This window comes from Nicotiana sylvestris, chromosome 8 (genome assembly GCF_000393655.2).
Source record: "Nicotiana sylvestris chromosome 8, ASM39365v2, whole genome shotgun sequence".
Lineage (NCBI taxonomy): Eukaryota > Viridiplantae > Streptophyta > Magnoliopsida > Solanales > Solanaceae > Nicotiana > Nicotiana sylvestris.
In genome coordinates, this window is record NC_091064.1 from 190689073 (window position 1) to 190833251 (window position 144179).

General features: G+C 38.5%; 8 protein-coding genes and 1 non-coding gene across 23 annotated transcripts in view; 1 reads left to right on the forward strand and 8 right to left on the reverse strand.

Moving 5' to 3' along the window:
* Nucleotides 1-6872, forward strand: part of LOC104224421 (protein PSK SIMULATOR 2-like) — a 16899-nt gene extending 10027 nt beyond the window's left edge. For 5 of the 6 annotated variants that reach the window (XM_070153302.1, XM_070153299.1, XM_070153300.1 and 2 more), the window contains exons 3-13: nucleotides 1101-1417; nucleotides 1790-1882; nucleotides 1975-2065; nucleotides 2660-2753; nucleotides 3503-3600; nucleotides 3864-3933; nucleotides 5085-5188; nucleotides 5271-5384; nucleotides 5743-5819; nucleotides 5984-6028; nucleotides 6145-6872. In XM_070153302.1, coding sequence (XP_070009403.1) covers nucleotides 1101-1417; nucleotides 1790-1882; nucleotides 1975-2065; nucleotides 2660-2753; nucleotides 3503-3600; nucleotides 3864-3933; nucleotides 5085-5188; nucleotides 5271-5384; nucleotides 5743-5819; nucleotides 5984-6028; nucleotides 6145-6598 — 1557 coding nt within the window. In that variant the 3' untranslated portion in view covers nucleotides 6599-6872. Of the gene's footprint in view, nucleotides 1-1100; nucleotides 1418-1789; nucleotides 1883-1974; nucleotides 2066-2659; nucleotides 2754-3502; nucleotides 3601-3863; nucleotides 3934-5084; nucleotides 5189-5270; nucleotides 5385-5476; nucleotides 5585-5742; nucleotides 5820-5983; nucleotides 6029-6144 lie in introns of those variants that run through there. The other variant, XR_011401604.1, reaches the window with a different exon arrangement.
* Nucleotides 6873-7499: 627 nt separating this feature from the next.
* Nucleotides 7500-7605, reverse strand: LOC138876683 (small nucleolar RNA Z279/snoR105/snoR108). Its single transcript, XR_011402024.1, has one exon. It is a non-coding gene; the product is annotated as a small nucleolar RNA Z279/snoR105/snoR108 (small nucleolar RNA).
* Nucleotides 7606-28052: 20447 nt separating this feature from the next.
* Nucleotides 28053-33467, reverse strand: LOC104238754 (endoplasmin homolog). The gene is made up of 15 exons (XM_009793218.2): nucleotides 33322-33467; nucleotides 32921-33041; nucleotides 32671-32824; nucleotides 32507-32587; nucleotides 32293-32404; nucleotides 32086-32212; nucleotides 31863-32001; nucleotides 30705-30822; nucleotides 30291-30487; nucleotides 29968-30183; nucleotides 29716-29881; nucleotides 29499-29640; nucleotides 29251-29401; nucleotides 28638-29042; nucleotides 28053-28547 (listed from the first exon to the last, which is right to left on the reverse strand). The coding sequence occupies exons 1-15, from the start codon at nucleotides 33386-33388 to the stop codon at nucleotides 28308-28310; spliced, it is 2436 nt and encodes an 811-aa protein (XP_009791520.1). The 5' UTR covers nucleotides 33389-33467; the 3' UTR covers nucleotides 28053-28307.
* A 3028-nt stretch (nucleotides 33468-36495) lies between these two features.
* On the reverse strand, nucleotides 36496-41870 carry LOC104238753 (endoplasmin homolog). The gene is made up of 15 exons (XM_009793216.2): nucleotides 41737-41870; nucleotides 41192-41312; nucleotides 40936-41089; nucleotides 40770-40850; nucleotides 40547-40658; nucleotides 40340-40466; nucleotides 40117-40255; nucleotides 39141-39258; nucleotides 38717-38913; nucleotides 38394-38609; nucleotides 38141-38306; nucleotides 37923-38064; nucleotides 37674-37824; nucleotides 37047-37451; nucleotides 36496-36955 (listed from the first exon to the last, which is right to left on the reverse strand). The coding sequence occupies exons 1-15, from the start codon at nucleotides 41801-41803 to the stop codon at nucleotides 36716-36718; spliced, it is 2436 nt and encodes an 811-aa protein (XP_009791518.1). The 5' UTR covers nucleotides 41804-41870; the 3' UTR covers nucleotides 36496-36715.
* A 1583-nt stretch (nucleotides 41871-43453) lies between these two features.
* LOC104238752 (uncharacterized) lies at nucleotides 43454-52832 on the reverse strand. Its single transcript, XM_009793215.2, has 3 exons — nucleotides 52610-52832; nucleotides 52127-52216; nucleotides 43454-46870 (listed from the first exon to the last, which is right to left on the reverse strand). The coding sequence occupies exon 3, from the start codon at nucleotides 46742-46744 to the stop codon at nucleotides 43772-43774; it is 2973 nt and encodes a 990-aa protein (XP_009791517.1). The 5' UTR covers nucleotides 46745-46870; nucleotides 52127-52216; nucleotides 52610-52832; the 3' UTR covers nucleotides 43454-43771.
* An 11222-nt stretch (nucleotides 52833-64054) lies between these two features.
* On the reverse strand, nucleotides 64055-64819 carry LOC138876158 (uncharacterized). Its single transcript, XM_070155059.1, has one exon. The coding sequence runs from the start codon at nucleotides 64817-64819 to the stop codon at nucleotides 64055-64057; it is 765 nt and encodes a 254-aa protein (XP_070011160.1).
* An 8052-nt stretch (nucleotides 64820-72871) lies between these two features.
* LOC104217887 (kinesin-like protein KIN-6) lies at nucleotides 72872-87546 on the reverse strand. 10 transcript variants are annotated; one of them, XM_070155385.1, is made up of 25 exons: nucleotides 87017-87546; nucleotides 86371-86570; nucleotides 86046-86169; nucleotides 85837-85931; nucleotides 85327-85462; nucleotides 85013-85078; nucleotides 84854-84916; nucleotides 84262-84312; nucleotides 84027-84109; nucleotides 83826-83940; nucleotides 82310-82352; nucleotides 81988-82190; nucleotides 81644-81853; nucleotides 81178-81387; nucleotides 80558-80632; nucleotides 80202-80376; nucleotides 79841-80031; nucleotides 79421-79592; nucleotides 79056-79246; nucleotides 78736-78907; nucleotides 78553-78645; nucleotides 77828-78018; nucleotides 73674-73810; nucleotides 73511-73589; nucleotides 72872-73269 (listed from the first exon to the last, which is right to left on the reverse strand). In XM_070155385.1, the coding sequence occupies exons 1-25, from the start codon at nucleotides 87512-87514 to the stop codon at nucleotides 73174-73176; spliced, it is 3669 nt and encodes a 1222-aa protein (XP_070011486.1). In that variant the 5' UTR covers nucleotides 87515-87546; the 3' UTR covers nucleotides 72872-73173. The 10 variants fall into 10 exon arrangements, 9 of the variants coding, with proteins under 9 accessions (XP_070011486.1, XP_070011485.1, XP_070011484.1 ...); XM_070155384.1 differs by having other exon boundaries at nucleotides 78553-78907; nucleotides 80202-80364; XM_070155383.1 differs by having other exon boundaries at nucleotides 78553-78907; nucleotides 80202-80367.
* An 11727-nt stretch (nucleotides 87547-99273) lies between these two features.
* LOC104217888 (uncharacterized) lies at nucleotides 99274-103285 on the reverse strand. The gene is made up of 5 exons (XM_009768224.2): nucleotides 103001-103285; nucleotides 102321-102361; nucleotides 99888-99956; nucleotides 99747-99806; nucleotides 99274-99649 (listed from the first exon to the last, which is right to left on the reverse strand). The coding sequence occupies exons 1-5, from the start codon at nucleotides 103116-103118 to the stop codon at nucleotides 99572-99574; spliced, it is 366 nt and encodes a 121-aa protein (XP_009766526.1). The 5' UTR covers nucleotides 103119-103285; the 3' UTR covers nucleotides 99274-99571.
* Nucleotides 103286-126567: 23282 nt separating this feature from the next.
* On the reverse strand, nucleotides 126568-127730 carry LOC138876159 (uncharacterized). The gene is made up of 3 exons (XM_070155060.1): nucleotides 127628-127730; nucleotides 127182-127513; nucleotides 126568-127095 (listed from the first exon to the last, which is right to left on the reverse strand). Exons 1-3 carry the CDS (start codon nucleotides 127728-127730, stop codon nucleotides 126568-126570), a joined length of 963 nt encoding a protein of 320 aa, XP_070011161.1.
* Between the last annotated feature and the right edge of the window lie 16449 nt (nucleotides 127731-144179).

Genomic DNA, 144179 nt, shown 5'->3' on the forward strand with positions numbered 1-144179 from the left:
TGTTGTGATTCTTTTGGCAGAACACAGCGGATCTGTCAGTAGTTGCAAAATTTTAAGATAGCTTCATAGGATATATTGGCATTAAAGGAAAAGGGAAGAAATATAGATTGTAATGCTAGAGGAACATCATCAAAGAGAAAGATATCATGGCATAAAAGGATAAAAGAAGAAATATACATATGCATGATTGTTGAAATTGTGTGGCCTCGTTAGACGCCTAAATTGTCAGTGAATGACATTCTTATTTTTAATATTATTCCTCAACATGTCCTCTCACTTGTTTGATAATTTTAATTGGCCAAGCACATGAAACTATTTTTAATGACAGGAAATGGCAGGATTCAGACATAGGCCATCTGTCTGTTTGTATCTGTTTAATCGTGTGAACCACCTCATTAAAAGTTTAAATTGTTACAGAGCGAACCTGTATTTATTATGCTAATCTTCAAAAATATTCAACTGCTCATAAGATGTAAAGAGTGAGTTTCAGAGTCACACTTATCAATGCATATTTATGAAACCTTGATTTTGGATTGTTTAGTGGAATGAGATTAATTGGAAAGCATTAGGCTAAAGTTGTCTGGCATAAACACGGGATAACAAGATCAATGGTTAAGCATCTGATAAGTTCATTTTGACAATTTAAAGTTGAAGTGAGGCAATTAACAATACTAATAAAGAGGGCAACCCAGTGACAACTCACGTACATGCAAGGTTGGGGAAGGGCCGCACCCAAAGAGGTGTGACTACTCATTAAGATTACTAATGTACTTGCTAAATAGTAGAAGTTAACCAGTGTGTTATTTTCATTAACGGGACTGACTAACAGACACTAGAACTAAAGCTCTGAATTCTATGGCTGTTTGTTCATATACGGAGAGTCTTGTTCAATACACCAAAGAATTTGGGAATATCCATATGGCTGGGTTATTTGGCACTTGTTTCCTATTCTTTTATTGATATCCTTGGAAGCAAGTCTAATGTTTGAACAACCATCATTTTCGTGTTAATGCTTTGTATTTTTGATTCATGTGAAATTCTCGTTGTATATTTTTCACGCAATGAAGTCAGATAACAAGACAAAATTCTTCTTGTAATAGGCCCCTAGCTCTTTTCTTGGAAAAGCCAGTACAGTTGGCCTAGAAAAGGCGGTAGAAGTTTTAGATACCCTTGGCAGCAGCATGATAAGTTTGAAATCTGGAGGCTTCTTGACTGGAACAGCTTCTCGAGAAAACAATATATCTATTCTTGCATTTGAAATTGCAAATACTATCACCAAAGGTGCAAATTTATTGCAATCTCTTTCTGAAGAAAATGTCCAGTATTTAAAGAAGGAAGTTCTTCCTTCAAAAGGTGTGCAACAGCTGGTTTCTACCAATATGAAGGAGCTTCTCACTATAGCTGCTGATGACAAAAGGTTAGCGATAAACTATCCATTCTTCACGAAACAGTAACAAAAACTAAAATAAAAGAAATGAATTATATCCAAAAATAAAAACCTGACAGAGATGATTCATATACACATGCGTGTCTCTAGTATTTTAGAATCACAAGAAAAGTTATTAAATCCTCTCTACTAAGGTTTTTGAGTTGATAACAGCATCGTAATGAAGAAAATATTCCTTATACTATTTCAACCTAAAATTATGACAGCTCAAAGTTCAAGGTACCTGAGAATACATCAATAGGAGTATGTAACTTTTAGAATCAAAATATAGTGGACGAGTTCTGGGTGTAATTCTCTGAGCACTGAAGGCATCGGTGAAAATATGTTTGTGCATTTCCGCAGGAAGGATTTTACTGTTTTCTCTCGTGAAGTCATCAGATTTGGAGATATGTGTAAAGACCCACAATGGCACAATCTAGGTCGATATTTTTCCAAGTAAGTTGAAATATTTTTACTAAAGGAGTCAGAAAGCTGTTGCAATTATATGTCAATAAATATGTTTATCAGAAGGTTTAACCATTTGACAGGTTGGACATGGACACTGTTACTCATAAACTGCCAAAAGCACAGGCTGAAATGACAATGCAGGAACTGATAACTCTGGCTCAGCATACTTCTGTATGTTTCGTTTTGTTTTGAGATGTTTTTACCTTTCTATATGTTTTTGTTCTTAACATATAAGGAGTTCTTTCTATCAACATTTTCCTCCCATAGGCCTAAAATAACATGAGCCGCAATACTTTAATAGGTGGTGCACTTCAGCTCTATTGACGGCAGTGCTAGATAACCAGCTCAATGCCTTAGTTAAATAACCTAGTACATATTTGCTGATGTAATATATTTGTTTATTTACATATATGTTTGTTCCTGATGAAATGATGATAGACCAACATGTGGTTAGTTGGCATTTTTTGTAAAATGATTTTTGGGGCAATTGGAGCTTTTATGTTTGCTTCCCTTGGGGTTTTTTACAGTTCATTGACATCGCAATTATCCTTTTGCATGGGATCAAGTTGCAAAAGCTACCAACGTTTAGTTTTTTATTAATATTTTGCCAAGATTTCTATAATGTGAGTCATTCAGAGGAAATTCATTGATATTTGTCCCATCTTTGTTAATGTTGAAGCGATGTTTCCTCTACAAGGATTTGGTTCACGTTTAGTGTCTATTCTATATGCAGTGCTGATCATGTGACTCCTCATTTCTTTGCAGGAATTGTATCATGAGCTGCATGCGCTGGATAGATTTGAACAGGATCATCGAAGGAATCTTGAGGAAATCAATTTTTTAAAAGTGCCTCCCAAAGGTATACACAATTTTACTTCTATTTTCTGTGGTATTGTCTTACTTCTTAACAATGCCCCTGGAAGAAGCGCTGAATACAAATTTGGTGGAAGAAATGATCGACTTTCTTGTTGTCATTAAACTTAACTCGTAGTTTCTATTGAATATTAAATTTTACAAGGCAAATTTACAATAGCAAGTAGCAATATATCGTTCAGAGAGCGCATACAACTTAGTTTCATCACCTTGATCCAAATTTATGAATCTAACACTTCTCTGTTGAGTCAAAGTAGAAATAGTCTGGTAAAATGACACTTTAAATAATGAATCAATTAAGAAAAAATTTGCAAGCAAAATATTAAATGATTTTATTATGGAGGCATGTCATTTCATGATCCAGTAGCATTCTCCTCTTTAGAAGATTCGTCTTCATGTTTTAGAACTTCTGATTTTTCGCTTGATAAGATACCAGTATAATTGCCAAAAACTTTCACATTCCATATGATGCAAGCAAAAAAGCATGGGATGTTATTCGTACATCCAAATTATACGTCTCTTGCTTTGGGAAGTCATTTAACTTGTTTCAGTGACATTCTGTTTAACTAAGATGGATATAAGGTGTCAATGTTTATTCCTGGGAATTCCTCCAAGTTGACGTCAATGTTTCGGTTCTTTTAATGATTTCCTAGCTTTTTGTTTGTGTTTGAAAAATTGATACCATGTGGTGGATTATCTTATATTGACAGATTACTTACTTTCCTTCACTTGTAGGAGAAGGTATCATGATTTTACAAAGTGAGCTAAAACATCAAAGAAAAACTGTGAGGATCATGAAAAAGAAGTCTCTTTGGTTTAAGAGTCTGGAGGAGGTACTTTGACCGAAAATCATTTTGACTTCCTTTTCAATGTATGCTTCAGTTGAGAAAGACTTCATGGACTTCGTCTAATGAAAATCATAAGGATCATTGTCAAAGGGAAACTGTTTCAAAATTTACTTCAGAAATTGGTTAAGCTCTTCTGCATACCAAGCTTTTTGTGTCTTTAGTAGTTTATGTGAAAATTTGTCTTCAGCTTTTTGAATGCTGTTATTTCATCCTTTTTTTGATAAGGGCCGCATGTTTCATCCTTGTAGGTTCTGGAGAAGCTTGTTGACGTTGTTACTTTTATTCATCAAGAGATCTCAGAAGCATTTGGGGATGACGGTATGAGAATGTTCCAGTAAATTTGTAAACATTGCACTGTTGTGGTCATAGAGTACTTAATATATCTTTGCTGTCAAACCTGTCACTGGTGTTTGCTAATCTGGGAATTGAGACTCTAAACCCCTAAGTTTGGACTAGCCGTCTGGAATTAGACATCCAAAGCCATATATTGACTTGAGAAAAAATATAAACCCAACGCAAAAATATGATCACAGTAGGATTAGTTTCATTTGGTGAGCATGGAAGGATTTTGAACCAACACGAACTTAGCATATGGAGATTGGAGTGCATGCTTCTCTTCTCAACGTGAAGCCAAAGAATCATTTTTGCTTGAATTGTTTCTTTATATCCAGTAAGATGAGCCATGCTTTCTTTTCAACCTAAAGCCGGGGTATCCTACCGCTTGAATTGTTCTCTAAATTCAATGAGTACTTCAGAATAATCTCTTTGTTGCAAACAATTCCAGATTTTAAGTTTAGCTGATTGCATTGGTATTACTGATGTTTCCCAAGCTAAGGATATCTTCCTTTGTCTTGTACCAGAGGTCCCGAATTCGTCTTTACTAATGAAACTATATTCTAGGTTAAAATCCTGCTAATAATAATAGTTTGTCTGAATTTATAACTTTGCCGCGTTAAGATTTCTTACCACTGTTCAGTTATTTAAGAAAAAATATCTGTTTTACATCATTTCTTGCTAAAAGTTACAGCCAAAGCAAGAATTTGTCACATTGTTTATGCATTTCCCCATATATATATATATATATATATATATATATATATATATATATATATATATATATATATATACACACACGTCCTACCTGAAACCTCAAATACATCAATTCCTATAGGCCATAGGCAGAAGTGAGTTGAATTAAAAAAAAAAAGAATTAAGAAAAAAGAAGAGGAACAGGAAAAGATATGCAAATGATTATCTGCGACCTTGAAACCGGTCAAAATGGTGTATTTATGAAGCTTTACCTTCTCTTTAATGGCCAATGTTTCATGGTTTCAATTGATCAGTGCGTCTACATTTTGTTTGTTTCTTACTCTTATATCATTGATATAACTAGCACGTGTGCACATTTATTCTCTACTTTCCTGCACTATAGATGTTTTTATGAAATAAAATGTCTACGCTTTTTGTAGGGTTGACATCTTTCGGCAAGGAGCCTACTAGGAAACCAGAAAGATTAGGAGAAGCCGGTCTTGCTCTACACTATGCTAACCTAATTACTCAAATAGATAATATTGTAAGTATTTTTTTGCTCAGTTAGTCTCCTAGGACTATAATGCAAATAGTATTTGTTACAATGGGATTTGATATTATGTCAGGCGTTACGCCCCACTTCCGTTCCTCATAACATGAGGGATTCATTATATAATGGATTGCCCCCCACTGTAAAGACAGCCCTTCGTTCTCGGTTGCAGGCAGTCACCAAGGAAGAGGTTTGTATCCAGATTTTTCTTCTTATGTTTCTATTTTCATCCACTACATCTTATATTTCATTTTTCCTGCCTCATCTTTTTGCTCTCATCAGAGGCATATATGTCGAAGAAGAGCCTTGGCATAACTGGTAAAGTTGTTTCCATGTGACCAGGAGGTCACGTGTTCGAGCCGTGAAAATAGCCTCTTGCAGAAATGCAGGGTAAGACACGTACAACCCTTGTGGTCCGGCCCTTCCCGCGCATAGCGGTAGCTTAGTGCACCAGGCTGCCTTTTTTTTTTTTTTTGCATAAAATGGTACATGCATGTAAAATAGGTCCCTCTCAATTCCTCAACTCAAAATAGGCTGCCTTGTTGCAGCTCACTATTCCTCAACTCAAAGCAGAAATAGGAAAAACTCTCCAGTGGCTTGTCCCAGTAGCTACATATACTACACGGTACGTGTTTGGTGTCCGTGTTTTCTCTGTTGAAAACCCGTGTAAACTGTGCCTTTGTTTTCTCTACAAAAGCCACCAACGGTAAAAGTTGGTTCTCTTTCTCCAAGTTTTCTATTATATTGATACTGATTTTTTTGCATCTTTGCTGGCAAACCCGATAACAGAGCACATCAAGGTTTCGGGTGGGTTGGAGAGTGGGCTAATACTGGGTCAGTTGCATATTTTTGTGTTATAAAACCCCTTATCCCCACTCCCAAACAATTTTTTTCTGTTCATTTTGACACCATTCTTCAGTTACATAATAGTGGTTGTTTCTTCCTATCAGAAACAATTCTGGCAAGAAGATTCCTGCGCACAAGAACATAATTCGGTTGCAGACTCTCTATCATGCAGACAAACAAAAGATGGACCAGCATATCATTGAACTAGTCACGTTGCTTCATCGCATCACCAGCCTGAGAAGAGATGATGAATCTAAGGCTTTACCCGAAAGATCACCGTGCAAAGGACTGGTTTTGCATACTGAGATGATGAACAATGACACGAAAACACCCAACGTGCAGCTCTCTTTGGAAGATAGGAACTTATTGGAGGAGGTAATGAAGAGGGGAATGTTGGTTCCAGGAATAAGCAAAAGCCAGGAACTAGTGATGCCCAAGAAGCAAACGAAACAGGTCTTGGCTCGAAGTAGAAGCACTGGTAGTTCTCCACAGACAAGGTTAACACATGCAAAGGCTAATGTTTTGGATGTATTAGATGGATTAGAACCAACATTTTGAGCTGCTAAACAAGATTTCAAGTTAAAGGGTTCATTATTTGTTGATTCTTGGATACCTAATTCAATCTTTGTAAAGTCTCTTATAGGATGGCAAATGGCAATAATTTAGTATAAATCATTAAGTCATTATGGCCAGTGAAGATGGATGTTTAAGGATGAGAGCTAGTGGTGTAACTAGGTTTTGGGGCAGTAAATTTCTTCAGTTTTCTGTGTTAAGCTGAAGCTCTCTCTACATGTAGTTCGTTTAATGAAAAAAAACAGTTTTTTCCCCTAAAGTGTTAAATCTATCTAAGCAAACAAATACCCCAACCTCAATACTTTATTGACTACCCCGCTATTTTAAAAAAGTTGGGCACTATTTCTTTATTACTCTGCTTAAAAAAGATTGATATTTCCTTAATAAAAAGGATTTACAGCCACACAAAAGATATGATATGTTTTAGATTACAAGTTTTAAAAATTTTACAAATTTTATGGTTTATGTAAGGCAACATATGTCAAAAATTTTGCTACCTTTTTTATTAAAGTTTTATAATATTAAACTCATTAAGATGTCATTGTTGAGATTTAGCAAGCGTGTGGTATGTAAGCAAACTGTGCAGGAGAGATGTTTGCAATTACAATTACTATCACAAGATACTTTCTTGACTTAGGACTTCCAACTGAACGCCTTGCCGCCCCGCCACGAGCAGAAGCTAAGCGCTTGAAAAGCGCACTAACATTATTTTTCAAAACAAGCGGCCAAAATTTATGGCCGAAGGGTCCTTAATGTATACCCATGTGTTAAACTGGAAAGAAAAGGTAAACAATTGTACATTTTGAAAACAAAATTAACAATGTAATACCAGCTAATACATAAATAGGGGGTTGGGGGGGAGGGGGGGATATTTTCTTGAAGAATAGGGATCAGATAGGTAAAAGGGAGTGCCCATGGTTTGTCGTAACCAGGCTGGGCTGGACACCCTTCTCGCATATTTAAATGCGAGTTTTGACCACTCATCATATCCCATTAAAACTTGCCTGAAGGATCATAATTTAGAAGTCTTCTGACCTCACTCCTTTATGCTAACACATCACCTACAGATTTGTCTGTTTATCGATGTGGGATACATAACGCTTTTTCCAACTGATTGATTAAACTTTTAAACAGTACGAGAAATGATATTTTATACTCCAATATAATAATTTTATGAAAAAGCATCTTTTTCCATAGTGTAGAATAATATCAAGTCATTTTACAAAGGGTGATTTTCAGCCCTTTTGTTTTCTTCGCCCAATGATCTTCTATGAGCGGTTACCGTTTGAATAGAAAAAAATGATCTTACAAAGATATTATTGTTATAAATAAAAGCAATGCAGTAAAATGTAAATAAGAAGGGATAGAAAGAAGGAAGAAGTCTTTTCTTCTTTCACTTTGGTGTGTATTTCCATTGCAATTACATAGCCTTTTATAGGCATAAAAAGTAAAGATGATGGACATAAAGTAGGAGATTTAATCTTTAAGTTATTCACAACATGGACATCCAATGTACAAACTATGTTATTCACAACATGGGCATCCAATGTAGCATCCAATGTACAAACTATTTATAACACTCCCCCTTGGATGTCCATGTAAGATAATGTGTCTCATTAAGAACTTACAAAAAAATATTGGGATGTACATAGTTATTTATAATATGCATTGCTTGCTGCCTCATTAAAAATCTTACCAGAAAAACCCAGTGGGACAAAACCTTGGTTAAGGAAAAGAGTGCAGCGTGTAGTTACTCCCCCTGATGAAAAATCACTTAATGTCTCGAAGACGACGCATTCCAATCTTATATATCAGCTTTTCAAATATTGAGGTTGGTAATGCCTTAGTGAACAGATCAACCAAATTATCACTTGAACGAACTTGTTGTACATCTATTTCACCATTCTTCTGAAGATCATGAGTGAAAAAGAATTTCGGTGAAATATGTTTTGTTCTATCTCCTTTGATATATCATCCTTTCAATTGAGCTATGCATGCAGCATTGTCTTCATACAATATTGTTGGAATATTCTCTTTCGAAGAAAGATCACATGTTTGCTGAATGTGTTGAGTTATCGATCTCAACCAAACGCATTCTCGACTTGCTTCGTGAATGGTTATTATCTCTGAATGATTTGAAGAAATAGCAACTATAGTTTGTTTTGTCGAACGCCATGATATGTCTGTACCTCCACTTGTAAATAAATAGCATGTCTGAGATCGACCTTTGTGTGGATCAGACAAATATCCTGCATCTGCATAACCAATCAATGATGGCTTGGATTCATTTGAATAAAATAAACTCATATCAATGGTCCCTTGGAGGTATCTGAATATATGTTTAATACCATTCCAGTGTCTTTGTGTTGGCGAAGTACTAAATCTTGCCAATAAGCTTACTGAGAAAGCTATATCTGGTCGGGAATTATTGGCAAGATACATTAATGCCCCAATTGCACTAAGATATGGTACTTCGGCACCAAGAAGCTCTTCATCATTTTCATGAGGTCGGAATGGATCTTTCTTTATATCAAGTGATCTCACAACCATCGGGGTACTCAATGGATGTGCTTTATCCATATAGAATCGCTTTAAAATCTTTTCGGTGTATGTTGATTGATGGACAAATATTCCATCTTTCATATACTCAATTTGTAGACCAAGACAAAATTTTGTCTTTCCAAGATCTTTCATTTCAAATTCTTTCTTCAAACAGTCTACTGTTTTTGGAAGCTCCTCAGGAGTTCCAATGATATTTAAATCATCAACATACACAGCGATTATAACAAATTCAGATCCAGACCTTTTTATAAAGACACAAGGACAAATTGGATCATTCTTGTACCCTTCTTTCAACAGGTATTCACTCAGGCGATTGTACCACATACGACCTGATTGTTTCAATCCGTATAAAGATTTCTGAAGCTTTATTGAACAAGTTTCTCGAAAACTTTTATATGCTTCTGGCACTTTAAATCCCTCAGGTACTTTCATAAAAATTTCGTTGTCTAATGATCCATACAAATAGGCTGTAACAACATCCATTAGATGCATATCAAGTTTTTCTTGCACTGCCATATTTATGAGATACCTGAAGGTGATAGCATCCACTACAGGAGAATATGTCTCCATATAATCAATTCTAGGCCTTTGGGAAAACCCTTGTGCCACAAGTCGCGCTTTATATCTAATGACTTCATTTTTATCATTTCGTTTTCGCACAAAAACCCATTTATACCCTACTGGCTTTATGCCTTCAGGTGTTCGAACTATGGGTCCGAAGACTTCACGTTTTTCAAGTGAAGTTAACTCTGCCTGGATAGCGTCTTTCCATTTTGGCCAATCATTTCTCTGTATACATTCATTGACAGATTTTGGTTCAAGATCGTCATTTTGTTGCATTATTTCAACAGCAACATTATAAGCAAAAATGTTATCTATAGAAATATTATTTCGGTTCCATCTTTTCCCGGTTGAGACGTAACTTATTGATATCTCTTCATTCTCATTATTTTCAGGTACCTGGACCTCGCCTAAGGTCTTATCATTTGTTACGTCTTGGGGCTCTTCTTGAGCCACTACCTCTGTGTTATGTTCACTTTGATCACTTGCTCCTTTTCTTCTTCGAGGATTTTTATCTTTAGAACCGATTGGTCTACCACGTTTCAAGTATGGCTTAGACTCATTTGCTTTAATTAATTGTACGGCCGGGATATCAACTCGAATTGGAGCATTAGCAGCTAGAATATGTAACTTAGTCACCCTTGGTAGGTCAGTGAATGCATCTGGCAATTGATTTGCAATATTTTGCAAATGAATAATCTTTTGAACCTCTTGTTCACATTGATTTGTTCGAGGATCTAAATGAGACAGTGATAATGCATTCCAATCTATCTTCTTTTTCAGTTGCTTATTTTCTCCCCCTAATGTTGGATATACTGATTTATCAAAATGGCAATCAGAAAATCTTGCCGTAAATAAATCTCCAGTCATCGGCTCTAGATATTTTATAATAGAAAGAGATTCATATCCAACATATATTCCCAACCTTCTTTGAGGACCCATCTTTGTGCGTTATGGTGGAGCAATTGGAACATATATCGCACAACCAAAGATCCTAAGATGGGAAATATTTGGCTCCTGACCAAAAACCAATTGCAATGGAGAGACTTTATGATAACTTGTGGTCCTTATCCGCACAAGTGTTGCTGCGTGCAAAATAGCATAACCCCATACTGAAACGGGAAGTTTTGTTCTCATAAGCATTGGTCTAGCAATTAATTGGAGGCGTTTGATCAATGATTCTGCTAGACCATTTTGCGTATGAACATGAGCAACCGGATGCTCAATTGTTATCCCAGTTGAAATACAATAATCATTAAAGGCTTGGGATGTAAACTCACCAGCATTATCAAGACGAATTGTCTTAATTAAATAATCTGGAAATTGTGCTCTTAGCTTTATTATTTTAGCCAACAATCTCGCAAATGTCATATTGCGAGTTGATAGTAAGCACACATGTGACTATCTTGTAGATGCATCTTCCAAAACCATATAATATTTGAATGGTCCACATGGAGGGTGACTGGGCCCACATATATCAACCTATATACGTTCCAGAAATGCAGGGGATTCCATCCTAACTTTAATAGTTGATGGTCTAATAATTAATTTTCCTTGAGAATATGCAGCACAAGAGAATTCCTTAAATTGAAGAATCTTCTGATTTTTTATTGCATGTCCATGTTGTAAGCACGTGATTTTTGCCCTATATGAGAATTACTCCCAAAAATTCAAAAATAAAATAATTTTTCTTGGTGTGCAATTTTGTGGTATTTTGTGATATTTTGAATAATTATTTGTTTTTGTCTGTGCATGTTTATTTGCTAAATTAATAAAAAATACAAAAATATGTCGCATTTTGCATGTAGGATTTAATTCTACAATTTGTTAGTAATTAAGTTTGTTTACAAAAAATAAAAATTTACAAAAAATAGGTATCGTTTGCATTTTTAGCATTTAATGTCCAAATATACAATTTTATGCTTAATTATTACTTAATTGTGCGATAATTGTTATTTGGACAGATTTTTGAAATTATAACAGATTTTGAATCAGGGCAGTAACAGTAGTTTTAGGGGTAATACGGAAATTAACAAATTGCAGATTATTTAATTATGGTGGGGACAAGACATAATGATAAAAGCAAAAAGGAAAAGGTGGGTAATAACGTCTTCTTTTCAAAAAGAGGGAACACGGGGGCCCACTTTGACTACTTTTCAAAAGAGGGAACACGGGGGGCCACGTTGACTACTTTTACTAAAGTAAAAGTGTGGGTAATAATAAAAGTTAAAGGGGAAAGAGGTAAAAGGGGGTCTTGCTTTGTATATAAGGGGGAGGAGGGGGAGAAGAATTTTTAGAAGTAGGGGAATTTTGGGAGAGATTTCGGGAGGAATTTTAAGAGATTTTAGGAGGAGAATTTTTAGAAAGAGGGTTTTTGGGAGAATTTTGGGAGAGAGGAATACAACCTGAAAATCCGAAGAGAGTGTGGTAGAGTTTAAAAAGAGAACAAAAATAAAGTGAGAAGTTTCGGGTTTAATACACGCGTGGGTTGTTGTTGTTTAGTTTGTTTACATACTTTTGGTTTTGTTCTATTGAGTTGTTCGGTTTTCTTCAAAGTTTTCTGGGCCTTGAACCTGGGTCGAATTGCTGCTGGGGTTGCTGTTGTTGTTGTGTATTTACACTACTGCTGCTTCTACTGATCTTCATCTTCTTTCCTTGCTTTCCAAATACCAGGTATACAAACTGATACACTGGTTCATCTTGTAAGCCACTCGAAGCATGAATGCAAAAATGTGAAAGATTTGAAGTTGTAGTTTAATGTAGTCTTTTCTTTCTTTTACTGTCTGTATGTAGAATATTCTATGCGCTGCCCATGTAAACTCTTTAAACGACTCACTTTCGAAACTTAACTATAATAACTCGAAGTATGTAAATAAAGTAGGATTTTTTCTTCATTTATTTTAGAGAAAAACGAAAAAATAAAAAATGTAGTCGTTCTAAGATTATCCTTTTTTTAAAAATAATGAGACGAGTCTCGCCAAATAAAAATGCAAATTGCGGGGCCCTCAATAATTGGTCATAATAAATACTTAGAATTTGGGATGGACTGTTTAGTGAATTTCACTACCTTCCCCAAAGATAATAATGCGTTAGACTCTTTAGACGCGATTTAATTAAATTACATTCTTAAACTCGGGTGCACATTTATGTGACCCAAATCCAAATCTCAACGGAGTCGAAATGTGTCTCTAATCACGGGTACATTGATTGTGACGTGGTCCGAGATGCATGTCCATGACGTTGCAAATTCCTTTTAAAAATAAGAATGAGATGAGCCTCGCCGAATAAAAATACAAAATTGCGGGGCCCTCGGTAAATATTTGCTTTAAAATTGCTTAGACTTCGGGATGGACCGTTTAGCAAAATTTCACGGCCCTACCCAAAGTAAATGATACGCTAGTCGCTTTAGGCGCGCCTTTTAATAATTCAATTTTCTTAAAACTCGGGTGCACATTTATGTGACCCAAATCCAAATCTCAACAGAGTTGAAATGTGCCAATAACTACGGGTGCATTGATTGTGACGTGGTTTGAAATACGTTTTCACAATGTTGCAATTCTCTGTAAAATAATAACAATAAATAAAAATAATAAAAGCGGCTAAAGGATAAAATTTGCACATAAGTCTATAATATGTATTATATCAGATAATCAAGCCGAATATAACAGTTGAGCGACCGTGCTAGAACCACGGAACTCGGGAATGCCTAACACCTTCTCCCGGGTTAACAAAATTCCTTATCCGGATTTCTGGTTCGCGGACTGTAATACAAAGTCATTCTTTTCCTCGATTCGGGATTAAAATGGTGACTCAGGATACCCTAAATCTCCCAAGTGGCGACTCTGAAATAAATAAACAAATCCCGTTTCGATTGTCCTTTAATTGGAAAAAACTCCCTCTGCGCCCCTCGCGGTGCCGGAAAAAGGAGGTGTGACAGCTCTGGCAACTCTGCTGGGGACAAACCCAGAATCTCTGGTTCAGGGTTAGAAATTCGAGCTTAGATAAATTGTTATATTTGGCTTTATTATCTGATATATATTGCATGTTCTGACATAACATACTAAATGTTGTCTTTTACCGCTTTGATATTATCTGAACTGTATATAAACTGTGCCGAAACCCTTCTCTTCTTACCTCCGGGGAGAAGCTCGCTGGTCGAGGCTCCCTATTCTGTTAGTGTCAATACCTGAAATAAGAAAGAGGACGGATAAGTTACGAAGCCGGATGGCCTTTTGGTTCCCGGTAAGTTGCCCCCTCCTCGACTCGAGTTGTCCGCTCGGGTACACAGTCTAGAACATATACCCAGGTTATAAACCTAGTATAACGAAACCTCATGCCGGATCCCTAGTAGGAACGCTTATTTGCATCACGTTGCATTTGACTTAGGGGACTCAACACAGGGGTTGGGTCCGTCTAGGACTAGCAACCTGAAATGAAAAGACCATTCTGATGCATCCTACTTGCTCTGTACATATATTTGTTTCGAACTTGCATGTTGACCGTTTTCTGAATCTCGGGAATGTTGGAAAATTAAAGAAAAAAAGAAAAAAAAAGGAAAAAGAATATATCAGTTAGGGAGTTAATTGATTATTTTAGAAAAAATCAATGACCAATTACTGGCGAAACTCTGCCGAAATTTTGAAAAAAAAAGGAAAATATTTTATTTTGTTTTACTAAAAAATATAGAAAAAAAGAGCCTTTTATTTTTTGGAAAAATAGATTGTTTTATTGTTTGTTGAAAATGGAAAAAAAATCGTTATTTTGTCTTTTTCAAAAATAGAAAAGGAAAATAGATTGTCTTGCCAGGAAAAAATAAAAATGGAAAAGAGTCATGTTTTAAAATAGTTCGGTTAATTTGCCCGAACTACGCGGGTTTGATTCTCACCGGATGTGAGATACGTAGGCAACCTTCATCGGGTCCAACCCCCTTTTTTGCTAAAAAAGCCAAAAACAAATAAAAAAAAACAAAAAAAAACATATCAAGATTTTTAATTTTGTCATAAATAAGTCGGGTGATGTCCAACTTCCCCTTTTAGAAAAAAAAATAGCAAAAATATATATGTCAAATTTCTAAGAAGTCGGGTGACGCTGTTTTATCAAGACATAGCCGAATGTTCCCGAAAGGGACGCCGGAAGGCTGACTTTGCATAAACGGCCACTTTTGGGTCAGGTTAAGATTTGGTTCAGTTGACCCACACAGCCTTAAAAATCTTTGTCCCCGAGGCGTTGAAAGGCCGTGTTTGCAATGTTGAGTTTTCTATTTTTAAAAAATGATAAAAAGAGTCATAAATAAGTCAGGGCGATTCTGTTTTTTGTCAAAAATAGCCGAATTTTCCCGAAAGGGACGCCGGAAGGTTGACTTTGCATAAACAGCCACCTTTTGGGTCATGTTTAGGAGTTTGGTCCAGTTGACCCACACAGCCTTAAAAATCTTCGTCCCCGAGGTGCTGAAGGGCCGTGTTTGCAACACCACGTTTTCACTGTAATTTGAAAAAAAAAAAACAAAGAGTCAGCGGTCAGATGAATACCGTTTGAATTTTTTTAGTCAAAAATAAGCCAAGACAGCTTCGGCAGTGTCTTAAACCGTTCTTGCCGAAATAGCCTTAGAGTATCTTTCAATTGTCAAAAGGTTATTTTCGTAAAAGAACGGACAATTTTGTAAAAGTGTCATAAAATAATCCTCCCCGGCCTCAAAATTCATGTGGAATTTGGAAGGGGCCACGTTTGCAAAAATAACCGTTCGGTTGCATTTGTCAAACAGAGAAAAGAAGCTGGCCATTTGCTTTGGAGTTTGTAAATCTTTTAATTAGAATACGTGGGTTGTTTGATTTTCGAGTTTGTAGGTCATCTTCAAACCTTTGAAACCCAGTTTGTTTTAATATGAAAATTAAAAAAAAATGTTGAGTATTGTTTATCTTTTATTGGTCACGAACTACGCTCGGTCTGATTCATGCGAGGTCATGATACGTAGGCAATCTCCATAAGATTCGACCACAACAAAAAGAAAAGCAAAAAAAAATGAAAAAAAGGGAAAAGAAAAGAAAAAATGAGAAAACAAATCGAAAAAAAATGAAGAAAAAATCAAAAAAAGAAAGAAAAAAAAGAGAAAAAAAAGAAAAAGAAAAAAAAGATGTTATTAATAATGGGGACCGACGGAGTCCATTCTAACCTGTTTCGCTTTGAATCACAGAGAAAGTTAAGGTGGTTGGTTTGTGGTAAGCCGGACAATGACACCCAGAATCCTTTACTTACATCTCATGATACACACTCTGTGGGGATCAGGCCTGATAACAGAAGCACTCGAATCCTATTGGGAACTTGTTGACGGAGGTTGATGATATTGAAGCTGGTAATGGTCTTGGCAGTATTGATGCGAAGCTCAGTGGCTAAGATGCCAGTTTTGATAAAGTGGGAGGACGCTCCGTTCCTTGGTTTGCAAGAGAGAAGTTTGTGGTGGCTTATTTTGTTGTCATTTCTGTTGTCCGGATTATTCTTAGGGTTGTAATCCGAATATTGTCTTGTGTTAAACTATCTTATCTTTCCGTTTTGTCATAGCGGTTTGTTTAAGTTTTGTCCAGGTTGTTTAGGATTTTTATTCCGGTTTTGTTTTGTTTTTTCAAACCATTTCACTGGTAGTCTGATACAAAATCCGGTCTTTTATTGTTTCCAGTCATCTTGTTGTTTAGTCCTTTTATCATTTTTGTTCAGCGCCGATTCTCGTGACATGACATGCGCACACAGTTTGGGCCTAATTTTAAAAGTTAATCTTTAGACTCTGGGAAGGTGATCAAAGCATTTAAAGGAAATAAGAACGGTTTGGGATTATTTGAAGCCCGAGTCATGTGGAACTGGGGAAAGTTAAACACAAAGAAAACCGTTAAAAGCAAGATTCGCCAAATTGGCATGAGGGTCGTTCATGATAATGAGAGTGTCGCTCAACGGTGCTTTAGAAATGACAAAGGAAAAATAAAATATTTAACATAATTGTCAAAGTCCAGCACCATCGGAAGAGACTATAAATCTATGTTCAATTGTCTTGTTTGCACTTGGCATGTTTTGAAGACTGGAATGACGAAGGCATTTTTGTTCTGCTACCTAAACACTTTATCCTTCGTTACCCCTTTTGAGCCTTATTTATTTTCTTTCATACCCCTCGTTCGGAATCAGTAGCAACGAAAAAAGAAAAGAAAAAAGAAAGAAAGAAAACAACAAAACGAAAAAAAAGGAAAAGAAAAGAAAAGAAAAATGATTAAAAAAAACAGAGGAATTGGGAACTACGTTTGACCTGATTCCTCAAAGAGGATACGTAGGAGCTTCACGGCTCGGTCATAGTTTTGAAAAATGAAAAAAAATCAATTAAAATATCCCCAAACAAGAAACTGGGGCAAATGTTGCGTTCGTTGTAAATAAATCTAGTTCCGAAAGTTATAATTAATAACACAAAATCGATGCACTTTTGAGCCTTTAATACCCTTTCCTTCCAGCCTGTCCAAAAACCCACATTACGGTCCAAAGAAAGACCTTCTGACCAGTCTGCAAAAGATGCCAAGTCAGACAAATGAGAGTCTTACCGGCGAACATAACATTCTGTTCCACAGCAGAAAGGACTCTAATCTCCAGCAGAGAGAGTCATACCGGCAACACTCCAAATCCCCAGCTGGAAAGTGATACAAATGAGAGAGTCTTATCGGTGAAAATCTTCACGGACACCATAAGGCGATGAAAGCTGAGAGAAAAACCAAAATGAGAGAGACTTGATAGTGAAAACCCTTCGGGCACTACAAGTCGAATAAGATTGAGAATCAGATGGGGAATTGCCAATTGAAGGTCTTGAAAGACGATTGACGACGGAAGATAGGCCACAAATGCATGCCATGACCATTAGAGTCGGTGTCTGCGTTTGATAGGTTTTTATTTATAGTTTCTTTTGTTACAGAGTCATCTTTTTCATTTGTCTTTTATTCTGTTCCCTTTTTATCTTTTTCCTTTCATAGAAAAACTCCCCAATAGAGTCTGTCTGGTCAAAACAAGTGTGAATTGACTTCAAAATATGCCATCAGCTTTCCAATTATGCAAGATAAGATCTGACTAGTACATCCAAGTGGTATAGTCAGCGAGGAACAAACGCGAGGCCAGTGTCAAAAAAAGATATCCCCAGCAAAAGGGAATTGACAAAAGGATTGACAAGTGTCAAGAGGGATACCCTTGCCGAAATCAAAGGTTATAAACCTCAAGGCCAAGGCCCGTTGAACAAAGCAAGGAGAGCAGTGAGCATGATTTGGGGAAATTCATACTAGACTAAAAGGTCGGGGAAATGCCAGTTTCCGAGCTATGCCACAAAAGAAGAGGGATATCCCCAGCAGAAAGGGATTATCCCCAGCAAATAATATCATCCCCAACAAGTTGTGGAGCGCAGAGCAAGGAAGGAGAAAAGGAAAAGCCATCCCAGTAGGAGTATCACAACCAACCACCACGTTTTAAACTAACAAATTTTGTTTGATTTGAAACAGGTAAAGGAAATGGCATTGATGACAGAAATGCATGCCATAAGGGAGACTGTCAAACTGGGGCAGAAAATTTTCCTTTCATTTGGAAAATTTTCTGGAAGTCAGGTACCCATTCGAGGAAGAATAAAGATAGCACCAGTCTCAAGGGAAGTGGTGTTTGAACCAGTGTTGCCCCAACATAATAAGTTTAAATGGAGGAAGTATTCCCCAGCAGACAGAATAAAGGGATGACACTTGTGCTCAGAAAAGCAAAAAGCCATTATCATCCCCAGCAGCTTCCAGAAGAATGAAGCATCGATTTGAAGGGATAAAATTCCCCAGCAGCGTTATCCTCAACAACGTTATCCCGAGAAGATAACACTTTTATCCCCAGCAGTGTTGAAAACAAAAAACAAAAAAAATTGAATTTGAAGGAGGGGAAGAAAGGAGACTTCCCCAGTAGTATTATCCCCAGCAATCAGGCGTCCACCTGGAGAACAAGGAAGAGCAGTTGGAGTATTAGCAATCAGGCGTCCACCTGGAGAACAAGGAAGAGCAGTTGAAGTATCAGCAATCAGGAGCCCACCTGGAGAATAAGGGAATACAATGGAAGTATCAGCAATCAGGAGCCCACCTGGAGAATAAGGGAATACAATTCAAATTTTAAGTAATCAGGAGCCCCCCCTGAAGAACAGAATGGTGATTTGTTGGTTGAAGTTGGGAGCCCGCCTATATAACAGAGGAATACATTCAGTCTTTTCATTTCAAAAAAAAAAAGAGAAAAAAAAGAAACGAAAAAAAAGAAAAAGGGGGAAGTAGTTTGCAGAGGAATGAAACATCCTACTCAAAAGGAAGTAATTTTGGAAGGAGTAAGATAACATATTTACTCAGTAGAGTTATCCACAACAGTGTTATCCCCAGTAGATCATCGAGATGTAGAAGCATCCTCGACAGAGTTTCGGGCAACCCAGAGTGGGTAAGGAAGAAAAGGAAAAGTCATCCCCAGCAAAATAATCCCCAGCAGTTTCGAGGGAAGACAACACAGGTAAGTAAATAATTCAGGAAGAAGGAAATGGTTCACGCATAGGAGAGGCATTTCCTCCTAAGTCTAGTTTCACCCATAGGAAAGGCATTTCCTCCTAAGTTTAGTTTTACCCATAGGAGAGGCATTTCCTCCTAAAGTTTAGTTTTACCCATAGGAAAGGCATTTCCTCCTAACTTTAGTTTTACCCATAGGAGATGCATTTCCTCCTAAAGTTTAGTTTTACCCATAGGAGATGCATTTCCTCCTAAGTTTGTTTTAGTTTCACCCATAGGAGATGCATTTCCTCCTAAGTTTGTTTTAGTTTCACCCCATAGGAGATGCATTTCCTCCTAAGTTTAGTCTTACCCATAGGAGAGGCATTTCCTCTTAAGTTTATTTTACCCATAGGAGAGGCATTTCCTCCTAAGTTGTTGTTGAAATCAGGAGTCCGCCTGGAGAATAGAGACATTCAATTTTAAATTTAGCAATCAGGAGTCTGCCTGGAGAACAGAGACATACTTTTCAAGTTTGACAGCAGGAGTCCGCCTGGAGAATAGAGACATTCAATTTCAAATTTAGCAATCAGGAGTCCGCCTGGAGAACAGAGACATACTTTTCAAGTTTGACGTCAGGAGTCTGCCTGAAGAACGGAGACATACAGTTTAAATTTCAAAAGTCAGGAGTCCGCCTGGAGAATAGAGACATTCAATTTTAAATTTAGCAATCAGGAGTCCGCCTGAAGAACGGAGACACACAGTTCAAGTATTGGTTGAAGCCAGGAGCCCGCCTGAAGAGAGAAATGGCGTTTATTTTTAAAGTTGTTGTTGGAGTTGGGAGCCCGCCCATAGAACAGAGGCATACATTTCAGTCTTTACATTTCAAGTGTTGAAGTTGGGAGCCCGCCCAGATAACAGAGGCATACATTTCAGTCTTTACATTTCAAGCGTTGAAGTTGGGAGCCCGCCCATAGAACAGAGTCTTTACATCTCAAGCGTTGAAGTTGGGAGCCCGCCCAGATAACAGAGGCATACATTTCAGTCTTTACATTTCAAGAGTTGAAGTTGGGAGCCCGCCCATAGAACAGAGGCATACATTTCAATCTTTTCATTTCAAGCGTTGAAGTTGGGAGCCCGCCCATAGAACAGAGGCATACATTCAGTCTTTTCATTTCAAGTGTTGAAGTTGGGAGCCCGCCCATATAACAGAGGAATACATTCAGCATTAATTTTCAAGTATTGAAGTTGGGAGCCCGCCCATACAACAGAGGCATACATTTTAAGATCAAGTCAGAGGACAATAAAACAGAGGGTTACAATAGGAATCCCCAGCAGGAAACAATAAAAATCCCCAGCACCGGGAAGCAGAAGGTTGCAACAAGAGGTCACAGCACAAACTCAAGTGCATGTGTCAAAAAGAAGAAAAGCACCAGAAAAAATGCAAGCAGACGAGAAAGCAAGGCAACAAGAAAAATTGCAGTACAACCTAGCTTCTTGTTTTCTTTTAAGCACGGTGTAACAAGGAGATCGGTAAGCAGTAGTAATAGCATGCAACAACAGTAACATTGCAGTCCTACGGTAGTCCCAGCTACCAAAAACTTCCCGAACTACATTGACTTGATTCCTGTTTAGCCCAGGATATGTAGGAAACCTCTGAAGCAAAGGTTCGGTCAAATCTTTTTCAAAAAAAATGCTTCGTACGGAGTACTCGGATGGGCAAAAATCGCTCGCTTTATCTTTGCACGAAAACCCTTCGTGTCTTCGGGCAAAGAGGGCCAGCTGTAAGCACGTGATTTTTGCCCTATATGAGAATTACTCCCAAAAATTCAAAAATAAAATAATTTTTCTTGGTGTGCAATTTTGTGGTATTTTGAATAATTATTTGTTTTTGTCTGTGCATGTTTATTTGCTAAATTAATAAAAAATACAAAAATATGTCGCATTTTGCATGTAGGATTTAATTCTACAATTTGTTAGTAATTAAGTTTGTTTACAAAAAATAAAAATTTACAAAAAATAGGTATCGTTTGCATTTTTAGCATTTAATGTCCAAATATACAATTTTATGCTTAATTATTACTTAATTGTGCGATAATTGTTATTTGGACAGATTTTTGAAATTATAACAGATTTTGAATCAGGGCAGTAACAGTAGTTTTAGGGGTAATACGGAAATTAACAAATTGCAGATTATTTAATTATGGTGGGGACAAGACATAATGATAAAAGCAAAAAGGAAAAGGTGGGTAATAATGTCTTCTTTTCAAAAAGAGGGAACACGGGGGCCCACTTTGACTACTTTTCAAAAGAGGGAACACGGGGGGCCACGTTGACTACTTTTACTAAAGTAAAAGTGTGGGTAATAATAAAAGTTAAAGGGGAAAGAGGTAAAAGGGGTCTTGCTTTGTATATAAGGGGGAGGAGGGGGAGAAGAATTTTTAGAAGTAGGGGAATTTTGGGAGAGATTTCGGGAGGAATTTTAAGAGATTTTAGGAGGAGAATTTTTAGAAAGAGGGTTTTTGGGAGAATTTTGGGAGAGAGGAATACATTCTGAAAATCCGAAGAGAGTGTGGTAGAGTTTAAAAAGAGAACAAAAACAAAGTGAGAAGTTTCGGGTTTAATACACGCGTGGGTTGTTGTTGTTTAGTTTGTTTACATACTTTTGGTTTTGTTTTATTGAGTTGTTCGGTTTTCTTCAAAGTTTTCTGGGCCTTGAACCTGGATTCGAATTGCTGCTGTTGGGTTGCTGTTGTTGCTGTGTATTTACACTACTGCTGCTTCTACTGATCTTCATCTTCTTTCCTTGCTTTCCAAATACCAGGTACACAAACTGATACACTGGTTCATCTTGTAAGCCACTCGAAGCATGAATGCAAAAATGTGAAAGATTTGAAGTTGTAGTTTAATGTAGTCTTTTCTTTCTTTTACTGTCTGTATGTAGAATATTCTATGCGCTGCCCATGTAAACTCTTTAAACGACTCACTTTCGCAACTTAACTATAATAACTCGAAGTATGTAAATAAAGTAGGATTTTTTCTTCATTTATTTTAGAGAAAAACGAAAAAATAAAAAATGTAGTCGTTCTAAGATTATCCTTTTTTTAAAAATAATGAGACGAGCCTCGCCAAATAAAAATGCAAATTGCGGGGCCCTCAATAATTGGTCATAATAAATACTTAGAATTTGGGATGGACTGTTTAGTGAATTTCACTACCTTCCCCAAAGATAATAATGCGTTAGACTCTTTAGACGCGATTTAATTAAATTACATTCTTAAACTCGGGTGCACATTTATGTGACCCAAATCCAAATCTCAACGGAGTCGAAATGTGTCTCTAATCACGGGTACATTGATTGTGACGTGGTCCGAGATGCATGTCCATGACGTTGCAAATTCCTTTTAAAAATAAGAATGAGATGAGCCTCGCCGAATAAAAATACAAAATTGCGGGGCCCTCGGTAAATATTTGCTTTAAAATTGCTTAGACTTCGGGATGGACCGTTTAGCAAAATTTCACGGCCCTACCCAAAGTAAATGATACGCTAGTCGCTTTAGGCGCGCCTTTTAATAATTCAATTTTCTTAAAACTCGGGTGCACATTTATGTGACCCAAATCCAAATCTCAACAGAGTTGAAATGTGCCAATAACTACGGGTGCATTGATTGTGACGTGGTTTGAAATACGTTTTCACAATGTTGCAATTCTCTGTAAAATAATAACAATAAATAAAAATAATAAAAGCGGCTAAAGGATAAAATTTGCACATAAGTCTATAATATGTATTATATCAGATAATCAAGCCGAATATAACAGTTGAGCGACCGTGCTAGAACCACGGAACTCGGGAATGCCTAACACCTTCTCCCGGGTTAACAGAATTCCTTATCTGGATTTCTGGTTCGCGGACTGTAATATAGAGTCATTCTTTTCCTCGATTCGGGATTAAAATGGTGACTCGGGACACCCTAAATCTCTCAAGTGGCGACTCTGAAATAAATAAACAAATCCCGTTTCGATTGTCCTTTAATTGGAAAAAACTCCCTCTACGCCCCTCGCGGTGCCGGAAAAAGGAGGTGTGACACATGTGAATTCTCAATTATTTTACGCATCATATTAGAACCAGGATGGCCCAACCGGTCATGCCAAATAATAAAATCATCTTGATTAGTAAACTTCTCGTTTACTATGGCATGTGTTTCAATCCTGCTAATACTTGTGTAATATAAGCCAGAGGAAAGAGCAGGTAACATTTCAAGCACATATTTCTTATCGGACATTATTGTAGTTATATAAAGATATTCAATCTTTTCATCATTTGTAGTCTCAATATGATAGCCATTTTGTCGAATATCTTTGAAACCTAATAAGTTTCTTTGAGATTTACTACAATATAGTGTTTCATCAATAGCCAAATTTGTTCCTCCTGGTAGTAATAAATTGACTCTTCCAGTTTCTTCAGTTAATCTTGTACTATCGGATATTATATTAACATTCGCTTCTTTCATAACCAAATAAGAGAAATATCTCTTATCTTTTAAAATAGTGTGTGTTGTAGTACTATCCAGAAGACATATATCATCTTTATTAATCTTGAATCGAACTGAAGACCGGGGAATTTTCATATTCTTCACAAAAAAAAATACACCATAAGAAATATGAAAGACAAACAGGAAAAAAAACATTAAGAAATACATTAGGAATGTAGAAACTAGCAACACATGATGTATTAGGAAAATACACTCAAGAAAAATAAATTAGTTGCAAACATAAAAATAACAATTTTTATAGCTTCATTCCCCAGTAAGATGATTAGTTCTTCAGTCAATATCCTCAAAGAGGTCTTCAACTTCTAAATGAGTAATATTTGTTAGGCCTCCAAAATCATCATCTTTATATGCAAGATGTGCCTTAGAATCATATTTGTTTGAGGGACCTGCTTCATCATCATTATTTTGAAAGGTCAAGTGTGCATCCACATTATTTTCTTTTTTTTCTAAGGGAGGCTTGATAAAGTTTGACAAAATGATCTGGCGTACGACAAATGCGTGCCCAATGACCATTTATACCACATCGGTGACACATACTAGTTTTACCTTTTGAATGATTAATTTAAGAACTCTTATTGTTCTCCAATTTATTTCCATCATAATGAAGATAATTGTTCGTCCCCTGCCATGTCCACGTTTACGACCATGTCCACAACCACGGTAATTATTTTGTTTTCTTTCAAACTTATCATATGCTGCTACAACATTTACTTCCGGAAATGGAGCTAACCCAGTGGGACGGGCTTCATGATTTTTCATTAATAGAGTATTATTCTGCTCTGCCACAAGTAGGCATGTGATTAACTCAGAATATTTCTTAAAACCTTTTTCACGGTATTGTTGTTGTAGCACCACATTTGAAGTGTGAAAAGTAGAAAATATTTTTTCCAATAAGTCCTCATCTATGATAGTGTCTCCACATAATTTTAATAGAGAACTTACTTTAAAGATAGCAAAATTATACTCACTTACGGTTTTAAAGTCTTGCAGCCTTAAATGTATCTACTCATACCGAGCTTTCGGTAATACCATAGGTTTTAGGTGGTCATACTGATCCTTCAAATTAATCCATAATTCAAGTGGATCTTTTACGGTTAAATATTCAGTTTTTAACCCTTCATGTAGATGATGACGAAGGAAAATCATGGCCTTTGCTTTATCCTGATTTGATGCTTCATTTCCTTGTATAATAGTATTTTCAAGACCTTTAGCGTCAAGGTGAACTTCAACATCAAGGACCCATGATAAATAGTTCCTCCCGGTGATGTCAAGTGCCACAAATTCAAGTTTTGATAAATTTGACATAGTGAAAACTATCATAAAAGATGAATAAGTTAGAGAAATAATTATAATAATAAACAATTAATGAAAACAAAACGATTAAGGTAAAAGAAATGAAAATAGAGTTATATCATGTTAACAATCTACTATTTCATTTTATTCTTGCCATAAAGTAGAAATTACATACTTGTTTCATTTCACTTTATATTATTGATATATATGTGTTAATAGAATTGAACGTGACTAACATTATTTATATGTTCCAATAAATATAAAGTAATTAAACTATAAAATTATTGCTTGTCAATTCATTTCTCACAGTTTTTCAAAATGCCTTAAAGATATGTTTTGATCCAGGGAGTCCATGAATATTATAAGTATGTCATTAGTGCATAGCTAGTTTGATGACTTTGAGGTTCTCTAAGAGTTGAGTACGGAAGGAAGTAGTTATTTTATCACTGCAATGTACTTAAACTATTTAAGATGCCCAAGAGCACAAGTAATTTGCAAACAATGATCATATGATATGTACTGCCATAAATAAAATGATTATAATAATACATACCTTAATAAAATATGGCTCAACTTAGCGGGAGTTAAGAATAAAATTAGAGCTTCGTGCTGATAACGTGTTATAAAATAAAAGCAATGCAGTGAAATGTTAATAAGAAGAGATAGAAAGAAGGAAGAAGTCTTTTCTTCTTTTACTTTGGTGTGTATTTTTCTTCTTTTACTTTGGTGTGTATTTCCATTGCAATTACATAGCCTTTTATAGGCATAAAAAGTAAAGATGATGGACATAAAGTAGGAGATTTAATCTTTAAGCTATTCACAACATGGGCATCCAATGTATCATCCAATGTACAAACTATACTATTCACAACATGGGCATCCAATGTATCATCCAATGTACAAACTATACTATTCACAACATGGGCATCCAATGTATCATCCAATGTACAAACTATACTATTCACAACATGGGCATCCAATGTACAAACTATTTATAACAATCATATATTTATTCTAAATATCTTGGGTTATATGGAAAAGACCATATTTTTAAAAGAACATTTGTAATGATCATAAAACTAATTTCTCCCTTATATATGGGTCTTTTTTGTTTATTTCGGCACTCACTCTTATTGCATAAGTTAAATCACACTCAAAATTTCAGGCTCCATCTTTCACATCTGTAGTTTCCTCGCCATTCATATATTCATGTAAGCAATTTCAATGCAGCAGTAGCTTCTGCTCATATAAGACATGAGAATATCAAGAAGACATTAAACTAGAATTCACGATTTGTATTTGGTTTATCATCAACTTTGCCTATGTTACAAGCGTTTCAGTTACAATATATTGTGTAAATCAAGATGCTAATTCAGAAGTTATCAGAGTGCTCGGGGCAGAGCTAAAAAGCTAGCTACATGTTCAGACGAACTTAGTAGGTTTAATCCTGTAATTTGGATTAGGAAATATATTAAATATATACAAAATTTAAATTTAAAACTCACAAAATTTAAATTTTGGCTCCGCCTCTGTGTACTTACATAATCAAGTAGAAAGAAGCGTGTTTTGGTTCTTTTCTTCATTTTTTTTTCTTTTTTCTTTTGAAACAGAGTGTAAATGTTAAAAGCAATAACCAATTGAGGAAATTGTGTTTTATGCCAACTTACCATTTGAATAAAAGAAAATGATTATTTTCAGATCTCTTATGTGCCAAAATAAACTCACATAAAAGAAAAGAGTTTTTAACCAATATTGTCACTTATCTTTGAGGGTAGGTCTATTTTGGTCCATCAAATATAACTTTGAGCATATTTAGTCCTTTAATTATGCTAAAGTGGAGCACATTTAGTCCCATTGATAGAATGTATTCAAAAACTAACGGTGTTAACCAACTCTGATTCATGAAGCAGATTTTTTGCTCTGAAGCAAAACGTTTCATCTCCTTTTATTGGATACGCAAATTATCACTTTAATTCCTCATTTTTAGATAATGTCTTCTAAAATTTTGACCTTGAAAATATCTCCTTCTATGCCAGTTTTCAATGAGAAAATGACATTGTATAGCCGCTGTAAAAATAATAGCCGAAAAAATATATAAAATTTGTATATTATTTTGTGTGTGTGTATATATATATATATATTGTATGTTAATATACAAATTTTATTTACTTTTTCGGCTACAGATGTAAATAGTTTCTGGCGCAACCTAAAAGTGATTATACAATCTGATTTTCGTTTGCTTCAATAATATGCCTAGAAGTGATCTTGGCAGCTCTATTTTTCAAAATTTTAACTTTTCTTTTTGGAAAAATCAACCGAAATTTTTAAAAGTAAAAGTTTCAACGTTAAAATCTTAAATTTATCAGCTCTGTGCTATTAGTGGGGGTTGGTTTATAAAATATTTTCGATAAGTAGATTAAAAAGACGGTGGGTGAGTGCCGAAACCAACCCTGTAATTGATCTTGGGCAGATTCTGTCATTGAGACTAAATGTGCTCCACTTTAGCATACTTAAGGGACTAAATATGTTCAGGGTTATATTTGAGGGACCGAAATAGACCTACCCTCAAAGATAAGGGACAATATTGGCCAAAAACTCCACAAACATAGAACTAAAAAGAAATCTATAACGGACTACAAAACATATTTATCGAATTAGATTCTCCTTGATATTCAATTTTCCTATTGGGAATCATTTTGGGGCGCTTAATATGACACTTCTACGATAAAATTCAAATGATGATTCCGAGGGATTTCAAGAAGACATACTTATTCCGATTCAAAATTACTACTACGCTATGAAACTTACAGTAGATCTGCAATAATTCTGATTTTAGGTAGCACTCATAGCTAAAAACCAACGAAGAGCTCCTCCATGGACTAGGCTTGAAAATTAGATGGTGGCATGGTGCACCTTGGAGATTGGTATACTTGGCAAGGGCATCCACATATGTATAAGGATAGCAGCTGGAGGTAAAAAGGTTATTTTAAAATATATATATAAAAAAAAAAAGGATCGCAGGTTACATTATGTTGCAGAAAACTGAGCAAAGTTCTCATACACAAATCTGTGAAGATGCAAAGACAGACAAAAATCATGATACTTGTAACATTTAACGTATGGACTAACAATCTGAAAGCTACAACATCCACATGCACTTCGATTATAGCATGTGACTTCTACGTAATCTTCTCCAGAGAAAGGACATTCTTCTGGACTAATCTATAATTCGTCCTTGGCATCAGAATCATCTTTGGCAGCAGCTTCTTTGTCATCAGTTTCAGCTTCAGGTTCCTCAATATCCTCTTCTTCCTCAACTGCTGCATCAGGGCTGACATTTAAACTGCTCTTAACTGAGCTGTAGATGCGGGAGGCAAAATCCTTTGGGTCATTGAGCAGGAAACCGCTCTCCAGTAATGCTGTTTGGTACATTAGCTGAGCCGTTTGCTCCACGCTCTCATCCTGTGAACCAAGTACAAGCAATTACTAACAGTTAGCCATTTCTACAACATATCATTTGATCACATATATAGAGATTTAGTCCAAGTGTACCTCAGGGTCCTTTGCTACTCTGTCCCGAAGCTCCTTGATAATTGGGTGCCTAGGGTTGATCTCAAGCACCCTTTTCCCCCGCATATACGCCTGCTTGCTTGCATCTGACAGAGTTTGTGACTGCATGATTCTTTCCATATTGGCACTCCAACCATACTTCGATGTCACAACTACACAAGGGGTGTCGGCCAAACGGTTGCTAATCTTGACATCGTCTATATTGTCACTAGCAAGAGCACCCTTCCACCATTTGGTTAGCTCCTTAAATGACTCCTTGAGCTCTTTGGCTTTTGAATCCTTGCCCAGTTTCAGGCCCTCTTTGGACACATTTTGGAACTTATTGTCTTCATAATCCATCAGGTACTGCATCAGGTATTCATCTACAGGGTCCGTGAAGAAAATTACCTAAACAATGAAACAAGGGAAACATAGCAAATGAATCTTTAGAGCAGACATGATAAATGCATTGATAAGAGAATTCAAATATCAAAGACAAGGAACATAGTCAAACTCACAACGCAAGAAAAGATGACTCGTACTTTCTGTTAAAATAAACTACTACTAGTTATTTTGTTATGCCGCTTTCCCATGCGATCTTAAGAAAGACTCATACCTCATAATTTTTCTTCGTTAGCCTCTCAAGGAATGGTGATTTCTCCAACTGCTCTTTGCTAGCTCCAGTTATATAGAAGATATCCTTCTGTCCAGCCTTCATCCTTGAGATGTACTGATCTAGGGAAGTTAGTTTACCATCTGATTTTGAGCTGTAAACGAGAAAATATTAAGACGACAAGGGATCAGTCACCCTGATTTGACTTAACAATCTCACTAAGAATAATACTCTTAAGACACAGAGCATACGTCTCAAATCGGAGGAGCTTAGCCAAGCGGTTTCTGTTAGTTGCATCTTCTATGATACCAAGTTTTACTGACTTTCCAAATTCATTCCAAAACTTTGTGTATTGACCTTTCTTCTCGTTGTCTGCACTGGATTCTTCGACATCTGTAACGTCAGGAGAAACTCAGAAATGAGAAATTCAATCTCTTAGGCAATGGATTGTTCAGAGATATAAACTACCTTTCTTGTCCTTGTCGTTAGATTCATCAGGATCCTCATCAGCAATCTTGCGTATCATGTCAAGGGCCTTGCGGATGAGTTTCTTCTTAATTGTCTTCAAGCTGCTGTGCTGCTGAAGCATTTCTCTTGAGACATTGAGGGGTAAGGTGTCAGAATCAACAAGACCCTAGCATAACGTCAAACAAAATGGTGTTAGAAACTCTTGGCCCATACGTAATATAAACAGGGAAGTTCTAGAGTAACAAGAACTACCATTAGGAAACTCAAGTACTTGGGCAACAATTCGTCAAATTCATCAGAGATAAAGACCCGTCTGACATATAACTTCAAGTTGGATTTCTTGGAGTTGTAGTAGCTTTCATATAAATCTTGAGGAGCCTTAGGAGGGACAAATAGTACAGCCTTGAACTCAACATCACCTTCAGCATTAAAGTGACTCCAAGCAAGGGGCTTCTCATCACTGAAGTCCTGGCAAAATAATACAAGAATTTAGCAAATGGTAAGAGAGTTCACAAAAGGTTTCTACTCTTCCCACTGCATTTCAACTGGAAGAAAGTAAGCAAGTAGCAATTTACCTTTGCAAGTGAGTGATAGAATTTCGTATACTCTTCCTCTGTCACCTCCTTTGGATTCCGAAGCCATATAGCTTTCACATCGTTCAAAAGCTCCCACTCATAAGTGGTTTCCTTCACTTTCTTAGTTTTAGGCTTTTTCTCATCTTCTGGCTTCTCAGAATCATCTTCATCTCCTTCTTCAGAAGAGCTGGTTTCAGCTGTTCACAACATTGAAAGACTATGAGGTCGCATAAGATTAAAAGACAAGGAGGGGGTAAACTTCAATTCATCTAGCAAACTCCACCCCCCAAACCCAAACAATTTCTCCGAGCAGGAAACAGGTCTTAAAATATGCATTAAACACATTCACTACAAGTTCCAACTTCATTAACACTGAATAAACTTGGCAAGCCAGGTAGGATGAATCACACATACATGTTTCCTCTTCATCAGTTGACTCGTCTTCATCAACAGGAACCTCCTTCTCAACCTCTTTGCTTGCCCAAAGATTTATAGGGAAGTTGATGAATTCAGAGTATTTCTTCACCAGGTCCTGCGTACAAGGTAACCCATGCATTAAGCAATGTAGAGAACCTCAACAGAAGCTTCAGAAACATAATATTATTTCAGAAACATAAAGTATGTCCATAGAAACTCTTATTTTCAATTTAATTTGGTAACTTGAACTGGAAAATAATCAAATTCAGAGTAGAGAATATTCAGGATGGATGCTGATGACAAGTACCAAAATGTAAGAATCTAAAAACTTAGCCAGCAGAAAAACAGGTTTGGCTTCTTTTTTTTTCTAACTCCAAAAATTTATCTTACCTCCACACAGACACACAAGCAAAAGATTGGATATGCAAAAACAGAAACAGCCCAAATATCAGACTTTTACTTTTAGCTAGCAATTCATCCATAAGCTTAATCATCTTATTCTCAACAACTGTAATACAAGACTTATGGAATATCAAGTAATTGGTCCTGTTGTTTCTTCTCTTAGATTGCACCCTTTCAATCAAAGGTCCAAATAATAAAATAATCCTAAGGGAGCAGAAAAACTCATAACAAATCAAACAAAAGGGGGAGCAGAAAAATTCATATAAGAAAACAACCTGGTACTAGCTTCAAAACAATGGGTCACAAAGGTTTGCAGCCCTTTACTGCCCTGGTCTTCGTTATGTTCCTCAATTTTGGAGAGTATTTACTTCTAATAAGCAGTAGAATATAATCTAGTGGATGATGTGCGGGTTCAGTGAAGGAAGTGCTACATAGTTGGGCTCATAGAAGTGGGAAGAGAAGTCTAAGGGCATGGAGTGTTGCCCCCTTAGCAATCATGTTGGGTTATTTGGAAAGAGATAATTAGAAGGGCGCTTGAAGGAGTGGAACAAGAGTTTATAAAATTGCAAAGTAGTCTTTTGTTAAGGTTGTTTATTTCAGCATTAAAGTATATTATGACCTACTGTGCAAAAACCACTGTCAGAATGGAAAACAAAATTACTCTAAATGACTGGTTAACTATTAAAAGTTTTGGCATGCACCAACTCATGATATATGAAAAGAGTCTCCTTGGGACGTATCGGTCACACACACCTTTAGTTTGTACTCGTCCAAATATTCTCCTGCTTCATCTCTAAGGTGCAATCTAATTTCAGTTCCACGACCAAGAGGTTCATTCCATACATCTTCAGAAATGGCAAATGCACCATCAGCCTTAGACTCCCAGACATATCTGAATGCAGATATTTGTTAAATCACTAATAAAATTCCCAATACATCAATAGTCATTAATCAACACATTCACACAAGAACGTACTGTTTGTCATCGTTATGCTTGCTGATGACCTCAACATAGTCAGCTACAAGATAGACCGAGTAAAACCCAACACCAAATTGTCCAATCAGATTAAGGTCTCCACTTGTCTGCATCTTCTCAACAAAGGCTGTTGAGCAATAACAAGTTAGTGAACAGTAAAGAGAACTCCAAGAACACCGCCAATCTCATATCCACCAGATAGATTACCTGAAGTTCCAGATTTAGCTATAGTTCCCAAGTTCTTTATTAAATCCTCCTTGGTCATTCCTATACCTCTGTCACGAATGGAAAGAATTTTCTTTTCTTTATCCAGTTTAATCTGCAATAAACAATACAATCATCAGAACAGCTTTTAAAAGAGCAACCTCCTCGTACTAGCAACCAACAGAGTCTACACAAACAACGGACACAAATCACCAACCTGGATCTCAAGCTTAGTGTTATCACCTTCCCCAAGTACCTCCTTGTCAGTAAGTGACAGGAACCTAATCTTGTCCAGCGCCTGAATTTAACAGGATATTAACTTAGAAGAAATCATTTGCATATAATGTCGAACATCACCAGAGACTTTAAAAGTGTGCTTACATCCGATGCATTCGAGATCAGCTCCCTCAAGAAGATGTCCTTGTTACTGTAAAGGGAGTTGATAATGATGTCCATAAGCCGAGAGACCTCAGCTTGGAACTCAAATTTCTCTGCATCAGCTCGGAGAGTTTTCCTAGACATAGACTCCGATTCCCTATAATGATATAGTGCTCAGTACAATGAAGATACAAAGAAGTTGAAGGCAAGGAATCAGGGCGAAACAAACTAAATGAATCGACAATTCGGAAACCTTTTAACGACATCAGAATCAGTGGATAAACCATGTGGAACAGCACCAAACTTTTCCTCAACCTTTGGCGGATCAACAGGGGCATCAGATTCAGCTTCCGCATTTGCTTGAATCCTCCGACCTATTGAGTAAAAAAATCATGTTTCAGAATAAAGCAGTAATGTCCGTACTCCACTAAGCAATTCAATCAATCAATCAACTATGTAACTCCTTAAATAATTACGGCAGCAAATTTTCAAGGCAGCACCAGACCAAAAATGCCTCACAAACTTCAAAGCTAAGGCAAATATTACTGCCCAATGCTCGATCCACAGTATTAGTTCATCATCTAACTAAACTATTTAAAATCTTACATACATATAACAAGAAAATTCCATGAGATCTCAAAACAAATAGTTTACCTTGATCTGGAAGAAGGAAAAGAAGACATAACAGAAACAGGACCGAAGGGATCGTCCACTTCCTCATTTGTATTGGATTTCACTCTCAGACCTCAGCGGCTTTTGAAATTTGGCTTCTAAGTAGCGCCATTTCCAGTGAGCGACTATATATAGTGAGCTCGTGCCGTCTCCGTCTGTGTCACGAGTTCGATACCCACGACTAGGAGATCCATTTTCCTAATTTTTTGCCAGCGTGGACGATCGAACGGTTATGATGTGTGATAGTATACGTGGCGTGGTTTTATTGGTTTCCGTCGCCTCTTGAGACGTGGAGAAAACCTTTGTTCTATAAGTCGACGCGAACGACGACCTGGTTTCTATCTTCTGCGCTGAGGTCCATGGAATAGATCAGTTGGAATTACTTACCGTAGCAGCTACGTCTGAGAACCACGTGTTCTTCTTTCATTGGCAAGTACAAAAGGTGTAAGGTGAGTGGTGACCATACATTATGCAGCGAATTCAGGTCAATATTCGTGATTATGAACTAATGTTAATAATTTGCGATTTTTTAACTTCGACCATTCCTTGTGTTAAACCATAGGTTTTGAAAATATTTTTTAACTAGAGTTAAGTTCAATGCATAATTGTCTAAAACTATTTACAGAATGACTTACAAAATAATTATCTGTTACAAGCATTCATTAATATCTCGATAAACATGATAACTAACTTACTATAATAGGTTAAACTATACTGATAAAAGAAATATTTATACTATCAAATTAACTTAGATCCTTTTAAATATTCTACTTATCATGATACTGATCCGTCTATTGATTTTTCATAATTAAAGAGTAGAGTCATTTATTATTCTTTCTTTTGCATGAATTCAATCAAAAGATGGAAGAAATGTAGAATCACGTAGCGGACTTATGATCTGGTTATCTTGGTTGCATGATAATCGAGAATATTAATAGAACATGATAAAGACAAGACACATTCTTCTAAATTTCTATGATGTAAATGAGAGTTTACAATTACGTAAGTTCTTTGTGGTAGCAATAATCTAGACGAGAAGCAATAAATTTTGTCTATTATTGTTTCTACTGCTAACAACATTTGGTTCGGTTAAGGCATTAATTACGTTTCATTTGCTAAACTCACGAAGCAGGGGCGGCCCTTCCCTAAAGCAAGTAAAGTAATTGCTTTAGGCTCCATATTTGTGGGGGTGGATATTTTTTGTTACATCTAATAGGCTATATACAAGTTTTTAAAAAGTTATGTGAAGTAAAAATATTTGATTTCTTTCTATAATAAATACTCCCTCTGTTCCAGTTTACGTGAACCTATTTCCTTTTTAGTCTGTTCCAAAAAGAATGACCCCTTTCTAAATTTGATAACAATTTAGCTTAAACTTATAATTCTACCCTTAATGAGAAACTTTTATAACCACACAAATACTATGGGCCCCTTTTTGACTTGTTTAGGACCATAAATTTCAAAAGTCTTCATTTTTTCTTAAACTCTGTACCCAGTCAAACAGGTTCACATAAATTAAAATGGAGGGAGTATAGAGAAGAAGGATTTACAATTGATATGATTTCTGCCTAGGAAATTATAGTTGAAATAAATATATAATCTAAATTTCGTGGGAAACTTGTGATATATAGAAAAAAATAATTTGATGAGAATATTGATTGTGAAATCTCATGTTCTCTTGAAGAGTCCTTTAGAGTTGATTATTTTATATACATAGTATTCACTTCAAAATAGATTTAAACAATTCGAAACATATGAAAATATTTTTGATTTTATATTTAGCGGTAAAAAACTGAGATCACTATATAATGGAAAGAGAGTTTAAATGTATTAGGTATATTGTCAATTATTATGAGAAACTGATTATAAGAAAATTATTAATAATTTTACATCTAAAAAAACTAAAAAAATAGACTTCAAATAAAAAGTTTTTTGAAAAAAGAAGTTAAAGCCCATTATAATTTAGCTTCAAGCCACAAAATTTGGGGAGAAATTCAAAAATATCCAGATTTACAACTGGTCATTCAAAAATAGCTCAGTTTCAAAAGTAATCAAAATTTAGCCAATTTTCATGTAAACATAAATCTGAGCGAAAACACTGTTCAAAACCCGAAAAATACGCCAGTATATTATACTGGAGTTCCAACAAAAATATGCTTGAACTCCAGCATATTATACTGGAGTTCCAGCATAAGTACACTAGAACTCCAGCATAATATACTGGAGTTCCGGCAAGGATAATTGTCCAGTATAATATACTGGAGTTTGGAGCACTGGTGCTCCAGTCTCCAGTATATTATACTGGAGTCAGCAAAGTATACCGGTCCAGCATAACATGCTGGAGTTCATACACAGGTGCACCGAACTCCAGTATATTATGCTGGATCGATCTCTGTTGCAGCAAAATAGTGGCTATTTTTCATTGACTTCGTAAATGCTGGCTATTTTTGAATGATCACTCCGAACACTGGCTATACCGTGCTATTTTTACCAAAATTTGTCGGGCTGTCCCAGGAAGTAGTATATGAAGGTGCATTTTTGCATATCTGGTACATTCGTAGGAAAAGATTCTTTTATTCATTTATAGAGTCATGTAAAAATGATTTAAATGTAACTGTTATATGAATTTACTAATAATTGACGTATCCCCTATGAAGCTGAAATTTCTTTATGCTTTCTCGCTTTTAAGTTCCTCATAGGGACAAAATAAGTATGGGGCTAACTGCTATACAACAAGGTAAGTCTGGATTGACTATTTTCAAAGGTAACCCCTCTTGTAGATTTGGAAAATCTCTAGTAACCTACATCCACGCAATAAAAGATTTCTCCTGGATATTCAATTATCACATTGCGAATCATCTTGCATCGCATGAGGTTATACATATTAAATTTGGTCATAATAATTGTATGATATGGCACTTCTGAGATAAAATTCATTGATGATTCCGAGGCATACAAAAACACATTTTTGTTCCAATTCAAAATTACTAGCACGCCATGAAACTTTCAATAGACCTGCAATCATACTGATTTTAGGTAGCAAAATCTAAACCAGCAAAGAGGTCCTCCATGGACTAGGCTTGAAAATTAGATGGTGCATCTGGGAGATTGGTGTACTTAGCAAGGGTATCTATAAGGATAGTAGCTGGAGGTAAATAGGGGGAAAAGGATCGCAGATTACATTATGTTGCAGAAAACTCAGCAACGTTCTCATACACAAATCTGTGAAGATGCAAGACAGACAAAAATCCTGATAACTTGTAACATTACCCTACGGACTAACAATTGTAAACTTAAATTATCCACATGCACTTTGATTATAGCATGTGACTACTACGTAGTTTTATCTAGAGAAAGGACATTCTTCTGGACTAATCTATAATTCGTCCTTGGCATCAGAATCATCTTTGGCAGCAGCTTCTTTGTCATCAGTTTCAGCTTCAGGTTCCTCAACATCCTCTTCTTCCTCAACTGCTGCATCAGGGCTAACATTTAAACTGCTCTTAACTGAGCTGTAGATGCGGGAGGCAAAATCCTTTGGGTCATTGAGCAGGAAACCACTCTCCAGTAATGCTGTTTGGTACATTAACTGAGCCGTTTGCTTCACGCTCTCATCCTGTGAACCAAATACATGAAATTAGTAACAGATAGCCATTTCTACAACATCTATCATTTGATCACATGTATAGAGATAAAATCAAGTGTACCTCAGGGTCCTTTACTACTCTCTCCCGAAGCTCCTTAATAATTGGGTGCCTAGGGTTGATCTCAAGCACCCTTTTACCCCGCATATACGCCTGCTTGCTAGCATCTGAAAGAGTTTGTGACTGCATGATTCTTTCCATATTGGCACTCCAACCGTATTTCGATGTCACAACTACACAAGGAGTGTCGGCCAAACGGTTGCTAATCTTGACATCATCTACATTGTCACTAGCAAGAGCACCCTTCCACCATTTGGTTAGCTCCTTAAATGACTCCTTGAGCTCTTTGGCTTTCGAATCCTTGCCCAGTTTCAGGCCCTCTTTGGACACATTTTGGAACTTATGGTCTTCATAGTCCATAAGGTACTGCATTAGGTATTCATCTACGGGGTCCGTGAAGAAAATCACCTAAACGATGCAACAAGGCAAAATTAGCAAATGAATCTTTAGAGAAAACATGACAAATGCATTCATAACAGAATTCAAATATCAAAGACAAGGAACATAGTCAAACTCAAACCCACAATGCAAGAAACGATGACTAATACTTTTTGTCAAAATAAAAAACCACTAGTTATTTTGTTGTGCAGCATTCCAATCTTTCCTTGCTATCTTAAGAAAGACTCATACCTCATAATTTTTCTTTGTTAGCCTCTCAAGGAATGGTGATTTCTCTAACTGCTCTTTGCTAGCTCCAGTTATATAGAAGATATCCTTCTGTCCAGCCTTCATCCTTGAGATGTACTGGTCTAGCGAAGTTAGTTTACCATCTGATTTTGAGCTGCAAACGGAAAAAATATTAAGACAACAAGGGATTAGTCACCCTGATTTTATTTCACAATCTCATTAAGAATAACACTCTTAAGACACAGAGCATACGTCTCAAATCGGAGGAGCTTAGCCAAGCGATTTCTGTTAGTTGCATCTTCTATAATACCAAGTTTTACTGACTTTCCAAATTCATTCCAAAACTTTGCATATTGACCTTTCTTCTCATTGTCTGCACTGGATTCTTCGATATCTGTAACGTCATGAGAAACTCAGAAATGAGAAATTCAATCTCTTAGGCAATGGATAGTTCAGAGATATTAACTAACCTTTCTTATCCTTGTCGTTAGATTCATCAGGATCCTCATCAGCAATCTTGCGTATCATGTCAAGAGCCTTGCGGATGAGTTTCTTCTTAATTGTCTTCAAGCTGCTGTGCTGCTGAAGCATTTCTCTTGAGACATTGAGGGGTAAGGTGTCAGAATCAACAAGACCCTAGCATAAATGGCAAACAAAATGATGTTAGAAACTCTTGGCCAATACATAATATAAACAGATAAGTTCTAGAGTAACAAGAACTACCATTAGGAAACTCAAGTACTTGGGTAACAATTCGTCAAATTCATCAGAGATAAAGACCCGTCTGACATATAACTTCAAGTTGGATTTCTTGGAGTTGTAGTAGCTTTCATATAAATCTTGAGGAGCCTTAGGAGGGACAAATAGTACAGCCTTGAACTCAACATCACCTTCAGCATTAAAGTGACTCCAAGCAAGGGGCTTCTCATCACTGAAGTCCTGGCAAAATAATACAAGAATTTAGCAAATGGTAAGAGAGTTCACAAAAGGTTTCTAGTCTTCCCACTGCATTTCAACTGGAAGAAAGTATGTAAGTAGCAATTTACCTTTGCAAGTGAGTGATAGAATTTCGTATACTCTTCCTCTGTCACCTCCTTTGGATTCCGAAGCCATATAGCTTTCACATCATTTAAAAGCTCCCACTCATAAGTGGTTTCCTTCACCTTCTTAGTTTTGGGCTTTTTCTCATCTTCTGCCTTCTCAGAATCATCTTCTTCTTCATCTTCAGAAGGGCTAGTTTCAGCTGTTCACAACATTGAAAGACTATGAGGCCACATAAGATTAAACCAAAAGGAGGGGATAAACTTTATATTCTCTAGCAACCTTCCACACCCCCCCCCCCAAAAAAAAAAAACAATTTCTTCGAGCAGGGGACAGGTCTTAAAATATGCATTAAACACATTATACAAGTTTTGACTTCATTAACACTAGAATATACTTGGCAAATCAGGTAGGAAGAATCACACATACATGTTTCCTCTTCATCGCTTGACTCGTCTTCGTCGGTAGGAACCTCCTTCTCAACCTCTTTGCTAGCCCAGAGATATATAGGGAAGTTGATGAATTCAGAGTATTTCTTCACCAGGTCCTGGATTCAAGGTAACCCGTGCATTAAGCAAAGTAGAATGCCTCAACAGAAGCTTCAGAAACATAATATTATTTCAGAGACAGAAAATGTGTTCATAGGAACTCTTATTTTCAATTTAATCTGGTAATTTGAACTGGAAAATAATCAAAATTTGGAACAGGATATTTCAGGATAGATGCTGATTATAAGTACCTAGATTTAAAAATACAAAATCTTAGTCAACAGAATCAGAGGTCGTGTTTCTTTTCTCTAACTCCAATAATTTATGTTAACTCCACACAGACACAAAAGCAATAGGTTGGATATGCAAAACAGAAACAACTTATCACAGACTTCTACTTTTAACTAACAATTCATCCATAAGCTTAATTCTCTCAACCATTGTAATCCAAGACTAATAAAATATAAAGTAATTGGTCCTTTATTTTTTCGGTTAGACTGCACACTTTCAATCAAAGGTCCAACTGATCAAATAATCCTAACTAAGGGAGCAGAAAAAGTCATATAAGAAAATAAACTAGAATTAGCTTCTAAGTTAATGGGTCTCAAAGGTTTGCAGCCCTTTACTGCCCTGGTCTTCTGATGTCCTCAATATTGCCTTGGAAAATTTTTTCTTGTCTTCTTAATATAATCTAATAGATAATGTGGGAAAGAAAAGAATTGATAAATCCCAAGGTTAAGATTGTTTATTTCCATTTATTTCAGCATTAAAGTATATTATGACCTACTGTGCAAAAACCACTGTCAGAATGGAAAACAAAATTACTCTAAATGACTGGTTAACTATTAAAAGTTTTGGCATGCACCAACTCATGATATATGAAAAGAGTCTCCTTGGGACGTATCGGTCACACACACCTTTAGTTTGTACTCGTCCAAATATTCTCCTGCTTCATCTCTAAGGTGCAATCTAATTTCAGTTCCACGACCAAGAGGTTCATTCCATACATCTTCAGAAATGGCAAATGCCCCATCAGCCTTTGACTCCCAGACATATCTGAATGCAGATATTTGTTAAATCACTAATAAAATTCCCATTACATCAATAGTCATTAATCAACACATTCACACAAGAACGTACTGTTTGTCATCGTTATGCTTGCTGATGACCTCAACATAGTCAGCTACAAGATAGACCGAGTAAAACCCAACACCAAATTGTCCGATCAGATTAAGGTCTCCACTTGTCTGCATCTTCTCAACAAAGGCTGTTGAGCAATAACAAGTTAGTGAATAATCAAGAGAACTCCAAGAACACTGACAATCTCGTACCCAGCAGGTAGATTACCTGAAGTTCCAGATTTAGCTATGGTTCCCAAGTTCTTTATTAAATCCTCCTTAGTCATTCCTATACCTCTGTCACGAATGGAAAGAATTTTCTTTTCTTTATCCAGTTTAATCTGCAATCAACAACACAAGCATCAGAATAGCTTTTCAAAAGAGCAACTTCCTCGTACGTTCAACCAACAGAATCTATGAAAACTATAGATACAATTATACAAATCACCAACCTGGATCTCAAGCTTAGTGTTTTCACCTTCCCCAAGTACCTCCTTGTCAGTAAGTGACAGGAATCTAATCTTGTCCAGCGCCTGAAAGAAATAGCATATTAGCTTAGAAGAAATAATTAACACATCATGTCAAACATCACCAAAAGAAATTAAAAAGCACGCTCACGTCTGATGCATTCGAGATCAGCTCCCTCAAGAAGATGTCCTTGTTACTGTAAAGGGAGTTAATAATAATGTCCATAAGCCGAGACACCTCAGCCTGGAACTCAAATTTCTCCGCATCAGCTCGCAGAGTTTTCCTTGACATAGACTCCGATTCCCTGGATCACATAATGATATAGTGCTCAGTACTATGAACATACAAAGAAGTTGAAGGCACGGAATAAGGGCAAAACAAACGAATGAATCAACAATTTGGAAACCTTTTAACAACATCAGAATCGGTTGATAAACCGTGTGGAATAGCACCAAATTTTTCCTCAACCTTTGGCGGATCAACAGGGACGTCAGATTCAGCTTCCGCATTTGCTTGTATCCTCCGACCTATTGAGTAAATAAATCAGGCTTCCGAATAAAGCAGTAATAACTAATATCCATGTTCCACTAAACAATTCAATTAAACATTCATTCAACTACGTAATTCCTTAGGCAATCATGTCATCAAAATTTCAAGGCAGCTCCAGACCAAAAATGCCTCAGAAAATTCAACCCCGAGGTAACTTTATTATCTAACTATTTAAAAAACAATTTACAGTCTTAAACACATAATGAAATAAAATTCCATAAGATCTCAAGACAAATGCTGATTCGAACACTATAAAGTATTCATTCACGTCAAGCCATTTGTTGTTCGGATTCGTTAAACATATAATGGCTAGAGCATAATAGAGCTAGATCTCTATTTACTATAATGGAAATGGAAATGGAAATGAAAATTTCAGGTAGCTAAAGATAAACCCTACGTTACCTTGATCTGGAAGAAGGAACAAAAGGCATAACAGAAACAGGACGGAAGGGATCGTCCACTTCCTCATTTGTATACAGTCGATGGGTTTCACTCTCTTAATGAAAAAGATTTTGAATTTGGATTCCGAATCGCACTATTTTTAGTGAGTGACTAATATAGTGAGCTTGTCGCCGTATGTGTCACGAGTTCGATACGGATTGATCGGTTTCGCCAGCGTGGATGATCCGACGGTTATAGTGAGTTCTGTTATACGTGGCGTGCTTTTATTGGTTTCTGTCGCCTCATGAGACGTGGAGGAACACCTTTGTTCTGGAAGACTCTATAGGTCAACACGAAGGAAGACCTGGTTTCTATCTGGTACGATGAGGTCCATACAATAGATCTTAGTTAGATAGCCAATAAGGAATTATTTACCGTAGGACCTATGTCTGATAGTCACGTGGTTTCTTTCATTGCCAAGTGTGAACGGTGTAAGGCCAATAGTCAAGAGCATGGGTGTTCGTAAAAATCCGAAAACCCAAACCAAATCGAAAATCAAACCAAACCAATCAAAAAAATTGATACTTTTTGGTTTGATTTGGTTTTGGTTTTGAAATTTCAAAACCGATCAAATTTGGTTTGGGTTTGGTTTTGGTTTTAATTAAAAAAACTGAACCAACGAATATAGGAGTAGTTATTTTAAATTTATTATTACACATATATATATGTATACTTTTATACAAAGTTTTAAAAATTTTATAGTAGATATTAATCGTTTGCACTTTTAGTACAATTTTTTACTTTTACATTCTAGTTTAATTATTCATCACTATTTGATTCAATTATCATCAATATATCTTGGTAAATAATAGATTTCTCAAAGATCAATTGATTTGATAGTGTTACGTTGAAAATGTGGTCGCCGAAATGTGTGTTTGGTAGTGTATGTCTTATATTTAAGAAAAAACTGCAAAATAACCGGAAAAACCGACATAAACCGAATCGAGAAAAAACTGACTTAATTGGTTTGGTTTGATTTGGTTCTAATATTTGAAAAACTGACTTACTTGGTTTGGTTTCTTTTTAGGGAAAAACCGATCCAAACCGATCCATGAGCACCTCTAGTCAAGAGAATGAAGTCATGAACTAACGCCAATTATTTTCGTTTTTTAACTTGGAACATTCTTTGCGTTTAAGGTCTATGTAATAATTGTTCAAAAATATTCATATAATCAAATTACTAATATAATTAGTGTAGTTAAATTTTATTATAAGCTAATATTAGCATAATAAAATATCTGTTGTAATAGGTTAAAAACAATGGATTGTGAAATTTTTTTACAATGTCATTGTATATAACTTAAGATATTCTACTTATCATAATCTGCCTATTAATTCTGCAAAATTATACAGAAAAGTCTGTCATTAATTTATTATTCTTCTTTTGTTGGAAGATGTTGAAGCAACCACTATTTCTCCGTTAGGATAGGCGTAAATGTGGGATGTTTTATGCATCGGGCTGCCTTTTTTATGGAAGAAAATGTAGAATCGCGTAGGGTAGGTTATTTACATCACTTTTGGGGATGCGACTATTTCCCGGATCCTACGTAAATGCGGAATGCTTTACACACCGGGCTGCCCTTTTTATCGGCGAAGATGTAGAATCACGTAGGCCGTAGCGGATTAGTGACCTGGTTATCTTGGTTGCATGATAATCTAGAATATTAATAGAACAGGATAAAGACGAGACATTCTTCTAAATTTCTATGGTGTAAATGAGAGATTACAGTTACATGTAAGTTTTCTGTGGTAGCAACAACCTATGAAACTTGACGAGAATAACAAGTTAAAACAACATTTGGAACCAATGAAACCTAAACATCTACTCTTCTTTGGCCAAGTCATCTCAAGAAGCATATTACATTCAGAAATCATGTCTTTATTCAGCTATATCATGCCCCTAACCACAAAATCAATAAGGCTCTCCTCCTGCCTTGAATTTACCTATTGCTGTAAAGACACTTATCCCATTAGAGAAAAACAAGATCCATTAAGTTTACTTCCACGATGGTGGATGAAGTTTAAAAGGGTAAGGCTCCCAACCACCATCCGGTTCTTTGCGTTTCTCACCAGCAAGTGAACTGGTTGAGGGTTGTGAGCTGGTCCTTAAGTGTTCATCCATCGACCTGGCTTGACCCTGCGTGAAAAACTGCCTCAGACCTCCAAGGTCTCTATTTCCTCCCTCAAATATCAAACTAGTGTTGAGATCCAGACCACTCTGTGGTGGCAGGACCCCATTTGAAACAGGTGCACCAGCCATGCTTATAATGAATGGTTGTTGAGCGAATGATGGTGGTATTGCTGAAGCAGAGCCAGCAAATTGAGGTACCATAGGCGCACCTCGGGAATCTACCATGTAAGGAATAGGGCCACCGGGTCCATACATTGCTGAGGAGAACGGGATGGGAGGACCTGGTACAATGCTATTGTAACCAAAGGTGGGTGAAGGGGTATATAGAAATGGAGATCCCATTCCCAAGACACCTCCACTTCTTGCAACAGTAAGATCAACTGTATTTTCTGCAGTCCTGCCATTTGGAAATGGAAAGAATTGAGGAACATCTTCACGTTTGACCTCTACCTTCATGCCCATAATGGATACTACAGAATTAGCCGATTTTATCCCTCCGGATGCGCTAATATTTTGAGATGGTTTCTTGAAGTAAGATAGATCTGAAGAATTGTTGAGAAACGACGGTTGGTCATTTAGATCAAAGTTCCGTGATGAAAGATGCTTGGACGACGATGATGACGATGGAGATGGACTCCAATGGCCATTCCTATCCGACAAAATCCTTCCCTCCATGCGCCAATCTGAAGGTGCCTCACCCTCCTCACTTGCACAGTTGAGATCCAACTCCACTCTTTCTGATTTTCTGGAGCTAGCTTCAACGGAAGATTCCCCTGAAGGAAGTGCAGATGGTAACGGAAGTTTGACAGTGAAAAGTTCTGCAGATTTGTCATTTCCACCTTCAGCTACATTAAGATCAATATCAAGCCAACCTTGCTGTTGCTTTTTGCTGCTGTCATTCCTACTCCCACCAGAGAAAACAGCCTTGGCACTTTCAGGAACCCGGCGAGACGATGCTGGCCGAAATGCACTGGTTGAAGCGGATCCTTTCCATCCAAGAGCCCCTTCAAATTCCAATGGAGCAACAGGCATCCCAGGGGCAGCTGTTGCCTTCGAAGCAGAAACAACAGAGATGCAGGTAGATACAACATGATCTATATCGTCTGAGCAAACCTCTAGATTCAGATCAAAATCACACTGGCCCTTCTCAGCATTGGCGTCAAGATCAGTACCCTGAGAGGATTCCACCTTTACTTTTTCATTTTTAGGTCCAGCTTCAGAGTTTGTAATTGAAGCCTCCGTCAAAAGAGCCATTCCTCTTAGTACTTGCTTCTTAGAGCTCTCAACTTTTTGGCATTCTTTTGCACTCATAGAATCAGCGCTATCAGGCTCATGAATTTTACTTTCCTGTATTTTCTCAGAACTGCAACTCTGAACTTCTCTCTCCACCTCTATGGCAACTTGTCGAGCAACTTCCAGAGGATCTATAATGCCATAATCGAATTCAATATCACATTTCTTACCAAACACACCAGAGTCTTTACTAACTGTTCGTGGTTCTCCAAATTCAGAGTCACTTTCCGAATCATCTTCACTTTCATCAGTGACCTGCTTGTCATCCCCATTAATGAGATCTACCTTTGACAAAATAGCTCCTAAATCTTTGGGACATTCCAGACTATGCTCGCTGGAGGAGTTGTGCAATCTGTCGATGTTGTATTTTCTGTCTTTAGCACCAAGCACCATGGAACTTCTGCTATGATTTGTAGGTCTGCTGCTATCATCCATCAACGTCTTTCCTTCAGAAATCACCACCGATGCATCATCAGAAGGCGATTTTCCTCTGCAGCTAACTTCATCCTTGATATCAGTTTGTCTTTGTAAATCTGAACCATTGCCAGCATCTGAAGTGTCTCCTGCATCAGTACCTGAAGAACTAGTTTTCTCCTCCAATGGTTTCGACGACGCCGAGTCTAACTTCTCAGAACTTCTTCCTTCTTGAGTGTGGTTTGAACAATTAACAGACTCCAAAACGGGAACCCCTGTCTGCCGATCAAGAGCACCATGTGATAAACTTGCAGAACTGCACGTATCAATTGCACTGATCGTCTCTGCATGATATGTTGAGGATTCTACCTTCTGATCTTCACCAACAGGCTTTAATAGAGGAGACAGCGGATGCCCATCCTTCACCGTTGAATGCTCCAAATTTTGGTCAGATGTCTTGGTATCGTCAACCCCAGAAGAATTACCAACATCAGACCTTGAAGATGGCATAATATTATTGCTAACATTTTCCTCACACTTCTCTCCAGAACCCCCACCAGAAAGAGAGACGTTCTCCGGAGAAGGTTCTGACTGTTCATTTTCTCGGACGACGTTTTCAATTACTCTCGTCCCACCATCAACTATCGTCTGTGGTATTTCACAACCGACTGAAACTGCATCATTATTTTTTTCTCTCTCCCAATTATCAAACAGTGCACGAGCCCTCTGTTGCACCTTAGAGCTCTCATGGTCAAGGAGGCTTTTCACAGTAACCCTGATTCCAGAAGAAACTGATTTCTCAAAGTCTACATGAAGCCTTTCAACCGCTACCAGTAACCGAGTGATCAACTCTTCCACGTTGTCACTCGTTTCATCAACAAAATTCTGAGCATCCTTTAACCAACTGTCAACAAAGCAGAGTCCATCTAGCTGGATAAAGAGTTCAAGACACTCTTTATTCTCAGTTGCAGCAATTGCGCTAGCAACAGCAGACCATTGCCTTGTTATTTCACCAGCATTCTTGACAACGCAAACTTCTTTCTGCATAATAGAGACTAGATCCTGAACTCGAGCAGGAGCTGTAAGCCCATTACTCATCTCAGTCAGGGTGAAAAAGTCCTCGAGTGTCATGATTAATTATTAACTCACAAGTTAGGACTCCCAAGAAGCAAAGTGACTCTGGTAACATGATACTACAATGTCCTTCATATCTGGAAAAGATAATGCTAACGCAGAGGACTTTCCAGCAAGCTTCCCCTGCAGAAGATTTAAAAATGACCCATAATATTAATCAGTAAATGTAAGAAATGAAGCTTTCTGATTATAAATGAAAAGTCAATTTCACATCCGATTGTCTATAACAAATAATACTGTCGGCACATGCAAAAAGTTATTGATTTGACCTAAGAGACATTTAATTTGTAATCCTTTATTGCGAAGCAACCCAGTCAAAACAAGCAAAATAGAAAGCTCAAATTTCACTACAAGATGGCACCACTAAATTATGGTTAAAATGATTCTACATCACCAAAAAGATTTCAGTCTCGTAAATACAGGACACAAATATTTTTCATTTTCTGTTCACTGATTATAATTTCTTCGCACATTGAGTTTGAGATACTAGCATATACCACAATATCAGCTACAGGAGCATCAGAACAAAAAAGAATCCCTGTTTCTGCAATTAAACCAAGTATGTTTCCTGTTGGTTAGCTGGCTGTAGAGCCCCTTCAAGCTCTTCTATTTAACCTGTAATACAGATCAGGCAAATATACAGTAAAATAAAGACTTTCTTCTTTCTTATAGTTTCACATCTTTCTCCCATTCCAGAAACTTCTTTATGTAGTGGCAGGTCCAAAAAAAACTCTTTTTACATCCAAAAGCAGAGATGTCACAAAACTTTCATAGAATGGTTAGGTATTCAATTAAAGAAATATTAGGAAAATTTGGCGTAGACTAAAATGTTACGCAACCAAAAGTAGTCCTTACAAATTGACAAAATTCTCCCAAACTAAATGCTTATGCTGCAGCTAGAAATTGGGTTGGAGACTTGGAGGAGAAGCTGTTCGGGAATCATCGACTAATGGGTTCACGAAGGTGAATAACCTTCCCATCCCTGGCGGCTGGCGCACCAAAGAGTCTAGAGTCTAGACAATCCATGGCGCACCAAAGAGTCTAGAGTGCCTCATGGCACCGGTTTATGGAAACATATTAGAGGGCATTGGAACAAATTTGAGTCAAACATGGGTTTTATTCTTGGCAATGGAAGGAAAATCAGGTTTTCGGAAGATGCATGGGTTGGTCATACGCCATTAAAAGACCAATTTTCAGATTTTTATAATATATCCTTGCATCACAATGGGGAAATTGCAGTTTTCTGTACATCGCAAGGCTTTGAGTCTTAGAAGGAATATTAATGATTGGGAAATGGAGAGGGTAGGCATCTTGCTACAAATGCTAAGCAACACTGCTTTGGACCACTATAAAATGGACTCTATCAGTTGGAAGGGTCACTCCAAGGGCATTTTTTCAGTTAAAAGCTGTTACAATATGCTGGGTTTTAGCAACAGTGAGTTATGGCCTTGGAAAAAAATATGGTACAACATGGCACCTTTAAAAATTTCTTGCTTCTCTTGGATTGTGGCTAAGGAGGCATGCCTCACGGAAAACAATCTCCAGAAGAGGGGTTTCAAGCTGTGCAGCAGATGTCCTTTATGTGAAGAACAATCTGAAGATGTTACCCATCTTTTTTTGCATTGCAAGGTTACAAATCAGCGATGTAACATGTTCTTTTCAATATTTGGTATGTCTTGGACCATGCCTAACTCCATTTCAAAAATGCTCAAGTGCTGGACCAGGGAGGGTCTATGCAAGAAAGCTCAAAAGACCCGGAACACTATTCCTCAAATTATCTGGTGGTCTGTCTGGCTTGAAACAGTACAATTTTTGAAGGCATAGGAAGAAATTTACAGTGCCTTAAGCTTAATTGCATTTTGTTGATCGTTTTTTGGTGCAAGCTGGCTTGTGCACCAGATGTAGATGATATTTTAGACGCAATTGCTGATTTGCACAACCTGTAATTACGCCTGTTGCACTGGCTTAGTGCAAATATTTATATAATATATTATTTACCCATCAAAAAAAATAACCTTCTCATCCCTCGTGCAAATTTTGCACTCAAATCAACAAATAGCATAATTTGCACATAATAAATCTTACTAGACTCATACTCATTCCAAGCCACGAACTATTGGGTGAAAAAAAGAGGTGAATAACCTTCTCATTCATGATGCAACGTTTGCATCCAAAACCACTATGAGCATCATATTCACCACATTGCTCTAAACCTCATAATCTCCAAAATTTTACGCTAATAGTTGTGGAAATGAAATCAAAATAATATTTGATAACCCTTAAAGAAGAATAGTTGAGACTGCATGCCTGTTATGTTGAAGCCATCGGCAGATGAAACTATGTCATACTATATTGGGAAAACACTTCTGAGAAATTGATGGGGAGCGGGTAACCAACTATGATACCAAACTGCTCAAAAGCTTCTCAATTGTGCATTATATGGACAATTTGGTTGGAGCAGTGTTATTAAAAGCGCTCGCTTCTTGCTTTAAGCGCTGAAGCGACACGAGGCGCAGGGCTATCGCTTTTCTGCTACAAAAGCGACTCACATTTAAAAAGTGCTCGCTTCTCGCGCTTAAGCGAGAAGCGCCTCAATGGGGAAAGCGATAAAAAAGCGTGCTTAAGCGAGCAGAAGGCATCTAATAGGGTTTTTTTTTAAAAATTTAGCAAATAAGACATCTGTTAACAGATAAACATACGCTCTTCAACGACTTCTTCTCCGGCGAACTCCAGCAACGACGAAGTCTCCAGTTCTCGATAAGTTTCTTCAACTTCTTCTTCTATTTCTGTTCTTCTTCTTCTGTTTCTGTTCTTCTTTCAAATTTTTTTCACTTTTTAAGCGCTGATTTTGTGCCCTAAACGACTTCTTCTTCTTTTGTTCTACTTTGTGCTCTGTTTTTTGCTTTATCATCCTCTTTATGCTCTGTTTTCTGGTTCGTGTGAATTAACTGTTATGTTTTTTTTTTGGTTGTTGATTGTAGTATCTATTATTTGCTTCTTGATTCAAGAATTGAAACATTTGCTTAATATGTTATTTTTAATGAGTTATTAGCCATTTATTTATGCCTATTTTTTTATTTTATTTATGTGTTAAATTGCGCTTCACATGAAAAAAAAAAAAGCGCTTCTCGCTTCGGTGAAGCGATGCCTCGTCGCTTTTTTGTGCTTAACGCTTTCCAAAACACTGGGCTGGAGAGAAATTCCGATGGAAAATAGGGCATACTTCATATGTAAAAAATTTAGCTGCCTTTTACTCTTTTTTTGGGATAAGTCCTCATAAATTTTTACTTTTGGAGCAAGCCGAGCACTTTCCATAGTGGATTTAGGTTTATCTTCATGTCCCACACGGAGGTTCGACTAGTATCCCTCTATATGGCACTAATTCGGCTGATATTACTACTACTGAAGTTTCAAGTGATATCACCGCTCTTTTTGAGCAACGAATGGAAGTGGCAACTGATTTAGAAAATCTAATGGACTTATTGCACCCTTTCAATATCTAGAAGGAGTTATTCTCTATGTTTTTACACAGAGTAGCACCAAAATTTATCAAGGCTTTAAGAAAGCGGAAACAAAGAATGGGCTTTAATGAACAAATCTCTACTGAAGAAGAAATATAATAAATGTATATTTAGTGCAACGAAAAATTACTATAAACAAAATAATTAAATATTTGGACAAAAGAATTAAAATAACTATACTAAATGAAATATATGAAGTAAAAATCACATCAGTCAAGTTTACAACAACAACAAAACACCCAGTGTAATACCATAAATGGGGTATGGGGAGGGTAATGTGTACGCAAACCTTACTCCTACCTTATAGAGATAGAGAGGTTGTTTCCGATAGACCCTTGGCTCAAGGACGTCAGTCAAGTTTCAGAACCATTTTAAATTTCTGATTTATATGAAGAGATGTAGTTTTATATTTTTTTTGGAACTAGTTTTCTATGCTAATATTTTAATTAATTAATTCTTAATCACTAAAAGTTCATTCATTACGGCTTTTAATTTTATTATTTTTGACTATATTTATTGTCTAGTACTGTCCTCTCAAAGGAAGAACTTATCAGTGATGAGGCGCATGCCCTAACACCTTAGGACCTACACAAAAGCGTCACTTAAGTAAGGCAAAGTGCACAATCTAGATTTATGTGAACTTAAGCGAGCATAAAATAAGCCTTTAGCGAGACTGATTTTTACCATACCTTCGGTGTATGTATCAATAAAATTACTTTATTTTGGAAAGATAAGTATTGTCAAGCAAATGCCAAAGAAGAAAGTAATAGATAGAAGATCAATAGAGATCGAGACCAAAAATTTACAATAAGCAATCTATCAATTGACCTTCAATAGATCACATGACGTACATATAAAAACTAATAGCATGATAAAGAATTTGAACCAACGATGCTTACAAGAAGTTGTATTGTGAGGACCTTATTCAAAAGAACAGGCCATCCCACCACATAGAGGAGACCCACAGACCTATCTTCTTCTTTTTTATATGAAAGGAGATCTACAACACTATGTACGGTGGATAATGGATTCCATCATTCATTTGAAGTATGACTCTGACAAAGAAAGTGCCATAAGTATTCATATCAGGTTCGAGCCTTTCAGATCTTTCTACACTTTTTATTGTTTCATGATAAGATTTTAAAATGCATATGACATGGCTCCAAAGCTTCCTATCCAGAAATTATTTGAAACGCGAAAACATGAGCAAGTTCAAGTCTTTCGCTATTCATGTGACTCGCATCATGGTTTTCCGCACGTCTCTTAGGAAAACAATCAGTTTATGGCTGCTTTCAGTACAGCAAAGTAAGCATGTTATTACATTCCTCCATAAAAGGAAAATTGCATCCACCTCCTTCTCTTCTAGCTTTTTTTTGGTCAAGCAATGTGTAATTTTATTGATTATCGGAAATCTCCAAATACAAGAGGTATACCAAAGAGTCTCTTTCTCTTTGTATAGTAATTAGTATATTGCCCTACTTACTAATGGTTCATAAACAAAACTTTCCTGCTTCCTCATCACGACCACAAAAGGTATAAAAGAAAGAAATACAAAAAAGGTGACTTGAGGATAGAAAGAGAAAAGAAAAGCCGGGGGGTCGAATGAGGCTCACTAAATCAGTATGCATTTACACTATCATTCCAAAACATCAAAACCTTATACATCAAAATCGACAATTGTTCAACTGAAAGAATAACCAGTAAAATGCCAAAAAAGGTCCATTCACAAATTTGAACAGATTGGCAGGTATAAATTTAATACTGTTAATTTTTAATACTAACAAAAAGATGCAGGAAGCAGCGAAATACATATATCAACCAATAATAAAAACAAAAACTTGTTATCACTTGAACTTACCAGACTCTCATGCCCCTTTAATCAAGCTGGAAACTTGCGAAAAAACTGAAACTTCTAAAATCCCTATAAATAAATGGCAGTAATGTCAACCTGAAAAAACAAAATTTCAAAACACAGAAATGAGTTCCAAAACCTCAAAAACTAAGCAGTAGAGTTGAATAACAACGGAACAGCAAATAAATGAATTGAGATTACAGATTAAACAAAAGGGAAACAGAAAGAAACTCAAGCCCTAAAACAATTTCAACTTGAACCATAGAAAATTAGCTAACCCCAGAAACAAAAACCCTATATAAGAACTTGGGTCAAGCCTAAAATGCTTAAAGATTATATCTTTAGACTAAAAAGAACCAATTTTGATTATGTCAATTAATGCAAGCAAGATTGAAAATTAAGCAACCAAAGAAGCAAAATATACCCATAATTAAAATTCTTTCACAGTAACTGCAGTTAAGTAATAAATTCCAAAGCAAAGAACTTTACCTTGGTCAGAAAATGGAGAAAACCCTAACTGGGTTTGCACTTTGAAATCCCAAAAAGTTTAAATTTTGCTATATTTTTCAGACACCCAACACTCTCTTTAGGCAAAGAAATTCCTTATCCTGTTTGAATTTTCATAAATGGGTGTCTAAATCTGTATTCAGAACCACTGTTTCTCTTCTTTGTCTTTCTGTATTTTTTTCACAACAAAACCCTGCTTTTTCCCACCTTCGAAACAACGTTTTCTTCGGAGTCTTGTTTTTTCCTTTTTTTTTTTAAATTTTTTTAGCCAATTCTCTTTGTTAGTATTACGATTTTTTTTTTCTTTTTTGGGGTTTGTTTAGCTGGGTTCGCTGAACTACAGTTTGCAATGGGGAAGCAACACGTGCCACACGTGCCAGATTTCGCAGGCCAACCCGGAAAGTTACGGGTCGGGTTGAAAGCAACCGAATTGACAACTGCTGAAGTGGGGTCCTTTTTCTATGAAGATTTTTGTGATGGTAAAAGGATGGCGGTAGTCTTGTCTGAAAATTAAAGGACCTTATTGGTGTTCCCACCACTGACACGTCCCATGACACGTGTAATTTCTTTTTAAAATTTTCATGTGCAGGTAGGAGTTTTAATTTTAATAATAATTGTTATTTGGTTAGATTTTTGTATATTTTTCTGGTAATTATACATATAATAATTAATAGTTACGTCTTAATTTGAAATTAGTTGGAGTTAGTTAAATGATTGATTTGTATCTATTCTACTCAGCTCAAGCACTGTATATTATTCCAGCATTAAGCAATTATACCAATTTTGTTGTTGAAATAAAATATCTTGAAAAACACTATAAATGCAACAATAACTGAACTTTAATACATTAGTTGATGCTATATTTTGACTTCAATTTTATCTTGTACGTGGTTTTCTAATTCCAATGTTGAACTATGAATGTTTTGGTACAAATTAACAGTGAAAATGCACGTCCTCTTTATATCGCAATGTTTTTTGGATTCGTGTGGTAAAACAACATGTTTAGAAGGAATACTTGCCAAATTTGGCCGTTGCAACTTCTGTTAGTATGCAACAAATCAATAGTGCAAACGCTCTTGATGAAATTGTGGGATTTCTATTCTTAGATATCAATATACCTAGGTATAGTCCTGTAGCCTATTTGGTCGAGCTTCTTTCTGATTAAATTTTTTTTAAATCAAAAATACTTTATTTTTAAAATTAAGGTGTTTGGCCAAGTTTCTAGAAGGAAAAAGTATTTTGATAGAAGCACAAGCAGTTTTAAGAAACAAAAAAAGTAACTTCTATCCAAAAATATTTTTTTTAAACACACTTAAAATCACGTTTTAAAAGTTTGGTCAAACACTAATTATTATTCAATGTATTTTTCAAATTAATTAGTCAAACACAAACTATTTTTCATCAAAAGTGTTTTTTTTTAAAATGCATTATAAAAACATACTTTTTTAAAATAAGTTGATTTAAAGTTTGACCAAACAAGCTAAAACTTCGAATTTATGTATAAAACAAGTCATAAATAATTGAAGCGATAGGTGATTTCTCATCTATTCATGCCTTAGTAGACGGAATCGTCAGTAAATATGCTGGTGGGAGGTAGCAGGAACCCATGAAACTAGTTGCAAACTGGCCCGGACACACAATTATAAAAAATAAGTTGTAGATATTTGTATGGCTATAAATCATTCATTAAAGTTAAAATATGAAGTTTAAAGTTCAGTAGTTTTTAAATATAAAAATATATCATTTTTTCGATTATTGTCTAATGATTACAACTTCACACTTTAGTAATGTCGGGTTAACTTCATAATCACTCAAATTTTACTTTACTATTTTTGTTAACAAAAGAATTACTCAATGTTACCTAACTATCACGAAAATTAGAAAACTATTTTTTTATAGCAAAAAAAACACTCAATTATACCTAAGTATCACACGAAGTCATTAAAAAGATTCAAAGAGAAATTTTATATGATACTTAAAAAAAAGTTGAATAACTTTTTGTTACAGAAAAAAATTTTATTTAGCGCCTTTTTATGATACTTAAGACAAAATTGAGTGATTTTTTTACCAAAAAAAATTAGTAACTTTCTATAGATACATATATAAGCATAGTTGAGTTTTTTTTTTATCGTAACAAATAGTTTAATCATTTTAGTTCAGTAAAATATAAGTTGAGTAATTATTGGTGAAATTACTCCTGATGTTTCGTCTTCTTTTTTTTCAGACAATGTTATCTTCTAATCCCTTGGAAAGTTCACTCGAGCTTTATATTCTTATCTCCAACTATCTACTGGCTCATCTAGCTTTGAAAAATGCAGGAGAAACTATTTTTTAGATTGAACAAGTGAATCATTTCTTTCTGATTGAAAGAGCGCGCGTTGTCTATTTATACAAACTCCAGATATTCATATGTAAAAATTACAACACAAACTGTATTGGAAATTTGGAATACGTTAAAAATCCTTATCAACTTCTTTAACAAAGGTATTTTATGTTTGAGATACAACTTGTTTGGATGGTTGTTACCTATATACTGTATTATATTGTATTGTTACTTTAAATTTTATTGTATCGTATCGTTAAATTCATTGTTACATAACGACGAAAAATAATATTTTATGGAACGACGGATTTGGTGTGATGGCGTCGTTACCATGCTTTTTTTCTCATCTTGCCCTTTCTTATTATTAAATAATCATATTTTATTATTTATCCTACCTTTTTTATATAATAATTCTATTTTGTATCCTTTTTTTTTCTAGTAATGTTGCAAATTTATCCTTCATATTGTTGGTGCGTGACATCATAACGACAAACGATACAATACAATATAATGCAATATAATACAATATGATACATTATGAAACGATATGTAACAACAATTCAAATAAAGTATACAGATCGGCTAAGGTGTAAATGAAACATGTATTAGAACAAAAAATTCAGTAAGGAGAATGCTTGGTAAAAAAAAAAAAAGCACGAATTGTGGGGTGCCTAAAATGAATATTCTTCTGGCTGCCAAAATACATATTTTGTACTTACGTCTCTACCAAATGTGCTTGTGGTCAATTCGACAATCGAATAATTAATGTATGTAAAAGATTTGTTAATGATTAAAGAATAGGAAAGAGGTTGCTTGGTACAAGTCGCCGAGAGACCTTTAGTTAGATATTGAAACTCGAAACTAAACGTCCTTAACTAAATCATTCAAATGCGATCTAAATTGTGGTCTATTAACCGCTGTAATATGAATTGTAATCTCTTAATTATTTGATTCGAATTATTATTTTTTTTGCAGGGGCAGTGAGGAGGGCAATTTACAGGTTAATTCGAAGCTAGTAAATTTTGCTCTGATTGTATGTGATAGCGCTTAACTATGCCCTTTAAAGGACGAAGCGGTCGCTGTAAATATAATCCGATTTTAAGTCCGGAATCGAATCCTCAGGGAACTAACCTATCTATTACACTTTTCGGCAATGTTATTATCAACTCAATCAATCTCTAGATTCAAGATTTTTGATCAATAAAGACTGGGTTTTTGTTTAACTGCTTCAACTACTATTGAAAACAACAATAAGCTAAAACAAAGATAATTCAATGGTAAAAAGGTCTAGGGCAGTGATTTCCCCAATTGCTAGTTTAGGTCTTGACTCTTCCGCTATAATCTCGCCGTAATACTCTATGAGGATTAAGAGTTATGGGCTATCGTAATTATCTCTCGATCAACTACAATAATTTACTAGAGCATTCTCTCGAACTACTCTAGCTGACAATGGGCAACTTTAAATTATCCCAACAAAGTTTTGTTATCTCTAAACCCACTTTTAAGTTCAAGTAATGAATCTCTTCAATTACCCAAAAGTGGTGTTGTTCAACAGCTATCTAACCTAATATTCTTTTTCAAGCAATATAAGGTAATTAGACACGATTAATCAAGGGCCCATTCAATTAATCACCATATCAAACGTAGTTGAACAATCATATCATAAATCCGGTTCGATTATAACAACTTGATTCAAAACTTCAACCAACAATTGGTTCCATCAACCCTAGATAAGTGTTTAGCTACTCGTAACAAAATAAGAAATAACTACTAAACTGTTCATAATGTAAAACTACAAGAATTAAAAGGAGATAGAAAAACTCTAATGTTTGGTTGATCTTCTCACACTTGTTCTTCCTCCAAAAGTAGTCTAAAATTAGCTTGTTCCCCCAGTTGGGCGAGTTTCTAAAGCTTATAAGGGTTTTACAAAAGTTTTCCCGAAATTACACTTTGGTCCTCAAACTTCCAGCTGCGTGAACAGTTCACCACGGTCGCGGCCAACCGCGGTGAATGCTGACCTTTCTGCCTTCCTTCATTAATCTGTTGCGGTTCGCCGCGGTGCCACCACGGTCGCGGTGGCCTTCTTGCCCAGGCCATTTATGCTTCTTTGTGTTCGGGTACTTCTCGAGTGGGTGTTTTTCTTCACATTATCGCCTCCAAAACACACCATGTTGCTTCCTCTCCTATAATATTCCCTGCTAAACAAAAGAACACTATTTAGAGCATTTTGTTGGCAAATTATCTATAAAACAACAACAAAGTATGATCCTATTAAGGTGTAAATATCGACTATATAGCCTACTATCAACACCCCACACTTAAATCATTGCTAGTCCTCGAGCAATCTACCACGCTCCATCAAAATTTCTTCCCTAAGCTTTTCCTTTAACGACTAACACCATGAACATTTTACAACAATTTGCACCTAGTAGTGAACAACCTTTTCCTCAAGAGTCAAACCTTTTGTACCATGCACATCTGCACTTACTCAAACTACTCTATACAAGAGTCAAGACCTACTGTTCCTTTGTGAATCACATGCCCTCACATCACACAAGAGAGCAGTTCCACATATAACGATAATTAAAACAAGTAGGAACTGAGATAGACAGAATTCGCTCACTCTCAGAAAGAACGTTCACATGCCACAAAGATGCACCATAGGCTTGCCCGTAGTGTAATACTTTACTAATTGAGCTTATTCAGTCTAAGATCAATAGGAGTTTACTTGGTTGTAATGTAGGCTAAGGGACAGGTAGGATATATTTAGATATAGTGACTAACCTCCCTAAGCACTTTTTAATACAATTATATTAACTTAAAGATCATAGTTGTGCCAACCAACACTCCACCTCATTATCAACCATTATCATTGTTTATAACCCATATTTTTCTTCTTTTTTTTTTACTTCAATTTCCACACATTTTCTCTATCTCAATGGTTCCACTCAAAAACCAAGCCACCACCACACACTTTTACTTTTGCATACTTCCATTACGTTCAAGTGCTTATTGGGGGGTACAAGGGTTCAAACGGCAAGCTATTCAAACAATTGGGTAAGGTTCGCAATGTGGTTGCCAAAGAAATAAGCTTATAGGCTCAACGGGGTTAACTACGATGTATTGCATTCAGGTGGGTTTACTTTATATATCTGGCTCAACAAAGAGATGCATATATCACTTCTAAAACTAAAAGAAACTATTATTTCGCTTTGCAAACACACAGGGCAAGTTCTAGGCATCAAATATGAAACATGGAATACAGTAAAACTCACACACACATGGCACGTGACTCACTCCGGATTGGGTTATCAAGACATTCTCTTTTGAGTGTTCAAGTTAAATACAAACGTACAATTTTAAGGCACTCTAACAGGATTTAACCAATGAAGCTAGGCGTTACACTCTAGAGTCTATTGTGTTCAGGTGTAAAAAATCGATTTTTCGCTCGTAGCCCATTAATCCTAACCTAAAACTAAAAAGAACAAAAACAAAACTACCTATATCTGGTTCAATCTAAACCCTTGGAAAAGAACCGTGGCCCAAAGAAAAACCAAGGGGAGTTACTACACTACCTAAAAATAAAATAAAAAAAATCTTTTTGGTCTTTTCTCTAGACTACTTCCCTCAAGAAAATTGTCTAACGGATCCGTCATCAGGAAGAGTCTCCATATTCCAATTTATTTATTTTTTCGACTAAGTCCCTCAAGAATATCGCCGAAAGAGATCCGTCGTCAGGACAAGTCACTTACTATTTTAGATTTCCTAATGAACTATTACTCTGCATCAAAACAATCAAAGCAAGACAAAACAAGCAAAATCAAACAGTCAATTATTACAATTTCAAACATACAATGAAGTATCTCCACCCCACATTTAAAATGAAGACATGTCCTCATGGCTTAAAATTTAAAGAACAGTGAGGTTAAGGAACTTCCCTGAAGGCTCACTCCTGATCGGAGACAGTGTCTGGGTTCACGTTGCATGCACGTCCCAGCGCTCTTAACCAGCCAAAAAATTTCTTCTCCGATTTCACTTGCCTCTCGGCCACCGCATCAACACGGACACCCAAATCATTGACTGAGGTACGCAACCCAGCCATATCCTGCTCCAAAGCTGTCATACAGGTGCTCCGGCGCGGCTGTGATGGGCCTGCCACATCAACTCTCGGAGGAGGGGGAACCTCAGCTACCTCAGCATCATCATCATCATAATCATCATCATCATCATCAGCCGAATCATTATCAGAGTCATCAACATGCACCATCGGCTCTCGTCCAATTCCAATTTTTCTCGCCCAGAATGGGGCTTTTAGTGGCAATCTCCCATCAACCCGAGGGTCTTCAGGGACTCGAGCAATACGGAACAGCCAGGTGATTAGCGAAGGGAAGTAGAGGCCCTTGGTTAGCTCAGGTGATCGAATGAACATCTCTTCATGAATGAGCCGGGCCACATCAAAATCACTATGGGACATAAAACAGTGGATTGCGAATGCCCGTGGTAGATTAACATCTGTCGTGTTGCTGGATGGCAACAATCGACCGTTGACAATGGTGAGCCAACACTTGGCCTCCCAATTCAGATAGTGGGAGTTGAGAGTAATCATGTGCTTGATTCATAGGTGTTTTCCGTCCGGCACACAGATAGTATCAAGAAGAGTGCCCCACAAGGCCCGTGTTTCGCTAAAAATACGATTAGGATCAAATTCACCCCGAAACACAGGCAGCTTGTATACCCTGTGGATGGCATCAAGGGATGCATTTACCGGGGTATTGCGCACCATCACAACCCCATTCTCATGTTCTGGCAAGTTCGCATAGAACTCCCTTACTAGTTGAACATTAGTCTCCTCTGGTACCTCGTAGAAGATGTCCAACTGACACCGCCGCAACTCATTAAACATATTGGGGCATTCCACCTCCAAAGTCGTTCGATGATGTGCACCTCAGGTTGTAGCTTCTTGGCTGCTTTCTGGTTGTACCTATCCTCTATTGTCCTGGATACAAACCGAGTGCTATCGAACTGAGGTGCACTGGCTTGGCTCCTAGATCGTGAGGAGCTTCACGGTCTACTGATGGAGGGTCCGGTGTTTCGTCTCTTCCTGGAGGAGCTCATTGTACCTGTCATACAACGAAACACCTATTAGTGAGTGCGCAAAATATGTGACTATGGATGGTTACTCAGACTTCACCATAACCATTTCACAATAGCTCCTTATATCTCCATTGGGGCAATTTGCCAAACACCTTGTGAGCAAGGTACTATCCAGACACATATAGCCCTCATGGGTACATCCAAGCTCCCCCCCACCAAATAAGTATACTACCACACCAACACACCCCACACTTACTTCATTCAATCACCCACTAATAACACCGTACAAATATGCAATTCACAGCCCCTTCACCAAGCAAATTTAAAAACGAAATGGAAAAGCAAAAACAAGAAGAAAAGGAGTATACCAACAATTACATCTCAACACAATATAAAACTATATAAACTACAACACAATACAACACAATGCCAAAAAAAAAAAAGTTAGAATCTTAGCTTAAGGGGGGAAGGAGGAGAGGAACTGAAGATGGGGGTTGTGTGATTGAAGGAGAAGAATAAGAAGAGGAGAGGAATTGGGGAGGTTAGGGTTTAGAGAGAGAGAGAGAAATTAGGAATATGGGGGAGAGGGTCGTGTTTTGGGTTTAAGAGGGGGGGTTTGGGTTGTAAAATTAAAAGAGGAGGAAAAGAATTCAGAAAAACGGAAAAAAATAAAATAAAAAAAAATTACATGGGACCGACCGCGGTCGACCGCGGTGGGTTTTAAAATCTGAGGCAGAAAGTTTACGCCTCACCGCGGTCGCGGTGAGACGAAAAATATGAGGCAGAATGTTTGCCTTCCACCGCGGTTCACCGCGGTCGCGGTGCTGGCGCTGATTTTTTTTAATATATGAAGTTACATGAATACACTAACAACACATTCGTGGGTTGCCTCCCACACAACGCCTGAGTTAACGTTGCGTCACGACGCAAGCATTTGATCATCACTCCTCATCCGTATACTGGGGCTCTCCCAAAGTGATTACCACTCTATCCCCTTTTTCATCAGACATGCCCAGGTAATGTTTCAACCTTTGCCCATTTACTGTGAACTTGTTTGTCCCATCTTCTGATTCAATCTCTACGGCTCCACTCAAGAACAATTGCACCACTCTGAAGGGTCCTGACCATTAGAACTTTAATTTACCTGGGAACAATCTCAATCTCGAGTTGTATAACAACACTAGATCTCCGAGTTTGAAGTTTTGATCCAAGATGTGCTTATCATGCATTAATTTCATCCTTTCTTTGTATAATCTAGCATTCTCAAAGGCCTGGAACCTGAATTCCTCGAGTTCATGTAATCCCGTGACTCTATTAGTGCTTGTTGTCTCCATGTCTAAGTTCAACTGCTGCAATGCCCAAAGTGTTTTATGCTCTAGCTCAACTGGGAGGTGGCATGCCTTGCCAAATACCAACTTGTACGGTGACATACCAATTGGGGTTTTGAAGGCTGTGCGGTATGCCCACAATGCATCATCCAATTTCTTTGCCTAGTCAGTCCTTGTTGCATTCACTGTTTTTGTGAGGACACTTTTAATCTCCCTGTTAGACACTTCAACTAGCCCGCTCGATTGTGGGTGGTACGGGGTGGTCACTTTATGACGAACTCCACATTTTTCCAACAGTCGTGCGAATGCTCTATTGCAGAAATGGGTTCCGCCATCAGTGAGTATAGCTCTTGGGGTACCAAAATGCGTGAAAATATTCTTCTTTAGAAAGCCTAGTACCCTCTTGGCATCATTGGTCGGGAGAGCCACTGCTTCGACCCACTTGGAGACATAGTCAACTGCTACTAATATGTATTTGTTACCATACGAGTTGACGAATGGCCCCATGAAGTCAATCCCCCACATGTCAAAAATCTTCACCTCTTGAATTGTGATCATTGGCATCTCGTGTCTACGAGATATGTTTCCAGTTCTTTGGCAATCATCGCAGCTTTTAACCCAAGCATGGGCATCCTTGAACAGAGTAGGCCAGTACAAGCCTGACTCCAACACCTTAGCTGCTGTCCGAATTCCTCCAAAGTGTCCACCATATGGTGAAGCATGGCAAGCCTGCAAAATAGATTGTTCATCTTTCTAGGGGATACACCGCCGGATCATGTTATCTACGCATATTTTAAACAATAAAGGTTCATCCCAATAATAATACCGACAATCACGAAAGAACTTTTTCTTTTGTATTGAGGAGAGTTCATAAGGTACAATACCACTTGCTAAATAATTAGCAATATCAGCATACCAAGGTGCCTTTTCCATTGTCATTGCTAGTAACTGTTCATCCGGGAATGTCTCTGTTATATCCTCAACCTCTACCTTCTTTTCAGCTCCTTCCAACCTTGAAAGGTGGTCAGCTACTTGGTTCTCTGTCCCTTTTCGGTCACGTATTTCCAGATCAAATTCTTGTAACAGAAGAACCCAGCAAATCAAGCGTGGCTTTGACTCATTCTTTTCTATCAGGTACTTAATTGTTGCATGGTCAGTGTAAACAATAACTTTCGAGCCAATCAAGTATGACATGAATTTTTCGAATGCAAAAACAACAACCAACATCTCCTTTTCCGTCACAGTGTAATTGAGTTGTGCACCGCTCAGCGTTCTGCTTGCATAATAAATCGGGTGCATTAGTTTACCCTGTCGCTGCCCCAAGACTGCTCCTATGGCATAGTCACTTGCGTCGCACATGAGCTCAAATGGTTGCTCCCAGTTGGGTGCAACAATGATGGGTGCAGTTACCAATATCTTCTTCAGCTCCTCAAATGCCAACCTGCAATCATTAGAAAACACAAAGGGGTGATCATTTTCAAGGAGTTTGCATAATGGGTTAGCAATTTTGGAGAAATCTTTTATGAATCGCCTGTAGAACCCGACGTGCCCAAGGAAACTTCTCACCACCTTGATTGAAGTAGGCGGTGGTAGTTTTTCAATCACGTCAACCTTAGCATGGTCGACCTCAATTCCTTTACTGGACACTCGATGTCCCAGGACTATCCCTTCCTGTACCATAAAATGGTACTTCTCCCAGTTCAACACTAAATTTGTCTCCACACATCTTTTGAGCACTCTTCTTAAGTTGTGAAGACAATCCTCGAATGAATCTCCCACCACGGAGAAATCATCCATAAAGACCTCCATAATATCCTCTACCATGTCTGTGGAAATGGCTAACATGCACCGTTTAAATGTCGTCGGTGCATTGCAAAGCCCAAAAGGCATTCTCCGAAAGGCGAAGATGCCATATGGACAAGTGAAGGATGTTTTATCTCTATCTTCGGGGGCTATTGATATATGATTGTACCCCGAATATCCATCCAAGAAACAAAAGTGTGAGCGCTCGGCCAGCCTGTCCAACATTTGGTCAACGAAAGGCAAGGGGAAGTGATCCTTCCGGGTGGCTGTGTTCAATTTTCGGTAATCCATGCAAATCCACCATCCCGTGACTGTACGAGTTGAGATCAACTCATTGTTCTCATTTTGCACAACAGTCATTCCCCCCTTTTTTGGCACACATTGGACAGGGCTAACCCAATTGCTATCAGAGATGGGGAAGATGATTCTCGCATCTAACCATTTGATCACTTCCTTCTTTACTACCTCTTTCATGTTCAGGTTCAGCCTTCGTTAATGTTCTCTGGAAGGTTTGTGCCCTTCTTCCAAGAGAATCTTATGCATACAGAAGGCTGGGCTGATACCCTTTATGTCTGCCATGGTCCAGCCAATGACAGTCTTGCTTTCCTGCAGTACCTGTAAGAGCTGTTCTACCTGCACATCTAACAAACCAGATGATATAATAACAGGCAAAGTAGAATCGGGGCCTAAGAAAACGTACTTGAAGTGAGCTGGAAGCGGCTTCAACTCCAACTTGGGTGGTTCCTCTACCGATGACTTTGCTGGAGGTGTAGCCCTTTTTTCTAACTCAAGGGACTCGAACTGAGGTTCCCTTTTCCAGAATCCTTGGCCTTCAAGTGACATGACCCACTCAGCCACCCCTTCACCATCCATTTCTTCTTAATTTGTCAAACATGCCTCCAATGGATCTTTAGCAGTCAAGGTCACATCATCTTCTTGCAGGATCACATACACTGCCTCCACTAGAGAGCAATTAACATATTCACTAGGTCTCCTCATAGATTGCTGAACATTGAATATGACTTCTTCATCGTTCAGTCTTATTTTTAATTCCCCAGTCTCACAATCGATCAGGGCTCTCCCAGTGGCCAAAAATGGCCTACCTAAAATGATAGATATCTCCTCATCTACCTGACAATCCAGAATAACAAAGTCTGCAGGGAACACGAACTTCCCCACTTGCACCAACACATCATCAAGAATTCTAGTAGGTCTTTTTACCGTGCAGTTAGCCAGTTGAAGCAGCATCGAAGTCGGTCTAGCTCTGCTAATGCCCAGTTTGGTGTATACAGCCAGAGGCATCAAATTTTTGTTGGCTCCCAAATCACAAAATGCCTTTGCAAAGGCGTAACTCCCAATCATGCATGGAATAGTGAAGCTACCTGGGTCGGACATCTTTTGAGCCATCGGTCTGGTCACTACTGCGATGCAGGTCTGCGTCAGAGTCACTGTGGATAGGTCCTGAAAATCAAACTTCCGTGACATTAGGTCTTTCATCATCTTCGCATAACCTGACATCTCCCTCAAGGCATCCATCAAAGGAATATTCAGCTGAATTTGACGCAGCATCTCCATGAATTTCTTGTATTGATCTTCCTTCTTTTGTTTTACCAGTCTCTGAGGGAATGGTGTAGGTGTAGACATGTGATTTTTGACCCTCCCCAAGATTTTTTATATATTAGCGTAAAATATTTAATTTAGGCATAATATAGATATTTTAAGTAATTTTGACTCTTTTACTTTATTTTAGTAAAAGAAAACAAAAATTACAAAAAATAAGTTCATTAATATTTTGTAGTCATTTTTAATCTAAAAAAATATAAAAATAGTATCGTATTTTTATTTTTATATAATGTTTGAAAATACAAAAAAAAATAGATTTGTTTAATGGTTAGTTTTGTTCTAATAATTATTTTAATAGTAGGACTAATTAATAAATGGGCGCGTATTTTTAATCTCATTCGCGGCAAAAGAATAGAGCTTGGGCTCGAGCAACCCATCTTTAGGCCTATTTTCGGACATAGCCCACAATTGTCAAGCCCATAATTCCTAGGCCCATACCCCTTAACCTAAAACCCTACAACCTAGACTCTACACTATAAAAAGAAGACTAAAGAATAAGAAACAAAAAACGGGGGAAGAAGCTGGAAAGCAGCAAAGCTGCGCAACAAAAACGACCCACCCCCACCCGGATCATCTTCTTCGCACCCCACCACCTCCCTGAACCCAAACGACCCTATCTCTAAAAACAACCCCTCCCGACTTCGTCGAAAACAAAAGAAGGAAACGAAGAAGGAGCTGAAGAAAAACGCAGCAAAGCTGCGCATGGAAGAGGGGAGCTGAAAGAAAGGCAGCAAAGCTGCGCATGCTTCTTCATTTTAAGAAGCTGATAGGAGCAGCAGCTGGAGAAACTGCGCAACACAAACGACCTTCCCCCCCGACCATCATCTTCTTCACGACCCACCATACCTGCGTCGCCTTCTTCACGACCCACCACCCTTGCATCGTCTTCTTCGAGCACACGACCCCCACCCTTTCCCCGTCTCTGTCCTCTAAAAGGAACCATTGTCGTTCTCTTCTCAACCAGCAACCAGTAGAAGACAACACAAAATAACACCTGGGATATGGACTGAAATCTAGAGCTACGCCGAATACACGACGCAGGACCCCCCCCCCATTGGACTTCGTCCTCTTCAGGTTGAAGCAACAGTCCAGTCGCTTACGACACCCCATCTTCTTCGTCGACCCAAAAACAAAAACGTCCAAGTCTGAATTCAAAAGAGAAAGTTGGATCGAGTCGAGTTCGTCGAGTTTGTCGGGTCTATTCAGTTCCGTTAGAGATTCCGGCGGAGGTCTAGGACCGTCTCATGTTCGTTCGAAGCTTTGTTCACAGTTGGTTTCTAAATATAAAGAAAGCTTATCGCGTAAGGTCTATTCTCATACTATTTTACCTTTATTTGCTTTTGCTAGTTTACTGAATGGGTTTTATTCTGCTGCTGCTCTTCGAACTAACCTCCCTTTCATTATGTAGTTTTAGTTGATTTAGTCAGTTTTATGCCGTGGGTGGATTTGTTGGATTCATGTCACCATTTATTGCTTGGTCTTGTTACATGTTAATTTGCCATTTGCTTTCTTTAAAGTTAATGCATATGAATCGTGTTTAGTTAAAAGGAACGTTTAGGTTGGCAACAGTTTTGTTTGTAATTATCATGTTATTGCTTATTTTGGGATGGGAATTCTAATGTTAGTTTTGAGTTAATTGAGAAAGAAACAAGGTAATAGATTGGGGAACAATGGGTTGACTATTAGACTAGACCATTAGGCCGTAAGCATGGGAAATGAACCAATTATGAACATCGTAACTTGCTTTAGGCGTGATTATTATTAAATATCGTGGCTATGGGTACGGTTTCTCGTGGCATAGTCATGATACCTTATCCCCAACTCGGGTGTACATTTATATGACTCAAATCTCAACGGAGTCAAAATGTGTTGACAATCACGGGCGCATTGATTGCGACGTGGTTCGAAACGCGTTTTCGCGACATCGTAATCCTTAAAAATAAATAATGATAGAAAAGAGGTTCATAAATTGAGACGAGCCTCACCGCAAAAAAAAAAATGTGGGGCCCTTAGTAAATAATTATCGAAATAATTAGAATTTGGGATGGTCGTTTAGCGAACTCCATGGCTTTTCCCAAAAATAATACTACGTTAGCATCTTTAGGCACGATTTAATTAAATAACCTTTTTAAACTCGGGTGCGCATTGATGCGGCTCAAACCCAAATCTTGACGAAGTCGAAATGTGTTGATAACTACGGGTGCATTGATTGCGACGTGGTTCGAAACGCGTTTTCATGACGTCGCCATTCTTAAAAAAAATATTATAATAAAAGCGGTGTAAAATTAATAAAAGGCACATAAGCTAGCATGTATTAAAATCAGATAAAATCAAATACAATAGTTAAGCGACCGTGCTAGAACCACGGAACCCGGGAATGCCTAACACCTTCTCCCGGGTTAACAGAATTCCTTACTCGGATTTCTGGTACGCGGACTGTTAACAGAGTCATAAATTTCCTCGGTTCGGGATTCAACCGGTGACTTGGGACACCATTAATATCTCAAGTGGCGACTCTGAATAATTAATAATTAAATCCCGTTCCGATTGTCATTTAAATGGAAAAACTCCTTTACGCCCTTTGCGGGGTGTAGGTGGTGTAAAAAGGATGACAGTAGGTATCACCCTTTGTTCACTGCTTGCTGGCTTCTCTCTGTTGGGGTTCTATGGCACAAGAGGCATCATCTGTTCTGTAGCTTGTTCATTTACCTTAGCCTTACCTTAGCCTTACCTTTTTCATCTTGACCCTGTTCAACTACCACTTCAGTCAGATTTGTTAGTTCATCTACCTCTAGTGGAATTGGAGTGGCTGGCGTAGTCTCTTTGCTGCCTTGTGCAACCTCCTGCTCTTTGTCTAAATCTCTCCCATTTCGAAGACTTACTGCCATCAGCTGATTCGGGTTTTGCTCCTTGGGGTTAATATTTGTATTCGCTGGCAATGTTCCCCGGGGGCGATTGTTTAAAGCCATAGACAACTGCCCCAACTGAGTTTCAATGTTCTTTATAGCTGAGTCATATACTGCCAACTTCTCTTGCATCTTACCATTTGTTCCAATGAGGTGCTGGAGCATCCCCTTGATCTCTACCATGTTGTTATCTTGTTGCTGAGGAGGTAGCTGATATGTCAACTGTTGCTGGTTCTGCTGTGAGTATCCCTGTTGTCTCTGGTGGTATGGCACCATTTGACCTTGAGCTTGCATGCCCCCAGGCTGAGGCACATTGGGTCTGTATTGTTGATTTGGTACCGGTCTCCACTGTTGTCCTCCTTATCTCTGACCCCCAAAGTTGTTAACATAATTCATATCTTCCCTTGCTCCTTGATTTTCACCTTCTCCGCTCCATGGACACACATAAGACTGATTAACACAGGGTGTACACAGTCCTCCATTTGTCGTGTCAACAATATGCACCTGTTTGGTACCAATCTCATCTATCTTCTTTTGTCAAAATACTCATCTGAGTCATGAGTGTGGCCATGTTCTCTGCCTGCGAATTATTTGGGTCGAGAGGTACTGAATGCACTATAGGTGCCAGTGTTGTACCTCTAGCCATCCACCTCGAATTCTGGGACATCTTGTCAAGAAGGACTTTGTACTCGCTGAATGTCTTACTCAAAAATGCACCTTCAGCTGAAGCATCCACATTGGCCTTTAGATTGTCAGCTAATCCCATGTAGAATCTTTGGCCAAGCATCTGGTCTAGAATGTCATAGTGAGGACACTTCACCAGCATCCATTTAAATCTTTCCCAAGTTTCTTGCAAGGTTTCAGTCGGCTGCTGCTTGTACTGCAATATTTCATCAATTTGCCTTGCAGTCTTGTTGGGCGGGTAGAACTTATTCAAAAACTGCTTTACTAATTCCTCCCAGGTGACAATGGAATTGATTGGGAGCGAATTTAGCCAAGTCTGAGCTTCCCCAGTCACAGAGAACGGGAACAGTAATAGCATGATAGCTTCTGGGGTCACATTTGGCTGCCTTTGAGTCACACAAATTGACAAAAAAAATTCAAATGTTGTTGAGGGTCTTCAATGTGTGACCTGGAAAACAATCCTTTATTTTGTAGCAGATGTAGCATGTTGTTGGTGATCTGGAATGTCTCCGCTTGAATTGCGGGCACAGCTATGGCAGTTGCCAGGTTGTCAGTTGTGGGTTGAGCCCAATCATAAAGTGTAGCTTCTGGCACAAGAGGTGCCACCACTCTAACGTTTGGGTCAGCTGGCTCATCCCTGATGTTTCCGTTGACGTTCTCTACGTCACCCATGTCAAATTCAAGCTGGTGTGGTTGTTGTGATTGTTGGATCCTACTGTTAGCACGGTTCAATGCCCTGAATGTTTTCTCGGGGTCTGAAAGTCCTTCAAGCAGTTCTCCAGTCCTCGAAGAATTTCTAGGCATACACCTGAATTCCACAAGAGTTCAGATGTTAGAATTTCAATGAAAATTGTTTAACACCTTTGAAAATTGATTTGAACTAATAATTTTTAACACTACTTCTAAGTTGTAATAAATAACACCGTTAGTTCCCCGACAACGGCGCCAAAATTTGATAACGCCCAACTATGCCCTTTAAAGGACAAAGCGGTCGCTGCAAATATAATCCGGCTTTAAGTCCGGAATCGAATCCTCAGGGAACTATCCTACCTATTACACTTTTCGGCAATGTTATTATCAACTCAACCAATCTCTAGATGCAAGATTTTTGATCAATAAAGACTGGGTTTTTATTTAACTACTTCAACTACTATTGAAAACAACAATAAGCTAAAACAAAGATAATTCAATGGTAAAAAGGTCTAGGGCATTGATTTCCCCAATTGCTAGTTTAGGTCTTGATTCTTCCGCTATAATCTCGCCGTATTACTATATGAGGATTAAGAGTTATGGGCTATCGTAATTATCTCTCGATCAACTACAATAATTTACTAGAGCATTCTCTCGAACTACTCTAGCTGACAATGGGTATGCAACTCTAAATTATCCCACCAAAGTTTTGTTATCTCTAAACCCACTTTTAAGTTCAAGTAATGAATCTCTTCAATTACCCAAAAGTGGTGGTGTTCAACAGCTATCTAACCTAATATTCTTTTTCAAGCAATATAAGGTAATTAAACACGATTAATCAAGGGCCCATTCAATTAATCACCATACAAAACGTAGTTGAACAATCATATCATAAACCCGGCTCGATTATAACAACTTGAGTCAAAACTTCAACCAACAATTGGTTCCATCAACCCTAGATAAATGTTTAGCTACTCATAACAAAATAAGCAATAACTACTAAATTGTTCATAATGTAAAATTGCAAGAATTAAAAGGAGATAGAAAAACTCTAATGTTTGGTTGATCTTCTCACACTTGTTCTTCCTCCAAAAATAGTCTAAAATTAGCTTGTTCTCCCAGTTGGGCGAGTTTCTAAAGCTTATAAGGGTTTTACAAAAGTTTCTCCGAAATTACACTTTGGTCCTCAAACTTCCAGCTGCGTGAACAGTTCACCGCAGTCGTGGCCAACCGCGGTCGACCGCGGTGAATACTGACCTTTCTGCCTTCCTTCATTAATCTGCCTCGGTTCGCCGCGGTGCCACCGCGGTCGCGGTGGTCTTCTTGCCCAGGCCATTTATGCTTCTTTGTGTTCGGGTACTTCTTGAGTGGGTGTTTTTCTTCACATTATCGCCTCCAAAACACTCCATGTTGCTTCCTCTCCTATAATATTCCCTCCTAAACAAAAGAACACTATTTAGAGCATTTTGTTGGCAAATTATCTATAAAACAACAACAAAGTATGGTCCTATTAAGGTGTAAATATCGACTATATAGCCTACTATCAGTATGTATGTGTTAAAAGATCCACTAAAAAGTATAAATAATAAATTTCAAACCTGATAAATGAAATGGATCGTAGTAGATCTCAAATTCAAACTCTTAATGTTCAAATTTTGGATCCGTCTGTGATGAATTGGGAGTGTGGGTTCTAAATCATATATGTTACTCTCCTATACTTGGTTTCCACACAAATACACACATATATTAGAATCTAGTGCTCCATGACTTAGGCCTCATTTGTTCCTTTTTAAGATTAAGATGTTTGAATCTGAATACACATCTGAATATTAAAATGTGTATTAAGATTAAGAAATCTGAATCTGAATATGCACCCGAATATTAAAATGTGTATTAAAATCTAAATACTAAATGATTAAGATTATTGTTGTTTAATTTCCGAATGTATAAAATTTATCTTTATTTGAAAACTAATAAACATAAAATTCAAATAAAATACTAATTAATCTAATATTCTATCAATAAAATATACTTTTTAAAATATGGTAGTTAGTAGTGGTGATGGCTAACGATTGTGCGTGTGAATGCCGACTAGAGGCAGTGGTTGGTGGTGGTTTTGGGTAGTAGCTAGTGGTAATTGATAGTGATGGTGGTTATGGTAGAGGATGGTGGTGGTGGGTGGTAATAGTTAATAATGATGGGTAGTAGTGGTAATTGTGATTGTAATTGAGGAAGGTGGTGGTAGTTTATAATGGTGGGCAATGCCGGCTATGGTTGTTGATGGTGATGCGGTGGTTAGTTATGGTAATTGAGGTGGATAAATTTGTGGTTGTGAATGATGGTGGTGGGAGTAGTGGAGATGGTGGGTGGCGATTGTCGATAATGGTGACGACTATGATTGAGGATGGTGGTTGTGATGGTGTTGGTGGTGGTTGAGTATGGTGATGGTGGATGACATGGTAACAGTTGATAATGGTAAGCGATAGTGGCAATTAATAATAAATGTGGATGATAGCATCTTAATAAAATTAACCTTTTATTGTAAATCTTAATCATATAGACTAGTCTTTTGTTGTCGTATATTCGTTGCGGCACTTATATATCAATGAGACATATTTAGTATTACTATTATCTTGTTTGTTTCCTCGCGCGGTTAGTCCATAGAGCTAACTCGATCGTTGCGACCGATATTCTTTCCCATAATAAAATAATTGGAAGGCTGTTGTGGAAGTTGTTTTTCGTTGGGACCGGTTATTTTTTCCATAATAATAATCATAGCGGAGGTTGTTGTGGAAGTTGGTCAAAGACAGTTAGGGTGAATCGAGATGCGGCAGGCAAGGCTGAGGCATGACTCGTGTGAGACTGATGCACCGTGTTCCACTTTACCTAGGGCCAAATCGGTCTCACAGCAAATTAAGACCTAGGTAGGGCCGTGGGCTAGGGATCGCTCTGCGTGTGAATTAGACGCGCCTATTCGTTATCTAAACTTCTTTATCTTAAACAATTGTTTTTGCACATGACCAAAAAATTTCAGAAATCTTCGTTGTTCTTGAAGGCCCAACTCTTGCTCGTGAATAGTGATTGGTCCTTGACATATTTTTCTTCAATAAATGTTTCACATATTCTGTCTATAATCAATTTGGAAGATGAACAAATGTAATCCTCAGAACATTATGACAATCTGTTAGAGAGAGCTTGAATGTACTTGTTTGATAGTTATGTATACCAATATATAAACCAGTAAAGCTGATGCTTCTTATAGTTCCTTGACTAGCTAAGCTTTCTGCTCTCTTTAATGTAGCACTCTTTCCTTATTATTAGTTCCAACTTGCAACAAGAATGACCTCTTCAAATTTTTGAAACAACTAAATATTAAGCTTTACGGTATATCTTTATGGAATGCTTTACAGACACATAAATAAAATGTTTAGGATTACAAATTCTAAAAGTTTTTTCATTCCCCCCCATCGGGGGCTCAGTCAAATAGTCATTTACATTGAAACAGAGCGAGCATACCACAACATTCTTTGCATTCTACTTCTAGAAAAAATGTATTTAAAATGGAAGAAACCCATCCATCTGTTATGACTTCTAGTCTTGCTTTAGACAACAGTGACATTTTTGTCAACCTTTAATAACAAAATATCACCAAACAAACACTAGAAATAATGCAGAAAATGTTATCCCAAAGTAATATATTGTCCACGTAGAACATATATGAACCTTGTTATCCGTAAATACTTGAATATAAAATAATTCTGGGACAAAAAAACAGATTTAAAATCACGTGGACTTAGAAGAAGCAAAGGCTATTTACATTACCATGCTTGGTCTTGTTCTTTTCAAATTCGTTAGATACAATCCTCGGAGAAGCTCACAAGCTTTCAAAATAATCAGAGTAGCATTTTGAGGAGTTAGGCCTCTTCCCAAAAGGAAAAAGTCTAGCCAGCTTACTCAAAGATGATGTTTGTGAGGCACAAAAAGCAACTGAGAGTCATCAAAAGGATTTGAATGACCTTATATACAATATCAAATTTACACCCTAGAACAGTGTCGTTTATTGCAGAGGAAACCTTGAATGCAGTCCATAATGAACTAGATACCAAGATTATCCTTGAGCAAACGAATAAGCGAAGTGCTGCCCTGAGTTCTGTTCTTACGAGAAGCTCCTTTCTTTTCTGCCTTGACTCCCTGCAATAAGTTGTTTAAGTCAAATGTGTTTGTACAACAAAAGAGCTTGAAGTAGAAATATTGCATCTCAAACCGGGGGAAAGGAATTCCATCATGAAAATTTATGCATCCTACCAAACATGGAGACACTAAGTTGAATTATTTAAAATTGGATACAGATAATGGTTAATAAAAGGAAAAGGAAAGCAATGACAACAGTGGCTGCAACAAAAACCGAAAATGATAAGCACCAGGAATTCACCTTTGGTTTCTCATTCTCGTCCTTGAAGTCTATATTGCCTATATCTTTTAATAAGATAGACGAAACTGGTAGAAGTCTCCTGGATAAATTATTGAATGAAGATGAATAAGCAGCAGACAATACTATTAGGAGCTGATGTAAGCAAACTAAGCACGTGACATACCTTTTTGGCCTATCTGCATTCTGAAGTTTAGTGCAGGAACCATGTTTGGTAACTGCTTCAGGTGTGTTGTTATCATGGCATCCTAGAGCATGTACAACTTCCTCGGGCATTAACATTGTCGATGGACCCAATGGTTTCTGAATCATATAAGAAAATACCTATATTATTTCGGAAGAGCTCTGAAGATATAAACTTCAAAACAGTTCAGATGAAACAGGTGACACTGACAGTATTTTAGGCCACTTTGTAAAGCTGGCCCTTGCTTCCTCAAGAAATCATAGAATTAATGTATAGGCTTCTCTAAGGAAGACGAGTTGCAATAAGTACTTATCTATATATTTGTTCTACAGTAAGACGGTTTTCTTTAGAATAAACTATCTTATTCTCAAATATATTCAGAAGGCTTATCTTAAACTAAGCTACCATGTTTTCATACTGTTTAATTTAATATTGAAATATATATTTTTAGATTCAGACAAAACTAATGTAGTTAATAATAACCGAAATTATGAGCAAACATGGTGTCTGAATTTAAGGACATATCTATTGCAAACAGACACGATTTCTTGGTTTATTAAAAGCCAGTTATTGAACAGAAAAATAATGATAGAAAAAAATTATGGTCAATTGCAAGGTATGAGGATTTGAATTCCACATCGGTATTGTAATGTGATGATGTGGGTTTTATATAGCTTTGGGCTCTCCACCTTAATAACTAGCTTTGAAGGGTGTGGTTCTCCTATAGGTGTTTATCAGGCGGGCTGGGACGGGCTGAACGGGAAAACCCCCTGCATGTTCGGTTAGCGGGCGGGCTGGGAAAACGGGCTGCTGGCGGGTTGGAAAATTTCAGGTTTTTTAGGGCCCGTACGTGTTCGGGCGGGCCGCAGTTTTTTTTTTAAAAATTAAATTTTATTTTTCTTATTCAATGTTATTGATAGTTAAGTATTTGCAGTTAGAATTAAACTTTGAAGTTTAAAGTTTAAAGTTTAAATTTGAAATTTGTATTTTAAAATTATAAAATTGAAAATTTGAAAGTAAGTGGCTACAAAAAATTATTTAATAAGACCAATAGGCAATATGTAAGGAACAAACTCCGAAGGCTTTCATTTTATATTTTTAATACTTCAAATTAATTTGCAAGTTCTTTTTTGATTTTTTTATTTTTGAACTTGCAAATTAAAAGTTTACAATAATTATAAAAAATAAGAAATAGTACATCACATGCTTTGCATCATTTTTGTAAGTTCTTCCATGTCAACATGAGGTTCTTGGTTTCCGGCATTGGTTGAATCGGAACCATAAACCATTATATCTCCAATTTCTTGGTCCGCCTCTTCGTCTATCTCGTCACGCCCTTGATTTCGCCGTTCTGATCTTATCCAATCTCTGAAGCACCCTTAACATTTTGAGTTTGACTAGCATTACCAGGTGTAGGTGGTGGTGTTTCAAGATTATCGGGTGATTGAATATCATCTAACATATCATCCAAATCATCATCTATACCAAAATTTTCTTGCATTCGCTCATAATCTACATTTAAATTTTCAGGTGAACTTTCAGAAATATGTGTAAAGCTACTAGAAGAACCAACACCACCTCTTGTTCTTTTGGAAGTTTTCTTACTACCACCTCTACTAGTGCACGCTTTTTTGGCCGCTCTAAATAAATCCATTATGTAAATTAAAATAAGAAATTAAATTAATAATTCTAAATAATAAAATAAGTGTACGCCAAATAAGAGAAAGAGATGGAACGAGTGTATCGGGATTCCGGATGCCGCACTAATTCAATTGATAGACCGAAACTTGATAGTTGATACTTTATACTTGAATACTTGATACCACACTTCACTTGAATACTTGATATTTGATAATAATAATTTTGTAATGGCTAAACTAAATAATTGATGAACTTGAAATAATAAATAATTGAGAATTTGAGAATTTAAGAACTATAATATCAAGAGAGACTTGAGAGAGAATTAGAGTAGTAAGAGAGTGAATTGTGAGAAAAAATGAAGAAGAAGGGGGGCTATTTATAGATTTTAAAAGGTTAAAAATGTAATTTTTCAATTATTAGGGGTGGGAGGGCTATATTTTTAATGGGGTGGCCGAAATGGCCATTTTTGCAAAATCTAGCCGTTCCCCAATGGTCATTTCTCAATTTGACCGTTGGGAACGGTCCAATTAATTTTTTTAAAAAAAATTCCAACGGTAACCGAGCTGCTAACGGGCTGCCGTTAACAACCCGTTAACGGATGACGGGTTAGGTGCCCCGTTAAGCTGAACGTGTTCGTCCAAAACCCGGTCCCCCTACCAGCCCGCCCTATATGCTACAGTGCCGGGTTGAATCGGGTTGAAAACGGGTCTGCCCGGCCCGATTAACAGGTTTAGGTTCTCCCTAGGTTGTATCAATTATATCAGAGCCACCCACCATCCTCCGTGTCCATCATGTCATCGATGGTGACACTGGTATTGCCGCTCAAGACTAAAAATGTCTAGCACATATCTAACCGTCGAGGACGATGAATGTGGAACATGGTGATTTGTTATGTTCCATTGCAATGTATGAGACTTGAGTCCCACATCGGTATTGTAATATGCTGATGTGGGGTTTATATAGTCATGAACTCTCTCAACTCAATAGTTAGCTTATGGGGTGTGGTTCTACCTGGATTTTATCAAAAAACTAATGCAACGATCATCGTACTCCGCAGTTCTTACAGATTTTTTATACTGAAACCAATGATCTAACGAATTTCTTTTGCAGGGTAGACACTTTGATCTTCTCGTCAAATGCTAAAAGTTCCAACTCCTTTGTCACTTTTGGGTTTTTTACATCGTAATGCATTTTTGCAAAATCTACTAGCACTAAAGCCATTTGACGTGGAATTTAGCCTTAAGGAAAGACAGTTGTAGCTTGGCGTGAAGCACTTCTTCTTTCCTTAAGTAATTATTAGCAGTACTCACATCTCTCTACACTAACTGTTGAAGAGTCACACATCGGCTTTATAAGGGACGGGCGGACTCTTTATATGGTTGGACAATCCTCACCTCTTGAGTTAGTTTTTGAGGTTGAGTTAGGCCCAATGTCCATTTTTTAACATGGTATCAGAGCAGGACCCATCCTAATTCTCGTTTCCCAATGTTGAGTCCTCATATCGAATTGTCCACGCTCCAGATGTCTAGCCCCGTGCATGAGAGGGGGTGTTGAAGTGTCCCACATTGGCACTATAAGGAATGGCTGGTCTCTTTTAATGGCGTGGGCAATCCTCACCACTTGAGCTAGTTTTTGGGGTTGAGTTAGGTTCAAGTTCAATTTCTTTAACACTAACAAATTGCAATTCTGGTGATACTGGATTCTCAAGGTATTCGTAACTGCCAACCAGTAAATATATTATGGAAAGAAAAGGGATGCAAGAATCAATAGTCCGTACAAAGCTTAGAGGCTCAAGAGAGTTCTAACAACTAAAGAATAGTAGACTTTCTTTCCATATTTCGAATTCATAGCGAAGGGACTTTTAAGATGTCAAATTTTAGGAAAAATATTGGTTGTAGAACGTGGAAAAGATAAAGCTACATTTTATGAAATTTCACAACAAATACTGCAACCAACGAGGCCATGCTTAAACACTAATAGCAACATCATTGATTTAACATGCACTTTGGTAGGATGCTGGTAATCTGTTCTATTGTCTTATATAGTTTAAAATTTGAGTAATAGTAACAAGATAGAAATGAAGGGTGGCAAAAATCAAATAAGCTGCAAGTTCCATTTAAATAACTAATCCATTAAGCAATGTAAAATAACTTGATGAGGATAAAAAAATAACAGCAAAATTATTACACCTTTCTGATAAATGGAGCAGAAGAAAAATCTCGAAAATATCTTCCATGCATATACTGGTAAGGGGAGGCAAATTAGTCGCTGTTACACAGCAAAGACATCAAACCAACAACATTAATTTTAATTTACTGTTATTCTTGAATAACATAAATACTAGCTTGAGAACATGCACTGTTAGAACTAATGCATTTTAATATTAAACATAAGCAGGAGTGATAACTACCATAAAGGATACAACATGTGAATTACTTGTGAAATAGAAATTTAGAATAAAGGTGTGGTTTGACAAATAATATAACTGAACTGACCTTGTCCTCTTCACTTTGTGTTTGGTTCTCCACCACTGCAAAAGAGTTGTTATATTCAACGACGACAGATGACTCAGAAGAGTTGACTGTACATTCTGGAAGTACTGAATCAAAAAGCGCATGATCCTCTTCGAACGGGCTGGCCTCATCTTCGTTTATGAAAGTTGCTTGGGAAGTGCAGACTACAAAATCTCCACACATGAAACAGAGATTGGCAATTAGTGCACTCGAGTCAAACATCAAAGAGGATGTGACAAACAGAAGAATGTTACTCATGCTGTCCCATTTTTACGTGACACACTTTCCTTTTTAATCTATCGCAAACGGAATGATATCTTTTTTACCCCTCGCTAGGAGCTTCCCACTTTGCTCTCTTGGTGACTCGAACCCGCAACCTTAAGGTTGGAGGTGGAGATGCTTATCACTTGAACAACCCTTTGTCCCAAACAGAATGAAATATTTTTATATTTGGAAACAAATTAACTTTAAACTTCCCACTTTACCTATAACACGTGATTTTATAGCCATACAAATTTCTAGGACATTTTTTAAACTAAAAGTTTCAAAAGTCTTTTTAAACAACTTTCCCAGTCAAACATAGCCATATAAAATGGGGCGGAGGGAGTAATAGATATGGTACAGATCAAAGAGAGGAGAGGTAGTATCAAAAAGATTTTTTTACAAGTACTATTGAAGATGAATAGGATTCAGAACTTTACTATTACCAGAACTTTCCATTTCTTGCCCGTCCTTCTGATCAGTACAAGAGCGTGACCCACTTAATATAGCAGTTGCTTTGCCATTCAAACGTGTAATCTCTGCTTTCATTTCATTTGGTTTCATCAGATCTTGAACGCCGGTAGGATTTAGATCTTCAACACCAATAGGATTCAGAACTTTACTATTACCAGAGCTTTCCATTTCTTGCCCGTCCTCCTGATCAGTACAAGAGCGTGACCCACTTAATACAGCAGTTGCTTTGCCATTCAAACGTGTAATCTCTGCTTTCATTTCATTTGGTTTCATCAGATCTTCAACACCAGTAGCATCTCCAATAGAACTTTCGAGCTGCTGAGCAGTCTATAACAGATTGCATTGTTAGAACTAAAGCATTTCAGATTAAACATAAGCATGAGTGATAATTAGCATAAAGGATACAAAATGTGAATTACTTGTGGAATAGAAATTTAGAATAAAGGTGTGTGACTAATAACATAACTGAACTGACCTTATCCTCTTTGTTTTGTGTTTGGTCCTCCACCACTGGAAAAGAGCGGTTATTTTCAATGAAGAGAGATGACTCAGAAGAGTTGACTGTATATTCAGGAAGTACGGAATCAAAAAGCGTGTGGTCCTCTTCCAGCAGGCTGGTCTCGTCTCTGTTTATGGAAGTGGCTTGGGAAGTGCTTACTACAGAATCTCCGCACATGAAACAGAGATTGGTAATTAGTGCACTTGAGTCAAACATCAAAGAGGATGTGAGAAGCAGAAGAATGTTAAGAGATATGGTAGAGATCACAGAGAGTAGTATCAGAAAGATTTTTATACAATTACTGTTGAATAGGAATAGGAGATTCAGAATTTCACTATTACCAAAAAAATTCTCTTCTCGCTCGTACTCCTGATCAGGGCAAGAGGGTGACCCACTTAACAAAGCATTTGCTTTGCCATTCAAATCTGCACTCTCTGCTTTCATTCCATCTGGAATCTTCAGATCTTCAACACCAGTAGCATCTTCACAAGAACTTTTGAGCGTCTTAGCAGTCTATAACAGGTCAAATTAGTCGCTGTTACACAGCAAAGATATCTATCCAAGAACATTAATTTTAATGTACTGCTATTCTTGAGGAACATGAATAATAGCTCGAGAACATTGCATTGTTAGAACTAATGCATTTTAGGCTAAACATAAGCATCAGTGATAATTAGCATAAAGGATACAAAATGTGAATTACTTTCGAAATAGAAATTTAGAATAAAGGTGTGGTGTACTAATAATATAACTGAGATGACCTTGTCCTCTTCATTTTGTGTTTGGTCCTCCACCACTGGAAAAGAGCTGTTATTTTCAACGAGGAGAGATGACTCAGAAGAGTTGACTGTACATTCTGGAAGTACTGAATCAAAAAGCGTGCGGTCCTCTTCCAACAGGTTGTTCTCGTCTCTGTTTATGAAAGTCGCTTTGGAAGTGCGGACTACAGAATCTCCACAGGCAAAACGAAGATTGGTAATTAGTGCACTTGAGTCAAACATCAAAAGGGTGCAACAAAGAGAAGATCCTTAAGAGATATGGTACAGATGAAAAAGAGTAGTATGTCAGAAAGATTTTTATAGAAGTACTTTTGAAAATGAATAGGATTCAGAATTCTACTACTACCAGAACTTTCTTCTTCTTGCTCGTACTCCTGATTAGTGCAAGAGTGTGACCCGCTTAATACAGCAGTTGCTATGCCATTCAACTGTGTAATCTCTGCTTTCATTTCATTTGGTTTCATCAGATCTTCAACACCAGTAGCATCTTCAATAGAACTTTCGAGCTGCTGTGCAATCTATAACAAATTATCCTCACAGTTATATCATATAAAGAATGTCATTCCAGGGTTTACATATCCATAATTTCATTAAACAATGAAAATTAATTAACTAATTATTTAGAAGAACAAATATCTTTAGGAGGCCAAAAGTGTTCTCAGAAAGAAAAGACCAGAAGAAAGGAAAAGAATGTCTTACAGTGGAGTCAAGCCGCTCATCATTTCTCGCATGCGCAGATCCTTCCAAATGACAAGAATAAGCTTCAGATGTCACCTAAAAAGATAATTATAACCACAAAATAAGCAGCCTTCTTCCAACAAAAAGAAAGAGAATACCAGATTTCAAGTTGAAAGAGATGAAAGTTGTAAAAGGAAAAAAGTAAGAAACACGAAATAGAGTAATTCTTTTTGACAGTGTATATGGAAAAAATGCTTTCAGTCTCAAGCAGCTTTTCTACCTTACTTTTTCCACAAAGATGTGAAGACAAATTACACAGCTTCATTAGGGCACCAGAAAAAAAGTAATTCAAATTTCAAACAGCTAAACAATTCAATCTTCCATTTTATTACTCTGTACAAGCCAACAACCACCATGACCCCCCCCCCCCACACACACACACACACACAAAAGGAGAAAGTAGTTTCTCATGTAACTACCAATTATCAAATGGATGAAAGAAAACCACTCTCAATCTACTTCTAATCTCGTCATGAAATGGAAGAGAAAGAACCAGATTAGATGTATGGTGGAAAACAAGAAAGAGATAGGTATTAAAGAATTCAAAAATATATTCTCCAAGATGATCCTTGCTTATTTACCTCGTTGCAGCCAATAGATTGATGATCCTCAAGATCTAAAGAACTTTTTCTTCTGAGTTCATCCACTTCTCTGAAGGAAACCTCACTTGAAACCCCCTTCCTGCAGCAGCAGTTACTTTGCCAATCCATCAGTTCATTCTCTAGTTCAGCCCATCTTGTTTTCTCGATGATCATGCAGTGTCTAGGAGTGCAGGTTTCATTTTCATCCACCTGTTACGTAAAAGCTACTATTTAGTATAAACAATTATAGTTCCTAAATGGTAGAGCCCAAGAATGAACCCTTGAGGACATTAGTTAAGAAAACTTTAAGCAAAAAGTATATAGTTAAGAAAAACCACTCTCTGTCTACTTCAAGATCTCATCATGAAATGGAAGAGAAGAACCAACCTAAAAAAGGTGGACAAGAAAAACGCAAGTAATAGACAATACCAAAAATACATCTCCAAAATGACTCTTGCTCATGTACCTCATTCTGATCAGTGGATTGACGCGCCTCACAATCTAATGAACCTTTTCCTCTGAATTCATCCTCTTCTCTGGAGGATTCCTCACTTGAAACTCCTTTCCTGCAGCAGCAGTTACTTTGCCAATCCCTCAGTTGATTCTCTAGTTCAGTGGATCTAGTTTTCTCATTACTTAAGCAATCTCTGAGGGTGCAAATTTCATTTTCAGCCACCTTTACATGAACACAACTACTCAGTATTACCAAACGTAGTTCCTAAATGGTAAAGCCTAATAATGGATGCTTAAGTATATTAAAATCCAATAGTAGCAATGTTATGCAAAGAATATATTGTCAGCACACTATACCTCAAGTTTTCTCTTGTATTCTTTCAAGACTTTCCACAAAGCCTTTCCAAAATTTTGCAGAATCTGATGATTTCTCTCTTTTCTTTCCAATTCCACGTGATCAACTCTGAGAATATTCCTCTCATTTGCTTCAATAGTGATGATCTCCTCAGACTGAACAAGAACGTCTGCCAAGCTGTCATTCACTCCTTCCACAGCAGCTTCTATCCAACAGAAGCAATTAACTTTAAACACGATCCTCTATTGGACAGATTTTATGGTCCAATCTACAGAAAAAAATGGAAGAAAGAATGAAAGAGACAGAAGAAAAGAACTTGAATACCTTCATTCGGAAGTTTAGGACATTCATCGCTTCTTTGATTGATCTGCAAGAAAATTACAGTTGACATGAATAAATAATAGCTATGAATCTTGTGAAGGCTGAGAGTTGTTGGGTAAGGAAAATCTACGCCCAGAGGCGGATCCATGACTTTAGCTATATGGGTTCAACATTTAAGATTTTTTGTATTGAACCCATTATAATTTAAAAGTTATGGGTCTACATCTACTATTTATTGCAATTTCATTGTATTTTTACACATAAATTTATACAGTGCATGAAAAGTACTGGGTTCAGATGAACCCGCGACCCGAAAGCTGCATCCGCCGCTGTCTACACCAAAACGACCAGAAGAAATAGCTGCCTAAAAGCTGTTGCTTGAATAATTATTAGCAGTTCATGATAATTTGGCACATCTTCTGAAGGATTCCCAACCATAATTACTGACTTTGGGTACAGAACAGCAGCATAGCCCAGTACATCATACACATATATATAACTATGTTTGAGTCACATGTAGTTAATGGTATTGACAAGTCTGTCTTCTTCCATGACGAGCCATTCTCAAAAAATAAAGTTTGTCTTCTTCTATAATGATTACATTTTATTTAATTTTGTTTCTAAGTCTGTAATTAACAATATATTTAGTTCAGTACAACTCCCGAGTTGTGATTGTAGTGCTCCTATTTTTAATAATGTTTTATATTTAACCATAATAGGTGAATGAACGAAAGAAATAGACTTTCAAAATTTTGAAAGCAAATTGACTAAGGAAATATATGCACATCATCCTAATGAAAGAGGACTCGAACAAAATTTTGTTTCTTATCTTTTCATAATCGAGAAATCCCTAGGGCCAGTGGCTTACGGTTTGAAACCTGGTGGATTAATGGGTCTGCTTTCTATCCTTCTCCTCTTAAATACTAGGCTTTTATCCGTGGCAGGGTTCAAACCCGTGATATGAACCTAACCGGCTGACCCACACATCAGTGTTGTGCTCCTGCCACTAGACCAATTCCCTGGGAGCAGAACAAAATTTTTGTTTCCCAACCAGTATGAATGTTTTGCTTGTTTGATTCTTTAAAGTTGAGACCCAAGACATCGTCAATAAATGTCATCTTACAAGAGTCACTTTAAAGCATAAAAGGACCAGACTGGTTTTTCTTTCTGGGTTGAAAGTTAAAGGATAATCTTGAGAGACTAACTGAAACCGGTAATTCAGTAAGCAACTTCCATGTGGAGGAGCAGAGCCATTGGATTGTAAATAGAGGCACTACTCATCTCGATATTAAAAGGGAAAAGGATATAATTTCATTAACAGGATGAGATGCATCTGCATGTCAAAGCCTAAACTATTAAAACATACAAGTTTGGTCGGGGAGTAAGAAATAAGCTTTCACCACCAACTTAAATGGAGAAAATATTGTGTTAGACAACTATCTCATCTGGTGAATCATATATTAAAGCAGAAAGCCTATGGTGCAGGATGTAAAATAAAAATGGTCCAAATAAGATATACCTCACAATTTTCAATTCGACTCAACTTCATTCTTTTAAGCTTCCCCGTGCTAGGCGTTGTTTGCACAGGCCTCTTATTGTGCTTTAAAATCCCATGTTCTTCAACAATGTCAAACCTACATCAACAAGTTCTTCATTCAGATGGTCATTTTTGTTACAGAAAAGGTCATTGCTAAACCAATTGTTACAACGGCAGTCATACTTGATTTTTGTATATGGTGAAGCCTGCCTTAGCAGAAAAGAAGTATCAAGGTAGTCTTCTTCCCCAGGTCTTACAGTTAGAAGCTGCAGCAGGGACATAGAAAGCCACAAAGGATACAATGTTAAGAAACCTACAGTTTTTGTGGAGCAGAAAAGTTTGATGGACTGCCAATATTTTAAGCAGTTAATGACAGTTTTAAATATCTAAATTGATTTCTGCAGAAGTAAATGCATACCAGTGCCATCCGCTTCTTCCCTTCCAAATAATCTCGTAAGTATCTGGTCAACTATGCAAAAGAAGAACGCGAAAAATTACTAAGGAAATGAAGGATTTTCTAACTGACAAAAAAAAAAAAATCTATCGAGAGCTGAGTATGCAATTTCACCTTCAACGAACAAAATCATTTCATAAACAGCCTCAACATTGGCTTAGGGCTTAAAGACTCAAACGGGAAAAAAAGAAAAAAAGAGCAGTACAGAACATATTTACCTGTAATGTTGGTCCCTAGTTAACTGTGCAGTGATATCAATAAACCAAATCTAGCAGTACAATCGCATTTTTGTTCAAGCTATTTATTAATGTAAATTTGTCTGAAGATACTTGCCAAAGATATTAGTATATTTATTCTGATAGCTCTACTCTGTGAAACATTAATTACACCATCATCTGTGTTTTAATAGGAACTCTGTAAGGTAACATTGGCATAGAAGCAAAAAAAGATTTATTTTCAACAAGTAGAAGTAAATATAAAGGTAACGAGCAGTGACTATAGACTAATAAAATTTCCTGGAAAAGTGCCAGAGAAGGATAACTAAGGAAAACATTACCAGAGAGTTTTGAAAGTGTTTCTGCATAGGTTTTCTGGGGTTCTTCTGATGCTCCAGTAATGACTGCACAGAACTATCAGTAGATTAGGACCAAAGAAAGAGTGTCATACCTCGACATTAATGAAACGGAAGTCATAAAACCAGACTGATGCTACATACCTTTAAGCACAGGCCAAACACCATCGAAGTGTTGTTGATAAAATTACTTTCGAGCAATCTAACCCCCTAAACATGAGTAATATTTTTAGTGAGATGCCGCAAGCCAGAGAAATACATTAACCACCAAATTTGCAACATAACACTTAAGGTCTAAGAAAGAGTCACAATCTTCTTCTTGCGTCTGAAGATCAAGATCTAACCTAGACAGTCTAGACAATAAAATCAAAGATACTAATGGAAATGGATCTTTTAGAATTCAACAAAATATCTTCTACATAATGGTATGATTTCAGTGACCACAGACAATTTGTTACCTGATTTCCAGTTTTCTTTTCCCTCTCAGCTCCAGCAAGGTCAACTATAGTCAGCACAGCACTGTTTGAGTTATCACCAACTTTTCCATCTGCCCTCTTATATTCACAGCGGATATTTATGATGCACTGTGAACGACTGCAAGGGTATTAAAACTGCCATCATAATAACTACAATTGCAACATGACTATGTAAACTTAACATATCCTTTATGTCCGTAAACTAGAGATTATTTCAAAGATCCATACTTGCCAATACAGAGAAGAAAAAACATAGAGATCTCGTGAATGGTCCATCAATCATTTCAAGTCTGAGTAGTAGAAGAAGTACTATTACAGTTTGGTATTAAAAAAATCACTTAAGCAAGAAATCCAGCGTTTGAAGAAGCCAAAACAACTAACACTGGATATATTTAGGGAGAGACACTAGCAAAGGTTTCTCAATCATTTCAAACCACAGCATAAAGCAAAAGAACAGCCATAGACCTACATAAGCATTTATATCCAACTCACCTAGATTGACTGTTTGAATTCGTCATAGCTGTCGCACGTTTTAAAAGTCCACATGCGATTAACGATTCAGCTTGCTGCGCATCATAAAGTACGGCCTATTCAGAAGTACCAGAGTGGACACTTATTATTTGATCTCTTTGAACCACACAAGTTATAGATTGAAAAAAAAAAAAAAAAAAGAGAAGCTATACAGCAATTCAAAGGACAACCTCTCGCACGCCTTTAATAGATGATTGTTGGATGCATAAATCAGCCCCATCTTGTGATAAATCAAATATCTTTTCAGATTTTCCTTTCTCAGAAGAGATCTCAAACATGGACAAATAAAATATCCTGCACGTGATAAATCATGAAGAAAAGAGTTTATTCAATGCAGCATTTGAAGGACTTACATAGAACTGCAACTGTTTATCCATAGTTAAGAATGCAATGACTGTTTTAAGACAGTTCAAAATCTCATGAACCAGGAAACTGCAATAACAAATATATCCAGCCAAACATTATAAGTACAATAAACAGTAGAAATTAAAGCACCTTCGTGACTTCTTCTTCTCTCCTTCTTCCTGTGATAAAATTCGACGAAGAGCAAGAGGCACCATACCAGGGTCCCTTCCACAGCCAAAGATGGTATGAGTCTTCCCAGAACCACTTGGTCCCAATGCAGCTAACATTCCACTCTTACCCTTCAAAAAATCCTCAACTAAAGGACTCACTATATCTTCGTACACTTCCCTCTGCAACAAAAATGCCAATATCAATCAACAACAGCAACTACTACTGCTGCTGCTTCTAAATCCGAAACTAGTGAATCCTCGATACATTTCAACTTAATACTAATAATTCCTTTCACAAATGTGTCGATTTAATACTTCCATCCCAAATTATGTGATACTCTTTCCTTTTGAGTTTGTCCCAAAAAGAATACATTACAATATTAAAAATAATTCAACTTTAAATTTTTCATTTTACCCTTAATGAGATGATTTATAGTCACACAAGATGAGATGATTTATAGTCACACAAGTATGAAATGTCTATAGCTTGTTTTTAGACCACAAGTTTCAACAGCTTTTTTTCTTTCCGTGTAGTCAAACAATATCACATAAATTGGGACGGACGGAGTAGTAAGAATACAAAGAAAATGAAATTTTTTTATTCTAAAGATATAAGCAAAAATAACCTGAGAAGCTTGTGACGAGAAGACATGTGAAAAACCTTCATAAACTTCTGATTTAATACGTTTGGCGTCTTGTAAGCTCTGCGGAGGCAATAGGGTAACGGAATGTGCATCATTCACTGTCACACAGACTTCATTGCTCTTTTTGAGCTTCTTCGGCAACGCATTGGTGGACTTAGGGTTTTTAGGCCAAGCATTTTTAGTTGTTTTCTTCATTTCAGCAGCCGTTTTTTCTATTTTCGCTGTTTCTCGTTGAGAAATTAACGGTCGGACTCTCAGATATACCTTGAGATTCTCTGATGATGATGGATGCTCTGTAAGAAGTTGTTTTTCAGGGACTTCTATTGATAGAATATCCTCAATGGGGAATGAAGAGATGTTTCGCGGCGGCGATCGGGGAAGCGTAGTAGGAACAGCGGAGGATGGTGTCGGTCTTGCTCTCCGGGGAGGGTTCCGGCGAACGGTCACCGTGTACGGCGGACATGGCGATTTCGTCTCCATTTCTTCTTTTGATAAAAAGTAGTAGCAGTACTAGTTCAGTACTAGTGTATTTTAGATTTTTAGTACATCAAAAAGGGCGGAAATATTTGAATTAGAGGGAGTGACGTAAGCTTTTAATTACCAGAACCTTTGAATTTCTAGGCCCAACCAACTTCCTAAATGGACCAGCCCATAGTTAAAGGTCCAGTCTATTTGTATTTTTATTGGGAAACTACCAGCTATGTCTATTTATAAGTAGCTCATTATAAAAATTAGTCAATTTATAAAATATTACTAATATTAGCCAAATATTACTAATATTATCCAATTACCTATTTGCTGCAAACAAAGGTCAATTTTTTGCTTTCTTTTTAGTGAGTGTTATTAGAATAGATTGGACACATCTTATGGAGCTTGAATCTCAGTTTTTCGATGATTTGGTGAAATTTTGAGGTGGTTTGAATTGAAAATTCGAAGTAAAAACTAAACATGAAAATAAATGATATGTGTATCACACTATGTATCATATGTGTATCATATTTGTATCAATTGTGTATCACATGTATATCCATGTACACCTGTGTGTGAGATACATGCGTGCTACATGTTTGATACATGTGTCGCAGAAGAATTTTTTAAACTCGATTTAATTACGAATTTTGATACAAAACCAGTCCAAATCACCTCCAATCTTCAATAAAAACTATATATTGACTTATCTATATGTTTTCAATGAATTTCAACTACATTCATTAAAGAAGTTCCTTTTTTGCTAAGATTTTTGGAATATTGTATATATATTTTTTTTGTAATTCATCACTTTATTTGCTATCTCATCCATAAAATTTCCTTTCTATCTTGCATCTAATGTTGCTAAACACGCTTAAAAATATGGAAGGTGATTTTTGCATGTGATTCTTTGAGAGAAAGAACCTTGTTTATTTGGTTTTTCAATTTTTATATGCACTTGGCTAGTTTTTGGTTAAGTCTATGACTAATGGCTAGAGGTTGGTAAACTAAAACTTATTTGGGATATTTGTGTAAATTTTCCATTTTTATTTAATTTTGTTGGTACACATTTTAATGAAATATTTACTTTTTTAACCACAACATATATCATTAAAATTAGAAAAATTACTTTCGTTAATCTTTATTATGTTTTGGAGAAACATAAATATTTAAAGACATATAAAAATGTATAATCTTTCAAAAGCAAAATGACAATAACTAGAAGGTGCAACACTATGAGGTATGAGGGTAAGACTCGTTTCAACAATGTTAAGTATTTACCGTGAAAATGGTAACAACAATTAAATTTGTAAATGAGACTCTAAAAATACGTGATCTATTTTTATGCTAGTTGTTAGAGCAATAGATGCTAAGAGTATGAGGTTTAACGAAGAAGTACGGGCTAAAGCAGGGCAGTAATCAAGCCAAGAAGCTTGCAGCCCGAGCCTCGGACTGGTCGATGAAGGACTTCGAGGTCGATATCTGGCTCGAGCTCTAGCTATCAAAGTTAGTCGGGAATGGGATAACAGTTAAGGTATGATCAAACAAGGCTCTTTACGGCCAATACCAAGCAATAAATGAAGAATAAGTATGAAAGCAATAACGCTAAGAGTAGCCTCGAGCTAGTAAGGACGAATAAGTTAGAGAGAAAAGAGAGAGATATTATTGATCTTGTGGAGAAATAAATGGAGCAACATCATCCCTTTACAAAGTAGTGTGGGTTCCCTTTATATAGGAGAGGAACCTGGATATAGTGCAACATGCGTTAGTTACAAAGTATGGAGATGGGACGGCTAGACGTGATGCTTCGGCATAGGCCCTGGATAGGCCGGCCCTATCAGACTTAGCTGTGTGCCTTGGGAACTTCCCCTTCTGCTCTAGCCTCGACCTTCATCTTCTTTGAGTCGGGCCTCGACGAGTCCCGAGGGAGGGGACTCGGTCGCGGCTCCACGTCCTTGGGGCCTCGAGGTATTCTTCTGAAGTGGCTTGACAGCGAGAAATTAAGTCCTATGATTTTTCCGCATACAGATAGTCTTCGCGTTTCCCAGAACGAAGCGATGGGAGATGATCCTGACACCTGACTCCACGAGCTTCTTACGGTGATGTCATACCAATGATGCAACCTGTGGCACGAGCTTTTTCGGCAATCGGGGTATCCCATGGACTTGTGTATTCGACATCATTCAATGCACTATCGATTCCCGTTCTCCAAGATGAATGCTCCGCCGTCGATTCGGTTCTTCAAGTACGCAGTAATTGCGTCAATCAGTCAATCTTCCAATGCCTCGATGACCGTGTCGTTACCCCCTATAAATGGGGGTGATTTGGCGTTGTTTTTTCTATCCAAGTACCTTTGTCAGCTCATTTTCCCATTCTTCTTATCATCTTCCTCTATCCTTGAACATTATGTTTGGGGCTCATGGCCTTAAGGCCGTTCGGCAGAACTCCCGTAGGCTATGTTGCGGCCTCTCGCCGGAGCTTCCCTTTGCCGAGCATGACCGTGTTGTTCCGTCGCTGTTGTGGTGGTTGTTACGTCTGTTGTTGCTGTTGTCGTTGGCCCGAGATGGTGATAGACGGGGAATCGGTTCTCCCTTTTTGTAGATAGTCATTTGGACTATGCACCGCTGCTCACTCGCCGACCTAGGCCTGGTGTGGAACTTCATCCCTTGGATTTTTCCTTTCCCAAGGGATAAAATGGCACTACCGGCCATCGAGGCTGGGGTCTGTCGAATCTTCAACCTTTGGCTTTGGCGGGCCATGTCTCCTTTATTTGCCTCCTCTACATCCCCTCCTTTTCCTCTTCTTCATCTTTTCCCTTGGCGGGGACCCTCCGCGGGATCGAGCTGGAAACCTAGAGGAGATGGCGGTCGAAGGAATCGCCCCCGAGGATGCGAGCTTCGAGGGGGCGGCGCTCGAGGATGCTGATACCAGAGATGGACCTTCGAGGATAGACCGAGTTCTCAGGTTTCATCACATGTACATCCTTCCATTCCTCCGTTTCTGTGTAGAGATCCTCTATAGGCTTTTGTAATTGTATGTAAAGACCCCTCGAGGGCTCTTGTACATGGATATTTATGAATATGAAGATACTTCCTTGATTTCTGTTTTCGATTCTTGCCTTATTATTGTATGCTCTTGTGCCCTTCGAGGCCTTTGAATGTTTTCCTTTGTTGTTGACCACTGATATCTAACTCGAATGCGAGCGTTCTATCTGATCCTCTATTGATTGACATGCTCTTTTCCGAGCCCATCGCCGTACCTCGGACCAAGCCTGAATTGATTTGATAGGCTCGGGCTATCGGGCCCTCCGAGTTGCATGGAGATAGTACGCTGAGTTTTGGAGCTTTCGAGAGTGGTATCCTGAGTAAAGGTCAGCTTCGGGTACCTAGGGGTCTGCTTTGAACCTGATGCAGATAGCCTTTTAAAGGTAGTTGATAGACTTCCGTTGAGGGGTTGCCTATGCTTAGGCGATGCCTCGAGCCCTCTTAGAGCCTTCATGATCGGAGCTTTTGCATGCTTACTCTTCTTTTTAGAAAGAAAAACCATGAGATCGGGTACTGCCTCGAATTCTATGATGGCGTTGAAGGCTTACCGAAGCTTGACTTCTTTTTTGGCAGAGATCCTCGAGGTCGGGCACTACCTCGAGACTGGAGATGATACATTTGACTCATTGAGGCCTAACTTTTTGTCGATGGATGCCTCTGGGGTCGAGTACCACCCCGGGATCTGTACCGAGGCTATTGGCCTCCCGGGACTTTACTCTGGATAGGCGAATAGTTGTTGTTTCCACATATATATGGGGTGTCTTTTGCTTCTTTGGGAGATCACATTATTTCGGATAACTATCCCTCCGCCTTGGCATCGGGTCCTTCGTCTCTTCAGGCGCAAAAGGCGTTAGCGCACGTCCTTGCTTTAGTCTGTCAATTCTACTATAGCTATGGTAGCTACTTCGGGGCCGGCCCGGCATGGAGGGGAGAGTTCCACTCCCAGCGTTCAGGATCCCCGGGAGTTCACTCTGAAGACTGCGTCTTTGATAAGAGAGGAACATCTGGAGATGGTGAGGAGATACTGCGGATGGAGAGAGGGGATAACACTGCAGGTGCTTTCCCTGGATGAGAGTATTACGGACTCTGCTGATGGATTCTTGAACGTATACATATATCCTTTCGCATTTGGCCCCCTTGATAGGGTCGTGCTTGATTTCTTCTTGAAGTATCGGGTTACTTTGGCGCAGATACATCCATCGTTTTGGCAAGTGGTGCTGATGATAAGGTTCTTTGCGGAGAAGGCTGGGCTTGAATTCACGCTCAGCTACCTCGTCAGGTTGTACCGGCCCTTTCATCACCGAGGCCTATTAATATTGTGGTGTCGTTCGTCTACTCCCTTCGTTGTCGATGATAAAGAAGATGGGGATCAAGAGTGGGTCAGACGATTTTTCCGGGTCCGGACGACTGATATTATCCCCGTGGAGCTCATGTCATTTCTTGAGGGATGGAATTATGCACGTGAGCGGGGTGTCTCGTGCTTCCTTAGATTTGCTTATAGTAAAAACCAGTTGAGTAATTGTGTCTCCTTCCTTTTTGATTGCAGCAACTTCATGGATGTCGGGCGAAGTTCTCGGTCTGCCTGGCTGGGTCCGGAAGTTGGCGATCTATTCGACTTGCGATAAACGTAGGTGGCGAGCTGTGTCCCGTGACAGATGGGAAGTGAAATACCAGGGTATGCGCGTACACTACTCCTGCCTTGGTCTTCATATATTTGAGATGACATTTTCCTCTTTCTTTTGTATCGGCTTTGCCGTTGTATGTATCGGGCGGTTCCTTGAGGCGAGATTGTGCCCCTCCGGAGAGGGGAAGGAGTCATCGGCCTCAGAGCCGAGGGACGATAGCGGTAAATGGGATTCGCACCCGCAATGTGATGGAGCTTTTAATGGGGCTCAACGGGCCCGTGTCTTTGATGAGAGGACATCGCCCGAGCCTGCTGTTCCCGGAGCATCTGATTCTAGAACGATGGTTCCTTCGAGTGAATATGCTTTGCCCGAGGTTGTCTCTTTCGGGGCCGAAGGGGCAGGACCAACAGGAGTGTGCTCCGCCTTCGAGGAAGTCTGCCAACTTCACTTCATGGTGAGTTTCGGTGCAGTCCTTTTGTATTTTGCGTCCTTTTTCTTTATCGAGTTCTTCTTCTGCAGGCCTTTGATAGGCTCAGGTCTGAGCTGCTCCGTCATGGGGCCAGAGCTTTCCGAATGAGGGTGAGTCCCTTAGGCTCCTCAGCGAGGAGAAGGAGGTTGAGTTGATGCACTGGCAATACGAGGTGTATCAGAGCTCGAATTACGAGAGCTATTTGACGGAGTAGGTAACCTTTCGTAGTACGCACTTCGCTCTTTTTGACCCTTAAGGTTAATACTTTTGCCTATCTTAACTACAAAAACAGACAGAAGCTTTGGAGTACCTTAAGGACGAAGCCGACCGAGTCAGGAATGTTTGCGATGAACTGAGGGCTCAGGTGCAGGCTCAAGCTTTAGAGGAGATGGGTGCCTTGGCCAGGGTTCCTGCCTTCGAGGCCCAACTCCGCTTGGCTCGTGACAATGCTACCGTTCAGGCGGATATGATTGGGAAGTTTGAGTCCTATCTCTCGAAGGGCTGAGATAATCGATGCTCGAGCTAAAGCAACATTAAGTCGAACCAAGGCTGATCAGGAGATGGCGATTCATGTGAAGAACGTTGCTAATGTCCAAGCCAAATTGAAGCAGGCCCTCGATCGTGAGAAGAGTATTGAGGAATATGTTCGTTGAAGATCCCGAAAAGAGGTACTTGAGGAGATCGGCGCTAGGGGCTTTGTTCTCTCGAAGGAGTTGGCTCGAGCAAGGGCGGACGAGCGCGATGATCGGTCACTTCTTGTTGACGCCACGGAGAGTGAATCTAGGGCTGGCAGACTATAGCCTTTTGGAGCGGAGAGTAGATTTCGCCGTTTTTCCACTTTGTATTTGATATTTTTAGAGCATGGTTATAGATGGAGAACGTGCCTTTTGCGTATATAAATAAGAGAAAACTTGAAGCTTTATCTCTTTTGTATCTCTTTATGCATTGTTTTCGACCAGACGAGCTAGTTTCGGTGTTTGGCGGGAGCCCCGTGGGTTCGGATCTAATTAGGCAGGCCTAGAGGCTCTTAAGTGCGATTTTTTATGCGAGTAGGTATTAGGGCCTTTGTGCTTTGCCCAGCTATTTTAGGCCTAGTCTCCGAGTCAGGCCTTGACTAGAGCTTACCTGACCTTCAATCTCTTGTGCCTGCATGGGCGGATTGATGATTGTTCTTGTCCCTTGCCCTTGGGAATTTGTGTTTCACCTATTTTTGACCCTCAAGTTTTTTCGTTCCTACATGGGCGGATGACGATGGCCCTCGCGCTCTGGGTCGAAGCGACCTTTTAAGTGTGGCCTGGAGGCTTGTTTGGCTGGCGACAATGGCACTTATGCTATGCCCTTAGGCATTTGAAGTTAACTATTTTGGATCCGGTCTCCGAATCGGGTTGCGACTCGAGCTCATTTTAATCCTCAAGTTTTCAATTTTCAAGTTGCCAATAGTGGCTCTTAGGCTGTTTGGTTATTGAGACCTTTTAGTGTGCGGCCCAGAGGCTCATTTGGCTGGTGATAATGGCTCTTACATTTTTGCCCATGGCCATTTTGTAGCCTTTGTTTTCTTCTCGTTAAGGTCTTTTGAAATGATTTTGCCTGACCCATCATCGGTTCGGGAAGAACCTCGATTTCAAGCTGTTAGTGTTGATGTTCGAGCACCTAGGAAGGTTCTTAGCTCATAGGTTGAGTAGCTCGAAGCCTTGTGATTTGGAGCTGACATGGTCGAAGCTCGTTTGCATGTTGAGGGAAGCCTGTTTTAACCGGTTCTTTTCGAAGTATATTCGAAGTAATGGCCTGCGATTTTGTTAGCGATAGTTGGGCGTCCTCGAGTTGCGTTAATTTGGCTAGAGCAGCCGTTTTGATCGTAGTCATATGTGTTTGGCCGAAGCCATTTTTGATCCCGAGTGATAGTTTAGGCGTCTACACTGAGGGTATGCCCTTTTGGGATTCTTACAAATGCGACGTATAACCTAAACTTCAGGATTGAGTTTTATGCCTGTAGTAAGGTTTTACAAAATTTTCATGCATGTTGAGGTCTTACAGTTTGTCATGCCTGTTAAGGTCTTACAGTTTGTCATACCTATTAAGATCTTACAATTTTTGTTGCTATGTAGAATAGTTCTGGTTATACCGAGTCTGTCCGCTCAGGGTCTTACGACCTCGGGTTTTCCAGTGTATGTCGATTGGTACAGTCTCCGAGTCATCGAGTTTGCTTAGGCTCGAAGGCCGTTATTTGTGAGCTCAGAGTTACCTTGTTGGGGCTTTATGAGCCCGGAGTTCCGACCCTGGGGTCGTGCGGGTGCCAAATAGTTGATGCTAAGTCTCCGAGTATTTCAGGACGCATTTGGTGGAGGGATCCCTGCGAGAGTATGCTGAAATTTCCCCTTGTATGAGATGCTGAAAGATATTTTTTCATTGTTTGGCATAAATACATATCGTTTCATTATTGTGAGCTCGGCCCGCACGGGCGCGACTCCTTGGACCGTTTGGTATGGTACACGATTCCCTACTGAAACTCAGTCTACCGTTCCCCGACCCTTCCAAGTAGACGACGCCTTCGAAAGGGGGGGGGGGTCCTTCATCATTTGATTACATAAGAAGGCATGTGATCTTGTCGGATCCTCCTTAGGGGGTACGTTGCTCCACTAAGAACCATGCTGGCGAGACCCTCTTTGGGGCGAAAGTCTGGTCGAGGGGAAAGAGCGCGGTAAGTTCCGTTAAGGCCTTGGGGTCTCTGGGTAGAGTTAGAACTTCCGAACGCCCTGGCCAGGTGTCTGCATATAGGTTAGTGAAAAATAACAAAGGGGGGAGGTAGTTTTTCTTTACCGCGGGATGTGTAGGCGACGTTCGGGGGTTTGGTATGTTCTTGCTGTTTCGGGGCATGGACTCTAGCACGGCCCTCCGTTGTGCTTAATCGGGCTTAGCCGAAGATGTGGTTTACTTACCCTTTGACTCTTTCAAGAGTGGATATATTGGTGCCAGCGATGCGTTATGTGATGCAGAATTTCCCCTTGTCGCATATTGCTTCCTGCCGACAATTTTAATTCTGTACCTTGCATGGAATTTCATCCTTTTGGTGAAGTGGGGGCAACCCTGTATTCGGGCGATGTGCCCGCGGTCGTCTGAATAAGGCATCTGTGCCTTGTGCCTCCCTTGATGATACGGGACTCGACGTTCCGGTCTGGGCCAATTATGTTGTACTGAGAGAATGGTCTTTCTCATTGTCATAGCGATCGCCATTCGGAATTTGTCAAAAATTCAAGAGGTGGTTGTGTTTTGACCCCGACGGTCTGAGCCGCCCCATCATCCTTGGCCCGACAGTGCTGATTGAGCTACCTTCACTCATGTGCACATGTTTTATTTAAAACGGATTTAGTGAGGAAGAAGGTTACCAGTATGTCATTGTGAGGTCGAGACGAGGCCTCGATATCCTCTTTGTTGAATGTATGGGCGTCCTTGAGGGTATATCCCCAGATCTTCCTTTCTCCGGTGACGAGAAATTTTGCTCTCCCTTTTACAAGTTCTTGGAAAGGGTCGTCGATCCTCCATTGTCGTGGCAATGCGCTGCGGCCCGTTTGCTTTGTTCCTCCTGGCCGCCTGCCATACTGGGACTGAACTTGAATTCGATCGTTCGTCAGTTCTCGGCGGTGATTTTTGTTGAGCGGCTTGGCGTTTTTCCTTCGGAGTTGGTGGCTATCTCCGGCCCCGTGGCCGCACTTGGTATGTAGTTCCCGCACCAGGTTGTGATCCCTTTGAGAGGAATTCGACCGAATTGGTCCGAGCCATTGGACGTCCCTGGTTTCGCCTACGGCGAACACGATGTTTGGTACAGCGATGTGAAAATTGTACTCTGATGGGCAAGGCGCCCATGTCGGCCATGCGACCTCGTTGAATTTGGCTTTGTTAATTATTCCTCGAGGATATTGTCCTCGGGCCATTCTCCGATCGTTGCGAGGTAGATTGCATCTCGGGGCGTTCCTCCTGTCTGCGGCGCACAGGTGGTACCTCCCTCTGTTTGGCATTGGTTTCTTTGCCAGGAGCCTGTTTGGGTAAGCTGAGCCCGAGGAGGCTCCCGGATGGTCATCCACGACCCTGATATGCGACTGATGCCGAGTACGGGCATCCGACCAGGTCTTGGCTGGGTACCTGATCAAGTTTCATTTGAACTGCCTCGAAATCGTCGGGCCTGGTTTGTTTAGGCTTTGAGTGAAGGCCTGTATTGCCCAGTTATTCGAGATCGGGGGCAATCTCGTTCGTTCCATCAAGGAATGAGGTGCGAATTCCCGTGGTATTTCATTCCCCCTTTGTTCGGCCCTGGATGTGTCCGGCTCCCTCATCGTTGCTTCGATGGCATCGGCGTATGTCTTTATGGAGGAGCCTGTCGGTATGGTAGGCGAGTTTATGGGGTCGGGCGCTAGGTTATGATGGTTCATTTTGAGAGTGTTTCCCGAACCTCTTCAACAAGACGGGCTTGATCTCATCATCTTTTGCATCATTGCCTTTTCTCGCGCACGTATAGGCGGTGATGTGTTCGTTGGGATCTGAGGTCCCGTTGTACTTAGGGAGTTCTAGCGTTCTGGACTTCTTTGAAATGGGTTCTGGGGCCGCTTCCTCGGGGAACAGCCGTTGCACGAATTTTCACGAACCTGATTCAATCCTTTCAGAGAGATCCCCAAGCATCTTTGCTATGGCAAGGTCGGCTACCGATCCGTTATTGCTTGATCCCTCAGGTACTTGCTCGGGGGGGGATGCTTCCGGCGCTGCTGTGCTGGGAGTCTTCGGATGGCATTGTAACTGAGCAATGACCAACTGTTGTGCTTGCAACATTTCAAAAATAACATGAAGACTAACTTCCTATGCTTCCCGAGCTGGAGTCTTTTGGGCTTCCTGTTGGTCGCCATGTTGTATGCTTTCGTCGGTGCGCGAGGATTCGTCGGCCCTCTGCGCGTCTTGCGAAACCGCATCCGCTGGAATCGGTCCAGGTGCGTTATCGGGATTCTGCGGTGACGTGCCAACGACTGGAACATCCATACCATTTTCTCCGTGATTTTCGAGGTAGCCTTTCTTAACCCCGTTTGCCGAGCCAGACATTTCGACCTGAAATCAAGAGATCTTGGACAAGAAAAAGCATGAAAGATAACTTGCATTTGTGTAATGAAACCAACAAGAAAATAATCACTATTATTTTTAGCCCCACGGGGGGCGCCAAACTATTTACCGTGAAAATGGTAACAACAATTAAATTTGTAAATAGGACTCTAAAAATACGTGCCTATTTTTATGCTAGTTGTTAGAGCAGTAGATGCTAAGGGTATGAGGTTTAACGAAGAAATACGGGCTAAAGCAGGGCACTAATCAAGCCGAGAAGCTTGCAGCCCGAGCCTCGGACTGGTCGATGAAGGACTTCGAGGTCGATATCTGGCTCGAGCTCTAGCTATCGGGGGTAGTCGGGAATGGGATAACAGTTAAGGTATGATCAAACAAGGCTCTTTACGGCCAATACCAAGCAATAAATGAAGAACAAATATGAAAGCAATAACGCTAAGAGTAGTCTCGAGCTAGTAAGGACGAATAAGTTAGAGAGAAGAGAGAGAGATATTATTGATCTTGTGGAGAAATAGATGGAGCAACATCAGCCCTTTACAAAGTAGTGTGGGTTCCCTTTATATAGGAGGGGAACCCGGATATAGTACAACATGCATTAGTTACAAAGTATGGAGATGAGACGGCTAGATGTGACGCTTCGGCATAGGCCATGGATAGGCCGGCCCTGTCAGACTTAGTCGTGTGCCTTGGGAACTTCCCCTTCTGCTCTAGCCTCGACCTTCGTCTTCTTTGAGTCGGGCCTCGACAAGCCCCGAGGGAGGGGACTCGACCGCGGCTCCACGTCCTCGGGGCCTCGAGGTATTCTTCCGAAGTGGCTTGATAGCGAGAAATTAAGTCCTCTGATTTTGCCGCATACATTAAGGTATTTTCTTTCAAAGTTGTTCATGTTTTTTTTTCCCTTGTAGGAAAGAGATCCCTTTCCCTCGCTTTAAAAAATGATGAATATGAAGTCCGGAAGGCTACATGTACTATAGATCCTCTGACACCCAATCGGGTTGCCTTCCCAGGTCTCGCCAGTGGCAATGCGAACGCTTGTGAGTGCATTAAGTAAAAAGTGCGAGAACATGATATTTTATGAATGATGCCATGTTTTGTCAAAGAGTGGTAATAGAGGGCGAAATTTGCCACTTTAGTCTGTTTGCATGACTTTAATAGTGGTGTTAAATTGTCTTTCATGTTTCAACTAAAGCCTTGAATTGAAGAAGTGTAGGCAAGACAACATATTTTTAAAACAAAGGATATACCCTATTGAAAGTAGTGTAATCATCCACACAAAGACTAACAATATAGCAACGACCATCTGCGGACAAAAATAGGAATGGACCAAAAACATCAGCACATACAACTTGTAAAATGGAAGAGCATTTATTTGGACTAAGAGGAAGAGACAATTTATGAGACAGGCCAAGCTGACAAGCGGTACATATATCTTTAAAATCAAGTCTTAACCCTTTATAAATATAGACATTTGGTAAGGTCTTAAAAGCCTTACCAGAGCAATTCATAGTAGAATTCTGTGCATGTTAGGCGTTTTGATAAGGTCTTAAATCTTAGCCAGAGCCATTTATAGAATAATTCTATGCATGTTGTTTCACATATATTGATTCTTAAATTCTTTCTCATATTCTCGTTACAATCAACCTAAAAGGATCATATTGGCCGTAATAGTTGGAGCAAGGAAAACTAAATTCTATTTCTAGAACTCCTAGACAACATAGGAGGTTTACATGTGTTTCCATGTATTACATGCAATATTGTCAGAGCTATAGAATATTCCAATGGCTCAGCATATACTTAAACAGCTCCATTCACCATGGAAACCTACAGAGAGGTTTCATGAGTTCTCAGTTTGTTTATTTCCACAAACAGGGCACGTATAGAAGATAGTCTGGCCTTCATCAGCAGATCTAATCTGTTCAAAGAAGCAAGTGGTGTTAGGATAACATGAAAAGCTTAGCAGCAAAAGGCAAAGTCTGAGAAGAATATGGACAAACGCAAAGCAAGAGTACCTGTCTGGCTACATATGACATGCCTAAATGCTGACAAGTTTTACATTTTGCATTGTAGTCCTGTAAACCATACGAACAGCAATTAACAGAAAGAACGTGTAAACATAAAGAATGTTATGGGACACTGCAGACTGCACTAACCATTTGCTTTAGCTCCTTCTCTTCTTCAAGATCATCAAATGAAGATATGCCCAATTCCCTTCTAATAGCCTACAGAAAAATCTATTATATGCTCAGTAAACACATGTCAGCACAAAAATGACGAAGAACATACACGAGCTTCCTGCCACCCAGAATATTTTGCTCTATGTATTTTACATTTCTTCTCTTCCACCTAATGTTTCCCGTCCTCCATTTCACCATTTTTTGTTCTTCCACATCAGATATAAAGTTTATTCTTCATCTAGGCAATGATAAAGGAAGTTGCATTGCATTATGGAGGCTACTGGGAGAATGCCCGTAACTTCCTTGACTGAGCATAATATTATTCTCTTTCTTTATTTTATTCAATATTTTAAACCATTTAAAGACAAAGCAAACCGTAGAGCTTCTTTGAGTGAGAAAAATATATCCAGAGGTGATGCCATATGTAAAGTATCTCTGTAACAGTTAGGGATGCAAACACACAAGCATGTTGGATTTCTTCTAATTCGTTTTTTGTCAAGTAAATTATCGTACTCCGCATAATCACCCCTTCCCTGCACTCCACCAACTGAAATAGGCTACAAATACCTTCAATATAGGTCTCGCTACAGCAGGGTGAACTAACACAATCCTCACTCCGACCGCTTAAAAGTCCAGAATTTCTATGAAATGATAAACCATCCTACATATAACAATCACACCTCAATCCCAAACTAGTTGGAGTCAGCTATATGAATCCTCAATATCCATTCTGCTCCCACATATGATACCATTAGGAAAATATGCAATACACTCTCCTGACCTGCTGGCAGTTTTTCAGCGTTTCGAACTCTGAAATCTCCTCTTACAATTAAAGGCTTCCCATCATTTTCAGGGAATTCAATACCGTTCTACATGTCAAAATGCCAAGAAATAAGAATACGCTACATAGCTTATCATTCACTACTAGAAAGTAGAAACCGGTAATGCACAACATATTAAATGATCCATTCCTCAAAGTGGAGTAGCATATTTTTATGTAGCAAGTGTCCAGAATTATTTCTATTTCAAAAATTCAAAATGAGTTTCATGAGTTAAAAGTCAACATCTTAAACTAACACTGAGTAAATGACCATTCTAGCGAAAGAATTATACTGGCCACAGTACCAAACACTGAAAACATGAAACTCAACCAACTCTCAGCAATCCAAGGAACCCACAGAAACCCAGAAAATTAAATATTGAAGTTTAGAACTACAACTAGAATATAGATGGAAATTTGGAAGAAAAAGATATGGATGACCATTCCCTTATGCATCATGTGGACCATCTGGCTGGAAAGGAACAAAAGATGCTTTGAAGATCAGAGGACCCAGAATCCTACACTAAAAAATAGTTGCTTGCAGAATTTATATTTTTGGTGTAAGGAAAGGGTAGCAGAAGACTTGGTGCAGTTATTAGATTATATGGAATTGCAGAAGCTCTATCTGTAATTGCTATCCTCTGAAGTTTGCTTGTACTTTAAAAGTACCCCCTTGGTACTTTTTTGAAGTTTCTTAACAAAAGTTAATTTACCTGATGAAAAAAAAAACTAGAATATAGATGGAAATAGAAAATTAAAACAACTTGAATCCAAATGGGAGTTCCCTCATAATTTCGAACCAGCTTTTTCCAATCTATCGGAAACCTTTGAGTACCAAAAAAAACAGTACAAGTTTAAGCAACGATAATTGAAGGAAATAGTATGGGAAATAACAGTTATTAGAGAAAACATGATGAGATGGGAGGCAAGTTTTGGGTACCAACATATTAAAAATGTTCAAGTGACACGAATAGAAGGGAAGAACAAGGGAAACAAGAACATTTTAGTGAAAACTATGAAATAGGAGATGGAAAGACGAGCAGATGCCTTCTTAAACAACAGAAATTCAAGCTCAGGCGAGTGCGTTGATTTAGTTTTTTATTCCTCATTTCTTTTTACTTCTAGATTATTTTCTTATGTATTTGGCTTAAAACCTTCCGTAGATTTTTAAGACAAGGCACATAATTATGTTATTTTATTAACATTAAGACAAAAAAAAATCTCAATCACTTGACACTCGGTGAATAGAGGCTAATGACTACTCAAAAAAGTAATTCAGATGTGTAATTTATTACTAGCAAGTAACACTTTTAAGGCAGTTTTCCATATCCTCAAACAAATGAACACCATTCTTGTCAAGATCATAACTTCAACTGTTGTTGGTGGAAAGTGGAGATGGTCAGACAAATTCCTTCGTTATACTCCTTCACATAAACATTTCCTAATCTTTAAATACCAGAATATCATTAGATTAAAAACTTTTTGCACAGCTTCTTTAGCGGCTTATGTAATTACAACTAGCTTTCTCGCTCTCACCTCAATACATGTATGATGTATCAGTGATGCCTACAATTCTAAATAAAGCATACCTCAGCAGAAATGGTATAGCGTATCTCGTTTCCAGCAATCTCTAAAAAAATTTAACAAGAGAAAAGTGTTGTCAATAATAGAATATTTAATTCCGGTGCAAAGAAGCAGAAAACATACAATGACAATCCCAACAAATTCGTCAACCTGAAGTGGAAATTAAGAGCTATATCCTTCAAAGAAATATCCAGATGATTCGTTATCACTATGAAAACATTATTCAACCTATTGTGCCTTTCTAGAAGTCCACATATTGTCTCTATCCATTATTTGCTTCTCTTTCTTTCTTTTTTGGGTATCCCATCCAACAAACTTGAGTCCACCCTTGCCAGTCATTATAAAAAGAAGCTATTAACAATTTCCCCGGTTTGATATACACTGCTTCTTTTCCTCAGGGTGAAGGACATTAAAATTGAATGTTAACAATGACTAACCGTTCAATTCAGCGCAACTAAACAAATAAAAAGCGGGCAAAAGGGTAAAGACTTGAAGGCATATGCTCTATATGCTAGTTCAATCCATTAGTTTAACATTTTTCGCAAATTTCCCTAGTTTGCTCCAGAATTGCTTCCCAGTCCAAAAAACAGTATGAAACTTTCGACAGGTGAAATTACACAGACAAGTGAAGTTGAAGATACAGCGAAAGACTAAAAAAAAATTAAAGGGTTGGAAAAGGCGAAACCTTTGACTCGTTTCTTGAATTTGCATAAGGGACAGCGAGCATACTTGGGGGAATCAAACGTAAGCATTGTTCCACACATTTCACAGAACATGAAATCCCGTTGTCGGAAGTATGCCATCTCTATATATTTTGCGGCAAATCGAATGGTAAAGAATAGAGAACAAACTGTAAACCTATTTGCTTTTCTTCAGACTGTAGAGCGATTATTATTACACACGAAGTTCAGAGGCGATTATTATAAACCGTTAGAACTCAGGGTTTAGGGTTTTAGTTGAACAAAGAGCTGTGAACCGGACTATGAGAGTCGGAATAAAGTATAGCCTTAACTAGCATTGTGAAAAAGGTCTAATTTACCCTTAACTTATTTAATAGTTCACATTTGCTCCTATAACTTTGCAACAACAACAACAACGACCCAGTATAATCCCACAAGTGGGGTCTGGGGAGGGTAATATGTACGCAGACCTTACCCCTACCCCGAAGGGTAGAGAGGCTGTTTCCAGGAGACCCTCAACTCAAAAAAAGCAACAGGAGCCGATATATTAGTACCATAAAAATGCATAATAAAATAACAGCAATATAAGAGATATGAAATACAGAATACGAAATACGAAATAGATGGCTGGTATAGTAAAACTAGCAGGTAAAGCCCTGCATCAATAGACGACCAATGACATTCTTAGTCTAACTCCTAACTGGCTAGTCTCACTCTATTGTGCTGTAGAAATATTCACAACTTTCCCTAACCTACAACCTTAATGCTCGACCTCCATAATTCCCTGTCAAGGGCCATGTCCTCAGTAATCCTAAGTCGTGCCATGTCCTGTCTAATCACCTCTCCCCAATACTTCTTAGGTCGCCCTCTACCTCTCCGCGTGCCCACTACAGCCAGTCGCTCACACCTCCTCACCGGTGCATCAGTGCTCCTCCTCTGAATGTGCCTGAACCATCTGAGTCTTACTTCCCGCATCTTGTCCTCCATGGGGGCCACACCCACCTTCTCTCGAATATCTTCATTCCTAATCTTGTATTGAACTTTGCAAATTAGTTCAAATTTGCTTTCCGATATTAATTGGGGGTGTAAATTTGAAACAAATTGGATATTACACAACCAACTGATTATATTAACTCACTAAATCGAATTACAATAACCAAATATTAATAGAACAGTAGAAAACAACAACCCTAAAGGAAACAGAGAGCAGATGGGAAGAGAAATTGCAACCTAAAGCTAAGAAGAAAGGGGAAGATATACAAAGTCAGAAGAGGAGATGAGAGAACAGACTTGAGCGCAAGCTTCAACATAATTCGCATGCCCTGCATTCCCTTTGGATCCCAAATATAATGTCCTATCATTTTATTCGGTTGTTTAGTCATTGGGCATCTTCTCAATTCAGCCCAAGCCCAATACTCCTAACTGGATCAGATTTGTTGCACACTTATGGCCCATAATCCCATACTGAGTCACGTGGGTTCACAATAATACCTCCCTCCTCAAAAAAAACCTTGCCCTCAAGGTTCGAGTAAAGCAGAAAATGGAACAATATCCGCTTGACCTTGTCAACAACAAACAGTAAATGCAAAGCAACAGTAGGATAGTTGGTTTTCTTTTCCCATAGTTTCGCCTGACATCTAGGTAGCAGAAGCATAACAGTACAACAATTAGGATCACGATCTAGCCGCAATAAGATCAATCTAGCTAAGTGTGAAGTTGCACTATGTATTTTGTCTTGGAGTAAAAACAATGTTATCCAATCAAAGGATCCCTCAAACTTCAAAATAATAGCCTGCATGAGTTGCTGGACTTCAGCTTCTGAAAGTTTTGAAGCAAGCCGAGCCAATCCAGATTTTATTCTTTCATACATGATAGTTCCACTATTGTTTGTATCCATGCTCGCGAACACATATTTTAGATACTTGATTTCTTCTTCTGAAAAATCTGTTGCAGTGACCTTTATTGTTGGTTTCATGAGATTGCATATTACCCTGAACTACTTTAGTTTGGACAAAACTACATGGTCTATTGGCTCGTCTGATACTTCCTCCCATTGAAGCCACGGTTGTTCAATAACTTTTGCTGAAGTACTTCTCTGTTTCATTTCATCTGATAGCATTGTTAGAACTAGGTCTGTTGCATTATTTGTTATGGATGTCCATGGACTAAGGAGAAAGGCATTTACTCCACAGATGAAGATATGAAATCCAAAATTAGTTGCTTGCATTGCATAATCATCCTTGCTAACCAGCAGGGAACTCTCTAGCTTAGCTCCTTATGCATAACAACCATGAAATGGCCATTGTGGACTATATTTGGAAGCTCTCTAAAACTATCATCGGGATTTTTCTCTAACAAACATCCTCGGGTGATGGTTGCATCAAACAACTTCCCTCCAACACACAGTACCATCAGAAGGTGCATATAACACTTGTCCTTATAAAATGATGTAGGTAAAGTAGTCGAGCGATTCAGTACTATGCAACTCAGAAATAAACACTGAAAATTCTATCGTAATGACTGCTTAATGATTAACACAAACTCTTCCAACCAATCTGGGTTTGCAGACTCAACCAACAAGATACCATCAGGAACATATGTCTCAATATCAGGGACCTCATTAGCCAATATGGACTTTTTATCACGTGGAAGGATATACACACGACTAAGAAAAAGAATCACCCATGACTCCTTATGTGAAATTGAACTTAGCAGGAGACTATTTACAACCCTTCGAGGAATGTTGTCAAATACTAAGACTACACTGGTTCGTGATTTTTCCTCTTCTGCAGTAGTAGTTCCGCTTTGGGTTTCCACATTCCAATTGAAACAAAAGGAAACCACTAAGGAATTAAAATTACCAAGTGAACTTTATAACAACTCAGTAGCTATCTCGAAATTGCCCACAAAGCTAAATACACCAGAACGTAGTGTAATGGGTAAGTACCGTGATTTATCCAAATGTGAATTCAAGTGCTCAAATAAAATGCGTGGAGGAACAAACTCACCGGGATCAAATGGAAGGTATACAGATATATGCTCATGAATCAATCTGATTCCATTCAAAATCAAGAGGACATTCCTATCCCCGAGTGATTCGACCACTTCATTGTCAACCAAAGGTTGAGCCGCATGGAACAAAAAATTATCAAACGCCCGACTCACATCAGTTCTAGAGTGCTTGTCATCTTCATATGTAACTATGCTACCTTCTCCATTGCCAATGATAAAAGGAAGTCTATAGGCAGGGATAATGAGATGGGTATTTCCAGTTGGGAGTATTGGGTCTGGAGTTGAATTGAGAAGAGGCCCAATGACTAAACAACCGAATAGAATGCTAAGACATTATATTTAGGATACGGGGGGAATAGAGGGCATGCAAATTATGTTGAAGCTTGCGCTCAAGTCTGTTCTCTCATCTCCTCTTCTAACTCTGTATCTCTTCCCCTTTCTTCTTAGCTTTAGGTTGCAATTTCTCTTCTCATCTACTCTCTGTTTCCTTTAGTGTTGTTGTTTTCTACTATTCTATTAATATTTGGTTATTGTAATTATGTTTAGGGAGTAATATAGTCAATTGGTTTGGGAGTGATATCCAGCTTGTTACATTGGTATTTTTGTGAACCCGCGTGACTCAGTATGGGATTATGGGCAAGAAGTGCACAACAAATCTAATCCAGTTGGGAGTATTGGGCTTGGAGCTGAATTGAGAAGAGGCCCAATGACTAAAAAACCGAATAGAATACTAGGACATTATATTTGGGATCCGGGGGGAATACAGGGCATGCGAATTATGTTGAAGATTGCGCTCAGGTCTGTTCTCTCATCTCATCTTCTAACTCCAGCTCTTTGCTGAGAACAGGACAAATAATCCCAAAATCATCTGCCATAGGTGAAAACTCTTGAAAAATTTGCCCAGCTCCTTGAGAAAAATTATCAAACACCTCGCCTTCGCGTGTTGCTGAGGATCCCTTAATTGGATCGATACTTGTCGAAACTATATCTTCATAAACATGTGTAGATTGTATAAGAGAAGCACTAACCTCATCTCTGTGAGAGCTTTCATCAAACACCTGGATATCCTCTGAGTTTCCGTTATTTGAATCAGATTCCATTGCATCAGTAAGGACGTTAACATCTGATCTCTCTGTAGTAAACAACTTGGAATAACAACAGCCATGTGATATATTGTCGAACGCCTTGGCTTCAATTTTTGTAGAATATTCCTTAATTGTAGCCATGTGACTTTCCGACAATGTGAGATGTTGTTTACGAAAATGAATTCGCACCTTTGCAACAAAGTGTTCCCAATCCGTCAATTGCTTGTTCCGGAGAAGCCATAGGAACCACTCCAACGCCTCATCGTCTAGGTAAATAGATGCACGTAATAATTTGTTGTTTTCCGATGTGTCATAGAATTCAAAGTAACGTTCAGCATAAGAAATCCATAACTCTGGATCCTCACAACTGAATCATGGGAATTCCACCTTAGTAGACTTACTCGTTGTAAGGTTTTCAATCAACTCATGTAACAATGAACGAATTTCAGCGATATCCTTTGACCAGGAATCCTTCACGCCCTTAATTAAATCATCCATAGTTCGAAATATTTGGCCCTCCATTGAAGACCTCTCAATGAAAGCACCAATGAAACAAATTAGATATTACACCCAAACCAACTGATTATATTAACTCACTAAATAGAATTACAATAAACAAATATTAATAGAACAGTAGAAAACAACAACACTAAAGGAAACAGAGAGTAGATGAGAAGAGAAATTGCAACCTAAAGCTAAGAAGAAAGGGGAAGAGATACAGAGTCAAAAGAGGAGATGAGAGAACAGACTTGAGGGCAAGCTTCAACATAATTCACATACCCTGTATTCCCCCCGGATCCCAAATATAATGTCCCAGCATTCTATTCGGTTGTTTAGTCATTGGGCCTCTTCTCAATTCAGCTACATGCCCAATACTCCCAACTGGATCAGATTTGTTGCACACATCTGGCCCATAATCCCATACTGAGTCACGCGGGTTCACAACAAAATTTCGATTTAACTGATAAATTGAACCGAAAAAGTATTATTGATTTACTAGTATCAGGTTATCGATTTAATGCTTTGTATATGATTTTGTATTTTATGTTACTAGTTTCTGTGCGTTGCACGTTAATATTAGCACATAATGATTCATTCAATTATTTATGTGAAGTAATACTAAATTTTATTAGTGAGATAATTATATATGTTTGGGAAGAAAAGATTATTTTAAAGAAAATGACATTAACAACAACAACCCAGTAAAATCCCACTAGTGGGGTCTGGGGAGGGTAATGTATACACAGACCTTACCCTTTGTCACGACCCCAAACCGGACCCGGTCGTGATGGCGCCTCTCGTGATGACAAGGCAAGACGACACAATTCCTAAGTCAATCATTTCCAAAAAAAGTTGTTTTTATACCATTTATAAACAATAATCTCATAATGAAAATTTAAAAGAAAAGTGCGGAATAATTACACAAGTCCGACATCGGGGTGTCACTAGTCATAAGCATCTACCAAGGTCTGAATACAATAAAAATAGTAAAAAATGTACTAGGTACAGTAATGAAAATGAGAGGAAGAAAGCGGTGCTGCGAACGTCGTGCAACCACCTTGCTAACTCTAATGACTCTACGTCAGAGCAATCAACACCCGCTACCGGGTTCCAAAATACCTGAATCTGCACACGAGGTGCAGAGAGTCATGTGAGAACTCCAACCCAGTAAGTAATAAGAGTAAATAAAGACTGAGCAGCCAGAAACAATGAATCCACATTTATGATAAACTCAATAAGCACAACAGGCTTTCAAATCAGAATACGGGTCAATCGTCTCATTTAAAATCCAGCTTTTGGTAAAAATTATTTGAAAACGCTTTCCAACAGTTTTAGTGGGGGTTCAATACTATTTATAATAAAAGAAATGAAAATCATAATAGGCCCCTCGGGCAAAACATAGTTCGTATACAGCCCCTCGGGCAGAAACAAAAATTCACAACCCTTTTTATAACTTAAAAACTTCAATTTAAATGAAGGATTATTTAAAATATTTGTTCAACATTTTCAATAGAGGCTTGGTCTAAAGATGAGTGAAAGCAGTGATTAAATCAACATATTCAATAGAAACTCACTTTAAGGAGGAGTGAAAAATAGTAAGTTCATAAATAGGCCCCTCAGGCAAAGCATCACCCATGTACATGTATGTCTATAACCCTTGGGCAAGCCTCTCAGTAACTTGAGACTCAACTCTCATCAATCAGCGCTCACACTTAGCACCCATACTCAATAAGTACCATTTAGTAACTGCAGCGGCATGCAGCCCGATCCATATATATAGTCGACTGCGCTCACTGGGGGTGTGTAGACTTTGGAGGGGCTCCTACAGCCCAGGCGCTATATCGTTGCGGCGCGCAGCCCGATACAATATATATATCGCTACGTCAAGCTGCCCGATCCATATATATATCGCTGCGGCATGCAGCCCTATCCATATACACACACACACACACACATACACACACACACACACACACATATATATATATATATATGCGGTGTGCAGCCCGATCCATAGATATATATAATCCTCACAACCAGACCCTCGGCCTCTCTCAATCATTAATCTCACAATCAGACCCTCGATCTATCTCAGTCATCAACCTCACAAGCAGACCCTCGGTCTATCTAAGTCATCAACCTCACGATCACTCGGACCATCAGTAAAAACAGGGAACTCAGCCCAAACAGTTTTCACATTTTAAGAGGCAAAGTGATAAAACCAGATTCAAACAATAAACAGGTGAAACATGACTAAGGATATGATTTCAAACAAATAGAGTGAGGAAAAATAGTAAAAATTCCCCTAAGGGTCTCAACAAGTTGGAACAAGGCCCCAAACATGGCATACATCCCAAAATATAATATTAGTCTCTAAAACATGGAATATCATAAGATTTCAAAACAAATATGCGACTTAACAGTTGTACGGGATGGACCAAGTCCCAATCCCCAATGGTGCATGACTTCACGCTCGTCATCTAGCGTGTGTGTCACCTCAAAGTAGTACAACGATGTGAAATCCGGGGTTTCAAACCCTCAGGACCGCATTTACAATCATTACTTACCTCCATCCTGTCCAAACTCTAGCCCACGATGCCTTTGCCCTCACGAATCGACCTCCGGATGCTCCAAATCTAGCCACAATCAGTACATAACTATTAAAATATGCTAAGGGCACAAAGCCCACTCAAAAATATCCAATTTACATTAACAATCCCGAAATTACTCAAACCCGACCCCCAGGCCCACGTCTTGGAATTCGACAAAATTTACAAAACTAGAATCCTCATACTCTCACGAGTCTAACCATACCAAAATTATCCAATTCCGATACCATTTGGTCATTCAAATCATCATTTTACATTTTTGAAAGGTTTCACAAATTTTCTTCCCAAGTTTCATCCCAAATCATGAATCAAATGATGAATTCAATGATAAATTCATGTACTCTAGCTAAATCCGAGTTAGAATCACTTACCCCGATGAATTTCTTGAAAAACCTTCAAAAAATCACCAAAATCCGAGCTCTCTAGGTCAAAATATGAAATAAAACCCTAAGCCTCATATTTATAGAGCACCTCTCAGATTTCCACCACTGATGACCACACAAAATCGAGTGCGGACCGCGGTGGAGCACCGCTGACCGCACAAAAACCAGTGCTGCGATTTGACTACAGTGACATGCTTTGGTATTTTAGCCATAAATTTCGCTACAGATATCCAAATGCCTATTATGATATATTTCTGAAAACTAGATTTAAAGCTCTACAACTGTCGTTTTTGAATCATCCCAAAATTCTTTGTAGATCAAAAGATATAAACTTTCGAAGTTAGACTAGTGAAACCTTCCTCACTGCGGACCGCACAAAATCGAGTGCAGCCGCAAAGCCCCCACCACGGCCGCACAAAATACTTTGCGGGCCGCACTGGTGTCTGCAACCTCTTTGAACCTGCAACAACTATGTTTTTAGGCCTAAAACATCCCGGAACCTACCCGAAACTCACCTGAGCACCCGGAACTTCAAACCAAATGTACCAACACATTATGACATCATTCAAACTTGTTCAAACCTTCGGAACGCTCACAACAACATCAAAACACCAATTTAACATAGGATTCAAGCCTAAGAACTCCAAAAACTCTTAAATTATGCTTTCGATCAAAAAGTCTATCAAACCTCGTCCTAATGACCTGAAATTATGCAAGCACATCACATTCAACGCTACGGAGCCACTCCAACTTTCGGAATTCCATTCCGACCCTTAGATCAAAATCTCACTATCGGACCGGAAACTTTAAAAATTCAACTTTCGGCATTTCATGACTAAATAAGCTACGGACCTCCAAAACACAATCCAAACACGCTCATAAGTCCCAAATCACCTAACGGAGCTAACCAAATCATAAGAATTCTGATCCGAGATCATAAACAAACAAGTTAAATCTTGGTCAAACCTTTCAAATTTCAAGCTTCAAACTAAGAACTGTTCTTCCAAATTCATTCTGATTACCTTGAAAACCAAAACCAACGATTTATATAAGTAATAATACATCACACGGGACAAGCCATGCCCGAAAACTGGCGAACAAAGTGCAAAAGCTTAAAACGACCAGTCGGGTCGTTACATCCTCCCCCGCTTAAACATACGTTCGTCCTCGAACGTGCCCAGAGTTGTTCCAGAAGCCAAACAATCGCTGAATAACCTTACCATGAACATACCTGGGGGTGATCCCACGCCACCATATCTCGTATAGGTCCGATAACACAATGTAACTGAAATTCCACCGTCCAACTTAGCCCATGAACCTTGGAACCACATTTCCACTTCTGAAATTATCCACAAGATCAAAATCTCACGTCTATATTCTGACTAAGCCCGAACAAGCTGTAATAACCCATACCCACAACCTCGGTGCAATTACATGATATATCATATAACTCAAACGCTTGCAGCGATAACTTCTAATCACAGCAGCTGCACACAACAACCGAATATCGATAGGAAACCTCTTATCAACTAAAGCCTCATTCCAACACTTTCATATACTACCAATGATAAATGAAACACGCAGTAAGCCATAACTGTTTTCTCATATCAACCATTCATGAAGCCACTTCTCCTTTTGCAAAGACCATAGCAAATTTCTGCGCCGAACCTCGATGTTATCTTTCAACATGCTGAAATCAAATCCGTTTGCAGTCATTAAAGATCCCGACGATCTCATCTAATCCAACACAACTACTCTGGTGACATTGACATATCAATACAGACTAAATCCACGACTTGTGCAATCCGTGCACCAATAAGCCATAATCCGAACTTACTCAAATCATGAAAATGACTCAAATAAAAGAGCCGCACCGCAAGCTCATTAGTACCACCATAACACAATACTGAGAACCCGTCTCACATCATAGAAACAGAACACACGAATCTAACCCGCAGGATCATACCTCCACATAGCTTCGCTCCAATGCGCGACCTCATCCAAACACTGGTCCACGTGAAAACACCTTAAGTCACTATGCTCAAAATTGACAACCGTGTGCCATATGATGTCTAAAACCAAAGCAATCATCATAACCACCGCGAAGCAATTGATATAACATTACATATACCCGAAAGGACACAACCGACACACTACCCGCCGAGCAATACCCGGTACTCTACCTGCTCGAATTCCACTGAGAGGCCCCAATAACACCACACCACATGTGCCTATAACCAACAAACCCTAACGTCTCGAAACACAGAAAGATAACTCATAGATCCCCCTGATTACTAATAGCTCGAAAATAACCGAATCAACACATCCCTCACCAATAGCAACTCGAAGTTGACAAAGTCGCTGTGATACAGAACACACATCCATATAGGTCTAACAATGGACCACACATCAACTCTAGTCACCCACAACAGATAAATGACCCTTCGAAGGTTTACAATGACTGAATCATAGCACACACTATCATCTGACTAACGTACCCACATCTTTGCCGTCCACAACCACGAACTAACATGTATATGAGAACTCCTAGTCTCCAAGTCCATAAAGCACACAAATTACCATATCTGATCCCAATTCCGCCACTCGCATATATAACACACCTCTAGTACTCAATCATCTCATGGGAGGTACACCTATAATTCTTTTGAGCCACCAAGCAAACTCGAATATCATCCGTCGATCAGACAAGATAGTGCTGCCAATACCAATAAAGCATCTGTAACCCGAACACATCGCCCTTTCTGAAATGTTATACCCTCATCAAGCCACATCGATCAGTGGTCTCATTTATATAGTCACCTGAAGCTTCCCATGATATCTAAGAATTTGTGATCTTCCTTTCAAATCTGAACCGTGTCCTTACACATGTAAATCTCAATCCTACACAACATACCGCATAAACCGTACCATCCTACGATAACCACAAGAACTTCATATCCCTTCTGGGCCACAAGAAGCTATGTACTCAATTAGCCAAGAACTTTCCATTGAACCCATCTAGAAGAAAATCACTGCACCTCACACGCTCATCATGCCAGTAGAAAACGTACACCTCCAAACCGTGGCAGAAAGCCATCAAGAACTCTTCGAATTTCATTTGCACAAAACTAAATCGTCAGGACTGAATCCTTCCAACTCAACCAAACTACGCAGGCCACAAAAACCCAAGAGCATTGTCGCGAAACACCTGTATAAACTCATTACCTCATAAGCATCCAAAGAACTAATCATATCCTTACCACACCGATCCAACCTACTACCAAGCTATCATATCTATCCGAGTTTCCTTCTGATATACTGTCAGCTTGACACTTCTTCTTGCTACAACACCACAATTCCTCAACCCAAACTCACCACACGAGACCCAAGCACAAAACCACACCGTCTAAGACTCATAAGCCGCTTAATACTCTCTTAAATATTCCCAAAAGAACCACATTCAAAATACTTTACTCTAAATAGACTTCCTGCGAATCTAAATCCGTTACTTTTACCTACCTGATACCGATACACATAATCTCATAATTGATATAGAAATGACACAAATTTTGACATATGTGAGCACGCGAATTTTGCCCTATGTGAATTACTCTCATAAAATACAAGAAAAATAATTTTTCCATTTTTTTAATTTTATAGGATTTTATGGAAATTCGTGCTAATTATTTGCATTTTTGTGCATGTTCATTTTTATTAAAAAATCATGAAAACCCAAAAATACCATGCATCACATTTAGGTTTGATTTTACATTTTTTGGAATTAATTAGCAATTATTTCTTTTATTAAAAAACAAAAATCACAAAATAGCTCATTTTGCACCTTTTAATTTTAGTTTATTGATTTTTCCCTTTAATTTAGGACTAAGTAATTTTATAATTATTGTGACTAGGCAATTAGTTTAATTTTACAAATTAGATTAATTTAGGAGTTAATTTTAGGATTTTATTAATTAAAGAAAAAGAAAAAGAGAAAACAAAGAAAAAGAAAATGAATTTGGGAAGGAGATTCGTTCAAATTGGGCTGGGAATTAACCTAATTTCCCTCCCAGCCTAAGCCCCATGCCTGCCCGTCCAGTTCCAGCCCAAATTACTCCACTCACCCTCCCATCTGGCCCAAACCCGACCCGTTTTCAAATAACTAATAACACAAAAGAGATGAACCCTAGACCTAAATCCCCAAAACCCAAAAGCGGCGCATAGTACTGTTCAATTGTCTCTCTTGCCCAAACCAAGCCCCAATTCAGTCAACATTCAGGCGAGTAAATCCAAACTTGCATCACGCGTCTCTCCCTTCTCTCCTCCTACCATAGGTGTAACGGTTTCTGACACCGAAGATTCCCCTCCCCCTCACTCGCCCGAATTCGAGATATAGCACGGGGTTGGAAGTTTCTGGATAACAATCATTGGATGAGTGTGAGGCATTGGATTGATGTCACTTAATCCGAGCCCCACATTCATCAGGTGCTCGTTTTCAAAAGGGACCTGATCCGATTTTGAGAGAGGGAATTTTTGGGGTAAAAAAATCGAAGAGGGAAAAGTGTTTGGAGGATTTTATAGCTTCTGATTTCTCTTCTCTGAACATTTTCTTTTAAGAGTTGCTTTCAAAGTTTCAAAGAAGGATATACATTTTCTTTTTAATTTTTGAATCCGATTTTGAGTTCCAAAGAGATGAAAAATGAATTGAGGTCATTCGATTGGTGGTGAGGTTTGAGTTCGTCGACTTCGATTTTCTATTGTTGTCCTGCTGATTTGCTGTTGAACCTGGCTAGGATTTTGGGACCAAAGGGTGTATTTGCTGATTCTGTACTTATTATAAAAGAAGTTTGCAACTTCAGCCATTGGATTTCACTTGTATTCAACGTTCGAGCAAAGTTAATCAAAAGGTTTACTGATTAAGGTTCATTTCTAATCTCCTGTAGCCTATCTTTGGCGTTTGATTAAGAAATATATTGAGAGTTTGAATTCAGATGGTTTAAAATTGTTTAAATCTTAGTGATTATTGGTCGTAATGTGTTTGTTTACCATTTGCACGAGTATTTCTGGTTTGGTTTGGTTGTGTATATGTCAACTGAGTTCTGAAATTATTCTTTGATGTTCATTGATTGTTGTCGATTTAATCAGTTCGACTCAGCATTTAGAACTGTTATGATTCTTTGTTAAGCTTTAGTCGAGTCATATTTTAAATTAGTTCAGTTCTTTAAAAGGTTCCTTTCGGTTAAGTTAGAGTTTCAAAAAAACAAAATGAGTGAGTATTTGCCATTGAAGTTTGAAGTTTGAGTGAGTGCTGAAATCATCTTTGAAATGCTGAGAATTTGAAAGCATCATATGGTTTGAATCCGAAATGTTGGAAATCCTTCTCTGGCTTATTCTTTTTAATTTTGGGTTCTGTTGAGATATGCTACTGATTTTGCTAAAGATTAGCTTGAATTCGTGGTAGTTTCGCATTAAGTATGATCGTTTTTAATGGTTCGGGTCTGTTTGTTGCCATTGTTTGGACTTAAAATTGAAGTTCGAGGTTCAGTTGTGTAAGTTTTGCTCATCCTTGAAGTTCTGGAAATTGAAAAATAGCTTCTCATTCTACTTTAGTCCTAATTCATTGAGTGTTATTAATTGAGGAAATTGAGTTGAGTATTCGAGTTGGTAGCATCTTCGTATTGAAATCTGAGTCCGACCATGACTGCTTGTTGAGAATATGATCTTACTTTGCATCAAAGTTCTAGGACTATCATTGAGTGCATTTTAGTCGATAGTAGCTGTTAGCGACTCGAATTTAAGCAGTTGTTCTGAAATTTGATGAACTAAGTTAGCTTCGTGAATTGAGAATTCTTATCATTAATCCTTTAGCTTCCATTTGCTTAGAATTCCTTGCACATATTGAGTTCACTGTCCATTTCTAGGAGGAAAGTTCAACATGTTCACAAAGTCCTCTCAATCTGCCCTTTGAGTTTCTCTTCATTTTTTAGAAAACTTCAATCCGTCCTCTTCGTTGAGAACTTGATCGATCGCAGGGTTGAATTGTAACTGATTATCTTGTTTTCTATGCGTTCCCTGAGAATGAACTCCATTAATTATCTTACTGAACTTTCTGCCCATGTTTCAACACATGGCGTCTTTTCTGGAGGTGTCTTGAGATAGTATGGTCGATATAAAGTAGAAATGTCTGGGTTCAAATGCAAGTTGAATGCCTTGGTTTTATGAAGATTTCTTGAAATCAGTTCATTGTTTTCTTTGGTTGTTAATATGGGTATGTATCGATCATGCATTTTGTTGGTAATTTCGGCAATGTTTCTGTTTATTAAATGAAGATTTGACCACGAATTTCTATCTAAGCTCTCTCAATCACTTTGTTAGTGCCAAATTGCATCGTTGATTAATCCTGTTTGTTGATAGATGTGTTAGTTTCCTTGCCCCAATCTGGACTTTCCTTTGAACTCTGTTGGAATACTAAGTTATAATTACTAATTCACATAAGGGCAGTCAATGGTAAAGGGTTTTATTGGTTGATAACTTTATCCACTATCATATTGGAATTAGTCTCTTCATAAAGTGTCTTCTGTGCATAATATTTTGAAACTACGAACAAGATTCAGTCATTTCTGAGAAATTAAAAGGGGGATATCCTATGTTCATCCATGGAAGACTAAGGATTTGGGCATTGATATTATAACACATGCCTTTTATAACAGTTTGCTTGGTTTGATTTGTTGGTTTAAATAAATGTTCTTTTAAGATTCTGAAAGTAACAGTTTTGCTCTTTTGTGGTGGGTTATTGAAGTTCGCTTCAAGAAATGGTTCTTTTGTTTCTGGAATTGTAAAAACAGTAAATTGTCATTCTGATATATCTTCTTGGACATCACCAAAATATAAATGAACCCTCATGATCTCGGACTTTCTCGCTTACACATAATTAAAACACCACAACTACGGGTACGATTCCCGTGACGTAGTTGTGACACCTAATTTCAAATTTGTTTTGATATGAATATCCATAGTTCATTTAGTTGAATAGTTTTGAGGCGTGTCATTCATACATTTGAATCATATAACCCTTGACCCTCATATTTTAACTTAGATACTAAAAATGAATCTCGTAGTTTTCTTTAGGCACGTAATTAAACTATTACGACTACGGGTACGGTTCCAATGACATGCTTGTGATACTTAGTTTTTTAAATAAGATATAAGTAGGAATATTTTTAGTTCGCTTTCATAAAAAAATAAATGCAATCCTTTTCTTTTAAAATAATTCGAGATGCGCCATACACAAATAAAATCCATATCATATGGCCCTCACTTAAATACAAAATTAATTTAATGTCTTGAAACTTCGTAGTTTGCTTTAGGCACGTTAATTAATAATTGTCATAGCTACGGGTACGGTTCCCGTAACGTGGTCGTGACACTTAATTTCTAAAATCCGGGGTACATTTATGTGACCCGGTCATAATTTAGTTTTATTAATAAAAAAATAAACATGTTGTGAATCGTGCGTACGACTCCCGTGACATGATTCATGACGTGTAATTAAATAATATTAGTATAGTAATTGGGTTATTAAAAACGGTTTAAAGGGAATAAAAATGCACATAGGTTTCAAGATGTTTTAAAATCAAAATAATCAGGCCAATAATAATAGTTGAGCGACCGTGCTAGAACCACGGAACTCGGGAATGCCTAACACCTTCTCTCGGGTTAACAGAATTCCTTACCCGGATTTCTGTGTTCGTGGACTGTAAAACAGAATCAATCTTCCCTCAATTCGGAATTAAAAACCGGTGACTTGGGACACCTTGAACTATCCCAAGTGGTGACTCTGAATTTTAAATAAATAATCCCGTTTCGATTGTCACTTAAATTGAAAAAAACTCCCTTATACTCCCTCTGGGGGTGTGAAAAAGGAGGTGTGACAGCTCTGGCGACTCTGCCGGGGAACGAACCCAGGATCTCTAGTTCAGGTTTCAAGAATTCGAGCTTAGAATAATTGTTATATTTGGATTTTATTTATTATCTGGTTTTAATTACATGTTTGGACCTAATATGCTAAATATTGCTTTTACCGCTTTTGATATTATCTAAACTGTATATAAACTGCTACGAAACCTTTCTCTTCTCAGCTTCGAGGATGTGCACACTGGCGTGACTCCTCTTCTATTAGTGTCATACCTTAAGTTAGGAAGAGGCTCGGACAAGTTACAAAGCCGGATGGCCTTTTGGTTCCCGGTACGTAGCTCCCTCCCGGCTCGAGTTATCCGCTCGGGTACACATGTCTAGAACAACATACCCAGGTTTTGAACCTAGAATAACTCAGCCTCATGCCGGATCCCTAGTAGGAACGCTTGTTTATATCATATGCATTTGACTTTGGGGACTCAACACAGGGGTTGGGTCAGTCTAGGACAGGCGTACCTAAAAAATAAAAGACCAACTTGATGCATTTTTATGTGCTACCTGTGTATTTAATTTGTTTCGGACTGCATATTGACCGGCTTCTAGATTAAGTGATAAAAACCAAAAATTTTGTTAGAGAAAAAGAAAAAAGACCAAGTATAGAAAATGAGAAAAAATTTCATCCGTTGCCCAAAATCCGATATCCAAAATATCCCGAAACTCTAACGAAAATTTTGAAAAAAAAAGAAAAGAGTAGAAAAATCATTTCATAGTGTTTATATTTTTCAGTCATGTCAAACTGACCGAACTACGTGGGTTTGATTCTCACCGGATTTGGGATACGTAGGTAACCCTCATCGGGTCTAGCCCCGATTTTTGAAAATTTTGAAAAAATATATGAGGCGTCATCATTCTGTCGTAAATAAATAGGTCATGTCGTTCTTGTCTAAATAGCTGAATGTCCAGACGGGGCGCCAGAAGGCTATTTTTGCAAGAATAGCCGCTGACTGTGTTTTGCCAAATTTTGTCCACTTAGCGAGAATAGCCCTAAAAACTTCCATTTCAAAGTGTTGAGTGGCCGTATTCGCAAAAGTAGCCGTGATTTCTTAATTTTTGCAAAATAATAACCCCTTTTGTCAGTCTTTCAAATGAAATTCACTTTGTGTGTAAGCCAATCACCCTAACCTAAATGTGCAGAATGAGCACTAGTCAAAACTTACCAATGAAGGTCATGACCAAGATTCCTTTGAAATTGTACGTGTGGTGGGAAGATCTGGGAAAATCATGACGAGATGTGGTCAACCAATACTTGGGGGGTCTCACCAGGTTATTGAAGATCAGGCCTAGAGGAAACATAATAAAAGCATTGGTTACATTTTGGGATCCAGCGCACAACATGTTTCATTTCTCGGACTTTGAACTTACACCCACTTTAGAAGAGATAGCCGGTTATGTTGGGAGTACCGAAGCTTTGAGACATAAATATCTGGTTGCCCCGAGAGCCGTCACCTCTCACAAGTTTCTTGATTTGCTAAAAATAAGTAGGGGGTCGAATATGCAGATTTGGCAGTTGGGTTTTCTACTCGACAATTCATATATCAGCGGTACAGACACATAGGGGGATTCGAAAACCCAGAGAGCAAAATTTGTAGCAAAGGGAATCAACTAAAATGGGAAGAGCATAGATGCTTCGCCTTCATGGTAGTATTTTTGGGTCTTTTAGTGTTTCCCAGGAAGGATTGAAATATCGATGTACGTGTAGCCGGGGTCGTCAACACTTTGCTTACCCAGGCCAAAAGCACCCTCGCACACATGATAGTGTCTGAAATATTTCGAGCTCTCACAGCCTGCAAAACCAGAGCAGACTTTTTCGAAGGGTGTAACTTATTGCTACAAATGTGGATGACCGAGCATCTATGTCATCGTCCCCAGTACATGAACCATAGGTCAACGGAAGAAAGTTGCATAGAGAAGTTTTATACAAGGGTCGACGGGTTCAACATTCCAGAAGGGATCGCAGAATGGATATCTTGCCTTCGCTCCGTCACTGCCAATCAAATAGAATGGAAGTTGGGTTGGCTTCCTGCTGATGAAATCATATACATGCCTACTACCGGTCCCCACTTCCTCTTGATGGGTCTTAGAAGCATACAACCTTATGCCCTGTACCGGGTTTTGAGACAGCTGAGGAGGTATCAAATAGTTCCAAAGGATGAAGATCTTAGTACTCAGGTAGTCGAGATCGGTTCCAATGGTCAGTTTCACGAAGTGGCAGTTCGCCAGACCTGGAGTGAGTGTCAGTACTTGATAGCAAGCACCTAAGTGCATGATCTATCCAAGGGTGAAGTCTCGCCCGGTTACCTCGCATGGTACAAAAGAAGTGTTTAGGGCCACCATAAGCAAGCTAGAAAAGGAAGTTAGAGATCTTCAATTTGAGAATGGTTTGCAAGACGCTGCAGATGAGGGTGAAAAAAAAGCTAGCCAAAGAAAATGACGCCCTACGAGTCCAAATTCAGGAAATGAAAATAGCAGCCAAAAACCCCGCTAGAAGTGCAAAAGATGAAAAGCTTATAAGTAACCTTAGACAGAAAGTGGGTAAATGTGGTTTTGATTTGAACAAGGCCGAAGGCGAACTGGCAAGAGCTCGAACAAAATTGGCTAAAAATGCAGAGGAATGATCGCGCTTGGTCAAACAGTTAAAAGAGAAATATGACTATGGAATCGTGGGGTTGAAGAAAAAGATCACCGCCCTTGAGAATGAAATGACTAAGCAGGCAAAGGATTTCAAAGTAGAAAGAGAACACTGTTATGCACTGATGTCGCAGTTAGAAAAAGACTTGCAGCAGCTTCAAGAACAAAATCATAGAGCTGAACAAGTTTTAGGGGCCAGGTCTCAGTAGGTTGGACGGTTGCTACAAGAAAAGGGTATCATCAGGGAGAGGGTTAGAGCAATTGCTGACTACATCGTCATGAAGTGCCATGGATGTGAAGAAATGACTAGAACCACCTTCTTTTCTACGTTAATGACCTTTGTTCGCCAAGTAATGAGTGACCTGGAGCGTCTTCAAGGGGATCTTACGCATAGGCCCGTGGCAAGGCCGACTGATGTCCCACGGGCCCCTGGAGAAGTTGAGGCATTGATGTATTCATGATTTTCATTCGAGTCTGTATTTTCATTTTCTTTGTTGGAGTCTGTTAGTCTGTTTTCAAGTCTGTATTTTCATCTTTCTGTTGGAGTTTGTTAGTCCCCCTTTTTTTCGAGTCTGTTAGTTTTATGATTAAATTCTGTAGGATGAGTCGTTGTAACCAAGACGTTTTTATGAAAAATTTGAAACCCCCAAAATGTTATTTTATTTTTATTTATTTTACACTTATTCCTAGATCTACGCTTGGTCTGATTCATGCGACGTCATGATGCGTAGGCAATCCCCATATGATTAGATCATACCCGTGAAATGAAAAGAAAAAAAAGACAAAAAGAGAGAAAACAAGAGAATCGTGAGAGGGAAATAATGTCAAAACAAGAGAGTGAAAATGAGTGAACAAAGACAAGAGTCAAGCAAAGAAAAGCGGGAATCAAAAGAGAGAAGTTGCAAAATGAAAAGGTGAAATGGCTTCCTGGCCACTTAAACTTGTAGGGCTTTTGAAAGCCAATACACAAATTCATTTAAACACTCAAACCCGTGAAACCTATAACTAATAAACACATTTGACCGTTGACCCATTCCATGTGGGGTCAGTTGGTCCTAGTCAGCCTACTGCGTGAGTGTCACGACGTTTATGTCACACCCCAACCTTGGGAGGTGTGGCTGGCACCCGATGCTCGAAGGCCCGAGCGAACCAACCATGAGATATGATCTGAAATATAATAACCTACAGGCAGAAGATCCCAACACGACATATATATATATATATATAAACTAGGCCAACAAGGCTGCAACAACAGTATAACAGCTATCCAGAAGGCCGTTAGGGCGATACGAAAAATATATATATATACAATGACCGCTAGTTTGCAAGCCTCTAAGAGTGTAAGACAATCTCAACAGGGCGGGACAAAGCCCCCGACATGCCAAAACCACACATATACATCGGTAATAGTACCTATGGACTCAAAGTCAGCAACTCCGAAGAAGTGGAGTGCGAAACCCAATGCTGATCCTGGGGGTCCTACTGAGGAGGCACGCCGCTCTGTCTATCCGAACCTATGGGCATGAACACAGCGCATAAAAATGCGTCAGTACGAAATATGTACTGAATATGTAGGGCGACAAGTGTAACATGAAAAATGTAATTAACAAGAGAAGAGATATAAAGACAATTTGAATTCTGAAACTAGCCTCGATAGGAAACTAAAATTCAACCTGGATATAAATGTATGCTCGTGAAATCGTCGTTCACTATCTCTACTTATAATATATCACATTATATAATAATAAATCCCTCTGTGGGGCTATAATATCCATAACATACCCGGCCATAATAAAGACTCGGTAGAATCGTACCCGGCCACGTGAAACTCGGTAATCCCAACTGATCAGTGGTTACACAATATGTGTCATACCCGACCGTCTATAGTGCGGCTCGGTAATGAAAGTAAATACATACATATACTAAATCATGAATTATATAGGTGCAATGCGAAACCAACCTTAAAAGACGTATTCTAAGAAGAGTCGAAGTGGCCTATCATCATTATTCCTCGACTATCATGGCTGTTGCTAAAATATTTAATTTTTAACTACGAGCCAACAAGTATTAAGAACATGAGAGTTATGTATTATGAATACCTTTGAAGTAAGTGTTCCTTATTCATGATTTATATGAATGTCGAAATGAGAACGAGTAAAAAGGCTCTAGTTCTTTTTAAACAAGGAACAAGGAAAACCGAGAATTCATAGATATTCTCTGAAGTAAGCACTCTATGAGAAAGGATCAGGTCTAAGCATCTTTATAAGTTGAAGGTGAAATAACTCGAATCCGACGAAACAATTCGATAAACATTTATTCGAATTCTAGTCATGCCGAAAAGTATAGCGAAAGCCCTACATACCTTGTCGATGGAGTTATATACTGTTTTCAAGACCTCGAAAGCCTTAGGAATGATTTCCTACATAATACGAACCATTCAAAATCAAATTCAATCTCATAGCTTATATAATTCTTCATTTAGACATTTACGTGAACAACTTGTGGCCATGAATTTGTAGACTCTTTTCTAGATTAATTTCCCCCCAACACACCACCAAATTTTACTTTACTACATCTCCTCATCGACATGATTCCACCCATGTCTTCCCAGATCCAAACAACACAATAAAACTATATAGAACTGCCCCAACAATTAAGCCATATTAAGAGAGGTTTCTTAACAAAATCAAGAACATTTCTATAGAGGTTTCAACTATTTCTTAGGAATTCTTATGGTAGAAGTTTACAAAGATCAAAGAGGAAGTTAAATCATACCTTATGTGACCAGAATTACTCAAAATTCGAAATTTCTTCAAGGCGGAGTCTTGCTATGAAAAGTGAAACACCGAAGAATTCACGATTCTGAAGCTACCATGGTGCTCTCCATCTTGAGGATGACTAAATTGTTGTTATGATTGGCTAGATGGATGGGAGGAGTTTGAGAGGAAATCCCTAGGTGTTAGGTTCTGTTTTGGAGATGAAAAAAATGCAGGGGTTCTGTTTTAAAAATTGACTTAAATAAAGAAATTTTAACAAACCCGACTAGGCACACTGTTCCCGTAATAGTGTGCACCCATGTACGAAAATGTTAATATCTCTCTACTCCGAAGTCTTATTAACGAACGGTTTGTTGAGTTGGAAACTAGACTCATAGATCTTTGATTAGGTAGGTAGAACACACCATAACTCCCAGTATATTGAGAGAAAAGCTCATCAATATTTAATCCAAATTCCAGTGAAATTTAAACTCGTAACTTGCGCGCGATCTTTGTCGAATTTTTAATCACAACTCAAATGACTTCCAATCTCAACGTATAACTATATCATCATGTAAATATCTCATAGAAATTATCTTCCTATCGAATTAGCCCATTTACAGCATGATAACGCCGAATACACAAGGTGTAACGGTTTAGGAGCGTGAGAGCCCCTTTCCCAATGCCCAATAGTCAAAAATGGGGCCTATTTAAGTGGGTTCTTATTCCTTCAATGTAAAACATAGTATCCCTCTATTATATGCATTTGAAGCTTTATTCCTTCATATTTCTTAAAATCTGAAGCTTTCTTTAATTTTTTTTTCTTTTTCCAGACTGTGATAATGAATCAAAGTCCTGTATTTTGTCATTGTGGAGTTGAAGCTCATATTTGCATCACTTGGAAGTCAACAAATCCAGAAAAAAGGTTTTATGGGTGCTCAAACTATGGTCGCGCCGATTCTTGTAATTTTTTTAGGTGGTTTGACCCACCTCTTCCAAGTCACTATAAATAGGTGATTTCAGGGCTGTTATCAAGAATTAGAGAGAGAAAGATCGACTACAACGTAGGAAGAGGGTGAAGATCATTGTAACTTTAGTTGTTGTAGTAGCACTAATAATTATAATTTTCTTCTTAGTGTAGTTAGCACTAATCAATGTCTTTATAACCCTATGTACAATGATAATGACATAATAAATGATGTATTTTTTGTGGAATGAAAGGAAATTTTAACATAAACAAGCGCATATATATAAACAACCAATTTTGATAAGCCTTCTTGATTGAAAAAATTAGCACTGAACTGCTGTCTAGTAGCAGAAATAGTTTAAACATTGTTCCAAAAGAAAAGTCATAGTTAAACAGACTTACGTTAACCTACAAATTAAGTTCTACAACTATCAGACTTAAGTTATCATAAAAATAAACATTCAGTTGTCTTCAAGGTTGAGATTGGTTGATGTTTTGCTGAGATTGGCTCAAGTTTGGACATGGAGACTAGCTTGGCTGAGATGAAGAATGGACTTGAGGTTGGCTAAGGCTTGCTTGAGTTTGTCTTCTCCTCAACTATTGTTGAAGTTGCCTTTGTGATATAGCATTTCTTCCTTGCGACTTTAGTCCAGGTGCACTGTATCCAAGATCGATATTGGTCTGCCCAGCATCCACTGCTTTTATAGGAGTAGAATGTACCCTATCACTTGCTCCACATTGCATGGGAAGCCAAATTAGTACCCAAACTACTAATATATAAATAAAAATTCAAATCCTTAATGATCTTACCCTTTCTATCATTGTTCCTGTATCACTAAACAATATACCAAATCCAGTAGTTCTTGGTCTTCCTCGAAATCCACTACCTCTTGGCCTTCCTCTAACACTAGCTATAATATCCTTAGAAGTTCTTGATCTCATACTTCCAGTATCCTGATGTAAGATAAAATACTATCTAGTAATTTAAAAATTATGGTCCTAATACAGATTAACTAAAGTAAAAAATGAATACTTACAGATGCACTTGCAACAACTGATGGTTGAGTATTTCTGGCCATGGCAGTTCCGGAATTACTTGTAGGACCTGATTGTTGAGTTGTTGTTTGAGCAACTTGTGATGGTTGAGTAGCACCAGCATTACTGGTTCCTGTTGTTCCAGATCCTTTTCCTTTCTGAAATTTCCAAAATATAAAATGAGATATAGAAACAACCAAAGTACAAGACACAATAAAAAATAAATTGAATACATTACCAAGATAGGACACCCCTTCTTGTTATGGCCTACTATCTTAAAAGAAGAGCATGTCATTGGTGTTCCTTTACTTGATCACTTACCAAACTTCTTTTTAGGTTCATCATGAGCTCTTTTTCTATTTTTCTTAGGTATACCAGGCATCTTGGTAATTACAGGAGGCTCAACAGTTGGATTTTGTGTTGATGGCCACATCTCCATGTTGGTTACTAGCTGTATGTAACAACTAAAAGCCTTCAGGTATGTTTCTTTCTTGTACCGGTGGGTTACATAGTCAGCATGCTATCTCTAAAAAAACATTGCACATATTGTATGGGAGCATGGTATTCCTTTGAGCTGCCATGATCTACATGTGCATGTATTGTTGGAGAAATCAATAATATGTTTTTAAACTCCATGTTGTATCTCATACCCAGTATCCCCATTCCATTTAAATTCATGCTTAACAGCATATTGAGATTGTTCCTCTATATACCCCATTGCCAAAGGAGATACATCAGAAATCCACCTTGTTGCAAATTCTCTCATGGTAGTCATCCTCTCCATCACCTCCACTCTAATCTTTTCTAACATGGTTATGATAGACTTGTGCCTAGCAGACAAGATCCAACTGCTAAATATCTCACACATGTTGTTCTCCACAGAATCACACTTACTCCAATCTTTGAAGAATGCTCTACACCAACATTGTTTTGGGTATCTCATCAAGTCCTCAATGGTCTTACTATCACCTAGTTCTGCCTGCTCGTCTATCTTAGCCTTCAAATATGCTTCAAATGAAGCCCTTACACAGGCCCAAAACTTCTTCCGTCTTGCCTCTCCTTTCCACTTTTGTTTCCAGTTGCTCCATATGTGTCTTGCACACATTCTGTGCTCAACATTTGGTAACAACTCAGAAACAAATGCAACAAGTCCCTTAAGCAACAAAAAACAATTAGAATATCAGAAACATATATAAAGTAGACAAATAATTAAAGGAATAACATGGGTGAAGTATATACCTTCTGCATATCAGAAATTATGGTGAGCCCCTCACCTTGGGATTTAGTGAGCTGCAGTTCATGCATCAGGCACCTAAAAAACCATGACCATGTGTGCTTTGTCTCCTTTTCCACCACTGCCCAGGCAACATGGTACATTTGGTTGTTACCATCTTTACCAATGCATGATAGTAGCTTACCCTTATACACACCCTTCAGAAATGCTCCATCAAAGCCAATAACATTTCTACATCCTTCCAACCAACCAACTTTGCAAGCATGTAGACAAATATAGATACCCACAAACACCTCCTTACCAGGTATTGTCTCCTTGGACGCCAGGATTTGTAGACCTTAACATGTCAGCATAATCATATATTCTAGCAAACTCTATTTGTAATCACCAAGATACTAACCCATGACCTGATGTTTAGCCCTAGCACATATGGATTTTCCCACATACATACCATACTTTATCCTAATCAAATCCTGCAACTTTCTAAGCTTTATGTTAGGTTGGTTGATAATCTTGTCCTTGAAATGTTTAGCTACCCATGCTGTATTAGCCATCTTGTTTCTGGTTGCTCTAAAACACTTATGAGAAAGATAGTAGCTGCTGACAATGAAATTTCCTATGTGTCCCTCCAAACTTCCCAAAATATGCCATCTACATCTTGTTGAGTTCACTCATTTTGCCCTAACCCTATGTTGCTCATTAGGCCTCAACTTAATTTGAACTCTTCTTTGTACAGCATAATCTTGCAAAGCAGATCTGAATTGTTTCACATTTTCAAACACCATTTCCAACTGGAAATAAATTTTCTTACAAGCAGGATCAAAGTATACCCTGCTGCTGTATCTTCTTAGTTGAGGGTTATGTACCCTATCTTCTTCAACTACTTCATCATTTGTATCCTCACTACCTGGATCCCAGCATATTTGGATCCCATGTCTTTATACATGTCTTCAAAACCAGGGTCTATACCTAAAGGTCCACTAGGTATCTCATTAGTATTAACTTCACTAGATCTTAATTTACTACTCTTTGCATTCATTTTAGCCTGTCTAGCAGCAACAACTTCAGGTTCTAGGTCACTTGTCTCTCCAACAATATCCTCATCAAAACCGTATAATGACTCATCTGTATCATCATCATCATCTTCAGAAATAGCCTCATAATCTTTATCACTCTTAGTACTTAGCTCATCACCCTCAACATCACCCTCAATATCACTCTCAACATCACCCTCAGAATCAGTTGCTAAATGAAAGGTATAGAACTCACTTTCATCTTCACTAGAATCTTCTGTTTCAGAATCACTTTCAACAGCCCTCTCTTTACCTTTCCCATGAGTGTTATCACCCCTATTTATATCATTGTTAGGTGAGTGTGTTACCCTAGCATTAACATCACTTGTTTGCCCATGTGGCATTTTATTAAAGTCAAATGGCTGAACATTAGTGGGGTCCACATTTAAACCACCACTACTTAACATTTCATCTAGGTCCAAATCAATACATGGTGTATTAATTGTGTGACATATATACATATCAATAAAATCCCCATCCTTAAGGTCTTGACAGAAAGCTAACACATCAGCATCATATTTCAGAAATCTAAATTCTCCTTTTTGGTTAATTTTACATGCATATTTATCTACTGTTAAGTACTCCATATCCTTAGCCCAATCATGAAATTGAATTATATGTAATTCATCAATGTCAGCTTGAAGAACAACTGACCAAGTTTGACCATTTACATACCTCATAATTGGGTCAGCCACTAACCACCCTAGATGATGAAACTGTAATTTTACATAGACAGCCACTGAAACCTATAAAAAGGGGGGGGGGACAAGTCAGATACACTTTAACCCTAAAAAGCTGTAAACTTTAACATAATGGGAGACAAGAATATTTTGATATTCAAAAAAGCCTAATTTTTTAACTCTAAATGCCATATCACTCATGAAAAAGACAAACCCCTAAAATAAAGTGAACATACGACTATTTTCCCCAAAACCCTAATATAAAATCTCATAATTTGTGCATGCAGACAAAAGCCCTAATTTTTTAACCCCAAATGCCAGATCAGTCATGAAAAAGACAAAACCCCTAAAAAAGAGTGAATATTCGAGTGTTTCCCCAAGTATAAAATCCCAAAAGGCGAAATGGCTTCCACTATAGCAGATGAAAAATTGTGCATGCAGATAAAAATAGCTTTCACTATCAAACATTACCCACATTATTTCACAAAAAATTAGAAGACAAAAGAAAACGACATCAAAAGAAATAAACTAACCTTCAGAGCCTATAACGTGACTGAAATCGAAAGCTTAGACCAAATGAAGCTCGATCAGCTTTTGTTTAAAAGAGGGGGGGACCCCAATCGGTTATTTTGGAAGGGGATGACTAATTTTCAGCCATTGCTTAACCTAGGTTTAAGAGGGGAGGGTTGGTTAGAGAGAGGAAAAGAGACGAAAAGTGGGGGAGGGTTTGTCGGTGTACTGATTAAAAGAGGGGGGACCTCAATCAGTTGGGGTTTAATCTCGCGCCATTGACGTGTACCGGTCTCATTGGTCATTTGCTGACTGGATGTACATATTAACGAATGTGTAATACACGCGTTTAGGGTCAAGGTTAAAATGTGTTTATTAGTTATAGGTTTCACGAGTTTGAGTGTTTAAATAAGAAAGACAAAACTTTGTGTATCGGCTTTCAAAAGCCCTACAAGTTTAAGTGGCCAGGAAGCCATTATGCCAAACGAAAATTAGTGAAAGCTGGGATGATGCAAGCAGCCGTTCAAATGCATAGTAGAAATGGTTAACTGCTTAGGTGCATTGCATCCCCAACGTGCGGTTGCATATCTGTTAAGCCTTAATCGCTAACAAGTTTGTTGTTGTCATCAAGTTCAGGCATGTGGTTAGTTTGTTTGGCATTCTGCCAACTCACCCGTACAACACCAGGTCCAAAGACAAGTTGATCATGGCTAACCAAGAACTGGATGCAAGTGTTATTGACCCGTCAAGAGAGGGGGAAGAGTCTGATGTTAATCTGAAAAAGGAGTTGTATAAGCTGAAACACCAGATGGCAGAGATGTACCAAACATGGGTAAAAGGGCATCCTACCCCGCCAACCCTGCTTTCGTCCTGCCGCTGGCTCAATCCCTAGAACCTCCCACTATTGATTCATCTCCGGTATTTCCCATTTACCACCACTACCAAGGCACCACTTCCTAAACCCCACAAGAACCACCACCCAAACTAGTCCCATACCCTCCTTCACCAGCCACCCCTATCTTCGTGGTACCCCCACCCGCTACACTTCATTGATCCTCCAGTGAGCCCTTATTCCAGACCGAGGATAACCAATACTACCCCCCAGAGCCTACTTTCAAGGCCCTAGAGCCTTACTCTTATACTCCTAATTTCGACCTCCCTGTTGAGACTGAGAAACCACCTAAAACCCAGAGCATGAAGAGAGGTTCAGGAAGGTTAGAAGCCTGGAGCAGTCATTCAGAAACATGCAGGGATTGGGAGGCTAGGTGAGTGTAGCCTACAAGGATTTGTGTCAATTTCCCGATGTTCAGTTACCTGTGGGATTTAAGATGTTGAAGTTTGATTTGTATGACAGGCAGGGAGACTCGATGGCCCACTTGAGGGGATTTTGCAGTAAAATGAGAGGAGCCGGTGGGAAAGATAAGCTATGATGGCATAATTTAGCTAGAGTTTGAGTGGTTCGGCATTGGAGTGGTACACTCGTCATGATCACAGCAGATGGTATACCTGAGATGAGTTGGCCCAAGCATTCACTCGTCATTTCCATTACAACATTGAGATTGTTCCCGATCATTTGTCTTTGACTAAGATTGAGAAAAAGCCTAGTGAAAGTTTCAGAGAATATGGTTTCACTGGAGAGAGCAAGCGACAAGAGTTAACCCCCCGATGGAGGATAGCGAAATGGTGGAGTACTTTCTGCAGGCTCGGGAGCCCACTTACTTTGGCCATCTGATATCAGCCATAGGCAAGTCTTTGAACGGGGTAGTGAAGAAGGGTGTCATGGTGGAAGAAGGGCTTAAATCAAGCAAAATCATGAGTTACTCGGCTATCAAGGCAACTACCTAAGCCATTCAGAACGATACTGGGGGAGTGATTGGAAAGAAGAAGAAAGAAGATGTGGCAACAATTGATTCAGGATCATGGTTTGGACCCAGGGGCCCGTCACACCAATATACCCGGCCTCGACCCCATCATCGAACCTACACCCAAACCCTATATAGTCCACCCCAACACTACTTCCCATCACCAGACCCTCATATTTCTGTCCACCACACCTAGACATATACTCAACCTCCTGCCTATGCACAATGGCATGCCCCAGCCCCACAAAACACCTACCCAGCTCCACAAAATGCTTACCCACACCCACGAGCCTACCAACACCCTGCCGGTCCAGGTTTCCGACCCAATCCAACATTCAAAAACGAGAGGTTGTAGTGGAAGAAAACATTCACCCCATTGGGAGAGTCCTATACCAGTTTATTCCATAGATTGAGGCAATTGGTTATGTTGAGGCCAATTGAGTCGAAATTGTCAAACCCTCCCCAAAAGAATATTGATTACTCCGTGAGTTGTGAATATTGTTCTGGTACTCCGGGGCATGCTACGGAGAAGTGCTGGAACCTAAAAAATGCCATTTAGGAGCTCATTGACACGAACCGGATTGAAGTCCAAACTCCAGAGGCACCGAATATCAACCAGAACCCACTTCCAACCCATCAGGAAACAAACATAATTGAGATAGTACATATGGGAGGGGAGCCCAAGAAGCCTTCATAGAACGTCATGATGATTCAGTCTAGTGAGGTCAAGCTAGTTAAAAAATCAACAGTTGAAGGATTAGTGAACAAGTTGAGCATGACAAACGGCAAGCCATCTGTGGTAGCTAAGAAAGGATCCCCAAGTGATGTTATAGCAAAACAAGAAAAGTCAAAAGTAGTTGTGCCAGGAGTGGCTAACAAGCCTATCATAATTGTGGAGGGTGCCCGTACGGATACTGTCATCATCAAGCATGTAACTCAGTTGCCGATAATCAGCATCAAGGCCATCCTATGGAACTATAAACGGGTGATAGTGACCTGTAAGGGAAAGGAAGTGAAAGAAGAAGTCAATGAGGCCTAGGGATTAACTCGTTCGGGGAAATGCTTTGCCCCGAAAGTGTTAAGGAAATCTAAAACATCCAGAGATAACCCAGTTCTAGTGAAGAAAGCAGTGACTGAAGAGGAGGTGGAGGAGTTTCTGAGAAAAATGAAGGTGCAATATTATTCCATCGTGGAGCAACTGAGAAAGACGCCTGCTCATATTTCATTGTTGTCATTGTTAATCCACTCAGATGAGCATCGTCGGGCCCTGATGAAAATTCTGAACGAGGCTCATGTTCCCGACAAAATTTCAGTGAACCATCTGGAAAAGATCGACAATAAAATATTTGAGGTGAACAGGGTCACCTTCTCTAATGATGAGTTGCCTGTGGAAGTGTAACGACCCGACCGGTCGTTTTGAGCTCCGGCGCGTCATTCAGCAGTTTGAAGCCATGAGCGGCTTCATCTCAGGTATATTGACTTGTGTGTATGGTCAGAATTAAAATTCAGAAAGTTTGGAGTCAAATCTAAATGGAAATTCTCATTTTGAAAGCTTAAAATTGAAGAAATGAACTAGGATTGGAATTTTGAGTAAACGACCTCGGAATTGGGATTCGAAGGTTCCAGCAGGTTCGTATGATGATTTCGGACTTGGGCGTATGCTCGGATCGGGGTTTGGATAACCCGGGAGCGTTTTGGCGCCTATTGTGGAAGATAGCATTTTAGAAGAAATTGCATCAGTTTGGTTTAAAATGCATTTCATTGTTATTGATGTCCGTTTGGGATTCCGAGACTGGGCGTATCTCCGTATGGTGATTCTGGATTTGGGAGCACGATTGGAAGTGAATTCGGAGGTCCGTAGGTCATTTTGGATTCGTTCGGCTAAAGATGGAAAATTGAAGGTTTTTGAGAAAATTTGACCGGAAGTGGAAATTTTGATATCGGATTCGAAATGCGAATTTTATGGTTTGGATAGCTTCGTTAGGTTATTTTGGACTTAGGAGTGTGTCCGGAATATCTTTGTGTTGAAATATATGAATTATGGGAAAAATTTGAAAGATTTTGATATTTAATATTGTTAAAGTTGACTTTGGTCAACATTTTTGGTAAACGGACCCAGACCCATGATTTTTCGGTCTCTAAAGGTCCATAGAAAAATATGGGAGTTGAACGTGTTTCCAGAATCGAATTCCGAGGTCCCAGGCCCGAGAAATGAATTTTTTCGTGAAATTATTTTCTGAAAATGTTTAAGGAAAATAAAAATGAAATTTGATCAGAAAGTAATGGTATCGGGCTCGTATTTTGGTTCCGACGCCCGGTACAGGTCATATATGTTGGTTAAGCACTTACTGTAAAGTTTGGTTACAAACGAATATTGTTTGACGGGTTTCAGCCTTAAATTGGAAAATTTGAAAGTTTATGAAATTTGAAAGAATTCTTGGATTTAAGGCTCCAATCATTGATTTTGATGTTATTTTGGCGATTTGATCGCTCGAGCAAGTTCGTGTGATGTTTTAGAGTCAGTGTTCATATTTGGTTTGGAGCTCCAAGGGCTCGGGAGTGTTTTGGAGGTGTCTCGGAGTGTTTTCGGACTTAGGAAAAATTGCAGAAAATTGCAGAAAATTCTGCTGTGCCCAGAAAATTTTAGGTACGAGTAGTCCAGTTTGGAAGCTCATATCTTGTAATCTATAAGAAATCAGAAAAAAGTGCAAAACACGAAAGTTGTAGTCCATACATTCTAGTGTTCGGAAAGTTAAACCATTCGCGATTTGGATATCATCTCAGAAAGTTACGATGGATCGAAAAGGGCTGCTGGAGCAATTTCGGCAGAATTTACGATGCACTTTAGAAGCTCATATCTCGGGATATATAAAGAGTTATATAGTGTACAACCTATCAAATTAAAGATCTTTGAGTCTAGTTTTTAAATCTTTAAACCGTTTGTCATTTGGATATTTATACAAGACGTTATGGGTGTTTAAACAGAAGGTGTCCGACAAGGAACAATTTTAATAGGATGTACAACTTGTATAGCACAAGTGTAAGGTACAACTCGACGAAGCACAGACAGATTCTTTTATACACGGATTTAGCTCACTTTTCTTCATTTCTTCAAAGTATGGACGATTTTTGGGGAGCTTCAAGAGGGGATTTTCATCATCAATGTGAAGGTAAGTTATCCCCACCTATTTTGAGTTAAGTACATCAATTATGTATGGATTTGAGCATGAAAATTGTAGAAAAATTGAGGATTTAGGCATAGGGATTTGAAAATAAGATTTGGTGATTTGAGGGGTCAAATGAACTCCGATTTTGGTAAATTTTATATGTACGGACTCGTGGCGAGACGAGGAATCCGGTGATGCTTTCGTAATTTTTTGAGAAGTGGCCCGGGGCTCGGGTTTTGCAAATTTCGTGATTTTCGATATTTTTCGAGTCTTTTCGATTGGGTTATATTCCCTTAACCTATTGTAATATATTCCTTGTGGTTTAGGCAAGATTCGACGCGCGAGGAGGTCGATTCGAAAGGAAAGGGCATCGCGGAGTAGACTTTTGGCCGTCTTGAGGTGAGTAATAGATGTAAATGTTGTTCTGAGGGTTTGAAACCCCGGACTTTCACATTGTAACGCTATATTGAGGCGTGACACGCACTCCACGGCGAGTATGGGGTCGGATACTATTGGGGATTGTGACTTAGTCCATCTCGTGTGATGTTTATACTATATTGGTGATTGATACACATACTTCATTGATATTACTGGGCTTGATGCCATGTTTGGGGCCTTATGCCGATTTGTAAAATCCTTCGAGGATTGATATTACTGCTTAGCATGATTTGCATATCATTTAATTTCAGTCCAAGGTTTTAAATGCTGTTTTGCAAACTCAGCCATAATTCTAAGTGTTGAAAACTTAAATGATATTTTTAAATGTATTCCGGGCTGGGAACTTCTGTTTTGTAAATGCCCAAGGGGCTTATTATATTATTTTCTGGACTGATTATAAAGTGACTTGAAACAGTGGTAACAATGACACTGTGTGATATACTTGAAACAGTGGTAACAATGACACTGTGTGATATACTTGAAACAGTGGTAACAATGACACTGTGTGATATACTTGAAATAGTGGTAACAATGACACTGGATGATATACTTGAACAGTGGTAACAATGGCACTGTATGATATAAATTGGTCAGGTAACAATGGCTGACCGGTCAGGTAATAATGACTGACCAAGATATTGCGCTTGGGCTGTAGGAGCCCCTCCGGAGTCTGTACACACCCCAGTGAGCGCCGTCGATGATAAATAAATATGGATGGCTCGGGCTGCACGCCGCAGTGGGTACTGGAATGTACCATCATATGCATTGCATTGCATTCATGTATTTGTATTTATACTGGTGTTTAGCTGCTCAGTTCCATATGTTGCTGTATATTCGGATTGTAGCTTACTTTGTGTATTTACTGGATTTTCTTATCTTCGGACTGTAGTTACTTTTATTACTCACTGGGTCGGAGTACTCACTTTACTCCCTGCACCTTGTGTGCAGATCCAGGGCAGTCTCAGGCTTAGTAGATCCAGTTGATCAGCAGATCCAGCCTCTGGGAGTATCGTGGTAGCTGCACGGCGTTCGCAACCATTGATCTTCTCCCTCCTATCCTATATCTTTATTTCCGCATTATCGGACTTTGGATATACCGTGTATTAGGATGATATTATGTATTCTAGAGGCTCAGATTCGTGACACCGAGTCTTAGTGAGATTATATTGTGTATTTTGTTAAAATCTTCAGTACTTTAATCTTGCTTAATTGATATTTCTTTCCGCTATTTTTGATAAATTAGGTTAAGTGTTGAATAATGGTCGGGCTTTCCTAGTAGTGTGGCGCCATCACGACCGGGATTTGGGTCGCGACAGGAAGGTACTGAACACAACAGAGCTCTCTATCTTACGGTAAAATGTGAAGATTTTATGGTTACCAGGGTATTAGTTGACAATGGTTCCCGTGCAAACATCTGCCCACTCTCTACTCTGAACAAGTTGAAAGTTGATGATAAGAGGATTCACAAAAACAGCATATGCGTCCGAGGTTTTGATGGAGGAGGAAAAGACTCGGTCGGTGATATAGTGCTTGAGTTTACAATAGGACTGGTGGAATTCACCATGGAGTTCCAGGTGTTGGACGTGGCCGTCTCCTACAATTTGCTGTTACATCGCCCTTGGATTCATGCTGCTAAAGCAGTCTCGTCCACTCTGCACCAGATGATCAAGTTCGAATGGGATAGGCAGGAGATCGTCGTGCATGGCGAAGATAATTTGTGTGCTCACAATGATGCCTCTGTCCCGTTCATTGAGGTTGAATGACAAAGGGACCTGGGTCTATCAGGTTTTTGAAACAATGTCGGTCGAGAAAGTTCCAGAAGGGAAATGTGTTCCAACCCTAAAGATAACCTCTGCATCAGTCATGGTGGCCTTTGAAGTACTGAAAAATGGCTTTATGCCCGGTAAAAGTCTGGGTGCATCTCTCCAGTGTATCATATAGCCAGTGTCCCTCCCTAAGAATTTGGGTACGTTCGGTCTTGGATTCAAACCTACAATGACAGATGTGAGAAGAGCTAAAAGGTTGAAACAGAAGGCATGGGCACTTCCAAAGCCTGTCCCGCGTCTCTCTAGGTCTTTTGTCAAGCCCGGTGCCAGAAAATGCCTAGTGACGACAGTTCCAAGTTTTGTGGTTGACATCGATGAGGAGTTAATTGAAAGGTTCCAATGGTTGTTTGATGATGTGAACATGGTGGAAGTTGGAGAAGGTTCTAGCAAAGCGGACGTGCTGTTTGTCGGGCCGAATGCAAAGCTTAACAATTGGAAGACTACTCCTCTCCCTACCCGGAAGGAGTCTTGGTAGTTTGTTTTGTTTTTCTTTCTATCTGAGTCATTCCAGGGTTGTGACCCAGACTTTTATTTTTCGCTTGTTGATGTATAAACCCTGTTATCCTTTATTTTAATGAAATGCAATTTCCCTTTCCATCACTCCTAGTTTTATTTTTGTTTTCTTTTCTTCTTTGTACAATGCTTTTTATGCGGGTTTCAATGATATGACATGCATGAGGAATCTTCGGCCCAGTCTTAAAAGTTAATCTAATTCTGAAATAATAATCCTAGAAATAGAGTGTGATGATGAATCAAAATATGATGAGGATGAGGACTTTGAAGAGATTAGTAAGGAACTAAGTCATTTCCAAGAAAAACCCAAGCCTAATCTGAATGATACAGATGCAATCAATCTAGGGGACCCAGATAATGTCAGAGAAACTAAGATAAGTGTCCATCTTGAACCACAAATCAAGTAAGAAATAATTAAAGCATTGTTTGAGTATAAAGATATTTTTGCATGGTCGTATGATGACATGCCAGGCTTAAGTACCGATTTGGTGGTCCATAAATTGCCAATTGATCCAGCATTTCCTCCAGTTAAGCAAAAGTTGAGAAAGTTCAAAACTGACATGAGTGTGAAGATTAAAAAAGAGGTCACAAAGCAGCTTGATGCAAAGGTCATTCGGGTCACACGGTATCCCACGTGGTTAGCCAATATTGTGCCTGTGCCAAAAATGGATGGTAAGACCAGAGTGTGCGTTTATTACCGTGATCTCAACAAGGCAAGTCCAAAGGACAACTTCCCACTGCCAAATATCCATATTTTGATTGATAATTATACCAAGCATGAGATTGGGTATTTTGTGGATTGCTATGCCGGCTATCATCAGATTTTAATGGATGAAGAAGATGCAAAAAAGACGACATTCATCACGCCATGGGGAACATATTGCTATAGGGTCATGCATTTTTGTTTGAAAAATGTTGGGGCAACTTACATGAGGGCAATGCCAACTATATTCCATGACATGATACACAAGGAGATTGAGGTTTACGTGGAAGATGTGATCATAAAGTCCAGGAAGCAGTCTGACCACGTCAAAGATTTGAGAAAGTTCTTCCAAAGGCTCCGTAGGTACAATCTTAAGCTCAACCCTGCAAAGTGCGTGTTTGGTGTTCCATCCAGAAAATTGTTGGGATTCATGGTCAGTTGGCAGGGCATTGAATTGGATCCATCAAAGATCAAAGCTATCTAACAATTGCCACCTCCAAGGAACAAGACTGAGGTGATGAGTTTGCTCGGGCGATCGAACTACATCAACAGGTTTATTGCTCAACTCACGACAACTTGTGAGCCTATCTTTAAGTTGCTTAAAAAGGATGTTGCGGTCAAGTGGACTGATGGGTGTCAGGAAGAATTTGACAAGATAAAGGGGCATTTATCAAACCCACATGTGTTGGTCCCGCCGGAACCTAAAAGACCTTTGATTCTTTATTTAACGGTCTTGGATAACTCATTTGGTTGTGTGCTGGGTCAGCATGACATCACTGGCAGGAAAGAGCAAGCCATCTACTATCTCAGCAAGAAATTCATATCTTATGAGGTTAAGTATACTCCCCTTGAGAGGACGTGTTGTGACCTGACTTAGGTAGCACAGAAATTGAAGCATTACTTGTCGTGCTATACTACTTACCTCATTTCTAGCCTGGATCCTCTAAAGTATATCTTTCAGAAGCCCATGGCCACATGAAGGCTCGCAAAGTGGAAAATCTTGCTCACAGAGTTTGACATCATATATGTGACTCAAACGGCGATAAAGTCCCAAGCTTTGGCCGATCACTTGGCCGAGAACCCGGTGGACGAAGAATATGAACCTTGGAAGACTTATTTTCCTGATGAAGAGGTGATGCACATTGATGAGGTCGAGAAGGAGGAAAAGTCCGGTTGGAAACTCTTCTTTGATGGGGTTGCCAACATGAAAGACGTTGGGATATGAACGGCACTCATTTCTGAAATAGGGCATCATTACCCTGTTACGACCCAGCTGCAATTCTACTATACCAATAACATGGCGGAGTACGAGGCATGCATTATGGGATTAAGGCTAGTTGTAGATATGGGAATCCAGAAAGTCTTGGTCTTAGGGGACTCAGACCTTCTGGTGCACCAGATTCAAGGAGAATGGGAGATACGTGATTTAAAACTTATATCGTATCGACAATGTCTGCATGATCTCTGTCAACGGTTTCGATCAATAGAATTCAGGCATATTCCAAGGATCCATAATGAGGTTGTCGATGCTTTGGATACCTTGGCATCGATGTTACATCATCCAGATAAGGCTTATGTTGACCCTTTACATATTTAGGTCCGTGATCAGCATGCTTACTGTAACATGGTGGAAGAAGAACTTGATGGTGAGCCGTGGTTCCACGATATTAGAGAGTACATCAGAATGGGGGTGTACCCGGTACAATCCACGGGGGATCAAAAGAGAACAATTCGACGTTTGGCAAGCGGATTTTTCTTCAGCAGCAGAGTTTTGTACAACAGAACTCCAGATCTTGGATTGGTAAGATGCATTGATGCTAGACAAGTCATGACTATCATGACCGAAGTACATTCCGGAGTTTGCGGGCCGTATATGAGTGGTTATGTTCTGGCAAAGAAGATTCTTCGCGCAGGTTATTATTAGCTCACCATGGAGCGAGATTGTATCAGTTTTGTGCGCAAATGACATCAATGCTAAGTACATGGAGATTTGATTCATTCTACGCCATCTGAATTACACACAATGTTCGCACCATGGCCCTTTATTGCTTGGGGTATAGATGTCATCAGACCAATTGAGCCAACAACATCTAATGGGCACAAGTTCATTCATGTGGCCATTGATTATTTCACTAAGTGGGTTGAAGCTAATACTTTCAAGTTTGTGACCAAGAAGGCAGTGGTCAATTTTGTTCATTCAAATATCATTTGTCGGTTCGGAATCCCAAATGTGATCATCACAGATAATGAGGCTAATTTTAACAATCATCTGATGAAAGAAGTGTGTCAACAGTTTAAGATCACGCATCGCAATTCCACCCCGTATCACCCTAAGGCTAATGGAGCAGTTGAGGCAGCCGACAAAAACATAAAGAAGATACTTTGAAAAATGATGCAAGGTTTCAGGCAAGGGCATGAGAAGTTGCCCTTTACGTTGTTGGGTTATCGTACTCATATTCACACTTCAGTAGGTGCAACCCCTTACTTGTTGGTATATGGAACAGAAGTAGTGATACCCGCGGAAGTTGAAATCCTATCCCTTCGGATCGTTGCTGAAGCCGAATTGATGATGATGAGTGGGTCAAAACCCATCTGGAGCAATTGAGTTTGATTGATGAGAAAAGATTGGCAGCAGTATGCCATAGCCAGTTGTATCAAAAGAGAATGGCAAGAGCATACAATAGGAAGGTGCATCCCCGGAAATTTGAAGTGGGTCAGCAAGTATTGAAACACATCCTTCCACACCAGGCTGAAGCGAAAGGCAAGTTCGCCCCAAATTGGCAGGGGCCGTTCATCGTAACGAGAGTGTTGTTCAATGGCGCTTTGTATTTAACAGATTTAGAAGGCAAATGTGTAGACATGGCTATCAATTTTGATGTAGTCAAAAGATATCATGTATGATTTCTTTGGTTTAAATTGTGTTTGTTTGTACTTGGCATGTTTTGAAGATTGGAATGACGAAGGCATTTTGTTCTGCTATCTAAACACTTTATTCTTTATTACCCCTTTTGAGCCATATTTATTTTCTTTCATACCCCTCTTTTGGAATCAGTAGCAAAATTCAGAAAACACGAATGCAAAAGGTAAGTAAAGAAGTAAAGAAGGAAAAAAGAGAGAAAAGAAAAGGAAAAAATGGAAAAGCGTGAGAAAAAGAGAAAAGAAAAGAAAATAAAAGAAAAAAAGAAGAAAAGCAAAGAAAAGAGAAATATCACAACAACAAAGTAATTCCTATGACATAAACTACGTTTGACCTGATTCCTTTAAAGGATACGTAGGCAGCCTCACGGATCGGTCCCACCAAAACAAAAATTCAAAAGTCCTCAAGCAAAGAAACTGGGGCAGAAGTTGTGGTTGTGGTAAGATATCTGGATCCAAAAGTTGTAATTTTGAACCCATCCAAGCTATTTTGAGCCTTTGTGATACCTTTTCTTTCTAACCCTGTCTAAAAGCCCACATTACGGTCCAAAGAAAGACCTTCCGACCAGTCTTTGAGAGATACCAAGTCAAGCAAGTAGATGTGATTCATGTTAGGGGAAACACTCCATTCTGAGCAGGAAAAATGAAAATGAGAGAGTCTTATTGGGGAAAACCCTCACAGGTACCGTAAGGCGATGGAAAGATGAGATAAATTAAAATGAGAGAGTCTTATCGGTGAAAACCCTCACAGGCACCATAAGATGACAGTGAGTTGAGAGATGAATAAATGAGAGAGGTTTGCTGGTAAAAACCCTCAGGGGCACCGCAAGCCGAACAAGGTTGTTGACTTGGTAAGGGAGTCAGATTATGGGAACCTCAGGCATAAAAGTGTGAAGATCGAAAGAAGATTGGTTGAATAGGCTGGGCTGATTAATCCGAAATGCATGTCATGATAATTGGTGCCAGCTGTTCCACTCAGATAAGTCTCTTTTCCTTTTCCCCCTCAAACAGTCATCCAATTTTGGATTTTCTTCTGTATTCCTAACTCTCGAAGTCATTGCATTTCATTTCTTTTGGGTTTATTCCTCTAAGGTTTTTCCAATGTCAGTTTTGTTTGAGCAAGTGAGAAAGGATTTCAAAGCTTACTACCAACTTTCAAAATTGCACAAAGTAAAGTGTGGCCAAAGCATAACAGAAATAGCATGATGCAAATGTTGAAGTAAGGTGTTGATGAAAGTTCAAACAGTCGAATGGCTTGTGAATTTTGTGGAAGATACAGAGGTTCAAATTAGAAAGGCAGAAATGTAAAATGACTGGTTGAGTGTAGAACATTTGGGTCATTCAGGATCCTATGGTTGAAATTCAGTCAGAAGTCAAACGGTTCTTAGCAGTTCAAGGCAACCAGTCAAAGCAAAGCATGGTAGCGGAGAGGCCACCTTCAGCAAGAATGCCACAAACTAACCACCATATTTTTAAACTGGCAAGATTTTTCTTTGATTTGAAACAGGGGCAAAATTTTTCGTTTGTTTTGGAGAAACCCTCCATGAGGAAAGCAAGTACCGAACAGGTTCGATTGTAAATCCTCAGGACCCTCTGGACAATGAGACTTAGTTAAATTCAAAACATTCATGAGTAACAAGATCTAGCATAAGCTCTACCTTGAGGAAAATAAGTTGGCTTTGAAGTTTGCATACTTAGGATGAGATTCAATTTGAAACTTTCAGGACCCTCCTGAACAATAGTACTTAATTTTAAGACCTCCATTAGATGATGAGATTTAGCATAAATTTCACCTTTGGGAAGTTGAATTTAGCTCTGAAATTTCCACCCTTAAGATGAAATTTGATTTTAAATTTCAGGACCCTCCTGGATAATAGGATTTAGTTTTGAAACCTTCATAGATAACAAGATTTAACGTAAGTTCTGCCGTAGGAAAATATAATTTAGCATTAAAGTTGTAACTCTTAAGATGAGATTTGATTTTAATCTTCAGAACCCTCCTGGATAATGGGATCTAGCTTTTAAATTCTTAGAGATATTGGGTAACACAATGCAATTAACACTCACAGATGTGCCCAACTACCAAACTGGGGCAGAAAATTTTCTTTGTTTCATCTATTCTGTTGTAATCAGGAGCCCACCTGGAGAGCAAGGGAAAACAACACGAGTTTCGAGAATAGAAAGCAGTTCAAGTGTTGGAAATCAAGAGCCCACCTGGAGAACAAAGGAAAAGCAATTCAAGTTCAACAACCAGGAGCCCACCTGGAGAACAAAGAGAAGCAGTTCAAGTTTCGAGGAAAAATCGTGTAAATATTGGTAATCAGGAACCCACCTGGAGAACAACGGGAAAACAGTTCAAGTGTTAGTAATCAGGAGCCCACCTGGAGAACAAAGGGAAAAACAATTCAAGTATTGGTAATTAAGAGCCCACCTGGAGAACAAAGGGAAAAGCAATTCAAATGTTGGTAATCAGGAGCCCACCTGGAGAACAAAGGAAAAAGCAATTCAAGTGTCGGTAATCAGGAGCCCACCTAGAGAACAATGGGAAAAGCAATTCAAGTGTTGGAAATTAGGAGTCCACCTGGAAAACAAAGGGAAAACAATTCAAGTTTTGGAAATCAGGCACCCACCTGGAGAACAAAGGGAAACAATTCAAGTTTTAGAGGAAAAGAATACAATTCAAGTTCAGCAATCAGGCGCCTACCTGGAAAACAAAGGGAAAACAAGTCGACTTTCGGAGGAAAGGAAGATAATTCAAATGTTGGTAATCAGGCGCCCACCTGGAGAACCAAGGGAAAGCAGCAATGTTCGAAGGAAGACGGTTCTAGTTCAGCAATCAGGCGCCCACCTGGAGAACAAAGGGAAATTACCTCAGAATACAATTCAAATCATCAACAAAGGAAGCTCACCTGGAGAGTACAAGTCAACAGAGCAACAGAAACTGCAAGATCAAGTTTGAAGATATAGATAGGATTCTTGTAATTCATAGATCATAGTTTAGTCTAGCTTCTTTTATTTTGTCTTGGTGTAATAAGGGGTTCAGCAAGCAGTTGCAGCAGCAGCAACAGTGAAATCACAGCTTCCTGGTAGTTCCAGCTACCGAAACTTTTCAAACTACACTGACCTGAATCCTTTATAACCAAGGATATGTAGGCAACCTCGGAAGTAGGGTGCGAAAAAATCTTTCAAAATGCTTCCCACAGAGTATTCAAACGGGCAAACATCGCTCGTATCCGCTCACTTTATCTTTGCACGAAAACTCTTCATCTTTCCGAGTAAAGAGGGGCAGCTGTGAGCACGTGATTTTTGCCCTAT

What these genes read in the sequence shown, in the direction of transcription:
- LOC104217887 (XM_009768216.2), bottom strand. Translation starts at nt 87,514, where the DNA reads ATGGAGACGAAATCGCCATGTCCGCCGTACACGGTGACCGTTCGCCGG. An exon ending in TCTCGTCACAAGCTTCTCAG is followed by an intron (nt 86,571 to 87,016) that starts GTTATTTTTGCT and finishes TTTTTGTTGCAG; the next exon opens with AGGGAAGTGTACGAAGATAT. An exon ending in TCACCATATACAAAAATCAA is followed by an intron (nt 83,941 to 84,026) that starts GTATGACTGCCG and finishes TTGTTGATGTAG; the next exon opens with GTTTGACATTGTTGAAGAAC.
- LOC104238753 (XM_009793216.2), bottom strand. Translation starts at nt 41,803, where the DNA reads ATGAGGAAGTGGACGATCCCTTCCGTCCTGTTTCTGTTATGCCTTTTG. An exon ending in AAGCGATGAAGAGGAAACAT is followed by an intron (nt 38,914 to 39,140) that starts GTATGTGTGATT and finishes TGTTGTGAACAG; the next exon opens with CTGAAACTAGCCCTTCTGAA. An exon ending in TAACAAAGAAAAATTATGAG is followed by an intron (nt 37,452 to 37,673) that starts GTATGAGTCTTT and finishes TGCATCGTTTAG; the next exon opens with GTGATTTTCTTCACGGACCC.
- LOC104217888 (XM_009768224.2), bottom strand. Translation starts at nt 103,118, where the DNA reads ATGGCATACTTCCGACAACGGGATTTCATGTTCTGTGAAATGTGTGGA. An exon ending in GCTATACCATTTCTGCTGAG is followed by an intron (nt 99,957 to 102,320) that starts GTATGCTTTATT and finishes ATTTTTCTGTAG; the next exon opens with GCTATTAGAAGGGAATTGGG. An exon ending in AGAAGGAGCTAAAGCAAATG is followed by an intron (nt 99,807 to 99,887) that starts GTTAGTGCAGTC and finishes TATGGTTTACAG; the next exon opens with GACTACAATGCAAAATGTAA.
- LOC138876158 (XM_070155059.1), bottom strand. Translation starts at nt 64,819, where the DNA reads ATGTCTACACCTACACCATTCCCTCAGAGACTGGTAAAACAAAAGAAG.
- LOC104238754 (XM_009793218.2), bottom strand. Translation starts at nt 33,388, where the DNA reads ATGAGGAAGTGGACGATCCCTTCGGTCCTGTTTCTGTTATGTCTTCTT. An exon ending in TTTCCTTCTTCCAGATCAAG is followed by an intron (nt 33,042 to 33,321) that starts GTAAACTATTTG and finishes TTTACTCAATAG; the next exon opens with GTCGGAGGATTCAAGCAAAT. An exon ending in ACACTAAGCTTGAGATCCAG is followed by an intron (nt 32,405 to 32,506) that starts GTTGGTGATTTG and finishes TGTTTATTGCAG; the next exon opens with ATTAAACTGGATAAAGAAAA.
- LOC138876159 (XM_070155060.1), bottom strand. Translation starts at nt 127,730, where the DNA reads ATGGCTAATACAGCATGGGTAGCTAAACATTTCAAGGACAAGATTATC. An exon ending in TTTGATTAGGATAAAGTATG is followed by an intron (nt 127,514 to 127,627) that starts GTATGTATGTGG and finishes TGACATGTTAAG; the next exon opens with GTCTACAAATCCTGGCGTCC. An exon ending in TAATTTCTGATATGCAGAAG is followed by an intron (nt 127,096 to 127,181) that starts GTATATACTTCA and finishes TTGTTGCTTAAG; the next exon opens with GGACTTGTTGCATTTGTTTC.
- LOC104238752 (XM_009793215.2), bottom strand. Translation starts at nt 46,744, where the DNA reads ATGACACTCGAGGACTTTTTCACCCTGACTGAGATGAGTAATGGGCTT.